The sequence below is a fragment of the Chlamydotis macqueenii genome, chromosome 1, assembly GCF_036417535.1.
Source record: "Chlamydotis macqueenii isolate bChlMac1 chromosome 1, bChlMac1.mat, whole genome shotgun sequence".
In the NCBI taxonomy this organism is placed as follows: domain Eukaryota; kingdom Metazoa; phylum Chordata; class Aves; order Otidiformes; family Otididae; genus Chlamydotis; species Chlamydotis macqueenii.
In genome coordinates this window covers 198,611,224-198,748,941 of record NC_141556.1, presented here as the reverse complement: position 1 = coordinate 198,748,941, position 137,718 = coordinate 198,611,224, and the positions used below count along the sequence as shown (strand labels likewise).

At 41.5% G+C, this 137,718-nt stretch overlaps 2 protein-coding genes across 6 annotated transcripts; one reads left to right on the top strand and one right to left on the bottom strand.

The window, feature by feature from the left end:
• Positions 1–16,457: 16,457 nt before the first annotated feature.
• On the bottom strand, positions 16,458–67,832 carry ALKBH8 (alkB homolog 8, tRNA methyltransferase). 4 transcript variants are annotated; one of them, XM_086739571.1, is made up of 12 exons: positions 67,572–67,832; positions 66,163–66,303; positions 62,430–62,670; positions 61,275–61,406; positions 60,298–60,393; positions 58,498–58,602; positions 55,502–55,572; positions 39,089–39,195; positions 34,829–34,983; positions 33,695–33,960; positions 22,597–22,746; positions 16,458–21,601 (listed from the first exon to the last, which is right to left on the bottom strand). In XM_086739571.1, exons 1-12 carry the CDS (start codon positions 67,614–67,616, stop codon positions 21,032–21,034), a joined length of 2,079 nt encoding a protein of 692 aa, XP_086595697.1. In that variant the 5' UTR covers positions 67,617–67,832; the 3' UTR covers positions 16,458–21,031. The 4 variants fall into 4 exon arrangements, with proteins under 4 accessions (XP_086595697.1, XP_086595701.1, XP_086595700.1 ...); XM_086739575.1 differs by lacking the exon at positions 67,572–67,832 and adding an exon at positions 67,511–67,532; XM_086739574.1 differs by lacking the exon at positions 67,572–67,832 and adding an exon at positions 67,293–67,363.
• A 10,652-nt stretch (positions 67,833–78,484) lies between these two features.
• Positions 78,485–124,893, top strand: ELMOD1 (ELMO domain containing 1). Of its 2 annotated transcripts, XM_086742459.1 has the most exons (12): positions 78,485–78,677; positions 94,484–94,577; positions 105,494–105,639; positions 105,799–105,827; positions 106,382–106,479; positions 110,730–110,859; positions 114,011–114,144; positions 115,322–115,390; positions 115,673–115,696; positions 118,150–118,200; positions 119,717–119,850; positions 122,928–124,893. In XM_086742459.1, exons 2-12 carry the CDS (start codon positions 94,561–94,563, stop codon positions 123,098–123,100), a joined length of 1,005 nt encoding a protein of 334 aa, XP_086598585.1. In that variant the 5' UTR covers positions 78,485–78,677; positions 94,484–94,560; the 3' UTR covers positions 123,101–124,893. The 2 variants fall into 2 exon arrangements, with proteins under 2 accessions (XP_086598585.1, XP_086598595.1); XM_086742469.1 differs by lacking the exon at positions 115,673–115,696 and having other exon boundaries at positions 78,489–78,677.
• The last annotated feature ends 12,825 nt before the right edge of the window (positions 124,894–137,718 follow it).

Genomic DNA, 137,718 nt, shown 5'->3' with positions numbered 1-137,718 from the left:
CTCTCAGCCCCTTTGATCCCGCCGGTGTCCGGCCCTGACGCTCTCAGCCTCACGACAGAGTTTCCGCAGCATCTCTCATGGCTACAAAATTAAAGTCAACTGGTGGAAAGCTTTCCACGGCCTCGCAGGTGAACGTCACAGCAAGCACCGTGTCCTGGCACAAGCAGCTTAGCAGACGCCTATGCCGCTCGACAGACAGGACCACCCAGTCCTGCAACGGGGACACTTGACCTCCAGGCTGGCCCATCCCACTGGGCCGAAATCACCTTGCGTGGACCCCGGCCTACTCGTCCGGACCAACATTATGAGAAGTGAACAAAGGAAATGTGGCCTAACCAGCGCTCACACGCTCCCATCCCACGCAGCGCCCAGTGCTCTGCATTGTATCAGGAACAGCGTGGCCAGCAGGAGCAGGGAAGTGATCGTGCCCCTGTACTCGGCACTGGTGAGGCCACACCTCAAATACTGTGTTCAGTTTTGGGCCCCTCAGTACAAGAAGGACGTTGAGTTGCTGGAGCGCATCCAGAGAAGGGCAACGAAGCTGGTGAGGGGTCTGGAGCACAAGTCTTATCAGGAGCGGCTGAGGGAACTGGGGTTGTTTAGTCTGGAGAAGAGAAGGCTGAGGGAAGATCTTATAGCTCTCTACAACTACCTGAAAGGAGGTAGCAGTGAGACGGATGTTGGTCTCTTCTCCCAGGTAACTAGTGATAGGACAAGAGGAAATTGCCTCAAGTTGCAACAGGGGAGGTTTAGGTGGATATTAGGAAAAATTTCTTTACTGAAAGAGCAATCAGGCATTGGAACAGGCTGCCCAGGGGAGTGGTGTCTGACACCAAATGCATTCACAGTTGCCAAGTAATAATATTATCTAGTTAAAGGTCTGAGCGAAATGCCTGGGTAATTTGTTAGCTATTTGCATGGGACAGTATGTTTTTAAAGTGATAATGGTAATTTAATCATCATCTCCATGGTGGTATTGAGTGTGTGAGTTGCATTTGCATCTTTGCTCAAGTTATGCTATGACAGTTAACAACATCTCAAGAAAAACCTGTTGTAGATCTGCCACTAGGCAGAGAATGATAACTGATAGAGCTTCATAGCCACTCTCCGAAAAAGCAGCACATGAACTCCCTTTGGTGAGCTGTTTGCAAAGCAAACAGATGGATACAAAAGGCATTCCAGCACGACTGACTAATGCTATGCTCGCTCCATAGCTATGTGCAACAAAGAGAGGAGAAGCAAGAAAAGTGCAAGTTTGGCCCAGTAAGGAAAGCCTCTTCTCTGATCATGATGTGCTCTCCTGACCAACAAACTCTTTTTTTTTTCCACCCCAGTGTTACCACTTGCTCCAGGCAGCCAGGAGAGTATCCCAGTTGGGTGCTCCCTAATTCACTCAGCACACAGCCAGGAGTATTGGCGTAATAGATTTATATTAAATCTAAAGAGCAAATTGATAGTCCCTGAGCTCACCCAAGTAGTTGTGACTGAATTATTTTAGGAAATATTTGGAAGAGCTGCATGAGAACAGGAAGCCTGGCAACTGTGGCAGAGTGTGGATAGCAACAGTGGACAATAGTGTTTGTGGACAATGTCTTCCTCCAGTATGGGAGTGAGAACAGGGAGTGTGTTTTCCACAGCAGGAAATTACAAAGAAGAGAACTCAAAGCAGAGTATGAGCTTTTGCAGTATTTGGTTCTGTTCTTGATATCTCTAACCCTCCACGTCATTAATAAGATGGTACTATAAATTTTCATTTAAAAACACACTTCCAGTACTGTTTTTAGGAGAGAAAGCATGGTACAAATATACTCTAGAATCTCAAAAACTGAAGAACAATGAAAACTAGAAAGTTATTTTATAAATATGATCATTCTGCTGTCTGAGAACTTGTCACATGCTCAAAAATCTCCAATAAGCCTAGAGAACAAGTCCTTGGTATACCAAGGTATATAATGGGCACCTCTGTTCAGTTGTCTCATTCTCAGTGCCAAAATTAAACATGCTAATAAAAAAAAAATCCTTCGGAAATACTGATCTTTGCTGAACTGCTACAGGAAGGCACTGACCTTGCAGAGTGAATTATTATTTCCCACTTAATGGCACATTTTACACTTTCTCTGAGTGACTCTCCAACTGACCTGTGTTATAAACCTACATGCTGCTAACCTTCACTGCTTGCCTTCAGTGCTCTGCTTAATATTTTATTTTTATATGAAAAACGTTGCAAAAAATTCTCTCCACTCAGTGTGGTCCTGTGCAGTTTTCTTTAAGTGAAAGGCAATGTTTCACTAGGGAAAAGAGGTTCTTTACTTTGAGAATATGAAACTTTTTTTCTGCAGAGCCTCTGGAGACAGTTTCTTATGTCAATTCTAACAACACATTCTGAAGTCTTCATACCAAAGAAGCACAATATCCAGTAGGATGCTGGGGAGACAACAGAAAGGGGGTACATCCAGGTCAAAATGTACTTAGTTTCAGTTAATTCTCATTTTGTTCATTTTTAAAATGACCTGGTTTTCAGTTGCCATTGGTACAGCTGAGCATTCATTTACATCGAATTCTGAGGGATTACTAAGACTGGGATGGGAATTTTCAATGACTTGCCTAAGACACAAAAACGTCAGTCCTTTGAGAAATTGCAGGGGAAGGTGGCAGAAACAAAGTATGGCGCAATTATGGGAGAAAGCATATTTCTTTAATAGAAATTTCATTATGTTTCCTTAGGAGAAAATGAAAGCAACTGTGTCTAAACTCAGTGCCATAAAATGACAGAACACCTTGCCCAAAAATCCATGCAGTAGCAATACCTGGGTTATTAGTTGCTTATGCCTGAATTGTACAGTGAGCACCTGAATTTAAAAACCAGACCACTTTCTACCGTCCATCAAAAAGAGTGCTCCTGGCAGCAACAAAAGAGCTCCTGTGACATTGAGGATCCTGACAGCCTGCCTTGAAAAGGAGAGCTCAGCTTGCAATGAAAACTAATGAGGAGACTGGTGAATTGAAGAATGATTCAGCCATTGTTCCATATTCGATAGCAACTCATGTGTTGTCTGCCCCTGAGCAATAGTTATTTTGTTAATTTACTTAGTTACTTTGAAAACAAGTGATCTCTTCAGTTGTATTTCAGCAGACCAGGGGAATGGGGTTTAGAAACTTTTATTTTTCCTCTCCCCACCCCAGCTTCATGACTGTAGTAAAGAGAATAATTTATCTGGGGAATTCTCTAGTGACAATCACTATTGATAAATGTTTTCTGAGGAAGCTATTACACATGTGAAATGATCGCTCGTTCAGTTTATTTCTTGTGGGGCTTTTACACGCTTTTTTTTTCCTTTGAGGAGTTGAATCAAACAGAAAGCTCACAGCAGTGGTAGCACCCATCTTGTCCTTGATTTGCTGAGTCTGGTGACACATCTTTTTAGAAATCATTTCTTTGAGAGAAATGAGTCGGTCTTTTCTGGTGCCTCCTCAGCTTGGAGAGATCCGGAGGTACACATGTCAGGGAGCTTCCCATGAGCTACTTTCAAAATGAGACAGAAATATTGAGTCGGATCACCTGACTGGGGCAGGAATTAAAACCCTGGGGCTTTAGTTTGTCAGTCTTTATGCATCAGACCAATGCAATAATAACTTGAACAATCTTAGGCAGAGCTTCAATGCAGTGCGATGTGTTGGTTTTGTTTTTAAAGTGAGATTAAAGCATGTTTTTGCTTTTTAAAGGTAGGTCTGTTCCAAAAGCCAGGTTGTAGCCTAGTCCCACAGATAGCTGTATCAGCCCATTAATTACAAGAGCAGCAATACCTTAAGCTGATATTGCAGACACTCTGTACAGAAAAACCACAGCCTTTGGCTGCTCCAGAGACCTCGGGGCTGTCTTTGCCCTTTTCTCCTGCAGTGCTGTTGCTCAGTCCAATGCTCACTTACCTGGGCAACACCTGGCAAACTGCAGGAAGCTGCTGCAGCATTCCTAGCTGAACTCCACGTGTGGAGTATCGTAGGAGAGTCTCCTCCTTTCACTGCAGTAGAGAATCAAAAAACACGAGAGGATGGGAGCATGTCTTTCTCTAATGAAATGGTGAACACTCGCAGAAAAAAAATTGTTGAGACCAGTGAGGCCTTGCTCCATGGAAAGGGCTCCAAGGCACTACAGCACTGGCTTGATAATTGTGAAGAGAATTTGACTGTCACTGAGAGTGTCTATTGTCTCTTTTGGCAGCAACTTGAACAATTTACTTCTCTCCAATTTTCACCCCACGATTCCTGAAATTGCTTTTCTTTTTTTTTTTTTAGAGTACTGTGTTAAGAGGGAAGGATAATTTCATATCCAATTCTTGTCTCAGCCCTTGACCCAGAAATAGCTGTGAATACTGAGTAATGTGCCTGACATCTCAAGCCACTGTCTTTGTCTCTGTTCTTGACAGCAAAACCTCTGAGGAGTATGACACTACCAGCTTGTCTTGCCATTCACCTCATTTTCAAGCACAAATGCCCCTCCAGGCCCCTGTTACTGCAAACACACAGGCAACACTAAGCAAGCATACCTTCAAGCATCTGTCACAGTGTTGGACACCACCAAGTCAGAAAAGAGACCACACAGCGGGAGGACCTTGGATTTCTTTTAGTGTGTGCTTTGGCCTCTTCTGTCCTAGGAGTTTCAGAGTGGGAAAGACCAAACATAGTATCTCTCATAGTCAAGATCCACTCAATATTTCTCCATGATGTAGCAAGCTCTCACCTTGCCTGTCAGAAGCATCCTAGGGAGCTGCTGACACAGGCAGAGAAACACACAACCCTGCAGGGTATCCCGCATGGACAGTGGATTCAGAAAGGGATCGGTCACCCAGGAATAATGCCTCATTATAAGGCTTTTATGCCTTATAAAGCCAATTACATATTAGACAGGGTAGATGGGTGAGAAGTGATTTCTGCTCCTGTATTTTCTCCTGCATGTTCCCCCAGGAGACTACCTGGCATGTCGGCCTGGCCAAGTGCATTGACTCAACTGAGAGGATTATTCAGGAAGAGCAGAGGTGAGGCAAGAGCTCTGGCCATCCTAACAACGCTCCTGCTAGGGATCCTGGTGTGATGAACCTAACTGTGGCCTGCAAGCTGTCTCCATGTCTTTCAGGTTTTGTAACAGAAATGAGAGAGGACAGGAATTGTGCCATACATTGCCGATTTGTGTTTATTTAATCTGCAAGATACCACCAGACAGGTTAATCACAGTAAGTCCTCTAACTCAAAGCATACAGATAAGCTAAATCTTCATAAACAGCACTGCTTCATTAAAAGGAATCAGTGTGAACGTGTTTCACTGCAGATCACCTCCTAATCTACATCCTTGCCACGTACAGCCTGACACTCAAGAAAAGTGCATGAGAAACAAACATTATTTTTTTAGTATATTCTTAATAGCACTGCCTCAGAAAGAAGAGTTAGAGATCTTTTCTGGTAAAAACAAGAAACAAAATTCAAGACCATGTTCAAAAATGTGCCTCGGGAACCACTCATGCGAGGAAAGGTTGAGCTTTAATGAATGCCATGGTAAATCACTGCTTTCACTGAACACGGCTGCAATGCAGAATAAGGTAATACGGGCTAGAGATGTCCTAGTATCCATTTCAGTTTCTTTTGGGTTAATTTTAATTGAACACAATATGATGCTCTGACTCCCTTAGAAACTTTGTTTCTTTGTCTGAGGCTTAAATTAATCTAGATGAGAAGAAGACCGTGTTACTTCGTGAGGAAGCAGAGGGGAAAGTACTGTAACAGTTTTCCTCTGGTCTGCATAACTGTAAATCCAAGCGGAGCCCAGGGGCAGGATTCCTGCATCCCTCTCCCATCTTAGGTACTGCCAGAAGTGCTGACCGCATGTAGCCAGACAGAAACCTCATACGGCAACCAGGCTTCCTCTGGCCTCCACCATGGAGGCCTGTAATAGGCACTGCCCTCAGTCCCACATGCAGTGTTAAAAAGCTGCAGGTGACAACCCTCTCTTGCCAGTGCCGTAGGTGGTCTTAAATCAAAAATCCCAGCTCACAAAGGCCAGAGGAGAGAGCACTGACGCTGCAGGAGAGTCTAATTCATTTCTCATTAATTAAAAAACATATGGAGGCATCAAAAATATTTCTTATGCTCTGAATACGGATGCTAGTTTCCAGTGTCTTTGCCATAACTTAACTTCAAGGCAATTTGAGAGGAAGCAATCTAAAGGAAGATGGGGAACCAAACAGTTGGGACAGATGAAATACACCCTGTCATTCTGGTGGCCTGGTGAGAGGCAGTGCTGAACTCTGAAGTATCCTCTGATCCTTCCTCAGAATATGGGATGCAAAGTGAGGAAAGTGAGATGTGAAGTGGGTACACACAGCAGAAATCATTACAGCAGCAACAAAAAAAAAAATGAGATAGGAAGCATTCTTGAAAGAAACCATGCTCTCTTGAAGGGCATAACTGGTTCTTATGGTAAATTAAAAACAGCATCAGGCTAGTTACCAGACAGGCTATTTACTAAAAAGCTTTATGTCAAACTTTCCTAGCCTGAGATGCCTAAAAAGAATCTGTTTTTCTGGAACCAAAAATTGCTCTCAGAAAATTTATGTAGACTTAACGCTTAATTGTTAAACTCTAAGAGTAATTACTTCAAGCTCTGTGGAAGTCATGTCTTTGGTCACGCTTGCTCCTATGTAGATAACTAAGACAGAGAGAGAGTTCAAGGACTCATCCAAAAAGTGAGCAGCATTTGGCCAGTGTTGAGGCTTGTGAGTAACCCACCCTCAGCAGGAGAGCAGACCTGATGATGAGATGGCCTGTGCTTTGAAGTTCAAGGGTTCACATGTCACGTAATTCCTCCCCACAGAGCCCCCCCCCATGATGGCAAATATCCTTTTAAAAGCCAGTGCTTGATTAAAAAAGAGCCATAAAAGGAGAGGGTTAGGAGTAAAAAAAATGCAGATATGCGAAAGATTGCATAATGTCCTGCAGTGAGGAGCAAATAACCTGAGGAGAGTATTTGAATGGGAAATATGAAGTAATAGGATTTTCAAGGGACTCAGGCATGGCATTACTTGTGAGTCAAGAGATTATTTCAGTACTGGTGTATTCGGAAGTCTGTTGTGGGTGAGAGTTTCGAGGCCATGAGGCCAGAGAGAGGAAACATGTGTACTAATGAAGGTGAAAAGATGGACAGCACACACAAACAAGGCCTCAGAAAGGGATGTTGTGCACAGAAGACTGGTTTGGAAAGGAAGAAGAAGGGAAAGAGAAACAGCAGATTTGTGTTGCTAGAGAACAAAAGGATGTATCAAGACTATATACTGTCCAAATCACTTTTGGAAACTAAGCAAGAGGCAAGAGGCAAAAAGAATGTTTCTCATCCTTTCTCTGTTTCTCGTCCTCTCCATCTTTAAGTAGAAGAATAAGGCGGTATGAAAAGCTGGGGAGCTTTGAAAATGGAAAACTGAGGGCAGGATTTGCCTTCCAATAGGAAGGAATCCTGCATAGGAATGCAGGATTTGCTGTAATTTTTCTAATAAAGCTTTAGATATTATCAGATTGCAACTCAAATGATTGCCGAAGAGAGCTGCAGCGTACTGTAAAGGACTCTGCCTCCCTGAGATGAATGCATTAGCAGTTCCTTGGTTGAAAGTTTATACTTTGAACTCATCCAAGGGTATGAGAAGTCTGACATTTAGGACTGATGTGTGTTTGAGCAGTTGAATGTGAAGAGAAATGTGCTTCTCCATCTTCTGTGCTGCACAAGGCAAAAATGAACAAGCTGAGGAGACACGATGGCTCAGCAACAGGCTATGAGCTATTTTTAATGTTAATAATTTCTGAACTCTATTTATGCCTTGGAAACACTATTTGATCTAGATTCTGAACAAGACATCACATGAAGAAGCACAAAATCATTTGCAAAAATATATATTTCACACTAATTTATTCTACTGTCTTACGCTTTGGCTCAGTAGTTTTCCTTTTAATTTAAATTTCAGTAGTTATATAAGACAAAGACACAGCTAAGGACATATACATCAATATTGTTGATTGTTGTGATAAAAGATTGATTTTCTTTTTATTTTTTAGATAAAGGGCATTATTTTTACAACAAAGGTAAGCTTGCCATCATGTTAGAGTGTTAATATAGAGCATTTCTGTGTTGGAAGGAGAAATTTAATTACTAATATTGCAATGACACATCTCTCCATCTTATTTGCTTGTGAATTGGAAATTTCTTGCCTTTGCTTTGTAAAATCAAAGGAAAAACTACTAGCCATTGGGGTTGCTGTTTTGTAATGGTAAAGCACAGGCATAGCCTGCTTAAGAGGGACACACAAGTTTTCGTGTCAGAGAGCTATCTCTGCGTCCCTGACCCAGTCAGTGCCCAGATGTATCTCCACAAAGCCCCTCCACATGGAAGGGCTGCCTACAGTGAGGTCCTGCTGCCCTCGGCCCTGTGAACACCTCCACTCCTCTCTCATGCTACGTTAGACCTGGCACATCCAGCCCTTCTGCCCTTCTGGCTAAGCCACCTGCCTCAGAGCCTGATCCACAGCTCACGAAAGTCAGAGGGGCAACTCTCCACCAGTTCCCAGGAGGCTTTAGATAAAGTCCTAAAATGAAATGCTTAGACCACGTTACTTACTGGAAGTGAAGGAAAGAAGAAACAGACAGGACAAGAAATCCCACTGGATTGTCTCTAGCTTCCTCCTTGTGTTATCCTCAGCTCTTCAAAGCCACAGCTACAGCTGACAGGAAAAATGTCTAGTTTTGAGTGTCAGCTGACACAATACCAGACATTTGATACTATGAAAAAGTCACAGGTTAGACTAATTTAAAGAAGGCTACCTTTAAAATAGCTTAAAATCATTGCAAAGTTTCTAATAATTTTACAGTATTTACATTCCAGTAGTGGCTTGCTGCAAGTGCAGAAGTACAACAGGGACACTGCAGCCTTAAACCCCCTCTTCCTTTGCACAAATGAAAAACAAATGATATTTTGTGAAAGGTCTTATTTTTCCTTGCAGCCATGATTTTACTTATGATTCTTATCCCTGGTTATGTTAGCCCACAGCAACCCATCCACATGCAAAAACTTCCCCTTAAAATAAAAGTAAACAACAAATCCAGGGTTTCAGTGACATGAATGACTCTAATCTGTGCAGCTCACTGGAGTAAGAGAACTGATGACCGATACAAAAATTATCTTGGTATTTCACTACAGCTCAGACATCACCTGGCGTAGTTATGTCCATACATTCATACTACTCACATGCAGGTTGGATAATCTGGTGAATCGGGGTGACCACAGGGCAAGCTGGTTATTTCACAGTTCAAAACCAGGCTTTGCTTTCCTCCTAATTTCAACCCAGAAAAGAGTAACACTGACGCAGGCGTGGCTCTTACCTTGGGAACAGCGTGGTCCATCTCCACAAGAACTTCAAAGCCGTCAGTAAACCTTTCGGAGTCTTATTCACCTCTTGAACCAAGCGCAGACAGTGCACACACGAGCACCAGGCCGAGCAGCGCGGCACCCTGAGACGAGGCGTGCTGCCCATGTACAGCAGCCCTTAATGGTGGGGGCTCCCATTTACAAGCTGTAAAGCACGAGAGCTGCTTCTGCAGCATCAGAAGCACTAAAAGTGGGTGCACTGGAGCACTGAGAGTAGAGCTCTCTCCCCCTTTACTGGAAAAGCAAGTGAGATACAGGCATTTTCTCAGTGTAAGAGCAGCTCTGAAGGAAGCTGAAGGAAGAAGCTCAAGGAGAGCAGTATTGAAGGGTTCCTTTCAGTACCCAAAAAAGGATAAGGACCTAAGAAGCAGTCTGAGGTAAAGCAGGGATCAGATGAGCCTGGAGGAGCCTGGCACTCTCATCTCAGGTCCTGCACACATAGACACAGACACACACACTGGGCAAGAACAGAAGCACCCTTGGAAGTCTCAGATGCAGAGAGTTGCTATTGCTGGCTGTTGCATAACATACACTACTTTTTATTTTTCATCTCCAGGACTTCTTACGGCCTCCTTTATCTTTCACCTAACATTGTTTCATTATACATCCCAAAGACTTTGAAAACAATGGAAAAACAGGATGTGACAAAGCAAGAGTCAGTAGAGGAACATAAAGAGAGTGGCAAGACAGTTAAGGCGAGGAGCTGGGAAGATAACCTCTACAGTAGCACACTGGTTAGAGGTATCTAAGCAGATCTAAATGTGGTAACATTACATTGCTGAGGCCAAAGGAAAATAAATGTTGCAGCAAGCAAGCTGTAAAAACCTATCGCTGGAGCAAGGCTAACAATCTTTGGTTTCTTTGGTTTAGCCACAGTGAGTTGCATCTGCCAAACAGCCAAGGGAAAGAGCCATGATCTTCATCTGTCATAAGGAAACAAGTGTGGAATGGAGAGTTTGACTTGCAGCTTGTCTGAGTACCAATGCTAATTAATTTTGTATTTGTGGATGAGACTGCATCAAGATAAGGAGAAGAGAGGAACAAGGGCAGAGCCTTATGGAGTCTATCGGGAGAAAGGAATGGAGGAAAACTTACTCAAGGACATGCACAAAGATTAGAAATGCAGGAAACTCAGGAAGCAAAAGCATCACAGGAGTGAAGAGAGGACAATATTTTAAAAGAAGAAGAGCTGGCATTCTTAAAGGTAAAATGAGTGTAGGTGAAGCTGAGGCTTCAGAATCTTGGCTAAGAAAAAGTCTTAATTTTATAACTGTCTGGGAGAAGATGTATTGAATATTTTGTACAAGATAAAGTCAGTCAGATAAAGAACACTGTGAAGTCCCTATTTGTCTCAGATAACTATTCAGAGAGTTTTGCTGTTGATCTGAGATGTAGGCATCAACATCAATGTCTTTTAAAGTTAGATGAGGTGGCTCAGTCTAGAAATCTTTATGTAGCTCATGGACGAGAGCACCATCAGGCACAGAAACAAGCTGTCTGCATTCAACAAGCATCTCTGTAGCAAATACCTGGTGAGGAGGCAGGCAAGAGAAGGAAAATGATTCATTTGTAGCCACTTGAGATGTCAGGTATGGCCTTTCAGAGCAGTTTGGACAAAGCCGTGCAATTCTGATTCTGCCCCAGGAGGATACAGATTAGTTAGTGCAGGGCAAGTTATTTGCATAATGCATTAGGGTCCAAATGCTGCTGCTGTCAGTGTAATCACTTCATACAAAGCGCATTAACACACACAAAACAGATTCACAATGATGAATGAAATGTCTTTCCCACTTTTCTCCCCAATGAATTATAGAAAACCATAGTGACACATAGAAAGTGATAATGACAAGAAATCCTTAATTGTAGCAGCAAGAAGAATACACAAAACAAAGCATATTGGAGACTGTAACTATTAATCTTCTTTGGAATTTCTAGACAAATCTTTATCATTTTCCCTTTGCAAATGGAAGCTGTTTCTGTGATATTTACAGGTATAACATATCTGAACTGGAATTCTGAAACTAAAACTTGTGGAGATTCTGCTAAATCTGAAAAACCTTGTAATGTTTGGAAAATTTTATCACCCTAAATCTCTCATAATGTAAGCGTTTGGTACCCAGTATTCCCCGTACTGTCAGGGGAATACTTTGTACAATTCAGAACATTTGCTGTATGCAGTGACAACTGCGTGGCATTAATTTCTGGCACATGGTTCCCCAAATGTGCTCATTGCTGTTCACATATATGGACCACATCTGAGCTTTGCTCAGGAGAGACTTACCTACACAGCTGACTTTCCGTATCATTTTCAGAAGTTCTCTTCATCCTGCATGCGCATCAGCAGCTTGCTATCACTCAGACTGATTGCTGTTTTTCTAGCCTGTATTTAATACCTCTGACAGACATTTACTTTAATTGTTCCCACTGGGATCACGCCATTTAACTGATCACTATTAGTTTCCACTCTCTGCTGTCATGCTCTGTTGATAAGTTGCAATTTGTATTCACCAAGTTCTTCCCTATAACCAGTTCTTATAATCTCTCTGCTTTTCCATCTCTTAGTACATTAAAACAACTTCCTGAGTTCCTACACTGCCTTATACCTCTTAAAGAATGAAATGTGAGTTAGTTACCTTCTGTCCCGTATCAACACAGATGTGATGGAAACCAACCATCTCTCTCAGTCAAAAGCCAGTAGCAAGATGCACTCTTTAATCTCACTTGTACATATGAAGCACATCTGTATTTGTATTTATATGGAACAGAATATTCAGTACATGGAAAAGTTTCATATTCATAACGGTTCTGTCAAGGGAAGGAGATGCCTAGTCCTGGCATAAGAACAGGACACCACCGTTTCTCAAGGCGTGAAGGCAGACAGAGGAACAAATATTAAAAGTCAGGGAAATAAAAAAGATAGAAGTCCAGTGAGTAAAGGGAGAGAGATTATTTCAATGAAGACCAAAGCAAGACTCAAATAAGATTTGGGGCATAAAATGTTCTTCATGGTTCTTCCCTCAAAAGGAAAACTCAGAACTCAAGTGGTCCATGGCCACGTGGGCGAGGTAAACACTTCTGAGATAAGAAATCTTTCAGGTTTGAATTTGGGAAAGTACGTCAAACATGGTTTCTTTCTTCTGGCATTAAGACCTTCATTGTTCAGATTTTATAAATAAATGCTTAACATTTGTTTTTCCCTTAATGCTCTTTGAGTTAAGAGTGACTTCAATGTAGATGGCTAACATCAAGTTGTTACACTCCATTCTACTCTTCAGACAAGGGAACAGGAACATTTTCACAGTACTCAACGCTGGCCACCCTTTAGGATATATAGCAGAAAGTAACAGAAAGTGCTTCCTCTGAGCTGCATGGATCACTTCAGGAACTGGTAGTACAAAGGCCTCCATGGAAGAAGTTTTTCACTGATAGCAGTAGCAAAAAGACCTCCTTGACTTGCAGCAAGGTTAGTGGAGAAATGCCCATAGAAGTTATGGTATCACAACATTTGAAAAAAATCTTTGAAAAAAAAATTAAGTTATTTGGACAAGTTATCCTGAGCATCTTGCTCTTTGAATTCAAGCCTGGTTTGAGCAGTAGGTTGGACTATGTGGCTTCAGAGGTCCCTTCCAACTTGATTCTTTCTATGATCCTATGCCTGACTCTCAGGCACTTCATAACATCCCCTACACCAGCCATTTGCATTGTTTTGCTATTTCTACCTTCCCAGCTACACAAGTTTCATTCCTGTCTCTGACTCAGGAACTTCAGATGAAGTTTTCATCTTCATCTCCATCTCCTTTTCGACTCCCACCTCCCTGCCTTTGTTACACCATATTGGGCAAGAAGAGACTGGTAACATATGTTCAGCACTGCTCTTCATGCCCTGACCAACAGCTTCCTCCTTTCCAGTCTCTGACTTGCAGCTTCCAACAGACCAGGATCTAAGGGGAGGGTCAGCTGTGAGGGATACTGCTACATATCTGTCACAGTCAAGCTGCTGAAAATAAATCTCCCTTTTGTGACCAGAACCACCACGATTTCTCTACACTCAGCTGTCCAGGCACATGGAAGAGGTGCCTGGGGTGACACACTCTTCATCCACGTTCTGGCCAGGATCCATCCTCCTCTTCCCAAAACACGAAAAGGATTCCCACTGATGGTATCACACCACTTCCGTAATCATCTCTCTTGGACAGCCAGGCTGCGAGCTCAGTCTTTAAAATATTCCAGGAAAATCAAAGATGCAATCCTGCAGGCAAGTCCTTCTGTCTCAAGAGTCAGTCACTCCCAGACTCCTGAGCTAACAGACCCTGCTAGCAGCCCCACTCTACAAGCTGCTTCATTTCCAGGGAATCCCACCAGTCCTGCCCTTTCTGTCACTTTGCATCCCTGCACAGCTAGAAAGTGAGCAAATGTCCCTCTCAGCCACCTGACTCCGAGCAGAGACAGAAGCACCACAAGAATAACGACTACATTTCTGTACCTCCATCTGCGCACACACCGGCACAGCGATCCTCCCCACGGCACCGTGCAGACCAGGCAGCTCCGCAGCGAGCTCAGAAGAGCGCAGGTCTCCATGCACATCCCTGCAGGTTCTCCTCCTCATTGGTGCTTAAACAGGAAAGATCAAAGCAAAGCAACTCCACAGAGCCCTCATACCCATGCCTTTTCCTTCTGTCAGTTTTGAAATACGATGTGCTCTTTCTTCTAAAGCCTTTATTTCAGAGCCACTCCCACAGAGCCCCACTGTGCTTCCTGGGGCCTTTTACTTGACAACCTCTCACTCTGATACAAAACAAAAGCCAGTTCAAGGACACCTGACTCCAAAAGAAACAAACTGTCCTGTTAGCAAGTGCATGTTGCACCTTGATTTCTAGGAACATGGAAATAGGGAAGATGGAGATAGATAGATCTAAAATAATGCATATCTAAAATTGCAACGAGAAAACTTCCCATGCAATAGCCTTGTAGGTCTGAGCGTTTGCACGAGGTACTTGCAGTTCTGCTTTGTGTATTCCTATCACTAAGCAGCTCTTCACCCACCTCCTATCTACATTCTAAAGCTGTGCCCAAGCCTCAGGAGGTGGCCATTTCTCAAGGCATCCTCATCACAGCTCCACAGGACTAAGCCCCTCCTGTGAAGCGTGCTCCACTTCTGTTTTCACCATGTGCGATGCTGTAGAAATACATACCAGAAGACAGGAGGCCAAGCTCCTGCGTCAAGAGCTTCTCAGAGCTCTTGACCCCAAACATTCATTTTCCTCTAGAAGTACACTCTGCCTATTTACTGCCGTTTGTATTGAAACCATGCCTCTGAGTCGAGGGGAGCACAGAAGGACACGCAGGATTGTAAATTCAGCTCTTGAGCTCAGTGATCTACAAGTTTGGCACAGAAGAATTTTAGGGGAATCTGCCTTTCTGTGATTCACCTGAGCCACAGAGATCTGAGGCCATAGCTGTCCCCATAAGAATAAATAATCCAACATCAAAGCAGGTGTCTTCAGCCTCCCTGAAGCTCAGAGATACCTTGAGCTTTTCTAGATCAAGTCATAGCATGAACAGATGCAAGAGACCCAGCTTTCTTCAGGCTGGAGCTACACCCGTTATACCAATCACGCAGGTGCAGTATAAATAACATAATCCTGCTCAGAGATCCTTTATTTTCAACATGAACTACCGCTGGCTTCTCTCTGCATCACCATCAGACTACCGTTCTGTTTGTCAAACCCTCAGTAAAATGCTGCCCCTCTGAACAAGTATGCAATGTGTCTGAGACGAGGATGAATTATCGTCAGCTCTAGACATTTTGTTCCTGTTCCTCTCAAACCACTCTGAATACAATTGGGAGAAAAGACCTTGACCTAAATATCTGCATCTCTTGTACAGATTAATTGCTTTCTCTGCTAAGAGCAGGCTGATGGTCTGCAGGATTAAAGGCTGAGTACCTGGCATATTCTTCTGAACTGCACATCTTCCTAAATCCTCATCCTGCTTCAACATTTCCTACCATGCAATAGCTTTTCCAGAAGAAAGAAATTGGAATGCTGTTTGATAACACAGTAATTCATGAATTCTCTATCTTGACGGTTTGTAATTCAGCTGTCACTTCTTTAAAAAGTATATTATAAACACGTCAATATACTTGTATAAAATAAGGAGAGATCAGGCAAAGCAAAAGCCTGAGAGGGGGTCAAATACCATCTCCTGCCATCTGGACCCTCAGTACAGATCTGCATGGCTCCATGGAAGAACCTTGAGCTGGGGCAATCTCATCTGCCTCAGCCTCTTTCGTCCTACAAATCATGTATCTCATGGAATTTTTCTCTGTGCAGCCATCTCAAACGGAGTTTTCAGCATAGCTGAGGGATGCGATGTGCAGCTTGAGAGAGGACACATCTCAGGCTGCCTTTGCTGGTGAGGAACATGCCTATGGAACCAAACCCTGTGTGAAATACAGCTGCGGAGGAGGAGCCAGTGCGCTTGCACTACACAAACACAAAGAGCACACGCCTCGGAAAATGTACAAGATAAAGCAGCAGGAAACAGGGATACAGCCAAGGGGGGCAAGGAGTCACCCGCTGTGGAACCGGCAATAGCTATTGACAGCGCACTGCGCCGCTATTTTCTAGGCAACACTGCAAAGGGGAGAAATAAGGGGACGTACTAATCCTACCAGTACTAGTACATACTACTAACCGTACACAAGACAAGGCAGAAAAGTTAACCAACCTCATTTTCGGAATTTGGACCCCAGTAGCAAGGAAAATTTGTGGGCTGCACACTGAGACCCATCCCACATTCACATAAAAAGGGAAAAAAACAGATTAACCAGCCAGTCCAATGGCTGAAGCATGGCTTCCTATATGGGAGAGTGCTTCGAATTTTTCTGTATGGGCTTTTTATTGTCATGTTTGATAAAGAAAGAATTTACTTAAAATGAAAGTTTAATTTTTTTATATTGTTTCTTGCACATGGAAATGGCATTTTTTTTTTCCACATGCAGATCTTCACTAAACACATCCACCAATTTTTCATCACAGACTTCAATAAAATCATGTTGGAAATTGTTGTGCACACAAAAATAAAGAACTTGACAAACTCCACTAAAAATAGAGCAACAGTTCTGAAAAATCAAACAGTAAACAGAAAAAAAAAAAAAAAAACAAAACAGGCAAGTAGGAAACTTGAGACTTCTGTTGCTCAGAAAAGACCTAAATATTCTTTTAGATATCATTTGGAAGCTGCACCAGAAATAGGTTCTCAAGTAGATTTTGATGCTTTGATCAAGGACTGACATATAAATCCATCAAGAATTCTTCTATCATATTAAAATTGTTGGAGAAGTTCCAAAACAGGGAAAATTGTCTTTCCCACTGAGTTCTCCTCTATGCTGAGTTCATACAGCCTTGAGGCGCAGTACAACAGCTCATTTTCTGCTCACTGTGCCGAGGCCAATCCTTCAAGCTCCCAGAAGAGAAGCTGTGGTCCCCATGCAGCTTTTCAGGGCTCTCAGTCAACAAAGCAACACAGTCAGCATGTTGTCCCTTGCCTTTTCCTACTAAGCTTAAGTTGAGCACTTCCAGGGAAATCCAGCCTCTGAGGTCTGGGAGAGTTTTGTCACTGGCATCACTGCACCAGGGCATTCATCTGAAGGACCTCTATGAAGTTAAGAGAAGCCCTCACTGCTTTGCAGGTTTCATTTTTTTTGTCTGCCCCTGGGAAAACAAATCACATCATTTGTGTACTTAGCCTGAAGCCTGCAAATGTGCTGAAGCACTTGTTTTGTCAGGGCAGTGCAACACATGACTGGACAGGATCAGGTGGGGTGGCCTGGTGGTCCCTGGAACAGGAAGCTGGGAAGAACTGGGACAGTGATCACCAGAGTCACCTCTGGTCACACCACCAGACATTTGTCTACAGATGCCCAGAGCTAAACTAACAGTTGTGTATGGGCCAGAGTAGGACTTCCCACCTCCCTGCTCCTGCGTGCGTGGAGGCGCTTTGAGGATGATTGGGAGACAGGAGAGCACTGCCGCAGGAGAGGCATTGGCATTCACAGCACAGGTCATACCCACATGGAGCTCTGCTTTCCCTTTATCTTCTAGGTTGCAAATGAATATCCTTTTAAACACATTTGTTATTTAAATAAGGGCAAAAAAAAAAAGGAATGTAATTATTATGAAAGCCACTGCACTGTGAAACCTGTAACATTTAAATCCAACTGTTGACCTTAAAGAGTTTCAGCTCGTTATCCTTCCAGGAGGTAAAAAGGGGTAAGCGAGTACTGCAGAGGGCAGCCGTGGTGGCACGTAATTCTGTGTTGTAATGAGCTCCTCGATAAACCTCTGCAATACATTTTGTTAACATCTACCTGCCGTCCTCCCTTGTCATTTTCTCCTTCACCACTTGATTCCTATCTGAGCATCTGAAGAGACTGCCTGACTTTAATCAAAGAAATATTTCATATCATCTCCAGCTCTCAGAGGATGTCAAGAGTTCTCTCAACTCTTAGAATGTCTTTGAAGAGTTGACGTGCTCCTGGGACCAGCCTCCGGCTCACAGCCCTCAGGAATGCTGGGAAAACCCCCGCTGGTAAGGAATTATGTACTGCATGTTCAACCCACACATCAGCATTGCTCAAGCCAGCGTTCTCCATGCCAGAACGAACATTCTTCCAGAACCAGGACCAGCTGAGACCCATCACCACTGGGCTGCCTGGGACAGGGAGAGTGACACTTTCTGCTCTGGGTCAGGCTGAAATGAATGGGAAATGCTGCTGTGACTTAACTAAAAGCAGCGGGCTGAAAGGAATACCTCACAGCAGGAATACCGATGGTATTCAAAGGCTGATAGCAAAGTCTGAATCTTTTCTCAGACATCCTAAGTGCTTCACCATAGAACTGGTGAAAGAGGGAACCTGGCCTCTTCATTTATGCAGCAATCAAGAAATAACATTAATCAGCCTTGGCAGTCAAGAAATGCTTAATACCACACCAGACACTTCCTAATGCTGCCTCTGCCAGGGAAGCGGAGGGAAGCAGCAGAGCTCTGGGGGAGCCACAGGGCCTGAGAAAAATAGATCACTGTTACCTTAAGTCCACAGGGTTTATGTCTGCTTGGTGCATTCAAGCCCTAGCTTAGAACAGCGCTTAACCCCATGGCCAGCTCAGAGCCTGTGGTTAATTCAGAGGCAGCACCTCTGAGCTCTCCCCAGTCAGAGCAAGAGTACAGTGAGTAATCAAGCACTACTGCAGACCTGATGCCTAATTTGTCACAAAAGGTCAAGATATGGCAGCACTTTGGACAGTTTCAAGCAGCGCTTGCGTTTCTTGCCAGCACACTGTATATCCTTATGGAAAACCACCTACAGGAAAACGTAACAGCAGCTGCTGTGTGCTCAGCAGGAATCCAGGCACCAAAGGGCGGAGGCAGTTGTCTGGAGGTGGGAAAGAACAGTTTGCTATGCTGTAAATATTTTAAGATTAGAGGGCCTGCAATGCAGCCAGGGAATAGTTCACATTTCCATCTCCACCTATAGCATCAGCCAGTTTACTTCACTCTTTGGATGCCATTTCTGCTTCCCGTCTTGGACTTTCTTGCTTAAAATCAAGGCTTGGAGTGACAACTACCTCCTGTGTGCTTGCACACCCACTCTTCAAACAGTGAGTTGCTCCTGTGATAAAAACTGCACATCAGCGGTCAGTATTAGTTCTTTGCTTTTCTGCTCCGTGTCTCCCCTGACAACACCAGGGCCTGCTTACATCATGAGGTCTGGATCAGCAATGCCCAACAGCCTGACCACAGATGTTACCAAGGAGAAAGGAAGGCTCGTCCTGCATAAAATCCCCAGCTGCCACAACACCAGAAGAGCCAAACCACACACGTATGGGAAGTTCAATGCTTCCCAGCTATGTGGTATTTATTGAATGTGTGCAAGCCAACTCCTGAACATGCCCAGAAGGCTCATGCTCAATGTGCCATCGACATGCCTCCATGCGGCCCAAAGAAAATAAATCGGCTAGGACAGGGCTGCTGCTACATGGACAACACCTGCAGCTGAGGAATGGGCTCTTTGGAAGCAGACAGTGAGCAGGGCAAAGGCCAGATGAACTGTGGTGGCAGCAAGCTCCTCCTTTACCACTGTCGTTTCCCTAAATTTTCTCCATCACATGCTAGGGGGAAAACGGCAGAGCCTAGAAGAAATAGTGACTGGGAGTAGGCTGCCAGCACAGCAGCCTTTAACCTGCAAGTCTGATGCAGGCAGGAGTAGGCCAAGGGCACACAGCTGTCCTCCAAGTCCCCACGATTCAGGATGGGCACCTCAGTTTAGATGCCATTAGTTACAGCAGCAAGGACCTGCCCATGGATGTTGCCACAACTACAGGTGATGAATCAACGAAAAGGGCAACGAGGGCTAGCAGTGCTGGTTTTCAGAGGCACCAATAGCTGCTCACCCTGCAAAAGCCAGTCCATTTTACTTTAATTCTGGAACTGCACTGCAGGTGGCATGCTCATTTGATAGCACAAGAGCTATTAAATAAATTGTGGTAGTCATTGCAGGCAATCGCAGCAATAGCTGCTGTGAGTAAGTCAGCCCAGCATCAGTTCCCCTCTCCTCCAGTTCTTTGCTCTTCTGAAGTACAATAAATAAAAATTGTTCCACTGCCAGCATTTAGAGGTTGAAACTACCCTGCAGAAAATTGCATTGACATTGCCTTCACTTCAATCTTTTTCCTGTTTTCTTCCATGGGCATCTGAGCCGGCACCGCACCACGAGCCCTGGCGCTGCAGGCGCAGAGCCCTGCACTCACAGGAAGGCAGGCGTTTAGCAGAGCTGGTCAGGGTATTCCATCTGGGCAACCTCAGAGGAGCTTTCAAACAGCACTACAATGAAGAGCTACAGAAATCTGGGGAGTAATCTGAGCTGTGGTGCCTGAGGGTCAAGGAAGAGGAAAAGGGCTGTGGTATCCCACTGGCTTTCCAGTTCCCCTCATGGAAATCGTTAGTACCACAACAGTAAATTCCAAGCTGAAAGAGATCTGTGACCCCTGACAGATGCCAAAACAGGCAGGATCACTACTGAACTTCAGGCAATGTTTTGACTCTTCAGCTAAACTGTGTCACATGCCATTTATTCTCTCCTCCCTGACTCACAGTTTTATACAGCAAACAGCTTTACCTTTCCTGCCCAGAGCTCCATTTCAATTAACTGTGGACTATAGGGAGACCCCTACAGCTACACCAGCATAAACTGGTGTAAGAGAAGAGAGAACCAGGCCCTCTGTCTTTAAAAACTCGGCATTGACCTTACTGATTTCCATGCCCAGTGTTTTCCCACTTAATCCTGTTCATTGTAATTCATAAGAGTAAAGTAAACATTCTGCAGAGGTAGTATCCGAGTTTGGCCACTGTTTTGTTAACATATGTACACAGTGCTAGTTACTGTTATTAACTGAATAAAGAATCTTTATTCTGCTTTTTAGAAGAGGTAATAGCTGCAGCCTGCATTAAAAATACCTTTCACACTGTGAAAAACAAACAAAACACCACAAATGGTGGAAGAAGCACCACAGGCTACAACTTTTCTAGAACCACACACCAGTTTCCCTGATCATAGTAACTCTTCTGAACTCTCACACAATCCAGCGATTGGCATGCTGCTTCCAGTTCCCCTTCACAGAACACATGGTAATAACGATGGAAAACAGGGCTGCATTCTTGTGATTCCCTGGAGCCAGCTGGAAACGACACTGTATCAACACTGTCCCCTTTCTTTTTAGTGCCACCTTTCAGGTGCCAGGGAACCAGCACATCTTGAGAGTGAAAGGAGGTTCGGTTCGTGTGAACAGGCAGTCTGGAGTCTGCGACTGGCTTTGCGCCACAGCCTTCGTCCTTCAAGTCATTAAGGAGTAGGTTAGAACACGCTGAGTCTTGGCTGCTGCTATCAGGCATTTGATCACTAAGTGGTCTCTGGGCCATGCCAGTATTGATTTCCTCCTCTTTGTCCTTACTATCATTTTTTTCCTTAAGGTATTTAGATTTCTGGTTTTTGTATTTTTGTTCCATTGCCCAGACATAAATAAGTGCTGTTCCACCAGGTCTTAGAATCCGGGCTATTTCACGGATAGTGGCCAGTCTCCTCTCCTATAAAGGAAAAACGAAAGTGTGAAGCTAGTATATAAACAAAAAGACAGGAGAATGGAAAGGCAGCAATTGCTCCTTGCTGTCCCCCTCAAGACACAATAAAAATCAGTGGCATTTTTTCCACTATTCATTCTCATTTGTAACAGTCCATCACTATGTGCAAGCCAAGACATTTTCATGAACACAATTCTTGTTCCATTTGAAAACAGTGTTGTGCAGAGCAGGACTTCTTGGACATATCAGCCCAGCTGGAAATGACATGTACCTCTTCAAGAAGGCTGTTCAATATCTAAAATCCCTGATTCAGATCTACCATACCTTAGTCTGATACGCAGACTAAGTTTGTAGACGAAGGAGTCAGATTTATGGCTTAACCACAGGTCCTCTGACCACCCGAGCAAAGATGCGTCAGCCTTCTCCAAAACAGCCTTCTTCCTACTGTTTATATTGCATTTGGAAACATTCCCTTAAGACCCACCTCAGATTATGGCTCTGTGGCCTAGAAGCTTGTTACAATCACACAGTTCCTGCCAGAAGCAGCTTACACAGCCCAGAGATATGTCAGACTAGTGAGTAGTGTCCTTGTTGTTCTTTGCAGGTGGACAATGAAGGCACAGAGGAAAAACCCATGAGATCTGCTCAAGATCTCAGCTGGGAAGTAACATATCTTTCAACTCCCAAAGCAGAGTCCCCTTCTTCAGTGTCATTAATTGTAAGCAGACAAAAATGAAACACAAACACCTAGACCAAAGTGACAGGAGGAGCAAGGGCATCTCACAAGGAGAGGAATTACGTGAAGAGAAAGTTTAAGAAGCAGCAGCAGCAAAACAGCTTAACTCTGCTCTGACAACTGCTTGCAAGCACAAACCTTGGATTTCCCCCCATTTTATTCTTCCCTTTTGCTTCCATGAGCCCAAACTAGCAGTTTTTTGTAATATTAGTAGCTCTGCACAGCAACACAGCAGTACAGTGGAGCAGAGGGAGGGGTGACTTACTGCTGTTGAGAAATGGTGGATTACAGCAATAGAGATGCAGGCGTCACAAGAACCACTGCGGATTGGCACTGATAGAGCATCACAGACGAAAGCCTGGAAATTTTTTTCTCCACAAATATCCACCAGGTTTTTGCTGCGATCACAGCCAACCTGTAACAGAAAGTGTTTCATTAAGCTTTTCATAAGAGGATGATTACAAGACTGGAAAATGATTTTCACTTGATGCTTACAGTAATAGAGTCATCACAGTCTCCTACTGAGGTAACACATTTTAGTTTAAAATAAAAATGAGAATAAGTGTCAGAAAATAGCCTTAAGTAGGAGGAATATATGGTTCCCAGGTATAGACAAAAAAGAAAAAAAACAACCTGATGCTTACTTAAAACAAAAATGGCAGACTGGATACTAGACAGCTTATTACACCATCCTGATTTTGAACCAGCTTAAGACAGAACAGGTTTCAACCTAACTTTTCCTCAAAACTGGCTCATAAGGTATCTTGAAACCAGCAAAACAAGAGGTCACCTAACCTCAGTATTTTCTTTTCCTTTCAGTTGCCATTTTTAACCTGACAACATTTGAAACCGCCAAATATTGAAGTCACAAAAGCTGAATCTGCAAGTGTAAACGACAACCTGGTGACCTCGGTGGCTTCAGTGAAGTATGTTGCACAACTTCACTAATCACCCAGGTTTCGTCATTTCAGTATAAGTAAGGAAGCACTCAGGTACAGTCCTCTTCACCCTCAGTATCACAACTCACAAAAATCTAAGCACAACATGATTTTCTAAGGTTCTGTACAGTCCAAATAAAGTGACTCCTAGGAACCATTCCATGATACCTCATAAAATATTTCTTTTTTTCCACTTTGAACCTTGCCCAGTGTCCAGGTCAAAGATGATAAGAAAAAGCATCTAGAAGTTGTTTTTCATGTGCTTGCACAAAAATCAATACATCCAAACTGATCAAGATCCTTCTGAAAGAACAAATGCAGCAAGGCATGCATGACTTTCATTTTCATGTCTGCCGCACACACTGAATACTCCAGTCAAAGTCCTGCTATCAAGTCGTATATCAAACTCAGCTTGCATGAAAATATTAAATTTATTTTTGTTTTCAACGATCAGCAACAAGTCGATAGCATAGAACAGATTCAGAATCCTAAATAATTACTGCTGACAGTGTTTATTGCATTTGACACATAAAGAATACTAAACCATCCTTGATACAAGAAGAATAGCAAACGTTCTGGTTAATCAACTCAGCAGAGATAATAGGACTGCTAAAGTTAAAAATCGCTTGTACAATGATTAATGAAAATATATTTATTTTCCCTCATAACTCTCCCTTTTTATTGGTTTAAATCCTGTTAGCTCTCAGTTTACCACCACAGTTTTGAAGAAAACTACCATTTTGTTCCAGTCATATATCCTGAAAGCTTCCAAGTAAGCTGCTTTCTAGTCAGGTCTCTGGCTTTTGCTCCAAAGTAAATGATACAGTTGTGAAAATGCCAACCTGACAACTCAAGATCATCCTCCACAAAAACAGTACTAGGAATATGCACATATTGTCCTGCCAATTAGCTCTAAACAGACCTGAAAAAAGAAAAAAAAAAATTAAACAAACAAACAAACAAAAAACCCCAATCTTAGCATTGCTTTCTTCCCAATTATTTCTTGGCCTTGCCGCCATATCTACTGAAGCACTGAGTGAACAGTGTTATTTATGAATTTTAAAAAAAGAAATTCTTGTTTACTTGGAAGTAAACATAAATCCCCATCATTTCACACTGGAAGCCAACTGAAGTGTCTTTAAATTACTCTCATCATGGAATGGATTTAGCTGACAACCTGCATGTTAGAGATTCCATGCCTCGTTACCGGTGCCTTCAACTACTTTTCTAATTAAGATGTTAGCATACAATAATTAAAAAAAACTCACTGCTGAGTTGACCACATTCACTGCTGGTAGAAGGAAGGGGAAGAATACTTGCAGCTTCCACAGACAACAAGCTTTCCCAGGAAGAGTTGCTTTGGCCCTGCATGGACAATGGAACTCAATCCTCCCCTCCCAAAATGACCTTGAAAAGGACTACACTGAATGTTGATGAAATCCAATGAACCGAGAATGAGAACAAAGGCGTGACTGCCAGAATGTGAAGTCCTCATTTGCATCTAAATTATATCAAATAATTACAAAGTCAGGTTTACTTGTATTGTTATACTTATTAAACTGAATCTACATCCAAAGCAAAAAGATTCTATTTTGAAATTAAAAAGGAGACCTTGACATGGATCACTTTGAATGCACAGCTGCTCCAAAATAGGTATATTGGGCTAAAACTTTATGTGGTTTTAAATGGAAACATTATCAGAATCACAGAATCACAGAATTATCAAGATTGGAAAAGACCTAAAAGATCATCCAGTCCAACCATCACCAATACTTCTCAGCTAAATCATATCCCTCAACACAACATCCAAACGTTTCTTGAACACCCCCATGGTCGGTGACTCCACCACCTCCCTGGGCAGTGCATTCCAGTGCCTGACTACCCTTTCCGAGAAGTAATATTTCCTAATGTCCAGCTTGAATCTCCCCTGGCGCAGCTTGAAACCATTGCCTCTAGTTCTATCACTGTCTACACGAGAGAAAAGGCCGACCCCTAGCTCACTACAACCTCCCTTCAGGAAGTTATAGAGAGCTATAAGGTCTCCCCTGAGCCTCCTCTTCTCCAGACTGAACAATCCCAGCTCCCTCAGCCGCTCCTCATAAGGCCTGTGCTCCAGACCCCTCACCAGCTTCGTAGCCCTCCTCTGAACGCGTTCCAGGGCCTCAATGTCTTTCTTGCAGTGAGGGGCCCAAAACTGAACACAGTACTCGAGGTGCGGCCTCACCAGTGCCAAGTACAGGGGGACAATTACCTCCCTGTTCCTGCTAGTAACACTGTTTTTGATGCAAGCCAGGATGCCGTTGGCCTTCTTGGCCACCCGGGCACACTGTCGGCTCACGCTCAGCCGAGCATCAATCAGTACCCCCAGGTCCGTTTCCTCCACACAGTCCTCCAGCCACTCCGCCCCAAGCCTATAGCGCTGCCTGGGGTTGTTGTGGCCGAAGTGCAGGACTCGGCATTTGGTCTTGTTGAACCTCATCCCACTGGCTTCAGCCCAGCTCTCCAGCCTGTCCAGATCCCTCTGTAGGGCTCCCTATAGTAGACACTATGCATATATGCATAAATGCTGATCACAGGGAGTTACCACAGACATGCCTGGCGCTGAGGCTAAGCAAATTTAGCATCCTTACTAGAATTATCTCTGCATGATATTTTAAAAGAATTATAATCACCACACTCCTGCATTTTCTAGCTTACGAGAAACATGCATTCATTAAAAACCAAAATACATTGGTTTCAGTCACTTAGAAAACAGTAAGCTAGCAAAAAAAAAGCAGCTAATTTCAGCGGTGCAATGCCAGCTCACAGCTGAAAAATGAGCCTATGACTTTTATGAGTACAGAAAACATTTACAGCAAGGGGCAGAGACTCCAAACGCAACTTTTCCCAATTCTGTCACTAACTGATTTCTACATTCTGAAGCACATGCAAGCTTTGATGTGATAGAACTTCTTTTACAGAAAATAGTTCAAAGGAATGTTTTAATTTAGAAGTGGTTTGTTTTTCTCTCTCTAATTAAACATGTAATCAAAGCATTAAAAAAAAATTTCTCAAAATATAACAGGAGTGCTTTAAGTTTTGCCAGTTAATATCTCTAATTCTGATGCTCAGCACAAGATACTGTCCTCGCTGACATCTCTTCTAGAAGAGTGGAAAAAGATGGATTACTATTAGTTCAGTGTCCACAACCAACAGAATGTAACACACATCTTGGTGGGCCAAGTTGTACACTCTCATCTGTGAGTCTTCTCAAACATTTCTTACATCTGTTTGTCCAGCTTTCCAAATCAAATTCCTTGCTCAAACCCCCTGATTTCTCATATATCTCTCAAATAGCATGGCTGACTATTCAGCTGAATCCCCCTCTCTGCCAGTCTACCTCTCAGCAAGTTGCTCTACACCTTTTAGTATTTCCCCAAAGGAAGCTGGCTTCTCAGGTTTCTTGGATTCTACCCCAGGTAGCCATTCCCACATCCCTGACTTTTTGGCAGGTAGCTCCACCCCTCTCTTCACTGTTTTTTGTGATGTGGACAATGGCTCACAGGAGCTCCAGACTGGTCAGTGACACCTATGTACCAGGGCTCAGAATCCACCTACACTTTAAACAGGGATTTCAGGCACTGATTTTCATTGTATCCAGCTGAACATTAACTGCATCCAACTCTTGTTTTGAGCCAGGAAATCTGTAGTAGTATGGAGGCCTGTAACCTCACAACTAGAAAACCAAACACAAAATTTATGAAAAAGGCAAAAGCATGTCATTCTGGCATATAGCACCTTCCCTTTAGGGCACACTGGGTAACGCAAAACTTTAGACTAACAGAAGTATCAAAAAATACTAAGATAAAAGAGGAAAAGGGAAGGGAGAAACAAATGTAACACCTATGATTTGTCTGAGTTTGCAGCAGCTCTGTACTGGCTTCCTGGGAAAAGGCTAACACAGGCAGACATCTGATCCTGCTCTGTTGCATTCCCAGGCATCCTCACCTCCACTATTTAAGCCAGGAGTAGCTAAACTAAGTTTCATAAAATCTACTTATTGCAGAGGTCTGGAATAGATCATTAGGGGCTAAAAGACACTAAATAAATAGCTTGCTTTGAAACGGTGCTGCAAGTGTGCACGAGATAAATCCACTTGCAAGCTTAAATAAAGATAGGTAAAGACAGGTCGATGTTGCCTACCATTATATATTTTCTGTCTATGTTATCTCATTATAACTAACCGTACCTGCTAGAATTAGTTCATTTTAGTATCTGGAAACCTGATTGATTCAGCACATTAGAAACTGATGAAGAAAACAACACCTAATTCTGAAATCCAGCCACCAAATGGAATTATGTGGCTCCCCGGAGAAACACCTCAACTATAACTAATAGCATGAAAGCCTCAAGGAACCAAATCACCTTCCAGCAAACACACACATACATAGCAAAAGAGACAACAGCACAGCTACAGCAAGACAGACAAATCTCCTTGCTCTGCATGGTCTGAGTCAGCATTCCTTTCACGTAGTGTTTTGGTTTTCCATTGCATACAGTCAGGGTGTCTGTGGAAACAAAGTGCTATGTCTGAAATGTGAAGTTCACTTCTCAAGGATAAAGCATCAGAACCAAGCTGAGCAGCTCAGCATTCATTCTGGTTTTGTGCTGCTGTTGCCCAGTTCCCTCTGAGCTCTCTTCATCCCAGACCTCCCATCATTTCAAAGATTCCTATTCATGGAGAGAAAAAGGCAGGAAAGGTTGCAGTGCCTCACCCTCCAATCACTAAAGTATTGTGAATTGGCCTCAAATACACTTTTCCAAGTTAGTTTTGTCCTTCCTGCTTTTACTGACTACTAAATTTGGATAGAAATCTGTTTTCAATCAACGCGGACCCAGTGTAAACTAAAACCCACCCACCATTATGCTAGCATACCACAGCAAATCTTCATCCTCTCTCTTCCCCACACCCTGGTAAACTTTTACAGTTCCAGTAGATCCCAGTTTGGGATAGTAATACAGAAGACAGAGAGATGCACGTGTCGCAGCAAAAGGGTATCTTACAAGGTCATGTGAAACACAAGCAACATTACTGATTACCTTTGAAGGACACACACTACAGAAAATGGAATGTCGGAATTAAAGCAAAGCACTTGGGCTCCTACATGACCATCATTTTTCTTCCTAGTATCAGCATTCTGGCAAGGAGAGTAATTTCCTTATTAAAAAAAAAAAAAAAAAAAAAAGAAAAAGAAAAAAAATCTACCTAATGGCACTTTCAGTTGTTTGTTACTGAGATTTCCCATCAGTTTATCAGTTCAATTAAAACTGTAAACCACAAAACTTAAAGGCTTCAACATCTCACTCACAACCTAGACCTGTGTGGATCCTCAACTTTCCTGTGGGGGTTTACGCACCACCACACACACCTACCGGAACACTGGAAACTGGGAGATGGAGCTAAAGCTCATAAAAATTGATGAGATGCATAGCCATGATGTCAGTTGGCTCTGGAATGAAACCCTTGTGGTGATGGGGGGATGGGTAAGGCTGAAACATAGCATTCCGTAAAAATAAAAGCCCTGCTTACAGATACTTACTGCATCCAGCTCTGGAGCCCCCAACAAAAAGACATGAACCTGCTGGAGCAAGTCCAGATGAGGGTCACAAAAATGACTAGAGGGCTGGAGCCCTCTCCTGTAAGGACAGGCTGAGAGAGTTGGAGCTGTTCAGCCTGGAGAAGAGGAGGCTCCAGGGAGACCTTATAGCAGCCTTCCAGTACTTCAAAGGGGCCTACAGGAAAGCTGGAGAGGGACTTTGGACAAGGGCATGTACTGACAGGACAAGGGTCCTATCACTGAACTAAACTGGAAGAGGGGAGATTTAGATTAGACATAAGGAAGAAACTCTTTACTGTGAGGGTGGTGAGGCAGTAGAACAGGCTGGCCAGAGAAGTTGTGGATGCCTCATCCCTGGAAGTGTTCAAGGCCAGGTTGAACGGGGCTTTGAGCGACCTGGTCTAGTGGAAGGTGTCTCTGGCCAGAGCAGGGGGGGTTGGAACCGGCTGATCTTCAGAGTCCCTTCCAACCCAAAGCTTTCTATGATTCTGTAACATGAATATTAAACGGTTAAAATAATTCCCCCAAATGAGGTTGGGTGGGAAGGAGATTATGCAAAAAAACAAACAAACAAACAAACAAAAAACCACACCCATAAACTTTCTCTTACATTCATTCAAACAATAAAAAAGCTGCGCAAGACAAAAAAAATAAAAAGTTATCTGAAACTTTACTAAATTCAATCTTTCTCCAGTCTTTGTCCTGACTACATCAGACTTGGATTCCATCTCTTCCTGAAACATTCTTAATCTGAATTTGTTTGTCATGAAACTGCTGCACTTTCACTGTGTCGGAATAATGCAGCCATTCCAGCATTGTCATTTTCATCGAACATAGCTGGACTCACGAGCATTTCATTGCCGCACAACCGTACTCAAGTAGAGAAGGCCATACGTAATCATCCAAAAAAACTGAAGCAAACACAATAGCCCAGGCCACAGCAGAGACATTTTCAGACAGTGCCTGAAGATTAAAACCATCAAGAAAGCTCCTACCTTCACACTGATCTACCATTAGCACTGCTCCTTAAAGTATCCTATCTAAAAACGTACAGTAGCCTTTATAGCACATCACTTGCCTTCAGGAAATGCTTCCCTCAGATTTTCAGTATTTCTGAGTCAAAATACTCCAAGCTACACGGTTCTACTGACAGTGCTCTACCCAACCCCTAGACAACTCCTAATTTTACACCATTGCTTTATTGCTTCTTTCCCAACAGGACCTAGGCTATGAGCTCCGGTGCACTGTGCATAAAAACTTACAAAAAGCCACAGCAATTGCTGTGAAGGAAAGCCTGCAGCGATTTATTAAGTTTCTACCTGGATTTTATGCCCCCAAGTCAAGAGGAGTAAAGAAGGAACGAAACTGAGTACTCTCCTTATCCCAAGGATGCACCTGATACACAAAGCACTTTCTTCAACACCTCACCCTTGGATCTGTACCCAATCCATGGTAAATGGAAGTAACACAGTATGAGACAGCACGGTATAATCAGACCTTTCTGTTGAGCCCAAATAAGAACCCAGGAGGGCAACAGAAAGCAGAAAAGACTGCTCCTTTCTCCCTCAAATAAAAAGAACCATAGAACCATAGAATGGTTTGGGTTGGAAGGGACCTTTAAAGGTCATCTAGTCCAACCCCCCTGCAAGGAACAGGGACATCTCCAACCAGATCAGGTTGCTCGGAGCCCCATCCAACCTGGCCTTGAATGTTTCCAGGGATGGGACATCCACCACCTCTCTGGGCAAGCTGTTCCAGTGTTTCACCACCCTCAATGTAAAAAAAAAAAAAAAAAAAAACAACAAACCTTTCCTAATGTCTGTTCTGAATCTACTTCCCTCTATTTTAAAACCATTACCCCTCATCCTATCACAGCAGGCACTGCTAAAGAGTTTCTCCCCATCTTTCTTGTAGGCCCCCTTGAGGTACTATAAGGTCTCCCTGGAGCCTTCTCTTCTCCAGGCTGAACAACCTCCACTCTCTCAGCCTGTCCTCATAGGAGAGGTTCTCCAGCCCTCTTATCGTCTTTGTAGCCCTCCTCTGGACACTCCAACAGGTCCACGTCCTTCTCATGTTAGGGGCTCCAGAGCTTCAGGTGGGGTCTCAGGAGAGTGGAGTAGAGGGGGAGAATCACCTCCCTCAACCTGCTGGCCACGCTTCTTTGAACAGGCTGACTCATCCAACACAGTCACCATACCAAGGAGATGGGCTACCAGCTATTGCTAACGCTTGTTCTACAGTACTTCCTACAGAATAGTGCAGCAACAAAATAGATGTAAAATGAAATATATGAGTACTGATTTCCCATTAAGGAATAAACGAGTACTGATTTCCTATAAATCCAAATCCACAAAATAAAGAACTGACGTCAGTCACTTCCGCAGCCACAGAAACAGCAAACTATTTAAAGTAATACCTTACTTCAAATAATAGCCATCACCAGTTCCTTTAGAGGAAGCTGCACAAAAAAAAAAAGAAAAATCATCAGGACAGTCCACTCTCTAAAAAACTGACCACGGGAAAAATGCCTTGCCAAGTCCTGTCTACTGGCACTTTCCTTCAGGTCAAAGAATGAGGTTGTATTACCTTGTGATGTGATGTGATCTTACCTCTCTTAGAAAAACTTGACCCAATCCCTATGATTGCTGTCCAGTGCTTGGCTTTCAGGCATTTTGTGATGGCAAGTTCCATTCAATAAATGGCACCAAATGTGCCCAAAGTATTTTGTCTTATCAGCAGAAAACAGATTGCTGCAGTTTAACCTGCTCCTAAACTGTCAGGTCCCCTTGGATCACCTCATCGTCCTCAGTAGCAGCAACTACTCATATCCATGTTGGATCTAAGTGACACCCACTGATGACCCTTCATCAGTACTGAATGACATCCAACAGTCCTACCTCCATCTTCAAACCAGTGTAACCCACACCCTTCCCATCATCTATGATAATTTAGTTTTCTTAGTCTTTTCAAGATACCCTGTTAGAAGTTTAAAAACATATGTAAACACAATATACATTGTTTTTCTTTAATGGCACTTTGGCTTACATATAAAAATAAGTATAGTAGAAATAAGGAGGCACATCCATCCTCCTGAGACTCTGTGCTTGCTTGCAGATGAAAATAAGCAAATGCAAAGTCTAGAGCCTAGATCCAACCAAGAACAAATAGTTGTCACTGGTAGAAAATGAAACGTCAAGGAAGGACAACTGAGTGAAGCAATTTCCAGATTCTGTGTTTCAACTGTCTCAACTGCTTCTTTAAATGTTCCCTCCCTTTTTCATGTAGGGAGAGTTACTTTTCATGTCTTGGAATTCTCCTGTAGGCACATATGAAATGAGGTGACTCCTAAAGTAACAGAGGAGAGGGGCTGCCTTTCATCTGACTGCCAGTAGATATGCGATCTTTCTTTCCCCTAGCTGGATAACCGTGGGTTGCAGAAAAGACTGGTGCTGGCAATTTCTTAACACAGCATCTTGCAGAGATTTTGCCTTAAAAGCCTTCCACAAACCTATACAAAAGCAATTTACCAAATTCATTCTAGGACTAAGTGTCCTTCATGGGACCTTGACAAACTTCTCTCCTCTCCAGCTAGGGTTGCTGACTTTTCTTACAGAGTCAGGAGTGAAAGACGGAAATGTACTGAACATTAATAATTATTTTCAAGCTACAGCAGTCAGGCATAAACATGCCTACTTATAAATCAGTTGATTTTGTTCTAGCTTATAAGAATAGTAATGGAAAGAAATCCATTACAAATACAGACAAGGCTGTAAATAACAACTTATGTTTTATAGCTGAATATAAATATCAGGACAGAAACTCCTGAAACAGACAAACAAATCTGACCGTTATTATTAATAATGAATGTTTTGCCTTACATAGAAGTTTTCAAGCCTGATGGATTTCAAAGTGTTTCACAGTACAAGCACATGAAAGAATCAGACAATTCTGGAACAGAGGAGAGGAGATAGTGTAATGCATACCTCTCAGAAAGATTTATTTTGGGTAAGAATGACAAAAAGTTTGACCCTTGCAAACAAGTCTTTGAAATATTTGCAATAAAAATTACCTCTTGGTTCATATTGTATGTGCTTCATAACTCCCTGAGAACTCCGTCAGAGGAAAGGAGAGAAGTAAAACTGAGCTATGTACAGGCTGTGAGACAAGGAAGGTGATGAGAACATCAGCAAGAATGATGTCAGAACTGTCTAAAAGTGAAGAAAAGGCAGTGAGAGAGGCCAGAAATCTATCTGTGCTGAAGTTGAGACTCCCTCATTAATTTTATCTTGGCATATTTACTGGGCCTATGCACAGAGTCAGATGTGGGACAGTCAAACATGATATCATTCACAAACGAGCCATGCCACCAAGCCAGAGGGAAGTGAAAAGGATATATGAAAAGTAGCGCTGTCCATGGAGATTTCAGGACACATACACTGCATTCCTCACTCACCAGCCAAGTGAAAAACGTGTTGGAAGCACTCAAACTGCCCAACCGTTTTCCCTTTTATTAAGTTTATTCAACAACAAAAAAGACAAAGCATCCATTACAATTTTTCATTCCACTGCATCCATTACTATTTTTTTTATTAACATATTTTGACTTGCAAAGCAAAAGAGGCTTTGAAAAAGGAAAAGGGTAATGCATATAGCGAATGGATGTGGAAAGCTAACACAATTGGTAATTGATCTTGGATGAGGAAACACTTGGAAGAGTGCCAAGTGTTCTTGTCACTCTTCCCCCAACTGAAGCTCCAACATGCTACCAACTGCATGATGGAATAAACACTAGTACCAACAAAACCAAATGACAGTAGCTACTACTTACCATGTACAAATCCTCATTGATGCCTAGATATTTCCCATTTCCACAACCAACATCAGCCACTATTGACCCTTTTGGCAGTGACCTGAGAAACTCTACAATTTGGGGCCACGGGCTATGCCTGGTACTGCTGAAGTGTCTGGCAATCTCTTCGTACACTCTGTGGACGTATTCTTGCTCCAGCTTTGAGGCCTCTGTCTCATTGTGCGGAAATGAAGGTTGTACCTGTCTTTGCTGTCCTTTCTGGCTGTCACAGACAGATGGGTAAACTAAATATAGCAACAGATACACAAAAAAATAAAATTTTGTGAAGTCATTCCCTGTTGGTTAAACTTATTTAGCAAAATAAAAGTGAAATATTAAAATGCAAAAAATGCTTCATTCCTCCTTTACCTTTTTAAAACTGAAATGCAGGTCAAACCACACAAGTGTTTGATGACCATAAAACAAGCAACCTGCGCACGTGTACCAGAGGCCGTTTGCAGTGATCATTCTTCCTACTATGTTAACAAGGTTTAAGTTTTCAAAACTGAGACAGTGCCCCTAATACCAAAGATCATGACACCATTGCAATTCAGCCTCTGAAATTCTGTTTTGAGGGCACAAATGGACTTCAATTCCATGTAATCATTGAGCCACCTCTCTATTATTATCTGTACTGCCCTAAGGCACTTACATGGCTCTATTACCGCAAATCTGACTGCTTCTCCTCCTCTAATGTACTTATTTTGACAAAATTATAGTCCCCTTCAAATAGAAAATAACAAAAACTGCTGGGAACCTGAAGAGTAGTAGCTACTTCTATTCTGTTACATTATTCCAGCACTTGAGGTCCCAATGAAATGCAAGATTCCAGATTACTTTCCTGGTTTTGGAGCAAGCCAAATGCCTTCCTGTATAGAGAAACTCCAGCAACCACATGGATGCAACCAATTCAAGCCATGTAGTATACCTAACCCTAAATCATTCAGGAATGGCTACCAGGACAGCCAAAACTATTTACAGGATAATAATGGGATAAACTGGTTTGCTAAAAAAAACCCAAACAAAATCACCAAACAAAAAAAACCAAACAAAACCCTTACATATTGGTGATAAATAACAATGTTGACTTGAAGATCACCTCAAGACACTTACTGCAATTGCAAGGGCTTCTCCTCACTTTCCTGAATGTAAACGATGTCCTTGTTTCCCTTCGATTGAGTGTTAAATCTCCAACATCAGCAGTGATTGTTCCAACTTTTAGCCCAAGCTCAGATGCTTGAATGACATCATATTTTCGGGGTGTAATCCTAAAATAAAGTAAGACAAAATAAAAGAATAATTTAATTTGCATCAGAAAAAAAACCCGAAAACAATCCATCATTACAAGAAGGCAATTGTTAAATACTGTGACAAGTGTGATTACAATGTGCTATTTAATGTACTGCTGCTTCTCTGTTTTCAACTTATTCAATTTTCAGAGAAAAAAGAGGAGCTGACACAAATTAATGATGTTAATTAAAGTGTTATTCAATTGCAAGTAATTACATTTCCCTTCCCTCCCTTCTTTTCCTTCTGCAAAGTTTGATTGTTTATTTTTCTAGGACTTATTTTTTAATATATTTATTTTATGAAAAAAAATATATATTTGTTAAAGATAAAATACACTACTACAAACGGTGGCTATCAGTATAAAAGCTGGCTGAGCTCCACATTAGCAAACTGAAGTTTCTTGTTACAAATGGGCCTCTTCAGTGATATCTGCTTTGCAACAAATTGCTTTTCCATTTATTGAGAACAGAAGACGCAAAGAATGTAGCACTTGGGAGATTTGCTAAAAAGCCTAAAGGGAGAAACTCTGCTGTAAATCTTTCACAATCAAAATCAATCTATCAATCAAGAGCAGAGCTTCCTATGCTACTTCTGGATTTGGCACTGATCTTAATGGAACACAAACATTTTTACAAGCACAAAATTCATAAAATGAAAGTGATTTGGAACTTCCTTGGCGTGACAAAAGTTTCAAATAATTTTATGAAGAGGTTTACATTAAAAAAAAGTACCAAACTCAGTAATTTTTCACAGCTCTACAAATGGATCTCTCTCAAAGTTGAGAAGAGGAAAATGAGAAAGTAAAATGCAAAACACAACATGAGGGAAGAGAAACAGCTGCACCCACATGTAGTTTCCCATCATTTGCACGTGGGAAAAAGTAGATACTTTGGGAATAAAATGGAATCTCTTCAGGGAAATAGCTTAGCACTTCAAAGCTGTCACTGTCACACTGAAACGCTTCCTGAACTTAGTCATCAAAGGAGATTGATACAAAATTTTCTCAAAGAAAAAAAAAAAATCTCTAAGGAAGTGGCCTCTCAGTGAAGCCCTTTCAGAGCTGCTGACTTCAAAGAACTTGACTTCCAGCAGGACAAACTCTCAGTGTAAAACTGGCTTCCAAAAGATGGGGAAAAGTGTCTTACATCTTTTAATAAAGCAGAGCATTCAGTCTCATCTCAAGCTTCTATGGGAACGTTTCTGCAGGTCACATGAAACGGCTGACCGGTGCCTGTACCTAAGCAAGAAGAACGGTCCGAATGCCGAGAAGGGAGCCTGCAGCCTGATCGGCATTCCTGTACTTTGTACTCCATCTTTCCTACCAAAGGGAAGCCGATCTCTAATCTAGTCACAGGGAAAAAGAGTACAGGTTCTTTCTGTCTGGAAATCAGGAAGCAGCACATGGATGCTCCATCTAGATGTTGCAAAAAGCAGACATGGAGCAGCCCTGAGCATGGCAATCTCCTGAAGGCAGCCATGGAAATGGTGGGATCTAATAAAGAACTGCCTTGTTCGTGGCAGATAATGAAGCTATGATGAAACAACCAGCTGAGGATGCCCAAGACTCCCTGGACAGGAGAACTTCAAATCTCAAGTCTGTAGATTTTCTATTTTATTTTCTTTTGTACTTGCAGCAATAAGCTGAGCAGAGCAGCTAATACTTTCAGAAATAAGTCTTCTTTTTCAAGGTTTGAGTTCCAACCTACATAATTTCATTTGACCTATACCACAAGCAAGAACTCTAGATAAAGGCCGGGCTAAAAACAGGATTCCCAATGTCAAAAACAAAATGTAGCACATCGTCTTGCTTGGCACAGAGTTGTTTTACTATTGCAGTGCCAGGAATGGTGTTCTGCCAGGTTACCCAACCAAAAATTAACCTCATCAGAAAAAAACATCACAAACAAACCTCATTAGAAAAGCTGTAATTTTACTTTCACCTATGAGTCAAAAAAACCCAGATATCTTTGGCTCTCCTTGATGACACTGTATAGCTTATTTCTCAATCGCATGTTTCTCTTTCAGAGAGAACAGAACAGAAATCCTTTTCCTGTGCACTTCGTTAACCCCATTCGTTTAAGGGTCAAGATGAAGTCTCTAATGCCTTTGGCATCCAAATGTACACATTGAAAACATTTCCAGAATAATTACAAAACTGGACCTTTTGCTCTTTAATTTGATTTCTGAGTAGATAAAAGACATCACAAATGATGTTTAATACATCCTGATGTTATGTATGCAAGTGATTTAACTACACTTGCTTGCTGGATGATTAATTTTGTGGATTACAATAGTATGCTCCACTAGCATGATGGAAAGCTTACTCCAGTTGAGAATCTTGACCCACTAGTACTTTTAAAAATATACAGAAAATTTTTTTTTAGGAAAGGTGGACAACCACTGGGACAGGCATAACTTGTATATGGGTAGGAAGATCTAGAATCTTCATATTAAATGTAGTTTATGCCACTGCTTCTCAAAAGACAACCACCACTTGAAGGTACAAGAGAGTTAAGCAGTAATATTCCAGCTCTGAGGTAGGCAGATACACTACCCCAATTTGAATGCCTGCTGGCAAGTACCCTGTGTGCATCCTTCCCCTTCTTGGAACTTTGGCTGCACAGGGCCAGCATGGAAAAAGTAGAGCTAATGGCCTTGGGAAAGCTGTTGTGAAGACAGCCAGAAGCCTCAGCAGGGGCTGCACCTCCTTTCCCTGGGAGCTGCTTTTAAACAGAGGCTGTCCCGCTGGGCCTTGCCCCAGCGACAGCCCCAGCTGTGTCCATGCATGGCCACTGCCCCACTGATCCAGTCCTTGACCCCTGGGCTGACATCCCAACCTGGTCTCAGCCTGGCCCCATGGAGCCGCCTGATGTCCAGGGTTAGGGGCTGCACCCCAGCTTCCCCAGCCAGCAACATCATTGACATGGAAACCGCACTATGATCTCAGAGTTGTATATAACCTTTCCAAAAGATGACTGACACTATTTGATAGCACAGAGTAAGCAGCTTATAATGCTGGGATCAGTGCTCAGTCTTGTATACCAGAAAACAAAGGATTTCAGTGCCCTGGGCTTCTGTACAATGCATGTCAGGAGTACCAGCTGCCTTTACAACTATTTAATTTAATGAGGGAATATACAGGTGGTATAAGCACTCTATAAAAATGAACAATGTAGAGGTCAGTAGGGAGCTCATATTCACCATTCTTCGTAACACAAATTAATCAGCAAAATTAAAAGACAGAATATCTTCTGCCAATAAAAGGATTTAATGTTTCATTTACACAGAATGTAATTAGTGTCTCCAATTGACTGCTGTAACCAGTGACGGCTTGGGTCAAACAAAGGAACAAACATTTAGCAAGTGCATTTCTGTCCAATATGGGGGTTTCTGTATTCTCCGAAGTGCACTACGGTCACTCTCAGAGCTCGCCAAGGTTTTAGGTTTTTGCCAATTTCAGTGCACCTATTCTAAGTATGACCCAGTGGTGCATGATTTCAAAAGCATGTATTTAAATTCTACAATAAGCGAAGCCTCAAGACATATTTCAATAAATCCAGGATCTCAAATCTGCTCAGTACAATGCAGTCTTATCAGTAGTTAAAGTGTCCCTGAAGCAGCTGGGAAGAGCTCAGGAAGACTCTTCTTTCTCACCCTCATGCCCTCTGTGCAGGGGAAGTCACTCTCTCAAATCAGCCCTCTCTAAAGCCTTTGGCACATATGATCCAATGGGAAAAGCTGCAGGCTAAAAAGAGGAAGGAAATAGTGAAGCTAATTGCACTACAATCAATTCTCTGCCAGCTCAGAGTCACTGAGTAAGTGAAAGCGATTCCGAGCGAAACTTCACTTGTGACAACAGTAGGAAACTGCAGCTCAGGGACTGGCAATTAGCTTCCTAAAATCCTCAAGTTTTTCAATTTAATCTGAGCAGCATCTGAGGAGAGGAGTGAATCTGTATAACAATTATAAAACTTGACTTGATTTCTTTCAGAACAATTTTAAATACAGAATGTCATTAACAAAGCAAACAAACAACACATATCATCCTTTTATTATCAGCAACACAAGGACTCTTACGCATACCCATGTGTCCACAGGTATCTGGATTCTCCAGCCATCACCAATAAACTGCATCGGGGCAGCATAATTGCCACTGTACGGCCATCAGGGTGTTTGAAATCCATCACAATCTAAAAAGAAACATAAACCAACCACCACGAATGAGCATGACTTACAGAGAGCTTCATATACATGCCAGGCATTGTCAAGTCCTAGCTTTGTTTGCCTCTTCAATGTATTCATCAGAATATTGCCAGGAAACAGCAATGTACTTCCCACAGATGCAAAAGCCTCTGTCCTTAAGGTCTCTCAGCACTGTGTTCAAAAGTCTGAGGCAGTTACAAATATGTGTGTGTGTATGTGTGTATAAACAATTAAAATACTACAATATTTTCTTTCTCTACAGTAATAGCTTTATTTGTGAGAACAGTAGCACTGTTTAACCTGTGTGTACCGGTGAGGTAGGAAAGGACTACTGCCCAACTGAAGACAACTACATAAGAGGACAGGGCTCATTTGCTGTAACTCAGGCATCTGAAAGTTAGGTACCCGGGCTAAGGCAGTCAGCTGCTATCTTTTTGTGAAGTCTCTGCAGAGAGAGACAAGTATCTCCACAGAGTGATTCATCCTAGTCTAAAATGTAGAGCTAAGTGATGTGGAATGACCCTATGCCCTCTGGAAACACCTACCCATTCACAGCAGATTGAGCTGAGACAGTTAACTCAGAGTAGATAGGTAACATTTAGATGTCCAGTATTAGGTGAGAGAAATCATTTCCAACCTGTGCACTTTCTCGGAGGCTTGCAGCAGAAGCACATGCAGTCTCCCAAGATCCTAACATGCCAACTACCAGACCATCCTTTTACTATTTGCCACCTGACAATACATTGGGGTAACGCTTTCAGCTTTATTCCAATTTCACAGCCCAGATGGCAGTCCTACATTTTGCTTCTGCATGAGCTAGCAATGTTATCCTTTTACATTTCCCAAATGAGAGAAACTCTTGCTGTGTAAAATAAGGAGCAGGTCATTCAAGCAAGCCAAATGAGTTACAGAAGACTTACCAAAAAAAAAAAAAGTGGTCAAAAACTATTCAAGTCAGTAGTTCCAGCTACACTGGAGAATTAGCACCATGAAAGCGCTGCCACCTGATTTGTAACCTACTAAGTATGTCATTTAAAAGCAGACTTACTACAGTATGCCAGATCGAAACAAATTAAGTAGTTCTGCTTCTGCATACAGATGCGTTTAACAAACAGAAAACAGTGGTGCAATGATCAGTCATTCAGCACAAAGAAAAAAACAGCAAGGCAGAGACTGAATAAGCAAGACTTTTAAACACTACAAATTACCACTTCCAACATTTACTATTTAATGTTGTGCACACTGAAGCAAACTATAATGGCATTTACATTTTTAGGAAAAAAATTATTTATGCTATAGTACCACCCACATAGACTGACACAGCCTCTCCTGTTGAGCTACCTAAATTTAAGGAAGAAATGATGAGTTACAAACAGTGGGCCTGAAAGATGGAGAGAGATATGGAGGAAGAGGAACCTACCTATAAGCTCCAATTAATGATTATTCAACACTTCAATAGTTACAAAAATAGACGAATGGCAGCCACTTGCTAATATACTCCTTCCCTTGCACTTAGCAATTGCTTCTAGGTATCCTCAAAGAAGCATAGGGTGAAGAAGGAGAAAACACTGTGGCTTCACAGATCTGATGGGGAGGCTGTGCCATAAAGCATGATGAGGTGCAAGCCTCTGTAAAAAGGTGTAGCTGTCTGGCAAGGCAAAGAAACCAGAGGATGACTGATCAGGACCAGCAAGTAGGGAATGAAAAACACAAAAAGAAGTGGAGAGTGAAGTGGTTCGATGAAATGGGCAAGATGATATCTCGGACTCTTTTTTGCCTCCCTGTCTCACTGCTATTTGGGAACAGGTGTGAAGGGACAAGATAGAGACTGGGTTCTTCAGAAATATGGTAAAATAAAGCGAACATGAAACTGTCCAGAGTCCTTTCTGGAGGCTCCGTTACTCAACTGTCCCTCTTTCTATGTCAGTAGTAGCTACACAGCCCTGTTCTCGCAGATGATGTTAGAGAATTGCACTTCCTCCAAGAGTCAATGATTGTCAGCTCTATGGGGTCTCCTACACTTTCAGATCCCATGTCCCTTCAGGGCCCAGAAGAGGACCTCGTTCCCTTTCACCTCGCTGTATGCCAGGCTGGTGACTCCGTATGAAGCACTGGGAAACAATTCCTCCAGCTCCCAGCCTTCTCCACTGCTTTATCTCATACATCTCCAACTCCTTTTCCCACACCAACTGCAAGGCCCCAGAGTCTCTTAGGAGAAGATGCTCTTCAATTCTTGTCCTGTTAACAACTGCGCATCCAAAACAGCAGAGGTTCAGAGTGCTCTATAAAAAAATAGCACATTGAGAATGAGAGACTGTAACTCTGTCCCTGGTAGCTAGACTTTCAGGCAAAAGCAGGAGGAAAACAGCAGACAGTAAAAGCCGAGAGTATGTCCTCCTGGCTGAATTTCAGCTATGCTAAGCCACAAGGAATATGTGAAACAAAATTTCTGACAGTGCAGAATTTGAGGCTGAAAAGCAGAAGATTAGCTATGTAACATCTGGCAAGTCCAGCTCTCACCAGCACAGGATCCCCAGCTCTGTCCCTGCTCCCTAATTTTCTGTGGAGGAAAGGCTTCCATACTATCATCTCACACTGTGCAACTGCTCCCTTATGACAAGTCGAGATTATTTGGGGAGGAAAATATAAATAAAGATTAATTTACTTGCAAATGGGCAAAGATATTAAGTAATTACCAGTAACTGGAAGAGTCAAAAATCCAAATCCCAAACTGACTTTTGCTTACGAAGCAGAGAGAGATCCTCAGCTATTAATATATTAAAGTTTTGCACTTTTTCTATTAACAACTAATTTGACATTGCAATTCAGAGAGAGAAGCAAATTTAAGGAACATCTGAAGAAAATTAGTGCAACTCCTATGCTTCACTCCTTTATCTAGAATAACTGCATCTGAATGCTTAAAAAAACCAAGCAAAAGTACTACTTCTATCCTTTGTTTACAGTACAGTAAAGAACATTTAACCCAGAAGGGTTTTTGAAGAACTCTGTTCTTATCTGTGAAAAGCCGATTACCGACTGAAGTAGATAACATTCCCACACTCCTATATGTGTCTTTATCCTGGCAGAACATTCTAAATTGTCACTGTCACACACACACAAAAGATTAACGCATTTGGTCCTCTTTTTAATTTACTACGGACTGACAATCAATAAAGCAACTCTGTCACTGCTGAATCAATCTGCTTCATGACAGCTTTGCTCCACAGGAGCTGTTTCCAATTACTATTTTCGTTTTTACCCATTTTCTTTTTTCTCTAGGGTGGCAGAGTCAATAAAGATCAAATTTCCAGCCAGTCCATGGTGCATCATCCAGGGATTACATTAAAAAACAAAAATAATGGCTGCTTTGATCTTCTACAACTTTCACCTTATTTCTTTGTACTATGGAAAAAGTGTCTCTCCAAATATACCAAAAAAAACTTAAAAGAAATGAACAGCTAATAATATCTACTTGTGGATTTAAATATCTTGTCATGATGCCAGGTTATTTAAGAGAGTGTTCATGATGAGGGAGCACATGAAGCAGTAAACAGCTTTCAAGGATGGCTAAACATCAAAGGAAAGCAACACCCACATCATGAACATTGTTCCTGTGGCATACAATACAGCAAAACGCAAAAACCAGAAAAGAATAGAACATAAAAGAAAAAAAAGGAAGAAAGTATGTTTTTCTTAACTCCTCAGGGAATGAGATGCCTGCACCACCTTTCAGTGCAATGGCACTGTACTTCAGGAAAGAGCAGGAGGATGGAGGTGAATCAGTGGTCTATCAAATAAGTAACGATCCAACGGCAAACAGGAATAATGCAAGGGAGCTATAAGGGCAATGTCGATAAGGATTTCACTGCTACAGCGTGGAACGACAACATTGTTTTTCTAAGCTTTGTCTCTGATGCAATTTATATTTGATGTTAATAGACTACCTTAGACGAAACACTCTAAAGCTATAAAAAGTACAATGTGGAATGCTTCTCAAGTCTCTGACATTATTTACTGAATTTTCAGAGAGCGAAGACACATTATCAGCCTACACAGCAGCTTCCCACATGTAAAACAGATGAAAAAGAACGTCTACTTCAAAGACAGCCGAGAGGTTTAAAGCCCACACATGGAGCTTGAATAACACAGTGAGGCTCTATGCAGAGACAAGAGCCTGCTGGCTTACACAGGACTGAGGCAATCAATCAGCAACACACAGTGCCTTTCACTGAAAAAAAACCATGCTAAATTCTAAAATTTGGAATTCTGAAAAATGCTGAATGTTAAGGGGAAAGAGAATGGGATTATCTTCTCCAAATAACCCATGTCACAGGAAATTTATCTTATGTAACCCATGCTGATATTTACATCCTATACCATGGTCTCTAGCCACACTTCAGAAGACGAGTGCAACACTGACAACCATGATGATAAAATATTTCAGCCTCAAAAAATCTCTCAACACACGCACAGGCCTCCTCCATATCAGATTTATGCCAAAACATACCAGCTCTTGCTAAGCCTGCTTATCTATTTAGGCACTATGGTGATGCTAGTCAGATGCTTAACATACCAGGTTTTCCTTCTTCAAAAGTTGTATTCAGTTTTCCATCCACGCAATCTGTTACTATCTTCCTGAATTTTATGAATGTTTAAGAACTATTTCAACACACAGAGAGTATTTCATTCTTTTCTCTCCAAGGTCTCACCTTGCTATGATTTTCTTGATAACCCCAAGGAGAATAGTGTGTCCACTGAACAGCATACCATCATCTCTCCTAGCTATTACGTATGCCATTGACTCCATGATAAAAATTCTCTGTTTGTACTCTGCGTACAAAATTCAGGTAGTGCACAAGAGGAAACTACTGCAATTTCCAATCTAAGTCCTGCTGGATGGAGCAGCTTTCCAATCCTCTGCAGGCCTTGCCACATCTAGCTGGTATATACACCACTCTCCTTTTGTACCTGGGGGTGCACCTCTTGAGGTTCACCAACTCCAAGTTATTAGAAGTGTTTCAACCAGCACAACACCGACCAGGAGAGGTGAGATATGCCATTATCTCCTCTACTGTGCCTCATCACTGATCACTGCCACTGAAGAATAAATGCAGTGCTGAAATTTAGCCACTCTGGGTACACCTACATTTCTAAACAAAAGATAATTAGAGAATCTCCAGCTCTGAGGCCAAGTGACCCACACTCCCTCAAGTCCACGCTGCTTGGAGGTATGCCCAAAGTACAATTATTATTTACAGTTCAAGGTGTTTGAAGCATTAGGAGAACTGTGTTGCAACTCGCTAGCCTGGAGTTTTACAGCACAAAAAAAGGCGAGTGTTACATTTCTTAGGAGACAGCACAAGTGTGAAAAGGGGCTGGGGGAAGTGCATCAGCTGGAAGGGACCAAACACGGTGTAGTCTCATCCACACAGCCTTTTGAGAACGGCTGTCATATGAACTAAGCCTAAAAACATATTTCCATTTTCTCTTGGAAAGACAGCTCCATACTTCAAGTATGACTGTAACAGGAAAAACTGCTCAACTCCTGTGGTTTAAAACCAAACAGGGTCAAATTAGTCTTCTGATTTATTAACAACACTTAATTACGAGGCAACCAGTAAGCTATACATTGAACAAAAGCATTACAAAAATAACAGACAAACCACAGCACTAGATGCCTATGAAGTGTTAATTAAAACCTACACATTTCCAAACAGCCTTCATAACTAATCCTCCAAAGCTCTAATCCCACAGGATGCACAGTTATGTGCACACCACTTCCTCAGAGGGCTCGTGGGCCACCAGCACTCACCCTTCTCCCAGCAATGGAGGCTCCCCTGCCCTCACACCCCTCCTGTGAGATGTGGGTCCTCCCCATGCACACAAGAGTGACAAAGGTCCCCCCAGGCTCACACACAGGCACTCCAGGTGTGCATCTCCACTGCAGGACCCCGTGCCGTCACCCCACTAGTTGGATGCCGGCTCCTCGTGGTGTCTTACAGGGTGGCTGCTCTGCCCAGACTCAGCAGAAGTTGGGATGCTGGTGGTACTTCTGGAAGGATCACACCAACTTTTGACTGCTGCTGTTCCCACTCCAAGGTCTCTCCCTGCTGCTCCAAATTGTTATGCTTCCCTCATACATCTCAAGTTGGCTCTTCCTTGTTTCAAAAGCCTCTTTGTAAATCCAGGGCTACTGTTTAATCTCACTGATTAATCAGCTAGACCAAAAGAAGAACGCAATAAACCTAATCCATTAAAGACTACCCATCAAACATGCTAGTTCCTACTAACTCTGAAAGTATCAAATTTCTTTTGTATGTCAAGACATTACCTGTGGCCTTTGCACCTTTCCAGATCATTATCTGTGTTAAAACTCCATGTTGAATACCAGACTCCCACGTAAAAGACTTCCAATCCCTAGAGTAAAAGGCAATAGTTGCATTACCACTGCTTCCCTCTCTCTGCCACCACAGATATAAATTCCTTCTTTCCGGAAAATGCTATCCAACCCCAGCATATGACCTTGATGTCCTTTTATGAATGCAGAGACAAAGACTCAGTCAAGTTCTCGACAGCACCCAATTTATTCAATTTTGCTAACATTCCATTTTCATCCTTTAATAAATGGTCTCCCTAGCTCTTAGCTTAAACTCTTTCAGGACACAGAAAGCAAGAGGCTAATGCTGTCAGTCTTCATTTCATTTCTTTTATTGACCTAGCCTCCTCTGCAATATTTTCCATTCTTTCAGTCTTATGTCTTCCTTCACATCCGTGGGTGCTACTACATTGATATACAGGGAACGGCATCCACCTACACCAGAGCAGAATGTGCCCCAAATGTATGAAATCACTCATTTTCCTTTCCAAAGGAAAGGAAACGTCCAAAATTTTGTATCACTTGCTCCCTAATGGAGTACAGTTCAGCAGAAAAGCACAAGAGGACTCTTACACATCCTGATCTTAGTGGTCTCCAGAGGGCTCAATCTGTTCAAGATATAATGCCCAGACGTCACAAGAAAGCACTTCTACATCCCAGAAATGCATCTCCTCAAACTTGCACTTAATGTATTACTCTGTTCTGAAAGCAAGAAATCCTTATTTACATGTTTAATGCTGTACCAAATGTCTACCGAGAAGCCACCGTACAAGTCCTTACAACACAGACACAGCTGTTCTGTAATGAGTGCAACTTTACATGCAAGCATGATGACACTTACAGGATTCTGATGTGTACCTCTGTGCATGCGGTGCTGTGGTATATCTGCAATTCTTTCACACATTAAAAACTTGCAAGTTCTCAAGAGACTTCAGGGTTCAAAAAGAGCAGATCACCTTTTTAAATTCCTGATCATTTACAAATATCTGTGGAAACACACTATAATCAAGCAATTTCCACGTTACTGAGGTTGCAAATACATGTAGGAGGACTCTCTTCACTCATAATTTTATTCCCATGTCACCCTACCTGTACATTTATCACCCTGGCATCAACCCCTATAGCCCTTAATTGCAAGTGTTCTACAACAGAAGTGTTGTAAGGGACTGTGATTAGGGCCTCCAGGTAACATAAATAATAATTCATACAGGACAAACCAGGCCTTGGCTAAGTAATACTGCCAAGCATGGAATACGAAACATCTATGCTAATGAGAGTCATTTCAGGAAAGGGAACCTGAAATACTTACGTTCAGGGTGTACACTCATACACGTACTAGTGCGTCACAACAGCTGGTCGGTCTGTGTAATAGCCCAAGTCCTTACAGGTTCTGGTTACTTCAAGGCAGGGGTAAAACACGCTGCATGTTCATTATCCTGCATGCTGGAAAGCTGTCTTCCCTCAATCTCTACAAACATTGAGATTGCTCACAAGACCTTACTCTCCTCTGCAGGTTTCAGCTTTCTGCTTGTAATGCTGTAGTACAGGAATCCAAGTGAACTGTAAGTCACAGGGTTGGAACAGTCAATTCAGTTCAAGATCAAGACGTCTACACTTGGGCTTAGATTTTTTTTTTAGATCCTGTTAGGGAACTAAATCCTGTGAAACCAGACACAAGATGTCTAGTTTAGCATGAGCTGAACCACCCCCACCCTAAGTTGGACTGACTCAATTCCCATTAATTACAGAGGAGCTCAGGCATGCAGGCAGGTACACACCTACTTGTAAACACTAAAATTTCAGTGTCTTCATCCTAGACCGAATGCCACTGACAACAAGTTACTTAATAAGTCATGCAACTATGGATTCAGCAGATGCCTCAACTCTTTAGAACAGTCCTATCTTAGTTAAAACCTCTTCCTGCACTATTATCACTATAATCTTGCCCCCTACATACTGAGAAAGTAGCAAGGAAATAGTCCAGTGCTGAATATCTGTAATTCAAAAGGATTAAATTACGCGTTTACTCAGCCTGAGTTTGAAAAAAAAAAGCTCAACTGGTCCTTCTCACAACTCCGTCTAACAACTGTCCCAGAGACCATTACAATAACAGAGACTTGCCAGAATGCAAGACAAGCAAACCATGCCTTCCTGAACCAATTCCTGCATTATACCTCACTAGAGCTGAAAAGACACAGTTTTTAATCTATTGCTATAGAAACTACAATACGGCATGTTTCTTAATTCTCTACATCTTCAATGTAAAAGGGAAATCTACTAAGGAACAAAGACCTGGGCATGAATTTACAGAAATGTCTTAAAGACAAAGAAAAGTCATTCCTTAGCAGACAAAAGCATATAGCTCTCAGGGGAAAAGGAAAAAAAAAAGAAAAAAAAAGAAATAGGCCATTTTCTTGGTTAATGATACCTCCTAAGGACATAAAGTATAATTCAAAACACAGCATGACACAGAAAGACTTCTTTAAAATCATCTGAAGAAAACTGTTTTATCAATTCACAGAATTGCTATGTTTCACTCCATGGAAGTATCACACATCCAAAATACATGTATTATTTTAAAGCAGGTAAAACAATCTAAAAGGAAAACCACATTTTGATGTTTGGATAGGCAGTATTCCAATGCTGCTGATTTTCATCACAAGCAACATCATCCCTTTTGATTCTCATCACAAGGAACATCAACATCAACTTTCTTCTCTCATTCCATCCATCTGCTTCATTAGCTCAATAGTGTCTTCACATAATGCATCAAAAGTTATACAAAAGGGCTCTACCAGGGCCTCAGCATCTGGCCTGGAATTTACAAATGCTTGCAAGAATGGGCACTGCAGAGAGATGTACGCAGTAACAGAGGAAGAGGAGGAACAAGAACACCTCACAAGGAACTGTGAAGTGTCCAGTTCTCCCTGTTTTCAGGTGCACCATCAATGGTTCCTTCCAACCATTCTTCTGCTGTCCCGGAGTTCCACCTGTACTGCCTCTGCACTGCACCAGGAGGCTGCCTACCCACTTTCTTCTTCAGCAAGAGCGTACACCTCTCCCTGACTTGATTCAGAATCTTTTTGATAAGTGTATCAGCATCACAGGTTTGACAGCTCTGGCTCCAGCACGCTTTTAACCACTCTAAACTGCCAGTTCCTCAATGAAAACTTCCAGAGTCAATTCTACTGAAACAAGAGCTCTGTGGAGAAACTCCTCCTGAAACACTCAACATAGATGGAAAGAAAAACAGAAACAGAACATTGCAGTATGCAAAATGCTCAGATTTGTCAAGACAGTATAAATGAAGACAGACTTCAAACTCCATTTGCTACACTTACCGGTGTTGTAAAAGTCCAGTTCAAAGTCAAGCGTGACAATATACCGTAGTAGGAGCTCAATAGGTTAAGCTTGGTTTTTTGCTTCTAGACTACTTCAGATTATTACTATTGACTGGCTACTTGTCATTTCTACATGAAATTTACCGCAGTCTTAAAATAGGGTCCTATGACAACAGGGATGACATCACTGGCTAATGAAATTAAGTTTCTTTATTGAATTCCGGAACTGAAGTATGGCTGAAATGCAACTGCTAAAGATAATGGCTTTTTAATGCCCCAGAGTTCAGCTTGATAATTTGTGGAGGACACCAGGATTCCATTTCATGCATCAAGTATTGATCTTCTAAAAATAACATGGGGAATAGAAATAACTTCCACTGACAAAGCTCACACAGAAATTTAAAATTCTTTAAAAAAAAAAAAATAGTAACTACTCAAATAACAATACAGAGGTTTCTATTAAAATATATTGAACTATATTTCAAGAATGACAGTCCAAGACCTTACTTAAAAATAATTTCAGCTGTAAAAATATTAAATGAAATGTAAATTTAAATGCTCTGCTAGTTCTCTTCTATTACAATGATTACATTTTTTCAAAGGAATAAATAGCACTTCATATTTAAACAGTTAATTCATACCACCACCACCACCGAAAAGCAGTTCGTGTTTCATAGTGAAGGGTATATGGGGGGAGTGAAGAGAAATAAAAAAAGGAAAGAGAATAAGAGGTAAAAAAAAAAAAAAAAAAAAAAGGGTTTAGTTTAAAAAGAGCAATACTGTGAATCACAATCTTCTTTTTTTTTCCAGGATTTTTATCTATCTACATATTTCCTACCACATGAAAACCAATTAGAAATCTCTAACAATAGCTATGCAACAGCAGGACACTTTTTAGAGAGTACGTTTGTTTCCACTGAAAAGTTTGGTATCTGTACTTGTGTGTCACAGTAAATTCATAACAGCCAGATGTCTGAAAACTGGAAATGAAATGATGCTGCCTCAGCATAGAAGATAAGCACACTACAGAAACAGCAAATGGCCTGGAGACAATGGGTTCTGTTAAAACAGAATCAAATTGGTAAAGGAATTACGCAGAAGATTTCCTTCCTTATTTAGCAGCTATGACCACAGTCAGAAAATTGTAAGCCCTACTGCAGACTTCATTTTACAAAGTGTTTCATTCACAGTATAATTTTGGCATGATTGTGAGAAAACTAACTGGAACTATATGGCATTTTTCATAGCAACTCTATGTATTTTTCCATGTGATATTGAGTGATTTCATTTTCAAATTCCTCCTCATTGCAATCTCTTGTCTCTCTTTCTACATTCACCTCAGATGCACTGCTCATGCAACTGCCCAGAGGAGCTCAGGAGGCAATGAGAATATTCTTCCCATATCCTTTTCTTGACACCAACGACTCAAAGAAAACACAAGATGCTAAAAAGAGCAACCAACTGACTGGGAAGAAAGCAAAGTGGTACGAACCAGGAGGAGCCACAGCTCTGCCTTCCCTCTCAGCAGCCAAAGTAATGGACCACATGCAAGAAACACAAAACTGCTACACAGAACGGAGTAAGGCAACTTCTCACTCTAGCAGATTCAGGAGAAATATCTCAGCAAATCACAGCACATTCTGCAGATCAGAGATCCCACAGCAATCAAACTGCAGGCTGCCTTTCCTTCCTTAGCAATGAAGTAGGGTTCTAGTCTATTTAGGACTTACTAGGCATTGCATAGTGGGGACCAGCTTTATGGAACGGTACGGCAGATGACGTCTCCTTCTTCTGTGGAGAGGAAGGAACGCACGTATGAATCCAACAAAAGGGAGACAGGAGATATTTGCAGAGCAATTTGCCCAGTATTGGCCTATTGGTAGTAAATGCTAGACCTCAGAGAGTCACCAAAGGGAAAACTCATACAAAGAGGCATCTGGAAACTATGTCTCACCAATATGGAAGGGGAGGGAAAAAAAAATTTTTTTTTTTTTTTTTTTTTTACATACAATACTTTAAAATACAGTCTCTGTCATAGCTTAGCTTTGATTTTTTTCTTCCCAAGCAGCTGAGGAGGTAGTGGAGAAGGTAAGATCTCCATGTTGCCGTCTTGTTTCTCAACAAATTACTGCCACACAGCTTCTAGAGAAATAATACGGCAAGTATCATTGTTCTGGGGGTGATTCTGTCCGAATGCTTTTCTTGTAAGAATCTGCTAACAAATCTTGATTTGCACTGAGATGCTATAGCACTTGAGAAACAAATGCTTGCCCACATTAGCTGCACACAGTGGGTGCCTTGCTGTTGTTACCTTTGGCTGAAATAGGAGTCAGCCTATAAAAAAACAAGGCTGTGGAAGGAGGCAATTGCAGGACAGGTTTCTTCTGAACAATTTACATGAAAGCTGGGCTTTCAAGATCCTTACAAAGGTTAAAATAACTGATCAGGTGGAAACATCAGCAGAACATGTTGGTATCTGTGAACAGAATCCTATTTGCAAACAGGGAAGAGACATCCAGTACAGAAATAAAACCTCAGAACAGTGTGTTTACTGAATGTTCACCTTTCCCAAAAAGACAGTAAGGCTATTATAAATATTCCCATGAAGGGCCGCAGGCTTTGTTGCTCCTCTCGGAGAGCACAATTCAGTGTTCAATTACATCAACAGAAAGTTCACCCTTGATTTGGATGGGTCTTGTATGTGACCCAAGCTCAGTGACAACACATTATGGTACGACACGGACAGAAATGAAACACACAGGTTATATTTATACAGAGGGAATGCAAACAGGATAGATAGATTATGAAGCCTGAAGTATCTAACTTGTGGTGCTCAGGACACCTTTCACACAGAGAAGCTCTTCAGTAGTTCTCAAAAGTGAAATACCACTTTAAATGGAACAAACCAACTAGAATTGGTATACAATTACAAATATAGTCCCTTTGGGTTTCCAGCTAAACGAAACAGAAACCACTCCAAATCACTGTTCTTCAAGAACTGATAAAATCCACAACTGTAAGAAGGGTAAAGCTCAAGAAACTTGTCTTACAGATCTGAAAAACACACCATCACGCTTCAGGAATCCCACCAGACTCACTTGAACAAAATTCTGAACTCAGCATGAGGTTGTAGTGATTAAAATTAATGTCTTTCATTTAAGTTAAGAGACATTTTGGTTCTGCTAATCCAGTCTCTTTTTAAATATTGATTGCTGTTACTACTATTTAATCTACTACGGTCATGCCACTAGCATGGACAGAGGAAAAACTTTGGTACAGCCACTACTAGACTAATTCCTTAAATAGGTAAGATGCTTTCTGCCTTCTCTTAAAAGAAAAATAAAGCAATGTAAATGTAAACAGTGAATTAAATTGAATCAGCCACTAACCAAGATAAGTAAAATAAGAGTGGGATTACAAAGTTAACACAACAATACCCAGTGCTCACCTGCCTTCTTAGAGCTCATACAAGACACAACACAGGTGTCAACTGTCAAAGGCTGGGTACAGTCTAGACATTCTAAAGGCTTCTGACAAAATCTCTCAAGCAGCTATTACAGAAACAGCTGCTGCTATAGCAGCTACAGGTTTCTGTTTGTCAACCAAGACAGATTAGAAATAGATCAACAGATAAGAAGCAAAAGTGCCAGAAAAATGGTCAATTATCAGCTCGAGAGATGAGTAATAGCAGCATACCTCATTCTATCAGTTCTAGGATGACTACCAGTCATACACATTTCAAAAGGGCTGGTGGACTTTTCCTTTTTAACATTGCTCTGCTTTCAAGGCTTAAGAGAGTCATGACTTTACAGATCAAGGTACGTAATATCTGCAGGCTAAGACATGATGAATACATGTTCAGATGAACAGAAGGTAGGCACAGGTGAAGCATGATCCACATACTGCCCCCACTGTTTACCCTTGAGCCACAAATCTGACTCAAACTTGGAAGCTTGCCTTTCGCAGACATTAGGTCAGGTGCCCAGCCAGAACATCACAGCAGTTCTCAAGTGTTTATACCAGCCTTCTGCCAGGCTGAGGCACAGAGATAGGAAGGAGAGTAAGGCACTCAAGGAGGAAAAGCAGAAGCTAAGGAGAAGGGAATGACAAGCCTGGGGCTTCCACATCAGGGCTGGATATTAGGAAAATGGGACAGAACAACAGAAGTTATAGTATGGTGCCAACAAAACACACCCTCCAGTAAAACTATCACTGCGCTTCAGCCTCTGGTATGGGGCAGTGGGTGTTCCACAGCAATCTTGGGCAGAACGGGGCAGAACTGATGAGGAGGGACAGCAGGGCGTCGCTAGGTGTTTATTAGGGGTAAGATCTGCAGCCAGGAAGGGAAAATTCTTTTATGGGTTGGATAGTCTCATAGCACTACTTCGCTCATTACAGAAATGCTACTGCTAAAAGTCTAATGAATGAAGGCTTACATGACAGCATGTAAAACGACAAATAAGGAAAACTGGAAAACCGGAAATCTCAATATTGATAAAGCTCCTGCTGCAAACCTGCAAAAGGAAATCTGACACAAGCTTTAACTAAGAATTTTTGAGACAGCTGCAAACTTGGACATGCTTCTGAAATAAAATACTGTAAAATTACGTATCTTTAGAGACACCAAATGGAAGCACTGAAAATAACACCTAACTCAAATAAATACAGAAAATTCTCAACAGAAAGGACTGTTCCCTGTTTTGCAATGTTCAAATTAATGAACACTGGACATACAGTTTGCCATTAAGCTTAATAAAAATAACTCTGGACTTATTTTACCCCATTGCCTTTCTTCTCCTACCATGAGACTGTCTGAATCAAAGAATAATTACACAACACTGAAACTGTTATTAGAAAGGGTGAATGTGGTGATTTATAAAATGCCATTACAAACCCACAGGACATTCTGGAAGTCTCATTTTATTCCGTAGTTTCACAGAAGATGCCAGAAAAATGGGTCAAAACCAGAAGTGATTAGCCTGAAATCCCCACTTTTCCTGGAGTATCATGGGACAAGACATTCACATGTCTCACTGCTTTGCCCTCAAACTATTTAGTGGTTTTCATAAGACAAGGCTAAGTGCAGAAGCCACACAAGGAAGTAGCTCCTAGATCGGGAGATTCCAAAACAAAAGTAGTAAGAACTCTACTGCCACTATGCATACCACCCTCTCAACAAATCCCAGATGTTCCTACTCAAGTGGATTCTTTTGTGAGTGGTGGGCAAATACATCCATGATCAGGCTGAGAGGACTGGCAATGCTGACACCTCCTTTTCAAGTGACCAAGAACACAGATGTGCCACTGCCATACATGTTAATGAAAAATCTATCCCTCCTTAGACTCACCCCTAGTCCCAGGAGCTCCACATCCACTACACAACTTACAAGAAAAAAAGAGAAGGTTGATGCCAGAGCCCAGACTAAAGATTAAAAAAATGTCAGTGCTCACAATATCCAGCCATGTTCTTCTCTCTGCCTAAAGAGTAAGACAAATCAAGAGCAATACAAACTTGTTGGTTTGTAACAGGAGAACGCTATCAGTAATACAACTCTATAGGCACGCACATCTGTGTCATCTACACATCACTGCCAGAAAAAAAAAAAGTAGCAGATTAGATTATTCTCACACAGTATTCATAGCTTTTCAATGGAAAGATTAAAAAGTCAAACCTTTATTACTGCAATAATTTGCTAAGCTTCTAGTTATTGAGTACCACAGGAATACACAGCAATACCTGTAATTCCCCTGTCACAAAAAGCTCAAGACAGCAATGGAAGCAGGTCTTGCAGATGTGTAGAATGCACTCAAGAAATGCACAGGAAGATGCGAAGGCCAAGTAGCAAAGACTTGCTGCAGTAGTGCTTAAGGCAGAGAAAGTAACACTATATTTATAAAACATGGATGGGCACAGATGCAGCAGATGAATCCTAACAGTAACAGTAAAGACACTCATTAGAGCACTGAGACTAGATGATACGGATTGTTTTCAGCCCTACTCTTGTTATGTCACATGACTCTATGCTAGTCCACTGTTCTTCCATTTCCCTTCCCACTCTTTGTTCACACCATCTGCATATGTTGGAAGCTCATGAGATCAGAGTCTACCTCTGCCTGCACCATGGCTCGCTCAGTAGGGTTCAGACTCTGACTGGACCTTCTATAGGTAATACATGTACATTAGCCCACTGTAAATGTACCAAACATAAAAATATTGTGAGGCTTATGCAGACCAGAGGGAACAGGGGGTGACACAATAAAAAAAAAAAAAAAATGGAAGTAGAAATATAGATAGGCATGGTACGTTTTCTAAGTTTAATACAAAATGAAAGAAGGTGGATGGAGAACTGGACACTAAGATTCAAAAATAGAATATCACTGGCAAATCTTCCAGTGACAACATCTCACTGCAGTTACTTATTTAATTAACTTGTCACATTACCTTACACGCTTGATATTAAACTCAGAAGAGAGTGAAGATACACCATGGAAAATCAAATTAACTTGTATCAAACAATATAAAACCAAAAGTTCTCAGTAAAGCATCATTAAAACACAAACAAACATGAAGTTTACCTCAGCTCCTAAACTGAGAGAGATTATTTCATCCTCAAAAGCAGAATGTGTATCAATATGAGGAGGAATTCCTGCATAAGAAAAAAAAAAACCCAAAACCAAAAAAAGTCAGTATAATTATAATAGAGTGGTATCTCCATTAGCAAGCTCTATTTCCATGGATGTCCATATAGAAAACTGATGTACAGCTGAACAAACAAAACCTATCATGAAGGAGGGAGCTGCCTTCCAAAAGAACTAACTCAGGGCAATTGTCTGATTTACTTGCCCAGATTAGATGCACATAGTTAAGACAATTAACACAAACATCCTATATAATCAGTGGAAATATCTAGAAGACAGTATAGAGCACCCAAAGGCCTCACCCTCTGAAGATTCCAAACACTCTCTTTGCTCTCACTATGCTCCCTCCTTAGGCAGCTTAGCATTTAGCACTAAGTTATGCTACATTAGGCAATTTTGGGCCTTAGCTCATCCATGATCATGTATTTCTTCCTCACCTTCTACAGAGACAAGGAGTCATCCCAAATACTCCCTCTATTGCTAAGCAAGTGACTGTGCTCAGGGTCTCGACCTACTATCTACTACCATGAACACGTGCACTGTCACGGTCAAACGCTGCCTCTGCTTTGCAGTTCCCAGGAGAACTCCACACAGCATTGCTAGGCTAACCCCTGAGTAGTACATCTGTTGGTGTGGGTGTGAAACTACCATTCCCTGCAGCTCGTACCACACATTTTAACACCAAGTGCTGAAATAGCAGTGTGCACGCCACAGCAAGATCTCACCGCATGGTGGGGAACTGTAGTCAGCAGTGGAGTAAGGCCAGCAGACAGCTTGGGAGAACTACAACTAGGTCTTTTGACACCATAGCAGGCCCTGACGCATAGAGTAACTCCTATGTGATCCAAGCCAAAAAAGTTATATATGCTTATTTATTTTGGATACTATCAAATTTCTAAGCAGAAACATTTTTTCCTAATAGCGTCAGCAAGCTCTAAAAAGTATCCTTATTAAATGCCACATTTCACCTCCAGATGTAAATATTCTGAATTCAATTAGTTTCAGTGAAAGCAATAGAACTGTTTTATGAGGCCAGCATTCCATAACAGAAAATCAGCAAGACTTGAAAACCAAGGATAAGTATCTGTGTTTGCTCACAACTTTCCCTCAGTATAAAGCACTGAAACTCTGCCTTGAGATGTGCACTGAAGTCAGTGAAATTCACTGTGCAACAGGAAAACATTGATTGCTCTCTTAAGCATCACCCAGACAATTCAGTCAAGACAACCATGACCTAGCTCCCTGCTGCTTATACTTCATAGATGCAGCACATAGTAAGAGACAGTCGCCTAAGCATTCAAAAGTGGATGGTAACTTTCAAGTATAAATCTACAACTTTAAACATTATTAGTACCCTGAATAAAAAAAGTGCCCTCAAAAAGGAATTAATTTAATGTGTCTTAAGCATCACCCCTGTAGCTTAGATACCCAAAGTCATCAGTCACTTTTAAAGTCTCAAGTCTAATTTCCAGTGACAATCTGGCTCAGAACACAGATACTAAAAGTATTAACCTGACTGCACTCTGTGCTCATTCCTATCCTAACCATTTGCACTTAAGAAAGGGTATGTTGCTTTGGGTTTGTTTTTAAAAAAATTATTTTATTCTTAACAGAAATCTACAATTCTAAATCTCCTCTGATGTCCCAGCCAGAAGTACATGACTGTATCAATTTAACAGATTGTCAGATACACAAACAAATAGGATCAGCTTTTCAGATCACTGGTTGGCAGACACTGTATTAGCTGTCAGACATTAACTCTGAAAGAAAAGCTGTTGCACTTTCTGCCTAAGGACAAATGAGATACCCAGTCTAGAAAGGAAGTCAGATACGTAGCTTTAATGATTGACCTTAGCAAAAAGCACTGCACGTGATTTATTTCCTAGAGGTCTGATTAGAAGCAAATTCCTCTTCAGATGTCCCCAGTTTAGGAAAGATTACAAAAAGAGAGTAATTTCTTATTCCTCAGATAAGGGAACTCTGCTTCCATCATACATAACAGTTCATATATCACATATATGTTTCCTGGAGACTGCACGCATAGTACAGGGAGCAAGAAGAGTCTGGAGTGATAAAATGCACTTGAGTACAAAACCAAGTATTTATTCCTGTATCTCTTTACAAATAGTTTCCATGTTATGGCCTTGGACTCTGGAACACCATCAATTTCCATAACAGTGGTAGAATAAACTTGTACTTCTAAACACAAGCTCCCAGGTTCAGAAACCAGCATGAAGACTTTAGTTTTGAATCAAAACATCTCTGGTCACAGAGGAAATATATGAAGCAGGTTCTTAAATCTTGTCCCTACACCATGTCACATTAAATGCTACTCTCTTCTGATTTTCAGTTAAGTTGTACCGGTTCGGCTGGGGTAGAGTTAATTTTCTTCACAGCAGCTTGTATGGGGTTATGTTTTGGATATGTGATGAAAACAGTGTCGATAGTATAGGGATGTTTTAGTTATTGCTGAGCAGTACTTACATAGCATCAAGGTCCTTTCCAGTTCTCATGCTTCCCTGCCAGTGAGTCAGCTGAAACAGCTGACCCCAAATGACCAAAGGGATGTTCCATACTATAGGACACTTGTGCTCAGCAATAAAACTAGGGATGAAGTTTACCTGGGGTACCATTACTCAGGGACTGGCTGGCACTGGTAGGCTGGTAGTGAGCAATTGTTTGCGTTTCTCTTTTTTTATCACTTTTCTGTTTTGTTTTCTTTCCTTTTTAAAAAAAACAAAACCAAAACACAAACAACCTTAAATTGTCTTTATCTCAATCCACGAGTTTTCTCACTTTTATCTTTCTGATTCTCTCCCCTATCTCAACGAGCATGAGTGAGCAAGTGGTTGTGTGGTGCTTAGTTGCCTACCAGGACTAAACAACAATGTAAGGTACAGAGGTCAAACTTTTTGAAGGACAAATAAACTTACCTTGTCCAGGTTCATACTGATTTACAGTCAGCTGATCAGGTTTATGTCTGATATATCCCTGCTTCAAGCACTTCTCCAAGAAGAGGTCGCAAATTTCAGGAAGACCTGGTTATAGAAACAAAACTGTAAGGAAGACAGGAAAGATTTTTACATTTTACCCTTTCTTTTTACAATAAGTATAATAACTGGACAAAATACATAGAAACAGCTTCATAGATATGTAAGTCCATCTTTAATAACAACGACTGCATTTGCAGTAACACACACACATCAGAACTGAGGGCCTGATCTGGAAGTCCGATATATTTATAACATAGAATCTTTAAGGTTGGAAAAGACCTCCAAGATCATCAAGTCCAACCTCAACCTAACACCACCATGCCTACTAAACCATGTCCTGAAGTGCCACATCTACACGTTCTTTGACCACCTCCAAGGATGACGACTCCACCACTTCCGGTGCCTGATCACTCTTTCAGTACAGAAATTTTCCCTAATATCCAACCTAAACCTCCCGTGCCACAACTTGAGGCCATTTCCTCTTGCTCTATCACTAGTTACTTGGGAGAAGAAACCAACACCCACCTCCCTACAACCTCCTTCCAGGTAGTTGTAGAGAGCAATGAGGTCTCCCCTCAGCCTTGCTATATAATCTCACTATTAGAAAGGGCAATCCTGCAAGGCCTCCGCATTCAGAAGTGGATCAGTCCTTACAAATCCAAGCTGTACTAGCTCTACACATAAATAAAAGCATATCAAATCAGAGGCAAAGTTTTCACTAATTACACTTAAAAAGTTGTGGTCAAGAAGCAAAATTATTATGCATATCAGAATACCCCCTAGAAATCTTTTACTGAATTAGATAAATATCATGAAAAAAAACCTTCTAAAGTTAAACTGATTGTGAAACAGGAATTAAAGTTAGTCCTTCACTGAATCATTAGTTTACTATTTTAACTGAGGACTTCATTGTAAAAATCTGTTGGAGGTAACACCCACAAACATGTTAGTAATAGCCCTTCCATGAATCTATTGATTTTTATTTTTCAATTGTTCTCCCCCAATGAGCTGTTTATTCTTTTCTCACACATAAAATAGTCTAGCTGTGAGACTAGAAAACAGCTAAAATATAAATGCTTTCATGATTAAATAGCTTCACTGTTAAAACCACAATGTAACCAGAATCTTCTGCTGGAAGCTACGTCCACCCGAGTACACATGCATCACCTTAAACACCTTCAAGTTTTATAGGAATTTAACTCCTCTATTTTACTATTTTTAAATCTAAGACTGTAAGATGACTCACTTGCTTTGCTCTGACTCAGCTCTCAACTCCAAACAAGAGTTATTTGAACCTTTTCAAAAGCACTTTCAGTCCAAAGGAAATTTTATTTTGGTGTGTGTCCAACAAGCTTCAAGCTAGTCAAGATAAATATACACAGCAATATAACAAATGAATACAGAATTTGTAACACATAATTGTTTTATGAAACAAAAGCTAAAAAAATGACAACTACAATCCAAAAGCCTTATTTGACTGGACCTCAACAAAGGACAGCAATCCCTGGCTGCAAGTGACTGGAAGACAGGCTTCAAGCACTCACAGTAATGTGGAATGGATCTCACTTAAAAACACTCTTCAGTGTGTGCTTAAGATACAGTGAAGGCTCTCCTTCTACTAGAATGTCACCTCTGCTTTAATTAGAATCTCACATCAATATCTCAGTGAGGCTTAAAGGCTTTATATAATGGTTCAAATATCAGTGCATAAAAAATATGATTTAAGAAGGAAGTTCTCACCTCCAGGTAAGGGCTTGTCTTTATCAACATTGTTGTTATCATAGCAAAACTCATATCCAAAATGTTTTACTCTTCTATGCTTTAAAGTCTTCTGGGCTGTAAAAACACACAAGTTTAAAGTAAGATTACTATATAAAACAATTTAGGCAATTTGCTATGCTTCCCTATTCCATCTGACCTGTTAAACCTAAATATTATTTAATTAATAACTAAAACAATCTATGTGACCCTTCCCTTGTCCTTCATGGCACACACTTCTGCCTTTTGTATTTCATCAAGCATCACATTCACCACTATTTGAAGTCAACCCGATGGTAGTTTTCTATATGCAAGAAGTAGAGAGTATCAATTTTCTTGAGTCACGTTTAATGCATCTTCATTCTTGCCCTGATCTCTGAATCTGCACTTGATTAATATACTACAGATACAGCAGGATCCTCCACTTTCACCAATCACCAAGTTACATGTTAGCCAAGGTCAACATAACCCTTTGTGTTGTTCTTCCAAGGAACAAAATTTAAACAGAAATTTTGAAGTGAATTCCAACAACAATTCATTTTTTTAAAAGATTTAACTCCACAGAGCTCAAGTGAAAGCACAAAAGCATCCAGAATGTGTGTCTCACTGACTACTTTTTATTTAAGAGAAGACACAGCTCCTCAGCTGGACACCAAATTACAAGGGTAACCTTCACAGAAGAGTCCTGTGCTTGGCCTAAGACACCTACAAAACACTTTAGTTGTTTCTGAATGCAGGAATACCATTCAAGTAAATCCATACTAGAATATAAATTCAGACCACTTGTCTCCAGGAGTTTACCACCTGCAATACAAGACTCAATTTCTAAAATACTAAGAACAAATATACAACAACTCCAAACAATACATTTACCAAGACACAGACTTCTTGTAAACTGAAACTGTGGGGAAAAACAGCATAAAAGTATGGAAGGTCTGGGTTTCTATGGTTTTGCCCACCATTTTGCATATCTTCATCTTCTATCCAGTCAATACTTTCCAACATCTTCCTCTCTTCCTCTGGAGAAATAATCTTTTCAATGACCATTAGGCCTGGAGGAAAGCTTGTAGGAACAGCATTCTGCCAGAGAACTAGAGTGCATGGAAAAAGATAATATTGTTATTGTTTAGAGAAAATAAAACCATGTGTCCCCTACAGGGGTATTTACTTCATATGAGAATACAGTACAGCTGTAGAAATACTTATTTTAATAATACAGTGGAACCCTCATTGGGGTCTTAGTTGGTGAATGAATGATCCCTGTTTGGCATGACAAAACAGGATAAGGCTCAAGTTTTGCATCATGCAAAGTGCTTTCTAAAAAATTTTACTGCGTAAGACCAACAAGACTCCACACTATTCAAATGCAAAACCATTTGTGATTTTCCTGTCAAAATAACAGTAAAAAGAATTTCCCAATCATTTCAGGATTCTACCTGCATTTCATTCTAGAGCTTTGGTGATTTACCAAATCACCAGATTACGCATTGCTTCTCTGGACAGAGTGTAATCAAATATGGAGGAGTGTAATGCAATACCTAGGTAAATACAAAACATTAGTGATGCAGGGACATTCAGTTTGCTATCGTAATAGCTTAAAAAAGGTGTTCACTAGCAGAATGTCCAGACCAACACCAGGAACCCTTTTCACTAGACACTATAAAAGCTAATAGAAAGAGTAACAGTTCTTGTACTAAATAGCTTATAGTTAGAAAAGCCAGAAATCTTCTCGTGTTTATTTTCCTTCTTGGAGTTGAGACAGAGATTGCAAGTCTGAGGTCACACAAGAAATCCAATGAACCGTCCAGAGACCTCTCGGATCCCAATTAGGCTCCTTAATCACAAAACCTTCCTGTGCAGTATTGAATGGTCTGGAAATGACCTAAATCTTTTTCCTTTTGCCTCCAAGTAAAGGAGTTGAAATTTGAGTATCCTATCACAAAATAAAAGGAGCAAAGATTATTTTATGTCCAGAATCTTAGATTCTGGCTTTCATTCTCTGTATCTACTTAGAAAGACCACTGTGCTTTTAGCTATAGTTACAACCTAGGAAGTAAAAGCAAAAGGAAGCAGTATGCAGCAGTTGGATATACAGGAGAGCAGAAAAATTATACCTTTTTCCACAAAATTCATATATAGAACAATGTTTTGGCCAAAGTCTTCCAGTGTTACTTCTTTTCCATTAAGGGCATCAAAGGCTTTCTTGGCTTCTTCTGTTGTCCCATATTTCACAAATGAATATGGTTTATTTGGTGGCATTAAGAGTGTTTCCACCAATCCGTATTCTTCTACTATCCTGAGCAGTTGGTGTCTACTCATTCCATTACCGAGACCAGCATTGGCAATAACCAGGCTCTAATCAAAGAGGAATTTTAACAAATTGAGAATTAGTGATTGGTGTTGGTTCATTTAAAAATATAACTCTACCAAGAGACCAATTCTGCAAAGAAAAGTTAAGCCCATATATTTTGGGCTTATGTATCTTATGTATTCCACACAAGATATTTAGATTTCAATAAGCTTGGTATATGAGGCTGAGGCAACCTTTATTTGCCCAGTCAGAAAGTCATTCTTGCCCAGAAAGGTGGTGGATGTCCCATCCTTGGAAACACTTGTAACCGGTTCATAGGATTCCTATGCACAAAATTAACCCAACTTATGGTATTTAAAAGCACAAAAGGTATTTATTGCTTTATTATAGTCTTGCATAAGCAGTTACTAGCACATTGTTTTTCCCTTTATGAGAGTCTTACCAACCCGACTAAGCTGGAGACAGCGCCAAGCAGGAGGCTGATTATCAGCAGGGTCAGAGCAGAGAAGGGAGGTAGATGCAGCACTTTCAGGGCATCCCATGTTGTTTGTAGAGTGTGCTCCGAGTCCTTTCTCTCTCCTCCGCTCCAAGCCGCCTCTGTTTATCCCCTCAGCAGATTCAGTGGCAGAGTACTGCGTGTTGGAGCACGCGTGGCCAGCGCATGCAGCAAGGCCTGCCAGGTACGTGCCCTGCTGGCTAACAGCGGTTCCCCGATAACAGCAACATACTGCTCAATAACAACCCTCCTAGCTCCCCTCTCTGAGATAACAGTCCTCCTAGCTCCCCTCTCCAAGGTCCCGTTCTCACAGCTGTGTGCAGCTTGTAATTTCCTACAGTGGCGCTACATGGGCCATCACTGAAATCCCTCACAACACTCAAGGCCAGGTTGGATGACGCTCTGAGCAACCTGATCTGGTTGAAGATGTCCCTGCTTCTTGCAGGGGGGTTGAACTAGATAACCTTTAAAGGACTCTTCCATCCCAAACCATGCTATGATAGTCTTGCAACCTCTATCAGAGATATTTCCTCAATTAATGCATACACTATTACACATTACTATTACAAGAGCACTTAAGCTTCAAACCACCGTGTGTGCGTGAAGTGTACTGCAGGCAAACAATGACACTGGTACACACAATTTTGGTGGTTTCTAAAATTGAATTTTTCTAGAGATCCGTTACCACTAACAAAACAAACAGAAAAACTTTGAAAACTGTTATATTATTTTTTTTAAGAAAGGTTTTCTCATCTTTGCCAAGGAGACTTTCCAAGCATTAGAGAGATTGATATTCCCAGTCCCATCTTAAATCCTCCAAACATCAGGTTCATCAAATAAAAGCAGCAGCCTCAGGAAACAGAGCACCTAGTTCTGCTCCAGCAGTCTTATCTGACAATTCTCCCTCTTGTTTTTACAAATAAAAGGGATTTATGTCCCATCCTTAGTTAACACAGATTACCTCATGCACTATGTCTAATTGCTTAATTCTACACTTTCATAGTGATTTATGTCCAAAATTATCAAGGAGTATGCAGTTTGTGAGGACTGTTGCTGGTTTGCCAAGTGTTAGAAGAAACAGCAAAATAGAACTTTTCAAAGGACTATTATTCAAGAAATAGTCTTTGAAAATATACAGGTCTTTTCAAAACAAATTAACAAGTTCTTTTGACATCTAAATAGCTATATGCCATAACTGGATGTTCAGTTTAATCGTAGTGGTTGAAAGAAGTTTAAGTCTCTTTTTAAGGCCAAATGAGGATGCAGTCTGGAAGTTTTGATTGAGCTCCGGTGACTCCAAACAGTGAGCAACAACTTACTCAGATTGACTCCATGTAATACCTTTCCAGAAAGCTTTCAGACAATCTTTTCTTTAAATTCTACAGGTATTCTATGACCTTTCCTGAAGGCAGCTGGTAAAGTGTTCAACTGTTTCAAATGATAGCATTTTACTTCTCTAAAAGACAGGCAATTAGGTTGAAAATTGAAGAGAAGTATTATTTAAAAAAAAAAAAAAACAAATTATATAGTGAGCACTGCTGTGATTATGCCTATTGCAATGGCTCTGTTAACACTTGTTCTTAGCATCGCATCAGGCTGTTCATTACTGACCACATTTTTCAAATGTGACCACATTATTACATTTTTCAAATGTGACCACATTATTAATTACTGTTATTTTCTACAATGTTATTAATGGAGTGGCCCATGTGTGTAGAGAAAATGCAGAGACTCAAACCAGTGCTTTCACCAGCTGTAGGCACTTTATCTACAAAGACCATCACTCCACAACAGCACATGCACAAAGCCTGAAAGCATTTGCTGTATTCTTGACTAAAGTTTATCACTCACACAATGATTTCATTTCATACATCACTCATTCCAATGTGCTGTCATTGATGAGGATCTTGCTGGATCCCAAAATGACTGTTTGAATAGATTACATGGATAATTTGGTATCTGGGGCAGTGTCGTGGGGAATAAGTCCCAGATTATGGACCCATTCCCAAGCAACACTAGAAAAGCACAGTCCCTGTTCCAAAGAGCTTACAATATATACAAGATTGCTGGGTCACTTTAGCATATGTCCACGTGGTGTGAAATCTGAGTAAAGACTAAGCCAAATTTTGTTACAAAAAAGTATAAAGATCTAACAAATGTTTCCATTTTTGAATGGGAAGAATTTGCAGAATCAAGATGAACAAGGCTAGAGTAAATCATACTGCTCTACAGTGCTTCAAGCCATTAACATCTCCCCACGCCTGACGGAGGGAAATTATAAACCCCCTCTCTCTAACTTCTTCCTCTTCTGTCTACAAGTTCCTGTCACTTACTTTTTGCTACACCAATATGGTCACCCTCTGATCCGCTGTAATGCTCTAGTGTGGCAGAAAATTATAAATCAAAAAGCTGAGTAGTTTTCAGTTAGGTTAGGGAATAAAGCAGCTTAAGTTCAATGCACATCATAAGAAAGCGGAATTGCCTCCTATCTTGTCCCCTTTTGTGCAAGGGAAGGGAAAGCTGTCCCCTTTTCAACAGCTGCAAGTCAGTCAATCAGTTCAACTCCCACAGGACCACAGTCTAAATCAATTTAGGTGAAGAAACAATGCAGAAAAGATTTCTAAGACAGACATGTTTCTAACAGGGAGTTTAAACCAGACATACTATACTTCTTAGAGAAGTACACAGGAAAGAAAGATGCAAAAGCTAAAAGCCAGAGAAGAAAATAAATCACACAGAGGAAGAGAATAAAGTTTATCTACTTCAACAAGGTAACATTTCCCATGCTTCCTCCTCCTCCTCACCAACCCAAGGAACTACTGTTTCAAATTAAAAAACAAAACAAAACAAAACAACTTATCCAAAGGCCATCAAAGTCTCTTCACAGACATTAAACTTTGAAATCAAAGATGCATTGAAAACCCTCAATCTCAGGAAGCGCATTTTGGAGGAGAACTGCATTTTAGACAAAGAATATGTGAGAATAGAAACAGATAAGCAGCATTTTCACATTACCATCAAAATCAGAACTATGAGTCACCTGTGTGGCATGGGAGATGCACTCAATTCCCTCATGTCTCATCAATGTATGCTGAGCTCTGACCTGCTTCTTCAACACCTTCTTCTTCATTTTATGGATTTTCAAATGATCTTTGCTGGTTTTAACTTCCATGCTGGTGATCTGGGAAGTAGAAGTGAAAACACATAGTAAGTGCTCTGCTTGAAAAATTAAGTATTTCAGTCTGCTCTAGACATGTAGCCTCCCATCTAATAGGTCAGTTTTAAGATAGTAATAGGACTAAAAGTTGACTTTTTTCAGACTGCCTCCAGCCCGTGAAGGCATGTCAAACAGCACTACCTGCATAGCTGAGACAATAGAAGCTTTCCTCAGTCTTTGAGCTGGGCCTAAACTCTCTGCCTTGTCTGTTGCGTTGTTAGCCGAGGCTCAGTTCTGCAAGCATGGAAACCAACAGTTTGCCTTCATTTCCGAGTTAAGGAACCACACTCAACTGCACAGCAGTGGAAAACTTTATTTGGCAGCAACTCACAGTCCCCTTTACAAAGGCCAACATGACTATAGGAAAAAGCATGCGGCAGTGGATTATTCATTGCACAAGTATTAAAAAGAAGTAGCTCCTGAAAATACACTGAAACAGTCTCCCTTTGCAATGCTAGCTCAGGTTATAGCATGTCACACAACTGGCCTGAAATTACTACAAAGGTTAACGTAAAGCTTTACTGTAATGGGGGAACCGTATTTGCAGCAGAAGCCACTTCTGAAAACGAAAGCGCATCGTTACTGGAGCGGAGCTGAACGGCAGCCGTCAGCAGAGGGAGCGCCACGCTCAGTTATGAGGTCCGGCCCTTTATTATTCAGTTCCGGCTTGGTTTTGTGCTGCAGACACGTAAACATAAATGTATACAGACCCTGCATGCACACGGACATCAGAACTCGTGGGAAAAAAAAACGAAATTCAGGGCACTGACGGGAAGGTTTAAGAGTTCCAGCATCGGCCAAACAGGCCTGAAGGCGCGGGTAGTCCCTACGGCTTATCCACACCCCACCCCTGCCAGTGACAGCCAGCACTTAAACCTCCCACCGACACCCCTCAAATTCATGAGCTCCGGGCACTCCTTAAAAATAATTACAATAGGAAGAACAGCAGGAACCTGCGGATGCTGTTCTGCCCGGACTAAACATGGAGGGGGGCTGTAAAAGCTGTGAGGCTTATGCGGGGGTTGACTTGGCCTCGTCCCTGCCTCACACCACCTCGCCCTGACAGGGCCTGGGCCAGGCCGCCGCGGACGCGGCTCCCCCCCATATGGCGGCAGGGAGGGGAGGGGAGGGGAGGGGAGCCCGCGTTCCCGCCGCCCCCGCAGGGCCCCACCTGCTCCCCCAGCCGGGAGCCGGGCGCTGCAGCCCCAGGCCCAGCCGGCGCGGCACGTTACCTGGCTGGAGGCGGCCATGTTGGGGCGGGCGGGCTGCTCCGTCATGGCGGCGCTCCGCCCCCGGCGGGTGTTCCCCCGCCAAGTCCGCCGGGGATCTTTTCTGCCCCGTTATCACACAGTGAAGGAAGCCGAGAGCCTCCGGTACCAACCGGTGCTCTGCGCCAAGTTTTCCTGGGGCGTGCGGCTGCGGCCTGGCAATTGCTCGGGGGAGGGAAGCTCCGTGCTCGGGCGGCTCCGGAGCCTGTGCTCACGGCGCTGAGGGAAGCTGCCGGTGTAGCAGGGGGAAGAAGGGAGCGAAAGCGGCTCTCCTCCGCCTCCTGCCTCGGACACACGCTTATTGCAACTGATCCATCTCCTTATTTCTGCGCGCTCCATGCTGCCCAGCTTCGCTTGCCTGCAGGCCCACCCCTTCCCAGCTTTTCTCTCCAAGTAGAGCCGGCTCCTTGCCATCCTCCTTCCCATCAGTAAACTCTTCCTCTGTGTCTGCAACAGAAGAAAAGTGATATTTGAAACCCACCCGCCGTGGGGCATCATCCTTTGGCCCGGCACCAGGCTCGGCTCCTTCACTGAGAGCGGTTTGGGGCAGAGCCTTCTTCAGCTCAGGGAAATCCAAAAACAGGTGATGGGAGCCACATCCACACAGCGGATTAAAGACAGCTTCCCCCAGGCCAAGGTATTCACCCAAAGAGACCATCACCTGGACAGGCCACCATCACAGCCAGCACTGATCACGTTACCTTTGGCATGCCCGGCACTAGGGACAGAGGAAGACAAAACCACGCCAATGCAGCCAAGGCCATGCAAAGACTGAGCCTCTGCTCGCCACTCTTCAGCTCACTAGAAACCCCACTGAGGCTGGTTAGTAAACCCGCACTTTAGCAACCTACACCTCACTGAAAGGAAGCATCTCCACAGCTTGCTGGCTCCCTGCATAAGAAAGTGATCCCTTAAATCAGAGAGAGAGAGTGTAAGTCTTCTTGTTCCTTAACTTTTCTCTGTCATCATAGACTAACTAACTGGTATACTATGCCTGTAGACCAACACAGCCCTTTCCTCTTTTTCTATCCAAAATACTGAAATTCAGTGTTACCTACTTTTTTCTGTCTTTACCTGACAAACGTTTTACTTCTCCCTGTAGCTTATTACTTAAAAACTGTCCTGTCCTTTTTTTCCCCCTCTCTATTTAATACCAAGCTGATTTTTTTTCCTCCCTCAACCTCCTGTGGGTATTTAGCTTTTCTCAGGATTAATTAGGTGTGGGATTCCCAGGTGAGTAGTATGTAAGGTGACTGATGAGCCTGTAAACCTGTGGTCAGAAGCCAGCTCCTCAACTTTGTCTCAGATCCACTATGGAGGAGTCTACCATGCTGTTAGGTAGGGCTGTGCTTGCCCAGGAAAAAAAAAAAAAAAAAAAAAGGAAAAAAAAAACCCTCTTTCTTTTGGACCATATGCCATGTCCTGTGCTGGGGACACAGCTATCCCATGCAGGAGGTACAAGCACACTAAGGATGTGAGGCTGATGGGGCACATCCACCAGCCTGTGAAGGTAGTGTTTGGTCAGAAAGGTGGTCCCACTTCTGTCCTTCCACCACAGTCTGTGGCATTACATCACTCTCCATCTTTGACCCACGCAGTGGCCAGCAAGGTAATTTGACAGCACAAATCTTTTGCTTAAGTTTTCTCGTATGTAAAGAGTGAACATTAGCTGCCTGCCTAGTAGGAGTATAGCAAGGAGCTTGTTAACCTTCGCAAACACTATGCATTAGTATCATTTGGTCTTTTTGTAAGCCAGAATGAATGGAGGGAAAGAACAACCAGGCAATGTCAACAGCGGCTGTCTCTATTAAAGTATTCTCTGAGGCCCTCAGCTCTGGAAACCAGCAAACCTGAAAGCTACTGGAAGGATGATCCTAATGAAATTGGTTTGTAATTTGTTACCAGTTTGTTCTGACAAGTGGAAAATACCTGCCCAAAGGTTGTTTCTGTTAAGTTTCCACATTCTGGTTCAAAGCCCTGACTGTGTGGTTTGTTCTTCTACTTGGTTTATCCCATTGGCATGCATTGTTGGTAGCTAAGAAGTAGAACATAGGCTTAGTGGAATGTTACTTTTCAGAGCACAAACCAAGAGGTTCTGGCAGCTGTCTGACCCTGTGTTTGCCAGTCATAATTTGGGTTTATTCTGCCTTATTCTTTTGAAAACTGTTTTCTGGGGGAGAACAGACTCACCGTGTATTTTTCACTTGAAATATGATATGTGTGATTAGCATTGGTCAAAAATTTGTGATGCGTATTGCAATAACATTTCCTGTGTAAATGCATCAAGATTTTACTTCTATAAACAACATTCTCACATAGGAAAATTCCACCAATCAAAAAAAAAAAGTTAAAGTCTGGTTATGAGGTTTTTAATACAAGCTTACTTTGTTTAAACCAGAACTGTTATTCCCTTTATAATTTAAGCCCTGAAGCACATGCAGTCTCTTCTCATGATAAGTTACACAGGTACAGACTCCTCCTACAGATACCACAGTGCTTATTGACCACAAGTAAAAATACATCTGCATATGATTAACAACTTTGTCACTTACTAAACCACAAAATAGTTCACAGAAGTGAGGATTCAAATACATTTACATTTGAGGTTAATATAATCTCTGACTAGAAGTACTTTGGGAGAAATCTCAGTATTTCTTTAAAAATTCCAATTTTCATAATGGTAATATTTTGGTTTTAAAATTCCACAAATATTCTAGTTTGAAATTAAGTTTTCATAGTTTTCAGAAAATCTTGACTCTGGCTCATATTTTTTTTTTTTAACTGATAACCAGGAACCATGTTTTCTAAAGCAGAATGTCATGCTCACACTTCCTAATGGATGAGAAATAAAAGGCTGCTGACTTTTTCCAGGACCAAATGACAATACTCACTATGCTGTTACACATTTAATATTTACCACATTCCCAGGGAGACTCAAGGTGTTTGGCTATTACTTCTAATTCCCCATCTACTTCATATGAAAGTGAGTACACAGATACCACCACTTCTGTTTCCTTCAGCAAAATACAGATTACTGGTACGTACATGGAAAGACACTCTTACTCCCTTTTATACCAATGCAAGCCAAGCCATGCTTTAGCCTAATGTGATCACACTGGATTTCCATCACTTTCAAACCCAATTAAAAGAAAATCACAGGAAGATAGTAGGATTTGCTGTATCAAATCTCTTGATTTAAGAAGCTGCAGTTTGAGAATCATGACAAATAGGATATGTTTCAGGATAGCAGTTTGTTACAGAAATAAGAAGAAACCTCTTAGTGCAAAATCCAGCTCAAAATCACTCATGACTAGTACTGCAGAGGAGTACTGTAGTAAATGATGGGACACAAGATGAATTGTTTCAGGATAGCATTCATGTAATAGTTAAGGACTTTGACAAATATCTGTTGACCTGAATTCAAAATGTGCTACTGCTGCTGCTTGTGATAGTAAAATTCTCCATAACAAACCTCTGCAATGCCAGAGGCTTATATTTTTCAGGAAGATAGCAAGGCTGGCTCTGTGCTGCATGTCATTTTGATTCTGCATTTCTGCTGTTCAATGCTAGACTTTGTATCTCTTTCTAAAAAAAAAAAACAAACCCAAACCACAGCCAAAAAACCAACTTGAAGACTATTTTAGCAATTGCAAAAGACCAAAAAGAGATGTGAGAAATCTAGGCCCTGATAAAATCAATGAGAGTTGTGCCAGTTATTACAATGAAGGCAGGTTTTATCCCTGTTTTCAAATACTAGCAAACAAAAATATTTTATTCTCAAGAGACTTAAAATGTCAAGTAATCAATATGCTTTCTGATTTCTAAGCTTTAGGCTACAGTCTCTTCATACTTCCAAGCTTTTTTCCACAAATATAAGGCTTTGGAGTACATTTTTTTCCTTTCCTTTAGTAAAAGCTTTAGTTTTCCTGAGATCTCTAGACTGAGAGTACTGGAACTTTAAGAAATAAATTAAGTATCATAAATCTTATGATAAAATTGTAAGATTTCACAACACTGGTTTTGTGGCACAAACGCCCAATTATTGTCAGGTTCACTTCCATTGTTACAAGGTACCATCCTCTTGCGAAGCAAGTTTCTTTGGCACAACAATACAACTTTTTCTGAACAGGCAGATTTCAGTTCTGTGTTGGGATAGCTACAGATCTTGTCATCTAGAGAACCGAACCGGTCAATGAATGTTTAGGATTGGGCAGAGGTTAGCTAAACTGAGCATTTCTGCTACGCTGTGAGATTGCATTAATGCCATGTAAGGGTGTGCTATCAGAGGGCAGAGGAACAGTTTTAACTTCTGTTGTCAGACAGACTGCAAAGGTGTGCCTACATTGCTGAGTCACCATTAATATCTCACTAGAACTGGGAGCACAATTCTGTATGCTTCAATAACCAGAAAATCTTTGATTTGTTTCTGGAGAATCCTCAGAACTTTCAGGCACAAGACAGAAATGACTGTCGTTATGATGTGCATGCCGCACATCTGAAGACCTTTCATTACCAGTACTGCCAGTCCAAAGCTCCAGCTCTTGCAAGGTACAACACGTGCACGCAGATGTCAACAAACAAAGAATTTCCTCATTTGATTAAGGGAGAATCAAAGATGTGTAAATTCCCTAAGCACAATTACTGGAAAGCACAATATCCATGAAGATCAACTAAAAGCTCCCAATGCAGCTTCTGATATGCTGTCTCCTGCCAGCTTTTTCTGCTCACATAAGAACTCTCCGTGAATGGCCCTCAGTCTTCAAAGTCCCACATGCACAGATGTGAAGCAAATAATGCATTGATCATACATTGCAGGCAATTTTTCCCTCAGTTTTAACTTTCTAAATTTTATGTGGCTGTAAGCAATCTTGGAGACTTAGGGCTTTAAATCTTTACAAAGCCATGCCTTCTCTGCTGTAAGAATACATTTCCACTCTCTAGGACAGGCAGCCTCATGCAGTTTGGAGCAATGGGCCACTATCAGGTTCTCATCAGCCACTACGCACCTTTGTCATCACATTTTTGTTTAAAAATACAATAAAACTACAATGATAGGTCCATAGACCGTCCAGAGGGTGGAGATGATTAAATCAATAAATCACTGCTGGAAACACTTCTCCAAGAAATTCACAAGTCCTCTGTTGGCTCTCTGCTGAACGGGAACTTCTGCTTTCGCTGCCTAAGTGACTCTTTCTCTGCAATTCCAGCAGTCTAGGAAAGATCTTCTTGTGCCAAACTGGGTGTCAGAAAAGTAATATGAAGTACTGAAAGAACCATACAAAATATTGATTTCCCTCCAAATCACTGAACCAATCAACACATGATTTAATTTAGCCTTGAAAGTAACTCTATTAGAAAGATTCAGACAATGTATTTCTGCTTTCTCTGGCACAACAGCTGAAAATTAGCATCTCTTCTTCAAAGCCCGCACGTACATTACATTCTCTTTGTGCTCTTTGTGCCTGTTTTACACGATGAAACAGGAAATACTGTTTTTTGGAATTACTGATTGAATTATATTATTCTCTTCTGGCCCTACAGTCAAAATGTTACACGAACCTGGCAAAACCTAGTTCTGTCACAAGCAATTAGGATTTGGTAGGCATTCAGAAAGCAATGCGATCCTACACAGGGATCCTCCCTGACATCTACACCAGGCAGGCAGTCTGCTTTCCTGCATATCCTTGGAAATCATCATTTCTCACAGTTACCCTTCTGGGCATAAATATATCATAAGGATGATCATGGAATATCAGGCAGTGAATTTGTCTACTTCGTCCAGCAATACATTGTTAAGGATTGCTGTCTGGCTTGCAGTCCAGACACAATCTGTAAAGTTAATTTTTAAAAGCACAGTATTGTTTACATGCGGAGAACTAAATCTTACCTTTCCGTTGTAAGGGAGATCCTCAGTACCTCCAGTGAGACTGGAGAGAATACTGCAATGTGTTCCTTAGACCAGGACTCTATCCTTTAAACCCCTTTCAGGCATCATCTCAGGAATTCTCATTAGCTGTTGCTCATGCAATAGATCCACCTTCTTTGGAAGAAGAACAGCTGTGCAACCATAAGTGAAAATTTTCTACATAAAAACATGGTCAGTGTCTTGCGTCACCCCACTTGCTGCTCTTGTAATCCCGTTTTCATTGACTTCTCTGGATCTGTACACATACTCAATACATCTGTAAAGTAAAAGTTCTAAGTTTTTCAAATGAATAGGCCAAAAAAAAAAAAAAGATGCATCCAAACTTAGTGGATTTTTTTTACAAACACCACTTCCCAATCTGCATGACGTTTACATAAATATTTACCCAGCTCTCCAAGGATTGTGACTATTCATGAATCACTGTTTGTCTAACACTGTAATCCTTGAATGAAACGTAGCATATGCATTCAGAGTATGGATCTGATTAATGGCAGAGGATAAATGAAAAGAAGAGTAGATAAAAAATGATCACATCACTTTTTTTTTCCCTTGTTCAAAAGTGGTTTCAAAGAAATTCCCTGTTACAAATGCAAATCTTTCTTTTTCACTCAGGCATAATATGGTTGGTACACAGTGAGGAAGATTAGGACACCGCAGTCTTATGTTAATCAGCATTTTCAAGTTTGTTCCCTTTTATTAAGATAAAAAAGCAGGCATTGTTAGTATATAGTATTTGAAATTCATGTCTATGTCACTTTATTTTACTCTTTCTAGATATAAATATCAAACAGAATTATTTAAATTCAAACATTACAACATTAAATGCTCTTAATTCATACATAGACCAAGTCCTTTCTGACAAAATTATTTGCTTCAAGAGATGGGTAAACTAAATGAGCATACTGGCTGCTTCACTTAGCTGTCATCTCTCTAAAGGCTGTATGAGTAAGCCTGACACACTTCATCTCTTGTGTTATCATCATGTACATGCTTTTGTTATTGTCCCCTGTGTTAAACTTCATGGCATCTTCAGTCAAAGGAATAGGAGTGAAATGAAGGGTGGCACTGTAAATGAACAAAATAACTAGGAGAGAGGTTTAAGAAATGATCATAAAGGTTGTGTGCAGACTGCTTTAGTTGCTATAATATCAGTGCACAAGAGCCATGTAATACACCATCTCAGGACAATTCTGTATTGATGCTTGTCCTGAACTAGGCGCAAAGACTTGTTCAATATTTCAAAGTAGAGTGTTGACACAGATTTGAAGCATTTGAAATCATTGTGATACTTGAAATAGATACTTAGACGTAGCAAGAAAATAGTTTTTAATTCGGGGAACCAGATTCCTTAAGCAAACAAAATTCTAGAAGTTAGAGATTGGAAATATATTTTGTCACCCCATCCTTCTCTTCACCGCAGCAGGATGGTTCTTTATAACACCCTTCTATAGTGTTCTGCAGCTGAATTGTAGGAACGCATTTTGTGTGGGAGGATATCTACAGGGAAGTCCCCATACAACCATCAACTACATGGGACACAGTCCTAGGAATGGAATCAGCACCTACTTGAATGTACATGGAGACCAAAGCAGGGAATCCCTGACTGCATCACATAATTCAGGATCATGCTCACTGCCTGAGCACTGCTTGGAATGGGGAGGAATAAATTACAAACCCCAGATCCCACCCAGTAAATCCCAACATGGATATACAGATAGAGTAAAAACAAGGGGCTCATACATATGTTGTGCAGTGTCAAACATAAAACAGAGATTCTAACTCATGCTAGCACATGAGTATCGCTCCAAAAGTGCAATAATCATAGAATCATAAATGGTTAGGGTTGGAAGGGACCTTCAAAGGTCATCTAGTCGAACCCCCCTGCAAGGAGCAGGGACATCCCCGACTAGACCAGGTTGCTCAGAGCCTCATCCAGCCTGGCCTTGAACGTTTCCAGGGATTCTTACATATAAGCAAATCCACAGATGTTTAGTACACACTACTGTGAGAATTTCTAGATTCTCACAGATCCCCTTGTTTCTGAATCTTTTTTATCTTTTTTTTATTTATTTATTAGAAGTAAACTATAAAGCTCCAGGAAAATATATAGAAGTTTCTGGCTGTGCTGACGTAGGAGTAAGAACTGTATTGGGAACAGCTGTCCAGCTGCATACATAGTACAGTCCAGCAGCTGGAAATGAATTTACTATAGACGCCTTTCACTACAGAGCTCTCACATGATTCCTACTCCCACTGGCAGCGTCCAGGAATCCAGATTGCTCCCCTGCAATGATCCTTACTGAAGATTTTTTTTCAACAAGTAACTCACACCCCAAATGCACATGTGCAGAACGGTCACAAGCTGTGCTCAGAGAGATCTAGTCCTTCCATCTGCACTTTTACCTGAGTGTCCTGTTCACCTGGACCATATAACACCTCCCAGAAGACATAGCCGGATGTTTGCTTGATGACATCCTACACCTAAAGTAATCTGAGCTTGATTCTTCTCTGAACATCTTGACAAAAGCTGTAGTTAGCATCAGACTCACTGATTACAGCATTCTTTTGTCATCTGCTTGCTACTGGCTTTGGAAAGGCTCCATTTCACCACATACCAGTGTTTGGTCATTTCTTACAGAGGTCTGACACCAAGATCTCATACAGTTTCATATAAACATATGGGTTTCCAAATGATAAGAGGTGAGATGCCTTTTCCTATGGAGTGAGGGCAAATAGCTGCTTAAACTAGAATCAGACTTCATGTGTTCCAGTACTGGGAGACATGTTCCAGACATACTTCATGTACTAGGAGAAGCATGTAGCATTTTTAATGCCAAGCTTTTCCCCACAAGCAAAAGAGTTTGATCAGCTCAGTCAAAGTAATAAAGACACGGAGCAGCTGGTCTTGCAGTACTTAAACCACTGTTATTCCTTTGGTATCTCAAGTATCCTTCTGCTTAGCAGTATGCTTCCATTATAGCAATCTTCTTTTAAATGCACAGCACTGTCACCAGTTGCCTAATGTATTATGGTCTCTTAAATCACGCCTGGGTTAGTAGAGGTGGAAGATCAAACACTAAGAAATAAAAAATAAAAACTTTTAGCTGATCCACAAGTCTCCGGAAAATGCTAGCAGCCTAAAGGCAAGGGTGTGGTTTATCTCACCCTGACAATGCCCAGCTGACAAAAGGGTTCCCTGGTGCCCAGGGCAGGTGAGGAGGATTGAAAGCAGGCTGAGGTGTTTTTAATTTATGCTGAGAGCAGCCTTTCTCATCCTGTGTAAAACCTAAGGTGAAGGATAATCTAGACTATAGGTTTTGAAAACTGAGGTAAGAAAATTCCTTATGTAAATAGGGGTAGGTTGGTTTTATTCCTTCCTTATCTTTCCATACTACAGCTTTTAGGACTATTCTGGGAGTAGTAGGATTGTTAGATTAAAACATATTCTTTCTCTTGTATATTTTAAGTAAAAGAATACAAATATAGGTAAAGTATTTCTGCCATGATTTGTATTGTCACAAAATTAAAAAATTATTTGTTAAAAGCAAAATAATCCTATGAAAGCATTAACTCCTTTAATAATGCTTGGGTGGCATGTCTTCTGAGGAGAGTGCTGGATGGTGTCAAACACATTAGGTTCTTCACAAGGGCATAGCCCATAGCCCTTTTTCAATCTTGTCTTTATTAGTAAGTTGTGCAACAACAAGAGCTTCCATCCAAAATAATGAGGGACTTGAGCTTCTGATTTTTCACAAATATCTGAGCTAGGTATGCTGCTATCTGGTTTTTTGCTGCTTCTGTCACCTTCTTTCCAATGCTAAATTAATCATGCAGGTGACCTTGCTGATTTTTATTAGGCACAGCATGCTGTATGAGCTATTGCTGGAAAAGTGTGACATTGCTTAACTAGTGGGCTCCTATAGCTATTTTTCTAATCTGTTTTTCACTGCCACTTTTAAATACAGGCTATATTTCTGCTGTAATGCTCTGTTTCTTTCATTTGCCATAAATAAAAAATAATCATGCTGTTAGAAGGAAAGTACGGAATAGTAAAATGTTCTCTAACATTTATGATCAAAAGAACTGCAGACTTTTTAATCCAGGCCCCTGTTAGCTTTAAAACGCTGGTTTGCCTCAACTTTCTGTGAGAACAATGATGCTGATCATCGGGGGCGTAGTAATCCGGGTAAAGTGAAGGGGTGCATCCAACTGCAACTTGATAACAAGGAGACTGCAAAAATCCAGTCAGGTCTGAAATGGCACTGCATGACTATGGCGTAGCCATGTGCAACTACTTGATTCCAGAGAAGGATCAGGAAGCCATCTGAAAACTCCAAACCCGTTGGTCTGATCCCCTAAATTTGCTGTATAAGGGACAAGAGTCAGCCTTTCCAGCTTACATCTTAAATTCCTCCACGTTTATGGACAAGAGTATGGCTTTGGGGAAGGTAAGGCTACTTCTGTAGCGTGGATCCCGCTTTTCATGCTCATGATGCACCTCACATAACTATGAATGAATTGTCTCACAAAGCTCTCTTCCCAGATGTATTTTGGGAAGCATCACTGAACTCTAGCTCCTGAAGAGTTCCCCAACACTGTATTTACTCTGCTCAGAGATGTCATAACCTGCGGTGGCTCCTCCAGCCCAGTGATAGAGCAGTTCCTGACAGGAACGGAGAGCAAGGATCCATGCATCAGAGGTGGAAATAACTGGGATGTAGTAATTAGAAACACTGCCGTGATGCAGGAGACAGGAGAAAGAACTTCTTTTCCAGTTGCATTGATGCATTAAGCTTGAAATGAAAGAAGTGAAACCCCGTCTCCTTTTAACAGGCAGGCAGAAAGCTGGCTTTAGGTTGAAAATTCTTTGAAAAAGAGGTGAATTGGCATTTTCAGTCATACAAATAGGCGCATTCCGGGCCGGGGACCGCGGGCAGGCGGCGCGTTGGCCCCGCGGTCCCCGGCCCCTTTCCCTTCACCCGTGGGGCGGGCTCGCTCCCCGCCGCAGCCTCCCCCCGCGCTCGCCGGTAGGCGGCACCGGTACCCGCCTTCCTCCTCCTCCCTCCCTCCTCCTCCTCACCTTCGCCGGGTGACCCAGATCCACGCCCGGCGAGGAAGAGGGGACGTGGCCCGGGGATGCAGCGGTGAGTGCGCGGCGTGGAGTCGGGGAAGGCAGGGGTCGCAGAGCAATGGGAGGTGGCTCCGGGCATCGCATCACCGCCCCCCCCCCCGCCCCAGCCCCCACGGTGCGAGCGAAGTTTTGCCCCTCTGGATGCGGGACTCTGCCCTTGCGGCGTAAGGAAACCGAGGGGAGATGTTGCGTGGTTTGCGTATTCGATTTATTTAAAGAAATTTTTTTTGGTGGTTTTTTTTTTTTTTTTTTTTTTACCGCCCGCATCCTTTGTGATTCGCGAAGGGGCGGCTGGAGGAGGCCGGCGCTGGGCAGGAGCCAGGCGCACGGCTCCGCAGTGGGCTCCGCACCCTGCCCCGCAGCCCGCCCTGCCCCGCGGGCCCTGGGCTTCAGTGACACCCACTTGTGGACATGATAATAATGATGATATTTTTTTGTTTGTTTCTCTCCATTCTTCTTTTCACCTCACTCTCTTCTTCCCTGCCTCCCCTCCATCCTTCCACACGGTCATTGTCTATTGAAGTTACACTCGCTCCTGACTTAACTCTAGGATTGATGTCTGCTCTCTTTTATGTTTTTCTTTGTCCTCACGGTTTCTACTTTTATTGCCATTTCCATGAAAATGGCTAAAAGAGAGTAACTAAAGTGTATGTCAGAATGGGGGCGGGGGGAGTGGAGGGGAACAACACCTTTGTCCCAATTCAGTCAACTCGACAGTCAGATCACAACAAGCTGTTTTTTATCACAAAAGGCATTTGAAACAAAGGAGCCATTTTAGAAACTGAAATAAATTTATTTTATACCTTGCATGCTTTAGTAAATCCAGGTTTTCATTCTTCTCTTCCCTCGGTATCCTACTTGATCCTAAAATGAAGTAGAATAGAAGAAATGGCATTGCTTAAATCCTGCATCATCCCTGTGCGCTACAGCAAGCTTACCAGTTGCCTTCTGTTTCAAACATTTCATTACGCATTTTTAAAGAACGTTACTTTGTACTGGTAGATCCTTGAGTAGTTGAAGCAATTGAGTGTGATTGTGATAAGAACATCTCATCTCCCTAAGATGGGAACAGCGAAAGACTTGTTATGTGCAGTAATTTGGTAGGTGTTGCATACTTACGTCTATTTAGGATTTTTAGCAAAGCACAAATACAGAAGAGACATTGATTCTTAAGAGAGCCTGATTTTCTCTGACTTTCTTAAAATGTGAACCAGTGCTTTTCCAAACCGAACAGGTGGAATTACATCTAGAAATCTTCTGACTTGTTCAATTATCATCATTTGTATATCATTTAAAGCAGTATTTCAGCTAAAACTAATGCAGAACCACATTGCTGTAGCAATTGACTTATCAGCAAGCCTAATAGATGCTCACAGACAGGAAGCCTATGATTTTCGGGATTGAAATCATGTGACAGCATCAGATGCTGTATGTATCACTCTAGACAGAAAACTGGCAGAAAATACTTCCCAGAAAGCACTGAACAAGAGAGAGTCATGTAACAGAATACGTTTGTTAATTTTCCTGCTCGTTCACTGATACACGGTAAGATATGTTCTGCTGGTGTAAAAACCTGCTAGGGCTAAGCGTATAACCACAGTGTCTGTGAATCCTTTGCCTGCTGAGCTCCTGAAACAGGGCTTTATTAGCTGTAGGACAGCATCACATTAGCTGCACTGACTCTTGTGAACCCAAGAATTTCCTGTGATCAAGGATTTCTGTCATTCTTGCCAGGGAATTACAGCCCCTTGAGCTTAGCTATACTGAAGGGGGGAAACTTCAGGGCTATGTGGCATTAGGTGGTTATTTTGTTATCTACCATCTCCCCTGCGCAGTCTTGCTGCTGCTTGCAGTGATGGAAGCAGAGAAAATGCTGTTGCACAAATTCTGGCGTGCGTAGGGCTCCAGGCTGCTGCTGGAGCAATATCTAAATTATCTTGTATTTTAAAGCTGTCCAGAGAACTTGGACTTACAGTTCAGCTGTAACCAATGTTAACAAAAATTTTGTTTAGTTGTGCAGACAGGACATAAGTGCTAAACAGAGCCAGGCAAGCTTTATTTTTCCCAAGGGATCATTTGAAGCGTTAGCAGAAAATTGCAAAAGCAAGCTTGGGCTGCCTGGAGACAGAATCTTGTAGAATTTAATGCCCTCTGGCTCATGAGACTTTTTTTTTTTTTTTTTTTAATGAACATCTGCTCAGCCTGCTTGATTGGAAAGCATGTTTTATTTGACATTCCTTTGAAATCTTTTACTCAGTGTTGTAGGCCAAAAGACTGCGTAAAATATGTTACCCTTCTTGAATGCAAGCTTTGGGAAAGTGGCAAGAAGAGTAAACTCCACAGTAGGGTTTGCTGGAATACTGGGAAGGAAGTCAGGTGGTGAAATTACAATCAGGAAAGAAGAATAAAGTACGGAATAATAAAATGAAAAGTGAGACTGATGTAAAGAGATGCGGAGAATGGTTGTAGCAGTGCAGGACTGAGGCTGTGGTTTGGGCTTAGCATCCCCGGCATCCACATAACGTGATATGAGCTCAGCCACGTAATTGAGCTTGAGTGCTGAGCTGTGCTGCACCACAGGATTTGCCAAGCCTGATCCCGAGGTGGAAAGGCTGCTTGTTCCTGCCAGGCAGTGGAAAGAGTAGTCTGACAGCAGAGGCTGGAGGAACAGCTTCCCGAGTCGCTTCTCAGTGGTACCTGGGACTGGGTGAGCGCTCTTCCTTTCAAGGCAAAGCAAGCATTTTAGTGCTAAACTGACTTGTTTGACTTTGCCTTGAAACAAATTATGGGTATGTTTACAGGAGCGATTTGGCTCGCGTCCAGCTTGAGTATCTGACACATTCTCTGGAGACCTTCTCCAGTTGCCTTGTGGTGGTTCAGGTCTCAGAGCAGTCTTGCAACAAGAGACCTGAACCCTCCCAATGAAACTAAACCAGGAGTCCTGCTTTGGGAGCACTCCCAGTCGATTACTGAGTAGTGCGTGAAAGGTTACTGGTTTCTTAGAAGTACCTCTCAGCTGTAATGAAGTGAGCAGTTCTCATCCACTTCAGTACAAAACCAATGAAGAGTTCCACACCAAGTTTGTTAGCTTCAAAGCCTTCTGGCAGTTTGTTCTCTAGTGCTATGTCCCCCTCTCCTGCAAAGTGTGAGCAAACACTTCTCAGCTTTCTGTTACAGCTGAGAGGCCCTTCAGGATAGTTTCCAGCACTTACAGTGGATATAGTACCTGGGTAGAACCAAGTGGCTGGGCATGGTGTTTTTAACATGTCCTAATCTGTCTGCAGATCCTCAGACTGAACATGTAATTCTGCTTCAGTCAGCTTTAGTCACAGAGGTACAAAGGACCCTGGAGAACAGGAGAAATACAGGAGGTCCAAAGACTGGAATTGCAAACAATGTGGAGATTGAGCAGGTGAAATTGCAACTTGTTAGAGCAAATTTAGGAAGTACAGTATCCTGTGGCCCTTATGACTGTGTCTATAGGAAACTGCGTAGCTGTGAGTGCTCCCCTCTCTAATGGTGTTGTACCTAGAATTGTGTTACAGGTGTTTTTAGTCTTAATAGATATGTCTACACTAATGTTTTAGCAGAGGTGGAGAGTGTGTTTTTGAAGCATATGTCCCAGTTGTCCCTGCTTTTTTTCCTCACCTCACTCTGTGGATGAGTCTTGGAGCATCTGAGAATAAATGGGAAGATCTGTTTGGGGAGCACACCAACTGCAACCCGGCATTCAGGCCTGGACACCAGGCTGGAGCTACTCCAGTGTCAGTATCAGTTGTTTTGTTTAAAAACAAACACTCTGTCTATGTAGTTTCAATTTCAAATGCTTGGCACTGTTTTTTCCTCAGCAGAGCCACTTCTGCTGGTCTGTGCTCTGCACTGATGTAGCTGTAGCTCCTGTGGTAGAAGTGTATTTTGCTTCTGCAAGGAAGGATGTTCAGGCAGGGACAGGACCAAACAAAACTAAGAAAATTAGTTATATGAGGTAGTGTCTCCACAGCTCTCTGTACCATACTGCTAATTTACTCACAGTTAACTGGTATCTTCTGAAGGTGTGTCAGGAAGAAAGGCCATTTCTGTAAAGAATGTCTTTTTAAGACTGTGTATCGATTTCACAAACATAAGAGTTATTCCTTAGCGTCTATACCATCTGCCACGCAAGCCCATATTGTGTGTCTGAGTCTGCTGGAAGTGAACTGATAGGTTTCATAGGACCCCAAAATTGTGATGCTACTGGGACCAGCATATTGAGCAAGGGCTCCTGTGGCCAGTTCCAGATTGCACTGATCACGAACAGAAGTTTTGCCACTGATTTTTTTTTTTTCTGATTTTTTTTTTTTTTTTTTTTCAGTACTCTTATTTATATATTTAAAACAAAAAATAAATCCCTGCCTTTCATTGTCCTCCAGGATGCTTCAGGTATTGAGACTTGCCCATGGTGTAGCAATAGTTTGTTACTGGACTGGTAATACTTATACAATTGGGTGGGCACACAGGTGATGGGTGTTGGGCACCTTAGTACAAAGCAGTCCTGTGGTCACGGAAGCTGTAGTCTCTGGTAGGCAGTTATAAGAGCAAGTCTCTTATTCCCTCTTCCGCTCTGCTTTCACAAAGCCACATCCATATCAACATTGGCTTGGATGTGTGCCATCCAACAGGTTGTGTCTCTGAAACACTAGGATCAATGTGGGGTTTGTTAAATTTGGGCTTGCTAGGCCTTCACGCTGTCAGCGTTAGAGCAGCCTGAGGAGAACAGATGGATTGAAGGAGGAAAGAGGAGTTCTTGCTGAACCATTTGAAGAAGAGAGAGGAGAGATGATGCTCTCAGAGGAAGATATGGAAAACAGCACATACCCTGGGCACAAATTAAGAAAAGACCATGCAATTGGCCCCCCCACCAATTTGGTGGGGGACCACAGTGATACCTCCAAGAATTTGAAATAGTCATGTTCTTCTTTGAATCTTTTTTGTCCTGACCACCTACAGTACACGTGTTTTGTGTCAGGGATTGTTTTTATACAACATCTCTGGAGTCTTTAGGCACCTATAATGCAAACAAGATGCCCAAGAACTGAGGTTTCCCTTTGGAAGGGAGAAATATTTCAGCATTAGTTTTTTGGTTGGTTTGTTTGTTTGTTGTTGTTGTTGGGTTTTTTGTTTGTTTGGGGTTTTTTTTTATATACTATAGGCTGTTTTTGCTGGAGTGGCTTTTCTTCCCAACTCACCTTTATTTATTGCACTGTAGGAATTATTTGAAACTCTGAGGGATATCTTTCTTCCAGAGGGGGAAGTGAGTCGTACAGCCTGAGCAAGGGAGTACTCTTGCTCTTGTGCATCTTGAACATCCATTTAACACCATATGCAAACCAAGCAACTGGGGACTAGATCTAAGCATGAAAGATGAGATTGTGGTCACCATTCAGTCCAAAAAAAAAAAAACGAGAGCAACAACAACAAAAACTAATTGAAAACAACCAACCCACTGAATCTGGGTCTGCATATTGTGCTATGTCATACAAGTTACCATCTCAAGGATGAGATCAGTTCATATCACTGAGTTATTATGGATGCATCTGCAGCAAGTGTTCTGGAAACTTGTAAGTTTTTCTAACTACCACTTTACATTTATGAGGTAAAGGGTAGGACTATAAAAAAAAAATATGCCCCACTATTCTAAGTAGAAAGAGAAGCTGAGGGAAGAAGACTTTGTGTTGCATTCTGTTAAGAATAAGTACGTTGTGGCAATGCTGCCAGTCATCCTGTCCTAGTTTGTATTCTTCCTGGCTCTGTTTTATTCCTTTTCTCCCTTGGTAATGGTGCTGCAAGAACAGTTTCCAGTTGTCTTCATGTCTCTTCTTTCTCTTCTCTTCTCTTCTCTTCTCTTCCTATTTTGTCTTCTCCTCCTTTTCCAATCTTCTGCTATCAAATATCTGCCGGCATCCTTTTCTATCTGGGAGTCAGCACCTAAAGGAAAGCAAATGCCTGGTAGGACCGAGCAGGAAGTGGCAGAGGGAAGGAGAGCACCATGGTTCCTCACCCTTCCCTTGCCGCTGACTTTTTTTCCTATTTGGTTGAGAAAGTGCATCTTGCACAGTTACCACAGAAGGAAGGTTCCTGTGCCGTGACTGTAAGTGCGTTTCATCAGTCTCCCTTACCAGCTTGTATAACTTTATTGACCTTCAAACCATTCTTTCTATCTTTACCTTTTGCAGATCTTCATCACCTTTTCCTTTTGTTTTGTCATGTTCGGGGGGTGTTTGTGTTACAGTATCCCTCCTTGCTGTGAATGCCTCTGACACCAAACTCCATCCTAGCTTTCTCCACTAGTTACAGAAGCAGTGTTTGATTTTGGTGCTGCTTGGAGTTACCTTAAGTTATGGAAGAGTGAAGCATGAGTCTAAATACAGTCACTTTCACAGTTGTTCACAATCTTTGTTAATAGAAACAAAAATTTGGTAAGATACTTGTGAATCTTCAAGTTGGAGAGTCAGCTGGTGACTGCTGCTACAAAGTCCTGTCTGAACAACAGACGTGGGAAGATGCCCCTAAAGTGATTTTTTTTTTCTTTTTTCTTTTTTTTTTCTTTAACCATATTACCATTCAAAACTTTTCCTAAAGAAAGCCTTAAACCTGTTTCAATCAAAGCATGGGGTTTGCAATATTTATTGCAGCAACTTAAGAAAACTCTGGTTTCCATGGGCAAATAGATTCTTTCTTCCACTTCTCACCCCAGTTATCGGTAAAACCAGAGCATTCTACTGTGCACACGTTCTTCTGGGCAGCAAGGACATAACCAGAACTTCCAGCAAGGTCATGTACTTGGAGCTGTCCTGGTTTCCTGCCCCTTGGGGTGCAGAACATCTCACTGAGCAGCAAACAGGAGATGAAATAGTAGGCCATGAAGTTTGGAGAGGAAAAAAAAAAAACAAGAACTGCAGTGGGATTTTTAGTTCTCCTGACTGCAGATTAAGTGTGTTGCTCATTTATTGTGGTCCCTCTGCAGATTGCAGGACCTCAGGCAGCTAACAGCTGGTGCATAACATTTCCTATAGGATGCTCGGTTTCACAAATGTAGTGCTTCATGACATCATTATTCTTGAACCCTGTCTTAAGGAACAGTGCATCTGTAGAATTACAGAAGGACGTGCAGAAACTCTTATGTACCCTGCTCTTGCATGTCTGTCTCAGAGAGCTCCGTGGAACAGTTGTCATGTGCATCCCAAAGTCATCGGGATGCAGTGATGGGAAAACTGGGCACCGTGTGAAACAATTTTCTGTTAGATCAGTGTGTATTGTGTCTGACCTTCACCAAGTTACTGGGTAAATCAATTGCTTTATGCTGCTCTCGCCTGAAAGGATTGTCCTGTCTTTGTCCTTACACATTTGGTGTCCTTGTCTTAATATTTTTTTTTTTTTGTCAGTCAACAAAATAAATAGGAAAGTCCTTAGTTCTACGTGCTTTCAGGCTGATGCTTGGTATGAGGTTGTATTGATCTGATGACTGAATTAACTCTACCTGGTCCAAGCAAATATAACAGATGTCGGAAAGGTAAGGGAAAGGATCGAGCAAGCATCTCTTGTGTAATTCTATTGAAACTGCAGATCTGCATGTGACCCATTGATAGGATGGTATTTCTTCCCCATAAACTACTGTTTGTTGGGAATTGGTAGGGCTCCAAAGCAAATCTAGACTTCAGCTAATTGTGGTAGCAAGTGAATACTTTATCTTGCCTTTTACTTTGTACTCTGCTCTCATCTAGGCAATGAGGTGGAAACCAAGAAGGGGAAGGCAAGAGAGCATCAGTCTTTCACTTTTGGAAATAGTAATTTTGAGGGTTTTTTTCCATGGAGCTTCTGCAGTAATTAGTCTGGGAGCTAACCAGGCAGCCTCTTTGGATTTTATGCATCCACTCTTGTCAGATTTATTCTAAACTTGAAGGAATGTTGCTACGACGTGTTATGTTTTATTTAGAACAGACTTCCTCGCAGTACAAGCTGTTGTATGGTGTGTCTGGAAACAGAGCAAGTAGGCCAGAAACGCTGCACAGCAAACCATGCAGAGGCACACATGAGCTAGCTATAGGATACTGCCATTCTCCTGGGTGTACTCATGAGGGGTCAAATGAAAGTTCATGAGAGGTGGCCTAATATGATGACTTTCTATAATGCATGAAGACGGGGGAAAAATATTGCTGTGGGTTGAAGGCTGTTTGCAAGCATGAGACTTCATTTTTAGCGGATACATCATCTACTCAGGCCTCTTCTGGATAAAATACACTTTCCTCAATAAGTAAAGTAAGCTTGTTAAGGATGGAAACATTCTAGACAGAGACCACACTTGGATATTCTGATTCCTGCTGAAGTTAAGCATCTGATTTCACTTCTAGAAGTTTACAGTACTCGGGGCTGTAGAAAGCTTCCTCTCTGCTTTTTAACTTCATATTTAGTATTAGAAAGAGAATGTACCCAATGAAGTCTTCACTGGTGACCTGAAGTGACCTGATACATTTTCTTTTTGTCCTGAACATCTTTCAGCATTGTAATAGAGCAGAGCTAATAGAAATTGGTAGAAGTAGATAGTTACCACAATTCTGCATGCAAAATATGTCTATCTGTATGTGTGTATGTAGTCTTTGTTGAATTTTTGGGATTTAGTTTGCTTTAAACAGGTACAGAGCAACAGCCCTTTTAAAGGGCAGAGGTCAGGAATGAGTTGTGGAGATGCTTCTACAATGCTGAGTTTTGGGTTGGTGTTATCTGCAGCAAACTGTGGGTTATCACTAGGCAAAAATCTACTGAGGAATTGCAGTGTGTAGGGCTGTAACTGGGTGCTGTTAGAGGTAAATTGCCCTAAGAGATTTGGCAAGTAAGTTTTCTTGAATCCAAATACAGTCCTACATGACTGCCTATTACAGGCCCTTTTGATGCTTCCTCATTTCTATCTTGTATCTGTGAGATTGTTTCCCACTTCAAAGAGGCAGTAATGGACTGAAGTGAAGCACTGAATTAGGACTATAGAATTAGAGACTTTCAAAGCATTGTTCTGTAGTTTGAGAGGAGGCTGGTTTTTTTTTTTTGTTCCTTCCCCTCAGCCCTGCTGTGATTTTAAGCTTTTACTCAGTGCACCCTCTTTGTGTGGCTTAATTGTGTTGTGTATGCTTGTGCTCACAGACTCTTTTAGACAGGACTAAAATTCGGTGACTTTTGATTTCATGTCTAGCCTTTCCCTCACTCTCCTAGTGAAATACAGAAATGTAAAATGTCAATGTGTGATGGAGATTAGGAGAGGAAAAAATCTTATTACCTGTGACAGTGTGACTGAATTCGAGTCTTGCTTATTAGCTTCATCAATCAAGTGTGACATTTTGTTCCAAGACTGTCTTCTGAAGAGCGCTTGAAGCTGAATACAGCCTCATCTTGGGCACATGGAAATGAAAATACCCTTCTGTACTGAGATGGGAAACTGAGCTCACACAAAACAAGCATCTGCTGTTGATCTTTGAGGTAGGTCCTGCCGGTGGCTGCATCTGTTGGTGTCGCGCAAAGCGACTTCTGAGCCAACACAAAGCAATTTTGAACTCCATGGAACTGGGGTTTGAGGCGACCCGTTCTTGAGAGCCTTTTTGGCAATGAAGTTGTTTCCCAGGATGTGTTCCGAGGTGAAGAGGTCTGTGCACTGTTCTGGCTGTAACATTGAAAGACCTATAAATGACTGCACTGCAACTGAGATGGGCAAAGATCCTCTGCTTTTACCGGGTTTTTAAATACATTAAGTGACTTTTATTCCACCTTTGGGCCTGAATGCAAGATGGAAGGTGCAAGTAGGTATGTGTCTATTCCATGGATAGCCTGATAAACAACACTTGCTGAGAATTAGTGTAGCTCAACCAAACTGGGGTCCTAGAGTCGCTGGGGGTTGATTTGTATTTGAGTTTTCTGTGTGTTCTATTGATACTGGCAGGCTTTTGTAGACTTTTATTCTACAGGTCCCTTAAAATGACTTGTTTATGGTTAAATTGAATAGTAGAGGCTTTTGAATCGGAGTGGTGGGGAGAAATGAGGTGGAGGGAGTAAACTTGTTCCATCCTCAAGCTGAGCTTGTTTCATGGGAAATGCTGCAGATTATACAGGATTTTTAGTGAGATGTTGGTAGCTCTTATAATAATAAAATAGTAAGGACTTGGGCATCTTATCTGTTGTATAAAGTACTTGGGTATAACTCAGGATATTTGAGATCTCCCCAAAAGAGTAACTGTGAGGGAAGCAGAGAATCAGAAACTGGAAGAGACCACGGAGTGTCTCCAGCCCAAGCTCCTGCTCACAGCAGGGTCAGCTCCGAGGTCAGGCTTCTCAGAGCTGCATTCAGTCGGGGCTTGAAACATCAAAGGATGGAGACTGCACAACCTCTCTGGGCAACCTGTGTCACTGCCTGACTGTTGTCTTGGGGAAAAATTTTTGCTTTATATCCAGGCTGAACCTCTCCTGTTTAAGGTTATGCCTGTTGTTTTTCACCTTCCTGCCCCGTGCTGTGGTGAAGATTCCAAGACTTCTCAATGACCTCCCCGTAGGCACTGTAGGTGCTGTTAGGTCCCCCCAAATCTGTCTGCTCCAGGCTGAACAAGCCCATCTCCCCCAGCCTCTCCTCCATGATCTCAGTGGCCTCCGCTTGTCTTTTTGTGCATTGCTGGGGCCCAGAACTAGACAAGTGTCTAAATGTAGTCCAAAGAGTGCTGACCAGAGGAAGGTAATCCCTTCCCTCAATCTACTTACTGGCTTTCTTGTGTTCATGCAGCCCAGGGTGCTGTTCTGTCTTTGCATACTGCTGGCTTGTGGCCAGCTTGCTATCCACCAGGACCTGAAGGGACATTTCATAATGTGTATCAGCTATTCTTCTCCTTTCTAATTCTAGTTATCGCAGATTGGTGTTCAGGGTAGAGAAGCATTAACATTCCCATCAGCAAAAAAAAAAAAGTAGAATATACACTAGGAAACACTTGGTGACATAAGCCTCAAGATTGTTGTCCCTCACAAATAAATACAGGTAGGCTTTTGAGATTAATGAGGGATAGGTGGCAATCCAGGATGCTACTGGAAATAAAAGGTTGCAACCTGAAATCAACGTCATGATGGTAGCTGGTGGCATTCAGGAGGAGAAAAGTTTGGATGAACTGTAGTCTAATGATCCACGTAAAGTCATATGTTCAGCCTGCTCATCTTAATGGTTTTGATGATTTGTCTCTTCAGCACAGCTATTCTTTCTTTATAATTAGAATATAAACCTTCTAAAAATACTTGCAATATGCCAGGTGAGTCATTAGCCTACAAGACCAACATTGTGAAGAAAACTACCTTGATTTTATATTTTACTGTGCAAATACAGTAGTTTATATTAAATAACATAACTTTTTCTCTTAGCTGCATCTGCAGCTTTCTTGAAGACAAACAAAGCAAACGCTCAGCTTCAGACAGAGGTGACTTTTAAGGCATACTCTTGAGTTCTTTTAGCCTCCAGCAACTGTTAACCTTTCAGATTGATGCATGTTTTGCTATGCTGCTTAAAAGATCATAGAGTCACAAGAATTCAAATAATTAATGTTTATTTAAGGAAAGCTTCATTTATATTTTGAGACAGATCTTGCAATAGTTTTGTTGTTCCATGTGTTTTTAGTAGTACTGCTTCTCTTCCAAGAAAAGCTGCAGCTAGTTTTAGGAGGGGAAACTCCTGTCTAGCTCAAGATAAACTGGATGAAACAATTGGCAGTGAATGGGTATGTGGGTGTGTTGTGGGAGGGAGGAGGTGGTTGATTTGTGGAAGTGGTGTGATATGGGGTAAAATCCTGCAAGCTGAGAAACTTGAGCATGTGGGAGATCCAGACTGCATCCTTGCTGTGTCATCCTCAATCTAGAGCCTTAGAACATGAGTCTCTTCATGCCAAAGAGCAACCTTTAAATATTGGGCCAAGAGGTTTTCAGTGGTGGATCCGTGTTGTTGGTGTAAGATACTTCTAGGGAATTAATGAAAGATAGCTAACAAAGTCCAACCTACTTGTCTCTAGGCTTACTCCACCAGCATGATTTAAAATTATGCTGAAAAGCTGCCCACAAAAGGAGAAGAGGGAAAGTATCTTGCAGGTTCCTTGGTGAGAAAATAGGCATGTGTATAGCTTAAAGCTGGAATGTTTTCTTAGGCTGCAGAAAAACACAGCTACAAGTTCACATGAGTGAAACCATGTAAAAGTATAAACCCAGCCTCTGAGCGTGGTGGGTGGGTGCTGTGGCCAGCAGGCTGCTGCCCACTGCCTACCTGCTGGCTCCGGGCGTCCTGCCAGTCTGGCGCTTTCTGACAAGAGTGAGATTTCAGAAGTGCAGGAAGTTGAGTCTTCAGAAACATGTATTTCACTCTCCCCAGATCCATAACTGCTGTCAGCTTCCCAACTAAATTGTATAATTGTTGTGCTCTTTCTTCCAGCAAGCTCACAAACATTGATTACTCGGGTTATCTGTCACTTGTAGAAATCGTTTTCTCCTATGTGTCTTCCTTTCCCACACGTGGACCTTGAAAGGCTTCCTAATCTGCAGACATCGCACTTGCTGAGCAAACTCTTTCCTTAAGAAAACAGGAGGCTGTAAGTCAACTTTTTCTCCCTCACCACAAATGTGTTGGGTTTTTTCTTCATTTTCTAAGCACACCTAAGAGCAATTGAGTGAATCTTTTTTTTTTTTTTTTTTTTTTTTTTTTTAAGCAAACTCTGAAGTGGTGTAAATGTCATCCAGAGCTATAGCTGCTCTTTTTGTTCACTGAGTGCTGTAGCAAATTTACTGGAAGTAAAATAGAGTACTAGTTTATTTTATGGGATTTTATTTCTCTTTACACTTAAGAGAAATCTATTACATTTTGAGAGGAAAAGAGGTTCACAGAAATTAGGTCTTGTGGCTCTACAGGTTTATGAATAGCTGAACTTACTCAGCTGTGAGTTGTGATAACACTGTTTTTAAAGAGTTTAAACACTGTTTTCTTTACAGAAAATCTTTACTGAACTCCTCTAGAGGGTCACTCACAGAAGTATACAGAAAAGGAGAATGCTGCCCTCCGGTCCTACTTGTGTGAAGGTGACTGTAATTTCTCACCTTCTGATTTGGCTTCCCAGTCTAGCCTGGACGTCAGTAGCTTAATGCTGCGTGCGTGTGTGTGCTCACATAACATGAATTGTTGCAAGAATCACAGAGCATGGTATTAATTTCTGTCTCTGTACTTAGCAGATGACAGCATTTACAAAGCCCCTCTGCCAGACATGGAAGTAAACTTTTTACCTTATGAAGCAAGATGGCAGCATAGACTGTCTGTACTTCTGTTTGTCCTGGAAGTCTTGTCTTTAGGTCTTGAAAACCTTCTTGGTAGAGTCAGATGGATCTTGATTGCTTTGTGTTCCAGTGGAGGAAGCTGCTTTTGAGGCCATAGCCTTTCTGTTAACCTGGTTATGGGCTGGGCTGTGCTGCAGGGAGCTAGCTGTTGAAGCCTGCAGGGTGAACTGTTCCTCTCCGAGCTGGAGGGCTTTAATATTGACTTTCGTGGCATCAGGACTTCAGCTGTAAAGCTGGGTTTTTTTGGTGGTTTTGTTGGTTTTTTTTTTTTTTGGGGGGGGGGGGGTTGGGGTTTTGTTTTTTTTTTCCTACTGACCCCCCACTAGAAAGCAAGGAGAATTATTCTTGTAATACCAAGGGTGGGCCTTTAAAGAGATCCAAAACTTGTCATGCTTGTTGTGTCGCTTAGTTATGCTTTTTATTTGCAACCAGTGGCCTTCCTTTTGAGTTTAGCTTCTTCAGTAGAAGGCAGGGGGTTACGAACAGCAATATTAAAATACAGTCTTAAATAATGTCTTAAAATACAGTTTTTTTAAACAGTCTAATTTTTAATGAGCATTCAAAATGAATTTATAATTGGCTGTAGCTGGTAACTGTGCTTGAAGGGAGAGTATCTTGAAACTCCTACCGTGCCGCACTTGGATGAGCCAATTCTGAAGTTCAGGCAAGTGGAACTTCTCTTCCCTTTAATGCAGTAGTGAAGAAGCAGCATCATTTTCAGCAAGGACCTTGATCAGAATCAAGAAGGAGCTGACCTCAGAGGCTGAGGCCAGCACACGGTTTTAGAGGGAGTTGATTTGACAGCTCCTGGCACTTCTGGCATGTTCCGTACACTGCTGCCCTTATGGGTCAGATATTGTGGTGAAGCTTCCTTTGTTCAAGTTGATGCTAAAAAGCTGAGACTCAGTGGTGAGAATCTTTCACAAACTGTATGTTTTAAACAGCAAATTATTAGAGTGGAGAAGGGGAGCAGGTTACATCCCCTCCAGTTTTTGCCTATCTCCTGTGCTTGCTGTCATCAAAGACCCATGAAAAGCTGTCGCAGGAAGTGTCAGGAGCCTGCCTACTGTGTTCATTAATGAACCAGGGTTTGATGTTAGCATCTCTCTACCCTTGCAAGCAGGTATGACTGCAGCCAGCACCATTTACAGCTGTGTTCAGGGGACAGCAACATGATTCAGCCAGTCAAAAACAATATAAATGAATGAAGCTTTCACAGTTCAGGGGTTACATATTTTTAGCAAGCTGTATGTGATGTAATCCAACAAGATAGCTGCATTTTTCTGAACTTAAATGCTTGTTCTGTTCCTGTAGGCAGGCAACAGCATAATATAAAACTTGCAAGTTACAAAAGGGAAAGAATATGAGAACAGGGGTAGAGTAAGAAGGTTTTTATCCCATCGATGCTCGTAGGTCCTGCAAAAGAAAATAGATTTGAGGTTGTCTAGATTTATATCTTTGTGACAAAAGAGGCCTGATTTTGAAGGCCTTCGGGTACTTTCCAGCATGCTGCATGCAGTGCTAATGAAAAATGGTCTCTTAAATAATTTCTTAACAGCACAGCTTTCATTCAGGCCTTTGTGTGTGGTTAGTACTAGTACAGAGCTCGAAAGTGTGATTTTGTTCCCTTTAAATCTTGGATTAAGCTCTCCAGTACTCTGTTTTATGGCAGCAAGTCAAGATGTTTTGTTGCCTTTTACAGGATATGAAGTACAGTAGTCTGAGAAGTTTGCATCTCTTAGTCAAATATCACTTGTATGTGAATACTTCATTTCATAAACCTGAAGTAAAAAGATGGTGACTAGGGAGAGTCTGCAGTACATGGGCAGGGTTATATTTATGATGTTTCTTTCTGAATTCTTCCTGTTCTTCTGCTCTACTGGAACCAAATGATATCCTACAGTTAGTTATCATTATGATTACCAGATCTCAGAATGGTTGGGTATCTATTTTAAGATATATGTATCATTTAATAAACTTAATCACCAGGAAAGTTGATTACCTGGAATCTATAGTGAATTAAATCAGAACCCAGTAGTAGCTCTTTGCTTACATGCTACTTCTAAGCAAGATCTTCCAGTGCTGTTGAGAATTCTGGGGAACAGAGGACTTTTAACAGCAGAATGTCTCTTGAAACTGCCACTTGGAAGCTGCTGTGCACCAGACAGATGTGTTTGAAATTGTCTAGTTTTTTATTCAAGCTTTCTCACTTAATTCTATTGTCTTATTCAATTTTTTTTTACTTCTCTAAAAAGAGGCATGGGTAGTATAGTCTGGTCAAAGTATGTGCTCAGGCTGAAAAGTGTGAACAAATGATGATTTTTCACTTTGGTTTTTATTGACATGAGATTTCTTACATCTTTCCCATAGATGTTTGTTTCAAGATCAATTTAGAAAACCAAACTACCACTTTTTTTTTTCTTTGTTTATAAATATGTCTCAATTCTATTTCTACAGCACTGATATTGCCTGCAAAGAGGAGGTGATCAGTGATCAATAGATTACGGCTCCAGCAACACAAACCAAACGTCACCATGAAACACTTCCTGAGGTAACTGTTCTGTATTTTTTCAAAACTGTTAAATTATTCTAATTACTTCTGTGCTGCAGTGAGTTAAGTGTTTTAGCTGTTACAGTAGTATGGAAGGTGTAAACTAGTTTCTTTTATGCTGGATTGCTTTCTGTTCATGTAGTTTTTACTATTTAATTAAAGCTGTTTAAATTGAAAATTTCCTTTCCAGTTCTTTATAGAAGCAAAGAATATAGGAACTGTCTTATGGGATTGGAGCAGTGATATATCAAATCAGTAGTGCCTGATATGTCAGGGGAAAATAGGAGAAACAGTAACATAGAACAGTGCTTGAAAAATGTTGGTTTTTTTCTTTCCCAGTCTTGTCTGCTGTCTGGATTTTTGGAGTGTTATTTATGAAAGCGGAGAAGGGGAGATGCTTGGTGATGTGCGAATGTTTTTGAAGCCAGTTGTGCTCAGTTTGGGGAGAAATATCTTTTGCTTGCTCCTACATATGGCTTAAAATTGTTTCTCTATAAACCAGAGGTAGAATGGGAGACTTGCAGACAGCAGATGTAGGTGTAGAAAGCCCATGTTGTCTTTGTTCTGTAGTCAGTGGAGAGAGTTGAGCACTCCTAGAAACTAATACAGATCAAGAGCTTAATTTGTGTATAAACAAAGAAATCATATTCTATCTGGATGGGAAAAACCTTTTTAGAGGGCTGAAACATATGCTTCTGTAAAGAGCATCTGTCGCTGTATTTTTCTCTCTTTTTAGACTGTTTATAGCAAAGAATCTTATAGACTATGGATATCAGCATCACTGCCTCTAGGCTGATCATCTGTAATGATTTTGCTGCCAAGCTAGCCTTGGCTTAAGCGTTTCTGTGCAGTGTTTGGGTCAGTTTCCTCAGGTATCTTGAGCCAGCTGCAAGAGGACTCTGAAAAGGATATACACAGGTTAAAAGTAAATAAAGCAATTAATTATTTGCTAACACCCATAAAAGACACCTAAGATTTAATGAGCCATTAGCCAAAGTGTTAGTGCGCTCACCACCCTGATAGGCATGAGTCAGGAGGGAAAAGAATGGTCCCTGCAGCTCTGTGGCCGGGATCCTGGATGGTTCCAAGTCTTCCACCAACTCCATTGGTACTGGTCCAGTGACCTGATGATTCACAACTAGCCCGGCTAACGTCCCTGCAGTGCTTTTTCCCTTTACAATTTTATAACATCCCGTGTTGGAGCCTTATGGGATCTTGCTGATGATGTCCATCTCAGCAGTCCTGCCTCTGTAATTTTTACCTTTCTTTGTCTGTACAGACTTGCTCTGCCTGGCCCGAGGACACAAACTGATGCCATATGGGATCTGGGCTGTGAATCCTGCATAAATGGGACTCTGCCGTCCTGTGGTGGGGTGGGGAGCCTCCAGTCACAGAGGGTGTTATAGCTTGGACCTTCAATGGCCTGGTATCTTTTGAGCATAATGTAATTTTGCTCCCTCCTGATGGAGAAGCTGAGCTGCTGACAACTTCTAAGCTGCAAGCTCTTCCCTGAGTATAGTAAACACTTTGCTTCTCCCTTTAAACTACCTGTTCTGCTCTTCTTTGGCTGTCCTGGCTCCTCAGTGTTTTTCTTGTGTTGGAGAAAATGTGCTGTTTTGACTATTTGTGTTCCTGAGACTGTCTTGAAGAAACCACCTCCTACATCTTTTCATGGTGTTTCTGAATTCAGTGAATTCTGAAAGATTTGAGAAGTCTTGATGATGTTAGTAGCCAAGGTAGATCTCTGGAAAACCATTTGCTTATCTAAATAGCACAGTCTAGGACTTTGTTATGGAAAGTACAGTATTCCAAATGCTGAACAGAAAGTTGGATTAAGGGGGTGGTGATGGACAATACAGAGCACCTCAAATAGACAAACATTGTTGAAATGAGAAGACTATTCTTTTTGCTTACAGACATCTAGATTTCCTTTGATGTGAACTGATAGGAGTACTATACTCTTCATATTTTGTAAGTATAGAAAAAATATGGGGAGATTAAGAAATGAACTGAGGTCATCCTCCAAGAAAAGCACTTAGTGGGGATAGTGAGTTCTGTTGTATGTGTTCTGGCTGCGGGTTTTTGTGATAGGGAATAAGGCAATGAAGTTTGAAGCTGCAGGGAGATCTACATGAAAGACAAGGATATTAAGCCTTTCAGCTTGGAAATCAGCTGGAAAATAAACAAGTTAATGTATATTATGTCCCTTGGTTTTTGTCCGTTACTAATAGTAGCAGCCACCCAGGAGCTTGCTAAAAGCATCCTTAACTGTTTGTGAAGATCAAATGCTGAAAGTGGTGTACTGATGGCGAGGACTACTCAGTGGCAGTTGCTCAATGAGAGCAGCTGATGCTGGTGGCATAGATTATCTCTGTATTTAAAACCAATGAGTTAAGTCTACAAAAACTACAAGTCACCTTGTTGACTGCAACATAGAAAACGCCATAAAACAGATGCAGAGAGGAGCAGGCTTTCATCTGTAAAGTTCAGCTGGTCTCTTTGAGTAGCAGTGACTTCATGCAGGAGAAAGTCTCCTGGACACCCAAGGAGAACTTTCAACAGTGGCTTTCAAATCTCGCTTGCTGTTAGAGAAGAATCTCACCTGTAGGCAAACTTGCCACTCAGCCCTGAGTGAGGTTTGTGTACTGGAGGCACCCTGTAGTCTCTGCTGCTACTATCAAAGGGTGAGTCTGCATATGCTGCATTAGGGCTCTATGACTGCTACTGGTGTTTGTGTTCTAAGCAAAACAGTGCAGATGTGAGTACAGATAATAAGAAATTAGTGTAATTTGCGTGCTGCTTTTGCTGGGCCTGTTACTCATTTGTTGGACCACTGACATAGCTTTTTATAATCAGCTTGACATCTCCTGTCTCTCTTCTGACGTGTTCTATTTTGTATTTAATATCAATGAATTGTCTTTTTTTTTTTTTCTTAGACCTTTCCATTTAAGAAGCCCTGTTTAGTCTTCAACAATTCTTGGATTCTGTGGTTAGCAAGGTTGAAAGGCAGCTCTGAAAATCATTGATTCCAACCACCTTGCTCAAAGCAGGGTCAACTACAGCAGGCTGCCTAAGGCTGTGTCCAGTCACATCCTGAGCATCTCCAAGGATGGAGACTGCAGCCTCTGAACAACCTGTTCCAATTGTTTGACCCTTACAGTTTAAAAACAGTAACAAAAATTTAAAAAAACCCCACCCTTTTGCGATTCCTACGTTTATGTTTGTGCCCATTGCCTCTTGTCCTGTCAGCGGGCACTACTGAGAAGAGTCTGGCTTACTTGTCTTTACTACCCCCATCAGGAATTTCTGCACATGGATAAGGTTCCCCAGAGCCCCTAGCTCTGTCTGTCCTTCTACAACAAAACCTCCAGTCCCTTAGTCACCTTCATAGCCCTTTGAACTCTCTCCAGTATGTCCATGTGTTGCTAGTACTGGGAAGCCTAGTCCTGAACACAGCTCTTCAGGTGTGTCTCACCAGGGCTGAGTATAGAGTATGACTCTCAAATAGATGGAGCTGTAAGGACCTCGCATGAAAGGCAATAGAAAAGGTAAAACTTTGACAGCTCTTCCACAATCAAAGCAATTGCTTAGTTTTGTGCAAGTAACACTTGGACATCGTCATATTTAAAGGAAGTAAAAATATGTTTGTTTCATGCCATTGACAAACCTGGCTAAACTATATTTTATGTGAAGGTGATGAATTTGTTCCTATAGATATTTAGAACAATAGACAAATACTCAATATCCCTTAACAAACTTATGCCATAATGTTTTATTGACTTTTACATGTGTGTTTACTTGAGGAGTGGGGTGGGTAATTTGGTTTGGGGGGTTTGTTTGTTTATGCACGGTTTTTCACTTTAAGACATACTCTGAAATGTAGTCTTGTTGCAAAATGACTTGACTCTGAAGTTGCTGGCAGTCACTATCTCTACTTTAACTGGAAATGGTCATAAAAGTAACTTAAAAAGAGGTGTCTCATAGTACACTTCTAATACAAACTACAGCCATTGAATGAGACAATAATTAAAGAGATAGGAGAAGACAACATGTCATGGTGCCATCTAGTAAGACTACTTTTAATAAACTGAAGTCCTACAGCATTTGAACCATTGCAAAACTTCAAAATAAGTCCTAAATTGAATTAGTTGCTTGTGCAGTCTCATTTCTCAATCTGAATTACTTTCTGTATTCCTGCCTTTCCCAGGACTGTGATGCACAGCTGAGTAGGTAAGAAAAGGGCTGTGCTTACACAAATGGCAGCTACTTTGATGTCTAGATCTTTTTAGATCTAGATGATCTAGGTTGTGAAGAATATAATCTAGATGATGAAGAATATAATTTTTAGACTGGGAGATCCTAAATATAACAGAAGTTCATCTCTGGCTTTTCATCTACCTGCTTCTACCTTCCAGTGGAAGAAGCTTTTTTTTTTTTTTTTTTTAAACAGACAGTCTAGTATTTGGAATAACTCTAAATCCCTAAATTTAGTAGAGTGCTGTTGGCCAGTAAACTACAGGACTCTTATATCTCTAATCCAAGGCAACATTTAAATGAAAATAGGTTTTGGATTGTTCTAGATTTATTTTCTTTCTCAGCTTGCTCTGGTATGAATTATTTCTGAAGTCTGAAATGTTACTTACGAAATAATAACACTGTCTCTCGGTCAAATATTTTATCTTTCAGTGCTTTCTTTTTTTGTAAAGAGGATTTGAGGAGTCTGTCAGTGACACTTTCACATTAACTGTAACTTACCTTAAACATCTGAAATAGTAACGATTTGGAGAACCAGCTGTAGCAGACACTTAGGTTTTTTTCAATGAATCCTAGAAACATGACACCTTCTCTTGATCTACTGCAACACAGTCTGTAAGCACTAGCAGATTTTTAGCATAAGTTCTGTCTTACTGGAGTCACATCAGATAAAATGAAAATCAAGTCAGCAAAAAGCAAGAGCTGGGAAAGTGTGGAAAGCTACTGTTAAAAACTACTCTTATGTCTTCCTTAGTTGCCACGGTGACGTGCTTTCATGTCTAAATGGAGAGATGAGGTGGATTTCAGTTGTCAAGTCTGCAAAGACAGAGAGCGAAATTTTTTGTGTGTTTTAAAGGAGCTAATAGCAGGTTTGCCTATGGCAGAAACTGCGATTGGTACATTACTTCTTGGTTGACCTTGTATACAGACTGTAAGTTATACAAATAAACTGAAGACAGTCAAGTTAATTAGCTCCTAGCGGGGTAGTATCACTTTCTTAATCACCTATTTGGGCAGCTTGTTCTCCATAACTACCTTGTGTGTCCTTGACTTCTCAAGCTGTAATGAGAATTCTCAGGAAGGAAATAGTGATGATGTGTAACGCTTTCTTCTCTGAGCTGAGTATGTCCTTCAGGAAAAATGATTGTGCAAGTCTTTGCTATCCATAGGACCTAAAACAGGACACACAGGAAATAAAATTATGTGTAAATAGATCCAGTGACTTTTATTTAATGCTCTTAAACTAGTGGATGTGCGGATTTTTTTGTTTTTTGCTTGCTTCCCCCCCCCCCCCCACTACTTTAAGTCCAGTCACTAGTGTTGGGTATCTAGTTGAAGTTTTCATTTTACTCAAAGCATTTATTCTGTTTGTTACTAGCTCTGAAAAATACTAAGGTTCTGAAATTACCAGGAGGAGGAAATAAACACCTTCTATTTTATTAGTTTCAAAAATGTTGCGCAGTAATTGATCTCTACTTCCCTTCATGTCAGTGAAATACTGCATGTTGCATTATACATACATCTTGCTGTTTAGGCAAACACAGGGGAGAGCTTTGCAGAAATATTAGACAGCTTTGGAAACCTTTGCTCAATTTGGCTTCTGCCTTTTTGCCATGGAGAAGGCTGGGTAGAGCCAGTCACCTTTAAACTAAAAGCCAGATTTCATTAAAATGTGATGTTATACTATCATGTGAGAGAGATGTAAACATTTGCCATTCCCATCACACTGACCCAACATCAGTTGGGCTAGTTGAGGGCAAGCCTTGAGACCCTTTGAGAACCACTCTGTCCTTCCCTTTGCAATGTCAGGGTGTGAAACAACACGCTCCGTTCTCTCTGCTTCTTGCTGCTGTGTACTTTCTTACCTTAGGCAGAGCAGTGCGTGCTGCGGAGAATAGAAGTGCTGTGACTGCAGCAGTAGTATTCTAATTTGTGCTCTTTTTGGCTCCAAGTTTCTGTCTTGAAAGGATCCTAGCAATTGTAGATTCCCCCTTTCTTCATCCACTCCCTCATGGAAAAGAGCTCTCTAGAGTCTCTGTTGAGCCCTGTTGCTGATGTAGATTGGTTGCATGCTTGGTTTTGCAGCATTCCTGATAGACCTTGCAAGGTACTGCCTAATTTTTTTTTTTTTTTTTTTTGGAAAGCTGTTCTTAGCAGAAAATCAAAGCTGAGAAGTAGAGTGACATACAGGATATTGTGGTGGTAGCTTTAAGCACTGGGTATTATTCTAAGCCTCTTCCAGACATTCAAGGGAATATACTTATTTATTTCAGAATACATTGTTTTGGTGGTTTGGTTTTTTTTTTGTTGTTTTTTGTTTTCTCCTTGGAGCCCAAATAACAAGTACATATTGATCTCGGAGTTCAGTGACCTTTCTGTTAGCCACATTGGGAGAACTATGCTGAATTTCATCGTAGCTTCAACAAGTAGCTTCTGATGTCCAAGTGACTGGGCACCAACAACTGGGAATGTGTAACCCTGACTTCTCGTGGAAGGGTGGCTGCATGTGTTTCCACTCCATCCTTGGCAAGGGAAATGCCTGTTGTTTGGGCTTGTGTGCATCAGCATCTTATTATGCAGTTTTTTCTTTGTTTTACCTGAATAAATGTTCGTATGAACTCTTGTAACACATTTTCCATGTATAAACACAAATCTGAAGGTCTGTACAGCTGCATGTAATACAGGAGGAGGGGGAGAAGGAGCTTGTATCGGGATGGGGAAGAGTAAACTGCAGGTCTCTGAGGAACACCTTAATTTCTGCAATACTTCTGTTCTTAAAGCTCACCTCAGGATCTGAAGTATCGCTGTACATGACTACACAAACTGCCAGTGAAGCACACTATTTTCTGTGCTGATAAAACCTTCAAAGGCAAGCAGGAAAAAAACTTAAAAACACAGAAGCAATTGAGTGGAGAGGAGATTTGGAATCAGACTCTAAAACAAACAAGAAGCTGATGCCACTGTGCTGTAGTCGGATACATAGCTCGTGCTACGCTTCCATGTGGGTTCTTGTTCATGGAAAGTCATTTTGTTTTATAGCTGCCAGTGTCTCCACTTTGCTTACATGAACTGAAGTGCATAGTGGCTAATACAAAACTTGTCTTATTTAATCACTAGTGTGCTTTTATTACAGGACTTCTGCAGGCAAGGATTCCCTTCTATAACCTCTTGAAAAAAACTTGTGTTACTTTTTATGCCATTTGTGTTACCAATGGAAGATTTCAACTGTTCTAAGCTTGAAATGGATGAGTAGTAAAAAACTGAAGGTATCCACAAAGGCTAACTTTCTTCTATAAGCTACCTAGTCAAAACTAGTGTTTGTTTGCTTTATTAGCAATAGCTGCTAAGTGTATTTTAGGCAATTATAGATGTAGTGTTTGCGTGCTGTAGTGATATGTTTTTAGTAAATGCATTTTTGTTAGTTAATTTTTGTGCAAACCACAGCCAAAGCAAAACTTCAGTGGGGAAGGTGATTGCAACCGTGGAAGGCCACAGCTCTATCCCATTTAGAGTTTTTCCTTTGATTTGCAAACCTGTAATTGAGCCTGAAGGCGACAACATATAATTCAAATGCACCTAACACCTTCCCTCCCCAACTCTGAAACTTATCCACATCACACAAGAAAGAAAGAAACATGGTTTTGAGTAATGAAATGGGTTGTGATGTTTCAGCCCTAGAGGCAACTAAGGCATGAATTTTCTTAAAGGAGGTGTGATTTTCATGGGAACTGTCTTTCTGATGAGAAGGACATCTCACATGGGCTGTTAGCATGAAATTAAGTGACTACTCTCTCCTCCCTTCTTTCACATAAATGAGCTCTCTGGGTGAGTTGAGTGAGCTGCTCTAACAGAGACCTAAACAAAGCAGGCCAAAAGAAAGCAACTCTTAATTCCTTCTACAAATGTGTGGTGAAAACCCAGAACTTTGTTTTACCACACTCCACCTTCCAGTTTGACATTACTCCCAAATATTCCTTTATCTGGACCTTCAGCCTGAGTATAGAGCTGGGCTGTGCTGAGGAGGCTGAGGGATGGCTGTAGGTTGTGTTTGGATTCTTCAGGGATGGTGGACTAGTCAAGTCTGTGAATGTTGATATCAAATGGAAAACCCAAAATGCCCAGTGTTAGCTTGTGGGTTTTTTCAAGACACTATTAAAGGTTGCAGTTGAAGGCATTAGTTGACTTTGTATGAGACTGACTCTTTAAATGACTTCTGAGTGTTGGGAACTTAAAGAATGGCAGCTTGGCTGGTGATGGACTTGCTTCCTGGTAACTGGTCTTGTTCTTAATATTGAAGGTGACCACCTGCTGTGAAGCACATACAAACTCCTCACAGTAGTGTGTTCTGATACATTTTGCGGTAAGGGGGGGAACCCAAATATTTCAGTGTTAGCAGCTTAAACTTTTTTGCTTGTCTAAAACTTGATTCCAGTGTGGGAGAGATTCCTCATTCTTTAGGTTTCACTTTATATCTAAAATAGAGGCTTCCTGTTGCATAAAGACAAGGGGGTTGCCTGCGTGCAGGCGTTTGAGTGTTAAGTGAATTAACTAAAAGTGTGAAGATAAAGTGGATGCTTTTAAAGCATGTTAAATACTTGTGTGGATGCTCTCTGTTTAGACATAAAATGACTTTATTTCCCTTAGCTTAATCCTCCTTCAGAGGGGATTAAGCTAAAGTCAACATAAAGCAGATTAACTTTCCTGTATGGACATTAACATGAGTTAACTTCTCTTCCCTTCCCTGAATGCCCTTCTATACCATGCCCTTTGGGATGTTTTTAGGAAGTGATGGAGCTCTTCAGGCTTTATTAAAGCTATACCTGATTTGGGTATCTGGAATTCAGTAGTTTAGAATAACCACCGCACTCCATTGAAAAGGATAATGCTGAGTCTCCTAACAAATAACTGTCCTTTGAACGCCTCAACAGCATGTGGAGGAGATAATGGGCTAATAATAAATATGCATACACACAGGCATAGAACATATGCCAAATTGTTTTTGACCATTTAATGGCAAGCTAGCATAGCAAAGCTGTATTGATGTTTTCCCATAATATAATCATAGAATATAATCCCAGAGAAGTTGAGGTTGGAAGGGACCTTTGGAGGTCGTCTAATCTGCTCTGTCAGGGACACCTAGAGCTGGTTGCCTATGACCATGTCCAGATAGCAGTGTTCCCATTGTCAGGTTTTTGCAATTTGCCTTGTCCGAGATGTGCTTCTGAACCCAAGGACCCTGGGTGCATCCTGCTGCACCTCAAGTCCTGGGGCAGCCTGTGGGGGTTGACAGTTGGATAACATGGCAGGGTCTGTGCCTTCATAGCTGCAGAAAGAAGAAAGCTAATTATGTCCAAGGAAGTTGTAGCATGAGATCTGTTTCTGGGGTGTGTTATGTAATTGTGGTAGCGGTATGTGGGCTTTAGTAGCAGCTGCAAAGCTATCAGACTTTAAAATAGCGTGTTTCCCATGTATGCAGCCTTTTTCAGGCTTTTGTAGGATCACAGGACAGTTCAGGCAGGAAGGGACCTCAGGGATCTCTGGTCCATCCTCCTGCTCACAGCAGGTCAGCTCTGAGGTCAGACTGGGCCACTCAGAGCTTCTTCTACTCAGGGCTTAAAAAAATCTGAGGAAGGAGACTGCACCGCCTCTCTGGGCAACCTGTGCCACTGCCTGACTGTTCTCATGGGGAAAACCTTCTTCTTATATCTAGACTGAGCCTCTTATGTTTAATTTTGACTGTTGTTCCTTGTCTTTCTGCCTTGTGCACTGTGAAGAGCCTGACTTTGTCTCCTCCATGATCTTCCCACAGGCACTGGGGGCTGCTGTTAGGTCACCCTGAAGCCATCTCTGCTCCAGGCTGAACAAACCCATCTCTCCCAGCCTCTTCTCACAGGAGCTGTGCTTCAGCCCTACCATCTCAGGGGCTTCCACTAAAATCCATCCAGTTTGTCAAAGTCTGTCTTGTGTTGCTAGGGCTCTAAACTGGATGCAGTATCTAAATAAGGGCTTTCTCGGCTTACTGTCAGTGCTGTGCTTTGAGAAATTGCACAGCATCAGTGGCATATAAAAGCCAATCTTGGGAAGAACTGGCTGTCCTCAGGACAGGTTCTTAAATGCCTCCTCTCGTGAAGGGGGGAAGCTTTGGTTTCCTGAATCATCACCCCACTCCTAGGGAGCTGACATGAGTGTTGATTCATGTTTGTCAGGATAAACAGCCACTCTGTTTGGAGCAGCTGGATGCAGAGGCAAAGCGAAGTCAGGGTGTAGTGGCTCCCTGGATCCTCAGCAGCCATAGCAGGGTGAGCTGTGCTCCCTTCTCATGTGGTCCTGTTTCCCCAAAGCGTTAATAGGAACTATACAGCTTTTTATTTTAAAAGGACAAAGAGTTGTCTAGAAATACTCTTTTGAGAACTCTGGAGTTGATTTATTCTGTACTTCCAGTTCTGGTGCTTTGTGCATGGTATTTCATTGCTGGGTAAGGCTAAAAAGCATGATTTAACACTTAACAGGATAAACATTTGCAGTGTGAATGCTGCTCTTGCTTTAAGGGTGCCTTTAGGCAATGGGAATTTGGGGTGAGGAAGTACCTTTTGTTTGGGTGGTGACGTTGTTGAAACAAACTCTGCTCAAGACTCTTATTTTCAGACTTCTCTTTTTGCCAGGATGTTTGTCCAGGTATGCCTGTACTTCTACTGCAAATGCTTGTGGCGCTGCCTGAAATTCGTGGTCAGGAAGCTAACAGGTCGATGTGAATTGCAAAGGATCTGTTACAATACCAAACCTGGAGCAGCCAGAACTATGAAAATAGGTAACGGCAAAATACTTACCTCTGCATGCCTTTGTACCTTTCTGCATGTGCAAAAGTAGTATGACTTCATTCTTATAAATAAATAAATAAATTGTTAAATGAATCCAGTATAAACTTAGCTTGTCTGACATGATGCTTTCAAATACTGTTCTCTTACAGAGGCATCACTGAAAGGTTCAAAAAGTAAGGTGAGTGAAAGATCTCATCATTCACATTTTCTGTTGTGACCTGCGCAATTGGTTTGTTCAGTCTGCTGTTTGCTCACCCCCAAAAATAACTTTACGATTTGATATGATTTTAAATTAAACCATCTTCTGCTGAAGAGGATGCTGTGTCCACAATAGCGGGTGATCTTGCTAAGTCAGGGAGAGCGTCCTGAGCTCCAAGGACAGGCACGCTGTGGCACTGATGGAATCAAGGGGGCAACAGATTAGGCAGATGGTCTGAAGCTGCTTCCTGATCAAAGGCCTCAGTGCAAATAATCTTCTCTGGCAGCTGCTACAGAAATTGAATAGACTGGCTACAAGGACATGGGGAAGCAACTTGAGTTATTATAGGGCTATTGCTCTGCAACTAGTCAGTGGGGTTGAACAGACTGGAAAAGTGTGTGAGTGTGTGTATGTGTATATATCTTCTGGGCTCTTAATCTAGAAGCTTTGGGGCATCAAGTTTAGCCTTGTTAACTTCTATTGAGGAATAGCTTCCATAAGAATTAATATGTGTTTAAAACCTTTTTTTTTAGCGGCTGCAAACTTCTGTAAGTGTTCACCCTGATGCTATTGAAAAAACTATAGATGACATCATGGAACTGAAAAGGATTAATCCAGACATAAATCCACAGTAAGTTCATGGTTTCCTTACAAAACAAATAGAATTTGTTTATTTTTTCAGTGCCTAGGTCCATGGAGAACTGGTTCTCCATACTATTGTGGCACACAATTTGAAGATGAATTCTATCTCTCAGTGTAAAACTACAACTTAAGCTTTGCTGTCAAAAAGCTGATGGAAAAATGAATTATATTTTATAGTAACTGTAATAGGCAAGTCCTGAGTCTCTTTATCTAGTGGCTTCCTGAATCATGCTGTCTTAGTATACTATCGATGCATTGATTTGTGGGGGCCAGTTCTCTAGGGATAAAATACCACCAAGGCAGATGGTCCTGGCAGTGACAGTGATGGCTTCTTAGCAAGGCTGTATGCAGTCTTTTGAGCAGGGAAGAAATCATCCTGGTGTAACTGATATAAACAGTATAAAGAGATATAAAAAGTTTACCCTTTAAAACTGCTTTGAATTATCCAAACGCAAATTTTAACAGTATGACATAGCTGATATCTTTTAATGCCACAAGATATGAGTGGTAAGAACAGATTGACAACAAACCATTACATTTACAAGGGTGTATTTCAAGAGTAAGTGGTAACATTTTTGTGGTTGCTTTACCTCTCAGCCCCTAGCTTAATGCAGAAGATGGTCTAGATCAGGAATCAGTGGGAGAAATGTAGAGAGTTGTATTATTCACTTGATCATCTGAGCTTCTCTCCTCTTCCCAAGCTTGAAGTTGATGTACATAATCCCAAATGGACATCCACAAATTGATAGCTGTTGTTTGGGTTTTTTTTTTAAATGATTAGCAGCATCAACATTTAAGATGGTTCTAAGGTCTTGCTACAGCAACAAAAAACAAAAGCTCAGTTGGAAAAATATAAATTGTTTTGTCTCCTTACAGGAATGACCCCTCCAGACTTTCCCCATTCCAGTTAAAAGGATAGTAACTGAGTAGTCTTAAAATGAGGCTTCACTGTTCATAAAGGAAATAGAGCACACTGTGTCTCTAACTTGAGAGACAACTGTTGTGGACATAACCACTGTCCACCTGGATTCAAAATGGCCCCTCAACCATTAAAGAAAGGAAGCAAATAAGAGAAACAAAACAAAAACATCTTTTTGTAGATGAGTGCCCTTTGAAGTTTTTCTAGGAGTGGGCCCAGAGCTTTTCTAGGGGTATCACTTCATGGGACCTTGCCCACATGACCTTCAAAGGGAGGATGGATGAAAGAGCAGCTGTTTCAAGTGGATGCAAGGCCATGCTGAGAGGCTGCCCGTCTGAGGAGGGTGTCCCAACTCTGGAACTCTTGTATTGCACAGCATGTTGATAACTGAAATTCAGAAAAAAAATCTGCAATGGTAAAATTAGTGATGATGACATATGAGGGGAAAACTGCAGGATGTAAACATGCACAGCTTAAAGCCTGGCCTGTGGACATCAGTAACTGTAGCATTAGCAATCAAGCTGGTTGAAGTACTCCCTTCTCAGTATTGGACCCTTGGGTAACTGGGTGAAATAATTCCAAGAAAAATTCATTAAGATAGTATTTTGTGTGACACTGGAGACCACGATCTGATTCTCCTTGTAGCATTGCCTTTGGCCTCTGAAGAAATGCTGTCTTGCAGAGGTGCAAATGACTTCTGCTTGCTTGAATCAGGCCCCTAAACCTTAAGCTACGTTTTGAGTGATCTATTCCTAATATTAAAAACCAAAAACAACAACAACAAAAAAAACACCCAACAAAAAAACCCACAGAGTGAATGCTTAATTGTTTTTGGACTAGAACCCTTGCATTCAGCATTTTACAGGACTGTGTCTTTCACCCCACCTGCTGCCCCCCACCCTACCCCCCACCTTTTCAAAACAGTGACGGATGGGGGGCTGGGATGCGCAAGATGGTGCCACATACATAGAAACACACTGTGCCACTAAATTGTTCCTTATATTAAATTAATCATAGCTCTACTAAACTTTAAGCATCTGCACTGAAGTTTTACATGTCAGCCATTTATTTTATACTGAAGTTTTCTAGAGAAATTTCAGCAAAAGCAAGTCAGCTATTTCTTTAGACATGATTAAGGAAAATCCATTGACTTGCCTACTCTTGAACATAAAAAACCTGCATCCAGACTGTCTTGTTTAGAAGCTCTGGTTTTCCCTTGCGTAGTAGAGGCTTGAAATCTCCTGAGGTAAGGACGAGGGGACGTGTGTCATATAATATGTGTTTCTGCAAATCTGTATGCAGTCATTTTTGTTAATGTAGCATCTTTGCAGAGCTGAACTGAGCTGTTCTTGAAGGCTGTGTGCTGCCACTACGTGAAAAGGAGGAGAGCCACAGTAATATCCCTTTATCAATGCCTCTGAGATAAGCGCGTCTGTTTAGTGGTGGGAGCAAGTAGGTTGAATAACCAGATGGTGACACATGCAGTCCACACTAACTATGGAAGCAGTCCATTAAATACTCCCAGTTTTGGACTCATCTCCATCTTGTGGAGCACCTGGAGCTGAGTGTGGTGGGATGCAAACCCAAGGTAGGTTGCTCCTGTGCTCTGAGAACTGCCACCACCAGCACAAGGGTGGCAGGAAGGAGGTGTGGGGCATCAGCAGCTCACCTGCATCCTCTGTTTGGCATGGAGGAGAGGAAAAGCTCAATGGAAAGGAGAGTGGGGAAACTAATTCCAGTCCCCCTATCCCCCCATGAATGCATGGAGCACTTGACTGGCTTTAGGTAATGTGCAAACGTGGCTTGCTTTGTATAGGTTGTGCAACGTGGAACTTTAAAAACACAGGGTTTTTTTTTTAAATAAAAGATTGCTCTGCTGTGCCACTGCCTGTGGTGTTCTGCTCGAAACTACGCTGAGGTTATAGGGTAGTTAAAAACATTATAGCTGTGGTTTCGTGATGCACTACAGCAATTCACACGCGGTCTTGTCAGGCTTTGCAGCTTTCTTTGAAATGCAGCCTTTCTGGGAAACTGTAGGATATAGCAAGTGAAGCATGTAAAAAAAAAAAAACAAACAGCAAAAACACTGCATAGGTTATTCTGAAAGGGTGGTAGCCACAAATAGCATGAAATTGCAGCAAGAGAAATGGCCTAATGATAACATCTCTGATTCTGTAGATTAATCTCAAAAGATAAGTAGTGAAAATCCTTCTGCTCAGAAAATTTAACAGTATTATGGAATAAACAAAATGTTTCAGTACATCAAACAGGACAGACGAGGAACCTCTGCGGCTTAATATCCATGCAGCTTGTGTTCCACAGAGGAATGAGGGTACAGATTTAGCTGTGCCCTCCCAAATTGTACTAGGCATTCTGATAATTTCAGACATTATTAAAAATTAAAGGATTTATTCCCCTATATAATTAAATATTCTTATGAGCATGGCAGTTACATACTGCTTAACTTGTATTTATTATAAAATCTTAACTAAAACTGAATAAGCCATTGTAATTTAAAGCCTTGGAAGCCATGTGTTTGGTGGGGATTTGGGCATTTTTTTGTTTGTTTTGTTTTTATTAGGGACTTGAGGTTTTTTGGTGTGTGTTTTGGATTTTGGTATTTGATTGGGTGGTTTTTTGTTGTGGTTTTCTTTTTGGTTTTTGGGTTTTTTTTTTTGTTTGGTTGTTTTTTTTTTTTTAAATGATGCATTGGGAAATGTAAAAAAGGAAACATAAAATCTGCATTATAATGAGAAGAGAGCCATTATAGTGATTCTTAACATGAAACAAACAAAAAAAACCAGCTGCCTAGAGGCAGATCTTTGAACTACACTGCTTCGAGTTTTTTACTTCTTTACACTAGCTTTTGCGACATGGAAGGAAAATTAGTATTTTTAGCTTTTTGCTGAGTTTCCTCTCCCCTTTATCCCTTTTTAAGTTCACATCTCTGGTCTCAGGGCATTGTCTGAAAAGCTGCCATTTGAATGAGGGGAAAGATTTAGTGATGTGCTTGTTGCAGGCGTTCAATGCTGCTGTGTATTTTTTATAACGAGATTTCAATGTGAAAATTAACTGTTCAAAGTTTAAAAAAAAATCCCAAATCTTATCATCTAAGGAAGGCAATGAATAAGACTATGTATTTTACAAGGCCTTGTTTAATACTGATCTCTTGGGAGTTGTCCCATTGTAATTAAAGTGTTAGACTATTGATTTATTGATGTAACTTTACTCGTGAATTAAATGGATATGTATGCGGTAGTGCTGTTTCATGGCTACATGTGGTTGCATTGGATTGTGTTGCTCCATTTTTCCCTCCTCAGGTTAGGAGTATCTCTTCAGGCATGCCTGCTGCAGATTGTGGGGTACAGAAATCTGATTGCAGAGGTTGAAAAGCTGCGCAGAGAGCCATACGATTCAGAGAATCCGCAACATGAGGAAATGCTTCTGAAAGTAGGTGGTTAAGAAGTATTCAGAGGGCATCCTTTATTCATGTCAGCTCCAAACAGCCTGGTTTATAAACCTCTTTAAAATGTACAGAGGTATTGTTGCCTTCCTTCCATCGTGTACCTGTTTTAAGATAAGGCTATAACAGCATATTAAGCTAGGCACTGGATACTCAGCTCTTACTGCAGATAACAGCTCTGCACTATGAGCTGTGGAAAAATAGCCCTATATCCTGCTTCAGTACACCTTTTTTCAACATGAGAAGGGTTATTTTTCTCTCTTAACTAGAATAAACATTTTTTTTCTTAAATTCCTTGTATTTTCGACGATATTGTATGTGTATCCCAATGGCATACCTCTAGCTTTCATTGTGTGGGATGGAAGGGTGGGAGATGATGACTTGCACATTTGTATTTACCAAATATGTTTTCAAATGAAAACAAAATGAAATAATTCTTTAGATAATACATACAGCGTGATGAAAAACATACCAATTAGGTTTTACTTGCTTCTTGCTTTCAGGAAAACCTTGCACTGGAGCAGATAATAAAAGTATTTTTTCAGGAAGATGATCTTGAAGCCATAAGCAGAGGGAGAGGTAGAGAGCTCTTATATTTGACAGGAATCGAGGAGAGTATAAAGGGGGTGGAAAATAGTCTTAATAGCAAGTCCCGGTACTTCTTCTGATCCTGTTTCTTACCATAGCTAGTACAAGATGCTTCAAAGAAACGGAAAAAAAAACCCCATAAATTAGCGATAATGAGCTTATCTAGAAGGAAAATGTCTTCTTACAGAATTTTCAGAGGTCTTACAAAAACGTAGCACCTGTTTGTTGTGGGTTTTTTTTTTTTTTTTTTTAGTTATTTTAAACAAAAATATTGAAAACTCAAACACTAACTGTGCTTCTGCCCCTGTCCAGCTTTGGCACTTTGGGATTTTTGGAGCACATGATGAAGCTGCCTTCCGCGCTCTAGCTTGCAGTGTAGTGCTTTACACAAGTTACAGTGGGAGCTTCTGGAAATTTTACTTTCATTACATGGGCTTTCAGGTACTTCCGAAAATCCCAGTAGGTATCTTATATAAGCACTTATGGATGCAGATAACTCTTTCTAAAAAATGCTTCAAATGATTAAAGAGTTCCCGTAGGTGTCTGGAAAGCTGTCTTTAAGGTTGACGCCTTTCTGGGAGGTGGGAGTTTTGCTGAGGAGGAGTCAAAATCCAGAGCTGTCCCTGAAGGAGTCCACTAGCCACCAGGTAGGATAGAGCAGATGGACGACTCCTGTTCAAGTCCTGCCCCTGGGCAGCCAAAAGCACAAATTTCTGGGGGTAGAGAGGGCTTTAGCTAAAAGGACACACAGATTTACCCAACGAGGAAGCCTGTGTCTTCAAGGTGGAAGATCCGAGTGCCAGCCTACAATATCAGTCCTTGAAAATACCAGGTACCTGACTGCAGATTTAACGAGGGCCTTTGGCTTCAGGAAAGCGTTCCTAAATACATTGGGCATCTACACTGCCCAGAGAACAAGAAGTTGAGTCTGAGGATGGGACCACAGGTGAGAAGCACCAAGGAGCTGACTGTGCTCTCCTTCCCAGCCAGCCAGCATGTGAGGGCAAGGTCCTCATTCTTAGATGCTCCTAAGAATCACATCAGCAATTATGTGTAGTCACATACGTGCTTTCAAAACATAACTGCATGAGAATAAAAGCAGAATGGAAACAGCATTTTCTGGAGGGGAGATTAAACAGTGCAGTTTACGATGTAACATTTGTGATGTTAAAGACAGTATCAGTTTCACCATCTGCCTCTACTGTAACCTGTGTATTAGCACTTGTTTACAGCAAGCATTTTGCTTTTGCAAATTCTCATGTCAAATGGAAACATGTTCAAGGGTTTAATTCAGTTTCCAGCCCACACCGGGGAAGAATAGACCAGTTAGTTTTCATTCCTTCTAGGTATTCTGCTATGTGATCTCTGCAATGGGTAATTCAAGTTCCTAATGTCTATAATTTATTCATGTTTTGCAGGAAGGCTCTTTATGAATGAGAGAAAGATTAACTTAATGTGATTGAACTAATGAATAATACTGTATTTACTGTCGATGGATGAACAAGAAAGATAGCAAATATGATTTAAACAATGATGCTTTATTCAGTCATTACAAAGTGAAATCATTAAAGTTTTAACCTTCCTAAGGCACTTCATTTTAAATGCTGTTAGAATTGCTAAAATTAATACTATTTTTGAGTTGTTTATTTGGGAAATGTGCATACAGTTCTTTCCCTTGGGTAGGCTTTGTCTAAGTGCATTTCTTGAGGCCCTACTCACAAACTCATGGTTTATGGAGAACACTTAATTTCTTAATACACTTTGGACAGGGTGAGTTTGTGATATGGCACGAAGTGTGTGGAAAGATGTGTTTGTCAGACATGTCAATTGAAGCTGCTTTTAGGTGCCTAGCAACATGATATTTAGGCACTAAAGTCGCTGGACCGGCGCAGCTGAGTGAATTTATTCCAGCTGAGGATCGGGCTTGTTAAATCACTTTGTCTTTTTTGTTTTGGTTTGGTTTTTTTTTTCCTTTTAATGTGAGATCAATGAATGATTCACCCCTTAGTTAAATATGAAGGTGGCACATGCTATTCTTGTATGGATTTTTTTTTATTTTCTCTGATTTGCTTTTCAGCACTGTGGTAGCCAAGTCAGCACTCTTGATTTATAACCCTTCCAGAGACTTACAAAAGATGCTAAAGAAAAGATTGCTGCAGAGCCTCAGGGACTTGAGGGCTGATTGCCTGCTGCTCTGTTAGTAATTTACAGCCAAATCCAGCCCATTCCTGTCTCTGTGCTTATGGAGGCAGACACCAGTTTGACGCACAAAGCGGGAACAAAATTATTCCTTCTGTGAGACATTAGAGCAGCTGCAGATAGAGTTAGAAGGGCCCTGTAGGGCTGAAACATCTGCAATATTTAAGAGTGGTTTGGGATTTCCCCATCCTCACCCCTGGGAATTTCATTTGCTTTTATGTTTGTGTTGCTGCAATAGCAATGCCATGCCATTGCATGAGAAATTAACATGGTTTAAAAAAAAAAAAAAAAAAAGAAAAAGTCATGCTAATGTGTGGAAGTTTAATTATATTTTACCTGTAATCTTTCTAGTTGTGGAAATGCTTGAAGCCCAATTCACCACTGAATGCTCGGATTTCAAAGCAGTGGTGTGAAATTGGTTTCCAAGGTGACGATCCTAAAACAGACTTTAGAGGGATGGGTCTCCTGGGCTTATATAACTTAGTGTAAGTATGTTCCTCTGCAGATGGATTTACATGTGTCTGAAGTCATGAAAAGCAGATTTCTGTGAAGATTTTTAGCAAGTTAGTGGGAATAACTTATAAAAGTGTTAAGAACTTTGTATCAAAAACTGAAAGAATTTATTTTCCAGCCCAATTTTGAGGGAATTTCCTTTCTGGAAGGGGGTCTCCTTTCTTTCAGGATTCCTAATTCAACTTGGTAATACCATTTGCTGAGCCCTTTTTTACGTTTTTCTGTGACACAGTAAGTTAACACTCTCTTCCCACAAGAAAGAAACTGTAAAGTAGGTTTTCACCAATATCTAGATCTCCTTAAACAAAATGCCCTGGAAATGAGTGGGTGGGAGGGTTATGTGCTTAACACTTGAAATCCAGCCACTGTGGTAGACTTCTGTAGTTGGACTACTTCAATTTCTGTTGATACCCAAAATTAAGCAGTTTTGATCATGAGTTTTGATCATGATTTCCTTCCACCTCACGTGCACCAGGCGTTAGTACCATATCTGTGATTGGTAATTTGGGAATCCATCAATGCTTGTTATTTCCTCCTGCCCTTGTATCTACTGCAGGTAGTTACATAACTTATAAACACTTGGTAAGATAACCTCACCCTATGAGGGGGAAAAAAAAATATTTTCTACTTTTACAGATTGAAGGACATAAATCATTCACTGTCCGTATGTCATTCTCTAGCAAAGCTTAGTTGAGGATCTGGACTCTTGACTCGGGCTTTGAACTTCCATTGGAGATTAATCCCTACCATGTATTTCATTTCTTAATCCCCTGTGACGACTCTTGTCTTGCTTAATGAATCTGCCAGGTCAAGAAGCCTGAACTGCTTTCTCTTGAGCTCAGCAGCCAACATGCTCTAGGAATAAGCAACTGATTTTCTGTAGGGTGGGTAGAAAGAGGGCTTTGGTAACACACATTCACTAAGCGCTTATGGGATTGCACTTGTAATTTGAGGCTGCTTTTGTCTTTTGTTTTGGGGGTCTGAGTGGTAGCTTAGTGAATTTAACATGTTAAATGCTATTTATACTGCATAACACATGTAGTGACCTTTAAAAGGGTGTGTATGGACAGCTTAGTGTGACTTAAGATGCTTTTTTTGTTTTTGTTGTTTGTTTCTTTAACAATTCACCTTAAACATATATATCTGCAGGTATTTTGCTGAACAAGACACTGAGATAGCTCAGCAAGTTCTCTGTGATTCTCTTCAGCCTAAATACAGGTAATGCTTGAGATCAGAAAAAGGAATTTGAGAGCACTGGGCTGGCTGGTGTTTTCGGGAGGGGGCGGGTTTTTTTTTTTCTTTTTGTTGGGCATATGTTTGGGTATTGCCACATGCTATCTGTTTTCGAGTGCTGATCCTGAAAACTGATCAAATCCAAGAGAAACTTGTATACTGAATCTTAGAAATAGTTAAACTAGTGTTAAACACTTTCAGTTAACTTCTAATTTCAAATGATTTTGTATTTTTATTTACCTTTCTTTTTGTCTTTTCATAATGAAGGGAAGTCACTAAGAAGGAACTAAGGTATTTTTTTTTCTTTTCTCTTAGTTTTATGAGACCCTACATATAAATAAAGATCAAACCGTACTGCAATTTGGCACGTTATAAACTGAAAGTCTTTGTTGCAACACCAAAAGATCCATATTCCTTTATCTAAAGTTAACTCAAACATAGCTGATGGTGTAACACTAGGTACATTTGAGCATGCTTATCTATAAAGAGTGAAATCCACCTTGCCTGATGTAGCTAAAGCACTATATTTTAGACCTATTTAGTACCAGGCCTAACCAACAAATTTTGTGTGACTTTTACCTGTAGGAAAAAAAGTCTAAGCAGTGCCACTATGGTTACAACAGCTGTGACTGACTGGATAATTAAAAGTAGCCTAAGCCGAGGGTTTGTTAGCACAGTTGAAGAGCCCCTTGATTTCTATTCACGTACTCTGGCTACCTTGACTAATAATGGGTCAAATCTGGCCAATGTCCTGACTGTTGAGAGATCAGGTACCTTCAAGTGGCAAAAATTGTGTGGTATGAACTATTTGTGAATAGGAGGTTTATTCCGTAATTACTGAAGAGGGGGCCAGAAATGACTCGTAGCTGGTTTCATAGTAGTCAGTTGCCTCAAAAGACATTTTTCTTTTGTCAATAGTGTTAGGTATCCAAGGGCAGATCCACACCTGAATTCTGTGAAGCTTTTGATCTCCTCAGTATTTTGTGGCTGAGTTCCCACTGTTAATTCTGTGATAAGCACTGGGAAGGTTGGCCAAGGGGGAGTGTAAACCAACAGACCTTGAGCCTGAGGGTCAGCCGTCAAATTTACTTTTTCTGGGGTTTCTTTTACGTATTGGAATTCGCTGTCTCCTACAAGCATCCACCACAATGCCAGTCTTGCCTTTACATATTGTGCTGCCCATGGATAATTTTTATTACTGTGTGCTGATGAACAGGAATTGTCATGATGCTCAAGCAGCAGTATAGAAAATAGCCAAGATTGTTGTTTAACTGAACTCTTAAATGGGAAACCAAACTATACTACCCAGATGCTGAGTATTCAGTGCTGGGGCTGTGCAGCAGGGAATTCCATTAGTCTTCTTCATTTACATGTTTGATTACCAAGGATGGTCTTGGAGTGCTCTGTGAGCATGTGCAATTCCTATCGCTTGAAAGAGCATTTGGTAGAAGATAGATGCTGCTGGTGGTGCCCGTGGTGTTCTTCCTGGTGTGGTTGCTTAGCAGCTGTACTGGTTTCCCATGTGATCATGATCAATATAGTTTCTATTTCTGTTGAACTGTAGTGCTTATCCACCTTTATTATTCAGCATTTATTGGGGTTTTTTTAACTGATGTTGTGCCATAACATACAAAGTGGCTGAGATTTTAGAGAATGAGTATATTCCTGTACACCAAGCTATTTAAGAGGAGAAGTTTTGTCCTCACACGTGCCACCTGGTAGCACTCAGGTCAGGATGGGTATAAACCTATTAGCATCTTTAATACTTAATGGCAGCAATTTTTAAACACCATAGTTATATGAAGTTGAGGGGATTGTCTTCAGTGTAATATATAATTATTGTGGTTCAAGTATAGTCCAAGAAAGACACTTTCACACATAACTGTCTATAATTTAGGATGAAACCCTGCAAGCTCAGATTTGCTTTACTAAGGCAAAGCTCCCACAGGCATGTCTAAGTTGTAACCCACTGGTTAGGGTTGTTTCCCTGCCCACATTTATCCACTGATAAATGCGGGCAGTGATTTCTGCTAAGCTTACTCCATTCAAGCAGGTACAGCTAAAGCCTGGTTAATGGGATGTCGGCTGACTGGTTGCATGAGGCAGCTCTTTTAAATGAAAATGTTGAACAGAAATTTATCTAAAACTAAGCAGTTCACTAAGTAATTCTGTTTTAAGTGAGGGACCTTCTGTGTCCTTGAAAACCTCTACATTATTGTGCCAAATAATAGGAAATACTGTTCCTTATTTTTGGCTGTTCTGGGGTTTGCAGTTTGGACATAAAACTTTCTAGCAGAGGAGTATTTTTTATGTATGCCTCATCAGGTGAATCATGCCTCCAGTTGCCTCTATCTTCAAGAACACAAAAGGCTAAAATAATCTTTGATTAGTTAAAAGAAATGTAATATTTTCAACTTATTGTGTAGCTCAGACTTAATTGAGGTGGATCGTCTTTCTGGTCAGTATAAAAAATAACACTTTTATTGAGAGCATTGATGTAGGCATATACTTTGTAATGATGAGAGAAGTTTATCTGTGATCCTGTAAAGCCAGTTACCCATTTTAAGTCTTTTTATACATCTTTTCAGTCAGAAGCAGGGTTAAATGTGATTAGCCATATCAACAGAGGTAAAATACCCTGTTCAGTCAGTGTTAGAACAGCAAAGAAATTGAAAGAAAATATTTGTCAATTAGCAATGCATGGCAATGTCTGGATTTTTTTTTTTTTCTTTCCCATCCCCCAGCCAATTAAGCAAAGCTGAATGGGAGAAGAAAAAGTTTGATAAGGCAATCGGGTAAGTTAAAAGCCTTTTAAAGCTGCCACAAACACAACAGTTAACAATGATGCTGTATATTTGAGGGGAAAAATGTATGTCCTGGTTACTTTTTAAAAGTTATTTCGGTGCACATACTAACATGTATTGTCTTAACCCACACCTTGATTTTGATCAAAGATTACAGGAAAAACAGTTAGAAGTAAGAGCTGGGAAAAATAACCCAAAAATGCTGTAGCAAGAAGAAACTTTCTCTCTGTTTTATGAGTAGTGCAGTGATGAATATGTTTAATTCTTCTTCATGCATAATGTGATCAAGTTTCACTTATTATCAGAGATGGATTCTGATCTGCTTTCAGGAAAGTATAACAGGAAAGAAATAGCAGTGAGCTTTTTTCTTCTTAAGCAGTGGGTTTGGTATAGCTGCATTATTCATGAGTATGGAACTGGATGTTCCTTATGAGTGTATCTGAAAATCTGTAATACAACATTGTAATGCTGGTATTTTTTTTTTCTGTGAAACTTGCCATTAAGCCTCATGTTGCAGTTAACTTCTGGATTTTATTTTTTTTCCCCTCCTGAAATATGTCAAAGGTTAAAAAAAAAAAAAGGGAGAAATATTTCATTTTGCTTTATAGAAGTAATTGAAAAAATACCTAGGATAATCTACAGAAGACAGCTGTGTTTAGAGGAGGAAAAAAAAATCACTATATAAATAAACAAGTTTACTTTTATCGCTAAATGTCAGTGTGGAACTTCATATGTTTTCCTGAGAAGCAGTCACTGCCAGAAATGTTAAGTTCTCTATACAACAGGCTCACAAATTAAGATATAACTTTGAATATCTCAGTTCTGTTGTGCCTAAATATACTGTCCTTGTTGATGTCTCTTAAGAGGACAGAGTTTGCTTCATGGGTCTGATTTTCTTATTTTTGTTTCCACCATGCTCTGATTTATGTTTTTGCCTGATTTCTGGCCTGTGTATCTCGCTCTCTGTTAGGAGGAAATTGGAGGTGACTCAGCTGGATCTTTTTCACAGGCTTTTAGCCATCTGAATGGCTTTATAGGACTGATTGATTGTTGAAATCTGATGTTTCTAACTGTGGATAATGAATAAATCCAGTTGGACAGATGGGTTAGAATACCAAATGATGGGTCACCCTGCAGATGCAACCACGATGTGGAGTGCTTGCCCTGTGTCAGAGGGAAGCGCAGGAGCACAGGGATGCCTGTGCTGCTTCTTATTCTGTAGGAATGAGTCTGTGCTGCTCCACTGAAAATGCTGGCACAGTGGTGAATCTCCTGTTTTCACTGAGACCATATGTTTCACAAGGGAAACACTGCAGTTAGAGTGTACAGAGCAGGCAGGATAAATGTTTTTCTTGTTTTCCACCACTCCACCTTGGAAGCTCAAAAGGGAGAGAATTAATACACCTCAGTAGCACACAATCTGTAGTGTTGGTGTCATCAGTGTTTCTCATAGTGTGCTGAAAGACAACAAACTCTCCACAAATGTTGCTGCTGCTTTTTCTTACAGCTATTCTTTTGCTATCGTGGGCATTAACATAACAGACCTCGCATACAACCTGCTTGTGAGTGGAGCTCTGAAGACGCATTTCTACAATGTTGCTCCGGAAGCACCAACGCTAAGTCACTTTCAGCAGACATTCTGTAAGTGGCACGGGGGTGGGAAATACATAATTTGTACTCCTGCTACCACTTTTGTACTACCTATACTTTAAAAAAAAAATATATATATGATATGTATCTTGCTGACACTGCAGAGACCATCATGCTAATCTTGCTCTCCTGTCTTTAGGATGCTTGGATTTAGTTATTAGTTGTGATGCATGCCACTACCAAACAAGGGGATAAAACAAACAAAACAAACAAACAACCCAAACAAAAAACCTGCAAGGGCCTGAACATGTGACCTTACTATCTTCTTACAGTGGTTTTAAGTAACAATAAGAAATTAAAGTTACTTTAAAGAGCTTCTAGAGATTACTTCCACATAATTCCAACTATCTTAACATATCTGCATCTATATTCAAGCATTACCCCCCACCCTTCAGCACAGTCGTTCTCCCTCAAAGTTCTCCCTCCCAGCCCTTTCCCCTGTTTTTGAGCATCCTTTCTACAGCACAGACTTGTTGTGCATCCTTGCACAATGGGAGCAACACTGGTAACAGGAAGTCAGGATGCATGGTTTTCCACATTTATGACAATTGCGAAGGTTTTGTCCATTTGTAGTTTGGTTTTGGTGTTGGTTTTGGGTTTTCTTAAGTTTGACTGTTTAGGTAACAGATTTTTTTGGTTTGCAGCTATAATATTTTCTTATTGCTTACCTAGATAAATGGCAAATATTAGTGTCCTGTGCATCTCTTTCATTAAAGATGCTATTTAATAAGACTCATTCACCCAAAATCCAATGTGGGCAGATATACCGTAGCAGGACTCTCCCTTTTGTGATGGTTTCTGGCTTGCTGCCCTAGATAGACTGGCTGGTAGGAACTCTGGGCAGTTTAGGTTTAGGCTTTCATCTTTGGTGGTAGTTGGCTTGATAAATAAAAAAAAAAGACAGTTAAGTATCTGCCTAAATATCCACTTACGCATCTTCAGGTCATCTTTTAACTGGAAGGATTACTCTGTCTTTTTGCCAAATTCCTGATGTACCCTTGGCCTTGTGAACGGATGTGTCCCGTATGATTGGTTTGGCTCCCATATTGTCATATCCTCTTCTTGATTCTGGTTTCTTGCCATGTCTAAAATCCCCCACCACTGAATTTGGGAGCAGGGAGGGAGAGCACAGAGATATGGTTTAGTACCTTTACAATGTCTTGTTGCCACTGCCAAAGTCTTGGCTGCAGGAGAGACTGTTCTGCTGGCTAAGCCTGGGACTGTGCCCCAGGACCAGTGTCTGCTGACCAGCATGGCCAGTTCATCATGACAACACTAGAGGGAGAGATGATTTTTGACAGCTCTCCCCTCTACAACCTGGGCATTTACAACTTTTGAAGGGGGACAGAACTTGCACGGCTCTCTGGTGTAGCAGTCGGCCACTAAAGGTGGTGGATGTTCCTACAACATGCTGCCTGCCATCCTAGGAAAAACTTGAGGTTATCAAATGGACTTCATTGTACAGAAAGCATCAACAGACAAACTTTCCTGGACCAAGGACCATTCATCCGGAGATTATCTGTTTGAGTCTGACAAATCTCTGCTCTTACGCTCTTGCAGTTTCTCTCCTGTCCCTACCTCAGTCATCCAAAGCTTCCTTCAAATTTCCTTCAAATGCAGACACCATTAAGCTGCATTAAATGCCAGGCTGCCTGACTGGTAGAGGAACACAATGGTTGTACTACATGGACCTCCCAAATGCTGATCCACCACCTCATCTCATCTGCACCCTTCTGCTCCCTCAGGCCATGGGGGCACACATGAAGCTGAGAAGTGCATTTGGCCCGCTGCTCTTGGGCTCTGTTGCCTTCTCTGAATGTACAAGCAATGCATGAAACTATTGCTCAATGGCATGGCTCAACACAGTCACTGCTGAAGTGTGGAAGGTACCTCTTGGAAATCTCCTGGGTCTTGGGGGATGAAGATCTAACCATGTTTTACATTTTATATAGTGGGTTTTTTTAAAAGGAGTTTTACTGAGCTTTTCTTTGAAAGTAACATCTCTTGGAATGAAGCATCTTGTGCCTGTTGGAATATATGGCAGAGATTTGAAGATATACTTGAAGTACCTTTGAATGAAGTTTCTCAAATTGATGATGGGAAAAAAACCATGACTATGCAAATATACCTTGTAATTTAAGTTAGAAGTACGTGTGTTTTAATTGTCATACAGTAGAAATAAATGGATAAAAGCAATTAAGCCTTTTTTACAACAAATGCCCTCACTTTCTGGAATATATAAAACTTACTTGCACATTTTGCTGTGTTGGGATGAAAGATTATACTTCAGTGGTTTGTCTGCTGTGGAAGTTGAGATCAAGAGATTGCGTCCAGTTCATTGAAGTCCTAATGCTGGATGTAATGTTTTTCCTGTCAGTGAAACTCTTTGAGTCCAAGGATGGGACAGAACTGAAAGGGTAAATGCCTGCACCAGAGCCTATATATTAAATCCACTTTGGAATCAAGTTTCTTCCTATAACAGGGATACCTTGCCAAAGGTAGTTGTTCTGTATATCACCTTATCCTTCGTCTTCTGATGATCATAGGCATAAGCGTTAAACAACATTTCCAGCAAGGTCATGCACACCAAGGTAAAATTGTGCATGAGGAGGAAGTGTTAATACAGAACGACATGATGGTAACTGTTACACTACTTATGAGTACGCTCTTTTTTAGTGAAGAGTAAGCAATGTTCCCATGAGGAAGTATCTGTGAGGCAGAACTTGAATATAAACAAAAGGCTGGTGGAGCCACATCAGCAGCATCTTCCCCTGCTTTTATACTTATTAGTTTAATGTTTTGGTCCATGCATCCATATGTCAAGACAACTAATGACTTCTTGTATTTATTGTGAGATGTTCTGCCAATGTATAATATTCATCAAATTTGAGGTTTGTCCAGAATGGGTTTAGCCTTGTCCGTGCATAGTGTTGTGAGGTGTGAGACCTCAGTGATCAGGATTCTCTGTGTAAATCGTAATTGTTAATTACAAGTTTCTTTCTAATTTTGTATATGATCTTTGCACGCTGTATTTATCTCTTCTACTTCTCCTTTTTATTATTTTTTAGGCTACTTAATGCATGAATTCCACAAATTCTGGATTGAAGAGGACCCACTGGACATAATGGAGTTCAATCGTGTCAGAGAGAAATTTCACAAGCGAATCTTGAAACAGCTCCAGAACCCAGAGATGGCTTTGTGCCCTCATTTTGCTGCATCAGAAAGTTTAACCAATATGTAGTTACTGGCTCAGTTTTTATTTGGAAACACTGTCTCATTCTTGTGTTAGATCACTGTTCAGACCACCGCTAGCATACTGAATGACCATGGTGATTGTATGCATGTTTTTGGTGCAGTACTCATTTATTTTGGTCACACATACTAGATCCCCTTATGCTTCCCTTGTTGGGGATTTCTCATTTTAAATGGGCGCTCATATTGCGGCATTATGCAGTGTTACATTCTGGTATCAGAGTTTTTCTATTTTTTTAGGCTTTCCTCATAATTCAGCATTGACAACTGAATTGTATTTCTCTGGCTGTGTTTTTGTATATGTGGAATAAGTAGCTGGATCTTGTATTGTGAAAGCTTTTTAACTTCTTGGTATGTTTTAAGATAACTACTGGCATTTCAAGCGAAATACATGTTTGGACCTTGTCTAGAAGATAATGTGTGTGATTTAATCTGATGCAGGCAAACACGTTAAAGTCCAATTTTCTTCCATGCAGCCATATATGCTTAATGCAGAATTAATGAGGCTTATGAGATACAAGTTTCAGTGAAAAGAGTTTATGCAGAATTACAATCAGTCTCTGCAGCTGCATGAATAACAAATGTTCTGGTGATGCTAATACATTCACAGGGAACTGCAAACATACTCACAACTACTGGATACTGGCAGGGGCCAAAAATTAAATCATCAGGCTGGTGTCACCAACACTGTCATGCTGAAGCATGGTTTAAATTCCTGCACATTCCTTTGAATATACAGGGGTTAGTATTTTGTGTTGCATGTTGGAAGACAACATGATTTGGTCACATCGTGCTTGGTGGATTCAGGGGAGCAAAAATCTATGTATATATTTTTTGAACTATTGAAAATGTTGCTTTGGTTATCAATTCAGTTCTGAAGAACTGGGAGAAATAATTGATTAGAAGGTTTAGAGCAAAACCACTTGAGTTTCCCAGACTACTTATAAAAAAAAAAATTAAAATGGCAAATTGCCTTTTTTTTTTTTTTTTTTTTCTAAAAACATGAATGAGTAAAAGTGTCTGACACTGAGATTGTGTAGTATATTGAAGAGCATCTACCATGGCATTTCATACCCATGGTATTTTTTACCTTCTAAGCAATCAATTTTAGTATTATATGTTTGTGTAAATCACTTGCATATGGAGATTAAATTGAGTAGTGTCCAACTACTTGTGAATTATATGAATAAATTATATGTCATTCTAAACTGAAGCACTGTGGGTTTTATTTTTAAGATATGCAGTAATACAGATGAAAGCTATTTTACTTTAAAGGATGAGGTAAAAGGGGATGTAACAGCTTTGTTGTGGTATTTCCCTAGCCTGAAGAGTGATCTGCACGTCCTCAGATCAGGTTCTTTGTACCATTTCTGCTTACGGCTTGGGCCATCACTTAAATAAAAAAATAAAGCAATGGGAGTGGTTACATTTGCTGGGAAACTCCTTTTTGGGCTTAAGCCCTCATTTCTTTCATCAAATCTGAGGTGGCGATCAGGACTTCTCTGCAGGCCTGGGAACTTGCACTTATTGCTGAGTTAATCAGCGAAACTCTATGGGTGTTGCAATAATTAGTCTTCTCCAATGAATTTGGAAATACAGAGCTGAAAATATTAACTATTGTGTATTGTGCATGAAAATACAAGGGATAAAAACTGCACATTTAACTTACTATCATTGATTTTAGAAAGTGGTTATTTATAATCATTAGATATTAAGGACTTCTTTGCATCCCTCTTGAAGCTTCTAAAATAAGTTTCTAGCAACAGTTTTCATTGTTTCAAATCTTGAATCTCTCGCTTTCCTTCCTTATCCTACTCTGACTTAAATACCTTCTGCAATTCTTTTAGGCCACGCTGGTTTATTTTTAATGTTGTGCATTGGAGTTCATGGAGTTGGGGTGGAGGGAGGCATGAAGATGCCTGCTACCTTCTTACTGGTGTGAGCCTCTCAGTTGTTACGCCTTGTCTCAAGGTGTCAACTTCAAATAAAATCAGAAAATGTCACCTGGCTCTGTGTCAGATTGTGTCACTGTAATCTAGCTGCTTTGGTTTATTGTTTTCCTGTCTTGCAGGGAGGTGGATTTAATGAAGATAATTATGAAATTCCTTCTCCCGTGGAGCCCGTGCATGCTGGTGCCTACAGATCTTACTGTACAGCCCACACATGCTTCAGCTTTGGCCTGGGACATCTTTGCTCTCAACACCCTTGTTGAACCTGGAGCAGAGCGTGTCCCTGGTGACTGCCAAACTGTCAGTGCGCTGCTGTGGGTCTGGCACTGCCTTCCTTCTTCCCCAGAAGTGGCCTCTTACCATGCTGCAAACCTAAAGTTTTCTTTTTAAAAAAATAGAGTTTACACTGTCACTGATACCTCTCCAAACTGACCTGTGAGGAACGGGCTATGACTTTTTCTAGGGAGGAGAAAATGAAAGCAGCAACAAAAAAATAAGTGTGTAAAAAGTTGTTTTAGGAAAGTAGAATCAATGTTTATACTCGCTGCAGGGTGCAGGTTTTGGTTTAGTTAAGAGTAGAGGAGATTTAGGTTGAATCTTTTGAAGAAGTTTCCACAGCCTCATGGTTGCTGCACTTCACCTGACATCTCCACTCCTGGAGGTTCCCGTGAAGCTGCTGGATGCCTGCTGCTGGGAAAACATCCCTGTACGCAAAATTATACAGGGATGGCCTGTATTTCTGTATGTTACAGATTCAGTCACCAGGCTCATGTGAATTTAAGTTGTTGCCAGTGCTCCTTCAACAGTGCAGGTGGGCACGGATTTGTCTTCAATAAACTTGGTGCTCCACCAGCATCTATGGCTGTGAGTGCTGGCAGGATCAGCCCCTGGGGTTTTGATTACAGCCAGGAGGAGAGCAATTGCTGTTCCGCCTTCCCGGCACTTTTTCACTTGTAGCTTTTTTTCTCCCTTTGGGGAAGGGAGGTTTATTTTTGCTGTGGTTCTTACTGGCTGTTTTGGAAGGTGCTTGTTCAATGCTGCTGCTGGTGGTGTTTCTATGCACTATTTTTAGAAGCAAAGAAAGTTCCATCTTATCTATGCAGTTTGTCTTGGAGAATTGCATCTCCTGGCTGTTTCCTGGAGCAGCAGTGAAGCTAGGCTGAAAATTTGCCTGTCATGTAGAAGGTAAAGGGGATTGATCCATTGTCCTCCTTAATGGAAGAGCAATCTTTAAAAGCACCTGTACCTGCTGTGTCGTCTGTGCTGTGTGCCCTGGGCAGCACAGCCAGGTAGCGATGGCTTAGCAGTGCTGGCTGAAGTGCTTTGCTGCAAAGAATTAGTGGCAGCACAATGCACACACTGGTTTCCTTTATGCAGTTGGTATCATCCTTCCTAATCCTGCCCTTCATGGGTTATAGTTAGCTTTTAACATTTCATTTGCTGACCTGTCCCTTTTTGTGGTAATGTGACCTGTGGATTTTGACCCTTCCACGGGGGCCGGCCGACACTGGAGGGTTATCCACTAGCGGGGTCTTGCAGATCAGAGTCATTCCTGGATGAGTTCTAGAGGAAACCTCAGTCTGCAGCTCTGCCCCTTGGATCTGATTGAAGGAAGAATCAGTCTAAGTTCATGTGTCTGGCAAGTGCTGATAGGGGAACTCCGTACATACTATTGGGAAATACAGGAACTCTGCATATGCATCTCTCTGTCTCCTAGTTGGCTCTTGACAAGCTTGACATTGTCAAAATATGAGCATTTTGGCATCACATGAATGAGACTCATAATCTCTGATTTGCAGAGACCGGTTCTGCTTCCTTTGTGTCTTGCTAACTGCCTTGCCTTTCACCTTTAGCTCCTCACTTGGAATTTGGTCCAGTGTGAGCTGGAATTTTGCACTAATGAATCTTTCAGGCTACACAGAGAAAACCAGTATGGCTCTTCCTCAGTACACTTGTATCTGCAGCATGGTGCAGCTAAAAATCACATGAATTATTAACACAGAAGTTTTGCAGAAAACAATCCTGAAACAGATAAGAAAATGAATTATTCATTGTTTTCCCTGGTTTGTGGCAGTGCAGGTTTTCTGTAAAACTTGCCAAAGACTAGACAGGAGTCTTCCTACAAGATCATGCAGGAATACAGTAGGACTGGCTTTGTGCTTTCCCCTGTGAGCAGCACACATAGAAATCAGGTCATTTCTTATTCTGGTAAAGGAAACTGTTCTTCTTTATAAAGAACTATAATTAGAAAAAGAGATTTAGCTGTAAAACCTCCAAGCAAGAACAGGGTACAGCAGCTTAGATCAGAATGAGCTGTGGGGAAGGGCAGAGGGTTTGTTCCTTGTGTTGCTGTGTTCCTAGACCTGGGCTCCGCTGCGTTGAAGGACTGCGAAAACGTGTGACTAAAGGTGGTCTGTGCCCCAAAGAGCTCACAGCCTTGAACAAGGGAGGTGAGCAAGACAGGGGAACGTGGGGTCAACACTCATCACCACAGCTGGCAGCTCAGAAAAGCAGAGCAGCACAAGAGGAGACAGAGAAAGGGACAGGAGGAAGCTTCTTGCATGTTTCTGGGCAATTTTTCCCAATTGCAAGAAAGGTACATGGAAATGACTGTGAAAAACCCAGCCAATGGACTTGTGGCAGTAATGATCAGAAAGGTGGGAGGCAGGACAGTACAGTCTCAGAAACTAAGGGGAGACCAAATTTGGGAAAGTAAGAGTGGTCACATGTGTCAAAGGCATCTGACAGCTGAGTGCTCTGTCTTTTTCCTGGTGATGCGCTTTGTTGTGAGCAGATTCCTTTTAACCCATCCAGCAAAGCACTCGTGCAGTGCCCATCTCACCATAGCAGCGCGTACACCCAGTGAAACCAGTACCAAATCCTCAAAAGCAGTAAACCAGCTCAGCCCCTCAGCTTTTGTCACCCAAGGTATCCTTCTGGCAGAACTCATTAAGCAAACACTACCCAAGCACATGAGCCCTCCTTGCCTGTTCAAAGGCAGGTGTGAGTTCTGCTGAGTTGCAGACTGACTCCTGGGGACGGTTAAACCTTTTTTGGCCAACTGAGTCCTACCAGTGGGAATGGCATGTGTTCTGCACCTCAGGACACAACCTCTCAGGCTGATCCAGCCCACAAAACCTGCCCACTCACCCCGTGTGAAGCTGCCCCCATGCCAGCTGGGGCCAAGGAGCAGGATGCAGGAGATGTGAGGATACAGTTTGCTGCCTCTCTCTGCTGAGGGTATTTGTGACGCTGATTTGACTCCAGAGGATCTCACTCCTTTAAGCTGTTGTGACAATGCTATCATTTGCCTCTTCACTTTCTCCACATTTTCTATTCACACAGGCTTGTTTGTTTGAATTTAAGCCAACTGACACACGCTCTCCCTTGAGTTTCCATTTCTCTGCCCCCACTGCCCCTTCAGCTTCTCTTCCTTTCACCCTTTGTCACGCACATTTGGCAGAGAACCATTTTGCAGAGGATGTGGGTGTCACCTCTCCAAAGCTCTGTGGCCAAGGAAGAGCAGAACTGTGGGACCAGAGGTCTGAGCAGGCACCAGCTGACCTGGTGAGTCCCCTCCTGCCGTCCTGTGCTGGCCCAGCTTGCAGGGGGCCACTGTGACACCAGGGGTAAGAGGGTTGCTCTAAGCTTGACCGTCTCAAGGCTGCTGCCTCCAACAGCTTTGCCCCTTTAATGAGAGCTGTGGGAAAGAGGCACGAGCATGTAGCTGCATGGGGAACACAGAGCTTCTCTAGCTCAGCTGCTGATTTAGTGATGGGTTTGTTCTGCCCCTAAAGCTCCCTCAAACTCTCACCAGGCTCTCTCCAGGGAGAATCAGCTGCTTCTGTCTCACAAAATAGAATTTATTTTCTTTTTTGTCCATGCCTGAGACAGGCTTCAGCTAGTGTAAGTCATACGTGTCTGCTGTGAAGCTGTGCAGATTTACACCAGCCAGAAGAGATGAATTCAGCAACAGCAAAGAACAGAGGACCCTCCCCAGCAAGGAGTTAAAATCCCAGCAGGGTGCTCTCCTTCGTTTGCTGGATAAAAGGCAGATCTGAGGAGATGTGAACATCAGCTGTCTACTGAGTGGGTCAGAAAGTCTTCCTTGATCAGCGGTATGAGTGCCCTTATGTTAAAAGCTAGACTAAGCACTCGTATCTTGGGAGACAATTTGAAAAGCCAGTCAGTTACTTTCTTATCATGTAGAAATATCAGCGCTTTTGGAGCACTAAAATTATTTCTAATTCCAATAGAGATCCAAAAGCTTCAGAGAGGTTGTGCAGAGCATTTGGGAACCTGCAGCAGCTCAAATCATTTTTGAGCTGTCTGAACCGCAAGTCATAGAAAGCGATGCTGACACTTCAATGTTTTATTCTATATTCTTAATTTGCACTTCTAAATGTAAATTAAGCATTGCTGTCTATCAACAGTATCTTTTGTGATCCTCTTAAATTTATTATGGATGTCTATAATCACTACCTATGAGCCTCACACATAATGGTAGTTAACTTCTATGCCACAGTTCTATTCTGTTATTTTTCAGGTACAACAATGACAGCTCCTAAACTTTTGAATGATGGGAGTTAGAGACTCCCTTCTTCCCGGAGAGAGAATTGCCTTTGGAGGAGAGCATCGTGGGAGGCAGTGCAACCTATGCCATTTGGGTTAGGTCACCTGTGATGCTACCGATAATACAATCAATAATATAATCCTAATATCAAATGCCTGAACTTCAGAGAGGGAGATAAGCACATAGCAAAAATGTTCATAGGAATATGTACCGATGTAAAAAAAACATGAGTCAGAAACACCCACAGGCAGCTGGGAACTGCCAAGTGATGCATTACCTGCACGGGCAGTGGGACTTTTACATCTGTCCTGCATTCTGCCAGGGGTTAACTCCAGGATACCTCAGCTCACTGTTCTTAGGATCAAAGCAGTTGCAATAAATCGATCTTCTTCATATTAAATTACCTGTAACAAACACTGAAATGGGAAAAAAATGCTGTGTTTTAGAGAAAGCAATTTTTTTTTTTTAACAAGCCCATATAATATCAATGTATTTCAGCAAGCTGCTGTTGTATGGCAGATTCCCAGTAGCCATGTTCCAGCCTGGACAAGTAGTGCTTTGCACATCAGAAGGATTACAGTGTCACAAAATCCCACTAGATGGACAAAACAACTACTTATCACATTTGAGGAAAATGAGGTGCCATGGAAAATCTAGATTTTAATTTTCAGAAGCCTGAATTCCCAAGCTCTCCTTCCTTGTCTTCCCCCCAAAAAACAAAAACAAAACAAAAAACAAACAAACAAACAAAAACCAAAAACAGGTAGGATTTCCTTTCATAATGAAATGCATTGCTTTATAGTTAGTGAGTAAAACTTTCAGGTAGAATGTCACTATCTTAACTCAGCTACCATAACACAGACCTTTCTGACATGGATTAAGTTTTGTTATTCAATATACATTCCAAGCATGAAAGACATTGTCTTGTCTTGTTTAAAGCTATCACATCATCATTCTGCAACACTTGAAATCAGATCATTAAGTGACATCTAAATGCAGAAGGTCAGATCTCCCAGGCAGAGGGTGCAGCTTCTTCTATTTAATGCCTGGTACTTTTTTTTCAGTTTCTAACAATAATGAGCTAACCATTGTGCCAATGCCTTCTTTGGATTTTCTGTTCTTACTTGCAGTCTACCTGCTCAAAGACTTATTCCTCCTTCAAAACTTTTACTCTTACAAGGCCTCCATAACCTAGTCTCCACTGTTGATGTCTGACTGTACAATAAATTTGAGGTCATAGGGGAAAAAAAACACAAAGACAACCTCAAAGCCATGAGCACCAATGTTTTTAAGAACATCATCACACTAATTGCTTTCCAGTTGAGCCCCTCGGAGTTCTAACCAAGGAATCTTCCAGGGTGAAAGCAAGAGTTTTCTGACCTTGTGCAAAAAAAAAAAAAACCCAGAGGATTTGGATCGCCCCCCTCCCCTCCCACGCCGCGGCTGCAGCACCCTGGACAGCGCCAGGCCGGGCCGGGCGGAGCCGCCGGGTCTGCGAGCCAAAAACTCGCTGGGTCTGGCAGCTCCCCCCTCTTCCGGCATCCACCGCACTGTTCCAGCTCCCTGCTGCTGACTGAGTGCTGGAACAACAGTAGTAGGGCTGCTTCTTAACTGTCTCCAAGAAAAGTCTGTTAATCAAATTAGGTTACTTATACTTAAGCTTCTGGTGGAAAACAGAGTTTGACGATCACGTGGAGGCGGTGCCCCTTCAGGGGTTTGGAAGTGTATTTTAAGGTTTTCACTCAGTCTGCCTGTCAGAGTTCAAGGAGCAGCTGGACGATGCTCTGAGTCATATGGTTTACTTTTAGGTAGTCCTGCGAGGAGCAGTGAGTTGGACTCAACAATCCTTATGGGTCCCCTTCCAACTTGAGATATTCTATGATCCTATTCTACGCCATGTTGCCTGGGTAGGAGTCAGTTGTTGTGAATGCCCTCACCTTGGAGAAAGACTGACAAGGACCTGGAACACCAAGGCATGAGAGAGCCCAAAGAGGCTGCTGCAGCTCCTGGAGGAAATAAAACTTCTGTAGCACTTGTCTTCCCTGAGGCAAGTACTTTCCATTCTGGGAAGCACTGCTCAGAGTAACCAAAACACTTTCTAAATTCCATCAAGAAAAGTGCAGAATGTCCAATTCACATAGTCATTGTTAGTTCCCATAAGTAAATCGCAGAAACTTTCTACTCGCACTTTTCTCCATTGTAAAATATCCTCTTCATTGAGCTGAGGAGCCTGTGACCTCTTAAGCACTGAAAGAAGGGTAACCTTAGTATTTGCTTTCATGGAAGCTCCTCAAGATACAATATCCCTCTCCAAGCTAGAACAGCTGTTATAAACTATTTCTGATGGATATTTGAAGCCATTCTTAAAAACCACTGGCAGCATCTCTTGATATTGGTAGCCCCACGTAACAGTGTGGAATAGTACTCAGCTGTACCCTCTTTCAGTTAGACTGAGAAGCCTGCTCTGAAATCTCCTGTGCTAACATTCAAGCCCATTACTTTGTGTGCACAGAAAATAGTTTTTTGCTTTCTTCTTTGCTGCTATGTTGCATATATTTGAAGGCTGTTATATCTCTTAACAATCTTCTTTTCTCTTGCTTGGCCTGTCTCCACTCCCAGTGAGATGCCCAGTGCCTGCTGCTGGGGCTGCCACCAGCTGCCCCTGGCTTGCACTGCTCCATGGCTGGTGTGGTGGGACGGGCCCTGGCTACCAGGCCCTGCCGTGCCACCCCCAGGGAGTCCCCAGCCTCTGCAGTGCCCTGACAATAGATAAAACGAGGAGCAATAACTCTTGAGAATTCCTGCTGCGTTTTAGCAATCTGTGGGTTAAGCTTCCTAAGGAGCCAGCAAGCCTATCCTCATATTTAACAGGTCTTTATGGTTTTTCTCCTTCCACGGATTCGTCTAAACATTTTTAAACATCTGTCCTGTTTTCTTTCCATCTTGTACTTCTCAGTTTTATGGTTCAATTTTACTCTGCGAAATGCCTTTCTTCATTTTAAATGTCCCTATTATGTTTGCTGTTTATTTGATGGACTGAGAAGATGTAAATAGTCTGTGAGTGTGCCCTTATTTGTTACAGCTCATATCCTTTCTTCAGCAACCTCTTTTTTTTTCAAGTTAAAGAGATGTAGTCTGCTTAATTTCTTCTCAAGCTGAAACTGTCACAATGTTTTTGTTTGTTTTTTTTTTTTGCCCCTCTCTGCAATTTTTTCAACACTGGCCATGGAGCTGGTGTGTTCAGGGAACTCTGCAGTGATTCCTAGATCTTTCCTGTGTGTCAGTGCCTGCTGTGCTCATTATTACGGATGTTGAAGTGATTTTTTTCCCCCTATGTGTCCTACTTCATGTTTGTCAACTATAAATGTCATCCACCAATTTATCACTTACCATTTGGCTTGAGATGATGCTCTACAACTCTTCATCTATGACATTTGTACCACCAGAAAATTTTGCAGTCGTCCTGCTTTTCCTGTAAGTATGTTATGCAAGGCAGTCTCTTATGGACCTCCTTTTATTATGCAATTTCATTGTTCACTGCCACCTTCCTTCTGTCTTTCAACCAGTTAAGGGAGAACTTCCCTTTCTACCCCATGACAGTTTAGGGTTTTTAAAATGTATCCGTCAGCTCACTTTCACCGACATATTCATGCTTCCAGAGTTGTAATAGACACCAAAAGCAGGATTTCCCTTTGCAGAAGCTTTGCTGATTTTTTCCACTACGTGCCTTTGAAGTCTATCTGTTTGCTTTTCTGTGGTTTGCTTTTTTTTTTTCCCCCTCAATATGGAAATGAAACTCCCTGGTCTGTTACTCCCCAGCTGTCCTCTGCAGCCCTCTCAAAAACTGATATTGCATCTGCCACCTTCTATTCCGCCGTTGCCTGTCTGACGTTAGCAATAAGTTACACTCCGCAGTAACCAGGCAGGCAATTTCATATCTGGGCTCCTTTAAAATCACTGGGTGAACATTCTCTGGTCCCGCTGATACATCACTGTTCATTCTATTGACTTCTGGCCCTTCAGCTGAGAGCATTTTGCCAACTCATCACCTGCAGATAGAAGTTCTAATGTGGAAACCTTCCTAACCCCCTCCGCAGTGAGCATTGCCTCAGGCAATGGATGCACCCTTCCTGTACCAAACCTGTATCCTCTGAGCGCTCCTGTTCTGCATCTATCGTCTGCAGACCCTGCAGTCTCTGTGGCAGGTTTCTTGTTCCTGATGTGGTTTACTATTAACTTTTAATGCATTTTAATGTTACTCAACATTTTTTGTTGTCCTCCTCATGATTTTTTATTTAACTTCTCTGAGTTCTTCTCAATTTTTCCAGTTTGGATGCATTTTCTGCATTCTGAACAGCAGTATTTTATTTGTAACTGCTTCCTGTGCTTGCTGATTCTTCTGCCTTTCCCACTCCCTTAAGGATGTTTCGCTCATGCACATAGTAGTTATTATCACACCATCATTTTTCAAAGGTAACATTTGATCCTGATCCTGCGTGCTGTTCATGGCTGCATAGCTTCTCCTTCTGTGATGTCTGACTGCCCAAGAAACAATAATTTACATCACTAAAAAATGGGGCATGAATGAGAGCCCAGTCTGACATTTCCCCTCTTTGTGGAGGAAGTGAGTAACTGAAGTTTTCTGTCACCGTTGTGCTTTCTGCCTTACAGCCTCACTGGTGTTCTGTAGCATCTCATATTCTGATTGACAGTTTAGTCCTAAATACATTTTTCCTGTTTTGGCAATGTCACACTAGAGGGATACTATATTATTTTTTTTTAATAGTTAGTTTATTAGAATCATAGAATCACAGAATCATAGAATGGTTAGGGTTGAAAGGGACCTTCAAAGGTCATCTAGTCCAACCCCCCTGCAAGGAGCAGGGACATCCCTGACTAGGTCAGGTTGCTCAGAGCCTCATCCAGCCTGGCCTTGAACGTTTCCAGGGATGGGGCCTCCACCACCTTTCTGGGCAACCTGTGCCAGTGTTCTATAACTCGCATCATAAAAAATTTTTTCCTAATTTCTAATCTAAATCTACCCCCCTCTATTTTAAAACCATTACCTCTCGTCCTATCGCAACAGGCCCTACTAAACAGCCTTTCCCCATCTTTCTTGTAGGCCCCCTTGAGGTACTGAAAGACCACTATCAGGTCTCCCCGGAGCCTCCTCTTCTGCAGGCTGAACAGCCCCAGCTCTCTCAGCCTGTCCTCATAAGAGAGGTGCTCCAGCCCTTTTATCATCTTCGTGGCCCTCCTCTGGACCTTCTCCAACTGGTCCATGTCCTTCTTGTGTTGGGGGCTCCAGAACTGGACACAGTACTCCAGGTGGGGTCTCACCAGGGCAGAGTAGAGGGGGAGAATCACCTCCCTCGACCTGCTGGCCACGTTCCTCTTGATGCAGCCCAGGATGCGGTTGGCTTTCTGGGCTGCAAGGGCGCATTGCCTGCTCACATTGAGCTTCTCATCCACCAGCACTCCCAAGTCCTTCTCCTCAGGGCTGCTCTCAATCCATTCCCCGCCCAGCCTGTATTTGTGCCTGGGATTGCCATGACCCAGGTGCAGGACCTTGCACTTGGCCTGGTTGAACTTCATGAGGTTGGCACGGGCCCACCTCTCCAGACTGTCAAGGTCCCTCTGGATGGCATATTCTTCTAAAGCTTTCTTTCACGTGAGCTGCACTTTCCTTATTGATATTGTCCTTCCTGAATTTGCATTATCACCATGTCCTACTTGTCTCCCAGTCACCACCTCTCTTATAGGCCAGTTCTGATTAACAACCAGGTGTTCCAGTCTACTCAACTTCCTGTTGTAATGAGTAATATTTTCAGGGGAAAAAAAAAAAAGTATATTTAACTTTGGGCTTGGTCTGATTCTGGCTAAATAGGCCTTTATTTGTCGAAATTGCTCTTTCTTGTGTTTCCCATCTGGATTTTGTTGACTTCCATCCTGTTCTTTATCAGAGAACACAGTATGATATGCTTTCACATCTAGAAGATGAGCGCTATAGCTTTGGGGCTGGCTTTTTATGCAGACAAGCTTTTCCCAAGGCTGTAAGGGAGTTTCCAGTCCTTTCTGTGTTCTGAGTTCCCACTTATTATTCTCACAGGGGACTTTATTTGGCTTCATTATGACATGGAGTTGATTGTGTCTTATTGAATAGTTTCTGTTTAATGATTTTGCAGATACACAAGTGCAAATGCAGCTGAAGTACCAGAGGTGTGGTTAGGTAGGGAAGTACCCTAGGCTGAAAAAAAACCACCTAAGGTTTAGTATTTACAATGTTTATTAGTTTCTGAGTTCATTCAGTTTAAAAAAAAAAAAGTTCAAAAACCTAGACTAGATTTAAAGTTCTACTGGGACTGTAAAAATAAATTTGTTGAAGAAAATATGTTAAACTTAGTTAATTTTTATAACTTATTTTGTTCATAGCCCAATAAGTTTTAGAACCTAGCAATTCAAAGGTACAATTTAAAATACAGATATGAATTTAAAGTGTGAAGTTTAGTGTTTCAGATCATATGTTCATTAAAATGTTAGTTAATAGAGCTTAATAAATATAAGATGTAAGATTTATTATATTGAAATTCTTCTATTCAAAACTGAGTTTAAGCAAAATATCTAAAGCTAATTCTGGTGTATCTCTTCCAGGTGATGCTAAAACAGACTTTTGCAGAGACCAGATCAGAACTAGAAAAATGCAAAGGGGTTGATCCTTGTCTGATATAACCTGGCCCAGCTCCACTGAAGTCCACTGTGGAAATGGCTTGCAGCATAGAATCATAGAATCATAGAATCATAGAATAGTTTGGGTTGGAAGGGACCTTTAAAGGTCATCTAGTCCAACCCCCCTGCAAGAAGCAGGGACATCTCCAACCAGATCAGGTTGCTCAGAGCCCCGTCCAACCTGGCCTTGAATGTTTCCAGGGATGGTGCACCTACCATGTCTCTGGGCAACCTATGCCAGTGTTCCACCACCCTCATTGTAAAAAATTTTTTCCTTATATCAAGTCTGAATCTACCTCCTTCTATTTTAAAACTACTACCGCTTGTCCTATCTGAAGCAGATCTTTCCTAACCAAGTTGAAAAGTTCATCCTACTGAAACTGCCAGTTACCAGTGAAACTGCACTGCAGGTATTTAAAAAATTATGTCCCTGCTTTCAGATATGCCAACAGATGTCTGTGGAGAGGAAGTTGAACAGCAAAATAGTTGAATACCACAGGGAGAAGAGGTACATGCGAAATCCATTCTAGATTAATAATTGCTCAGCTTGTTCCCTAGTTTTGATTAAGGAATTGGGTCACTCCCGCTAGATGTTTTGGAGAATGCACCTAGGCCAGGCTGTCACAGTGATGTGCAAGACCAAAGTTATGCCAAGTGCATGTAGAAATGTGCAGATTTCTATGAGCACAAGGTAGGATCTTCTCCAGGAGCCCTTCTCCCAAGGCACGTCTCTACAAGGGATTAAGTCCCTCCTAAGAAACTATTCTGGACCACTGTAAATATCCTGACCCCATCGATTTAATCTTCAGGTCACCTGAGCCACACTCATTCCAGGCCTTCATACACCTGGGCAGGGACAGCAGCACAGAGCAGACATGAACAGGGCATGACACTGTTGTGGTAGACGGTGTGCAGTCTGGAGATAAAAGCCAGTGCCTGCCTGCCAAGAGGGGAGAGGTGGAACACAAGGAAAACAGTAATTTGGAAGAGAGACACAGCTCTGGCTGCTCTTCTGGGTACAGGAAGAGGCATATATGCAAAGCCAGAAGATCAAGGCACATCCATGCACCATATAAACGCCCTTCTGGACCCTGCCGTACAAGCTATAGTATAAGAACGCACAGGTCTATCGTTAGCTAACAACTGCTGCCAAAACCAAATTATTACTCATCTTCCTCACCCTCCCACTACAGCAAAGAACTGGCAAGTACATGTGCAGAACAGCACACACCCCGGCACAAACTGACCACCTCCATTGATTTTGCATGAATTTATGCTTCTTTATACTCCCTCAGAGATCAGCGCAGTGCGAGTAGAGATTAGCATTAGCTGATAAGCATAATGGAGCCCGCTTGAAAA

What these genes read in the sequence shown, in the direction of transcription:
- ALKBH8 (XM_086739571.1), bottom strand. Translation starts at nt 67,616, where the DNA reads ATGACGGAGCAGCCCGCCCGCCCCAACATGGCCGCCTCCAGCCAG. An exon ending in GCATCTCCCATGCCACACAG is followed by an intron (nt 62,671 to 66,162) that starts GTGACTCATAGT and finishes CTCTTTGATTAG; the next exon opens with AGCCTGGTTATTGCCAATGC. An exon ending in TCAGTATGAACCTGGACAAG is followed by an intron (nt 55,573 to 58,497) that starts GTAAGTTTATTT and finishes TTTCTTATGCAG; the next exon opens with GAATTCCTCCTCATATTGAT.
- ELMOD1 (XM_086742459.1), top strand. An exon ending in AGCCAGAACTATGAAAATAG is followed by an intron (nt 105,640 to 105,798) that starts GTAACGGCAAAA and finishes GTTCTCTTACAG; the next exon opens with AGGCATCACTGAAAGGTTCA. An exon ending in TGAAAGGTTCAAAAAGTAAG is followed by an intron (nt 105,828 to 106,381) that starts GTGAGTGAAAGA and finishes CTTTTTTTTTAG; the next exon opens with CGGCTGCAAACTTCTGTAAG.